This window comes from Salvelinus fontinalis, chromosome 34 (genome assembly GCF_029448725.1).
Source record: "Salvelinus fontinalis isolate EN_2023a chromosome 34, ASM2944872v1, whole genome shotgun sequence".
Lineage (NCBI taxonomy): Eukaryota > Metazoa > Chordata > Actinopteri > Salmoniformes > Salmonidae > Salvelinus > Salvelinus fontinalis.
The window spans coordinates 2,134,713-2,277,609 of record NC_074698.1 but is presented as its reverse complement, the minus strand read 5'-3'; the positions used below and the strand labels follow the sequence as shown (position 1 = coordinate 2,277,609).

At 42.2% G+C, this 142,897-nt stretch overlaps 9 protein-coding genes across 15 annotated transcripts; 7 read left to right on the top strand and 2 right to left on the bottom strand.

The window, feature by feature from the left end:
* The first annotated feature begins 989 nt into the window (after positions 1-989).
* On the top strand, positions 990-12,040 carry LOC129832845 (membrane-spanning 4-domains subfamily A member 4A-like). The gene is made up of 7 exons (XM_055896909.1): positions 990-1,255; positions 1,395-1,511; positions 1,939-1,995; positions 2,281-2,445; positions 2,758-2,880; positions 5,483-5,572; positions 11,542-12,040. Exons 1-7 carry the CDS (start codon positions 1,007-1,009, stop codon positions 11,635-11,637), a joined length of 897 nt encoding a protein of 298 aa, XP_055752884.1. The 5' UTR covers positions 990-1,006; the 3' UTR covers positions 11,638-12,040.
* A 31,237-nt stretch (positions 12,041-43,277) lies between these two features.
* On the top strand, positions 43,278-67,947 carry LOC129832833 (nuclear body protein SP140-like protein). Its single transcript, XM_055896881.1, has 16 exons — positions 43,278-43,527; positions 43,657-43,843; positions 46,072-46,246; positions 46,504-46,728; positions 46,945-47,064; positions 48,652-48,785; positions 60,122-60,169; positions 60,765-60,816; positions 60,967-61,170; positions 63,368-63,507; positions 63,714-63,782; positions 65,795-65,922; positions 66,061-66,178; positions 66,361-66,435; positions 66,517-66,660; positions 66,900-67,947. Exons 2-16 carry the CDS (start codon positions 43,700-43,702, stop codon positions 67,011-67,013), a joined length of 1,890 nt encoding a protein of 629 aa, XP_055752856.1. The 5' UTR covers positions 43,278-43,527; positions 43,657-43,699; the 3' UTR covers positions 67,014-67,947.
* Positions 67,948-68,052: 105 nt separating this feature from the next.
* LOC129832839 (uncharacterized) lies at positions 68,053-72,508 on the top strand. 2 transcript variants are annotated; one of them, XM_055896901.1, is made up of 4 exons: positions 68,053-69,302; positions 69,655-69,684; positions 69,959-70,251; positions 70,858-72,508. In XM_055896901.1, exons 1-4 carry the CDS (start codon positions 69,089-69,091, stop codon positions 71,569-71,571), a joined length of 1,251 nt encoding a protein of 416 aa, XP_055752876.1. In that variant the 5' UTR covers positions 68,053-69,088; the 3' UTR covers positions 71,572-72,508. The 2 variants fall into 2 exon arrangements, with proteins under 2 accessions (XP_055752876.1, XP_055752875.1); XM_055896900.1 differs by having other exon boundaries at positions 69,613-69,684.
* A 2,235-nt stretch (positions 72,509-74,743) lies between these two features.
* Positions 74,744-84,838, top strand: LOC129832844 (peroxisomal membrane protein PMP34-like). 2 transcript variants are annotated; one of them, XM_055896907.1, is made up of 9 exons: positions 74,745-75,013; positions 75,260-75,320; positions 75,435-75,501; positions 75,622-75,773; positions 80,929-81,045; positions 81,260-81,408; positions 82,362-82,457; positions 83,633-83,718; positions 84,555-84,838. In XM_055896907.1, the coding sequence occupies exons 1-9, from the start codon at positions 74,939-74,941 to the stop codon at positions 84,703-84,705; spliced, it is 954 nt and encodes a 317-aa protein (XP_055752882.1). In that variant the 5' UTR covers positions 74,745-74,938; the 3' UTR covers positions 84,706-84,838. The 2 variants fall into 2 exon arrangements, with proteins under 2 accessions (XP_055752883.1, XP_055752882.1); XM_055896908.1 differs by lacking the exon at positions 80,929-81,045 and having other exon boundaries at positions 74,744-75,013.
* LOC129832838 (zinc finger protein 27-like) lies at positions 84,838-89,392 on the top strand. The gene is made up of 4 exons (XM_055896899.1): positions 84,838-86,367; positions 86,566-86,678; positions 86,965-87,070; positions 87,297-89,392. Exons 1-4 carry the CDS (start codon positions 86,112-86,114, stop codon positions 88,226-88,228), a joined length of 1,407 nt encoding a protein of 468 aa, XP_055752874.1. The 5' UTR covers positions 84,838-86,111; the 3' UTR covers positions 88,229-89,392.
* Positions 89,393-89,450: 58 nt separating this feature from the next.
* Positions 89,451-95,737, bottom strand: LOC129832842 (gastrula zinc finger protein xFG20-1-like). Its single transcript, XM_055896905.1, has 4 exons — positions 94,987-95,737; positions 92,606-92,733; positions 92,175-92,280; positions 89,451-90,575 (listed from the first exon to the last, which is right to left on the bottom strand). The coding sequence occupies exons 1-4, from the start codon at positions 95,282-95,284 to the stop codon at positions 89,932-89,934; spliced, it is 1,176 nt and encodes a 391-aa protein (XP_055752880.1). The 5' UTR covers positions 95,285-95,737; the 3' UTR covers positions 89,451-89,931.
* A 396-nt stretch (positions 95,738-96,133) lies between these two features.
* LOC129832840 (zinc finger protein ZFP2-like) lies at positions 96,134-98,191 on the bottom strand. Its single transcript, XM_055896903.1, has 4 exons — positions 97,869-98,191; positions 97,393-97,480; positions 97,188-97,296; positions 96,134-96,975 (listed from the first exon to the last, which is right to left on the bottom strand). Exons 1-4 carry the CDS (start codon positions 98,189-98,191, stop codon positions 96,266-96,268), a joined length of 1,230 nt encoding a protein of 409 aa, XP_055752878.1. The 3' UTR covers positions 96,134-96,265.
* LOC129832836 (uncharacterized) lies at positions 97,947-104,737 on the top strand. 5 transcript variants are annotated; one of them, XM_055896890.1, is made up of 5 exons: positions 97,947-98,036; positions 99,378-99,646; positions 100,453-100,560; positions 101,025-101,041; positions 102,093-104,737. In XM_055896890.1, the coding sequence occupies exon 5, from the start codon at positions 103,014-103,016 to the stop codon at positions 104,460-104,462; it is 1,449 nt and encodes a 482-aa protein (XP_055752865.1). In that variant the 5' UTR covers positions 97,947-98,036; positions 99,378-99,646; positions 100,453-100,560; positions 101,025-101,041; positions 102,093-103,013; the 3' UTR covers positions 104,463-104,737. The 5 variants fall into 5 exon arrangements, with proteins under 5 accessions (XP_055752865.1, XP_055752864.1, XP_055752862.1 ...); XM_055896889.1 differs by lacking the exon at positions 101,025-101,041; XM_055896887.1 differs by having other exon boundaries at positions 100,453-102,233; positions 102,468-104,737.
* A 2,593-nt stretch (positions 104,738-107,330) lies between these two features.
* Positions 107,331-142,218, top strand: LOC129832834 (procollagen galactosyltransferase 1-like). Its single transcript, XM_055896882.1, has 12 exons — positions 107,331-107,738; positions 122,758-122,868; positions 123,432-123,549; positions 124,352-124,486; positions 124,943-125,147; positions 134,095-134,214; positions 134,508-134,584; positions 135,144-135,250; positions 135,505-135,637; positions 136,552-136,679; positions 137,087-137,293; positions 137,618-142,218. Exons 1-12 carry the CDS (start codon positions 107,521-107,523, stop codon positions 137,886-137,888), a joined length of 1,830 nt encoding a protein of 609 aa, XP_055752857.1. The 5' UTR covers positions 107,331-107,520; the 3' UTR covers positions 137,889-142,218.
* The last annotated feature ends 679 nt before the right edge of the window (positions 142,219-142,897 follow it).

The window sequence follows — 142,897 nt, the reverse complement described above, 5'->3', positions numbered from 1 at the left end:
TGTAGTAAAACAAAGGTGTAGTTGAATTTACAAGGCGGGGGGGGGGGGGGCTTGGCTTCCCCAGTGATTTTACCCATGCACTGCTACTGCTAAAACTAAACTGAAACTAAATAACATAAATTGAAATAGTAATGTTTTATTCAAACAAAACATTTATAGAAACTAGAAACTCTAAAGGCAAACTGAAACTAAACTGAATTTCAAAGATAAATCAAAAAATGAATAGAATTAAAAACGAATAACTATAATAACCTTTGAAAAGAGAGAAGGAGAGGCAGAGACAGGAGGAGAGGAAGAAAGGGGAGAATAGGATGAGAGGGGAGAATAGGAAGAAAGATGAGGAGAGGAAGAGACGAAGAAAAGAAGAGGAAGAGAGAGGAGGAGAGACAGAGAGAGGAGAGGAAGAGAGGGGTGCAGGAGTAGACATGAAGAGCTTATGTTTACATGACATCTCAACATTTATATACACTTTACTGAGCTCTTTTCTGTTTGTCATGCTTATCTAACGTCCATTTACCAATAATTCAACATTCACTAATAAACAGTTACTCTGGTTATTTCACCTACTTCTTCTTTAATTCAGGATGTCTCCCCACAGAGGGGCAAAGTCTTTGGTTAAATTATATGACTTTATTACACCACACCTTGAAGATGATTGCCTCTACAGCACAGAACAAAAGAAACGTACGCTATGTAACATGAAAGAGAAAGTTATACACACTTTCAAGGAAGTGTATGAGTTTCTTGTATAGCCTGTGTTCTGAAGGCAAACAACTTCAAGCCCATGATGGGAAGTTATGATAATACAGCAGGAACTAAATGTCACTCAGCAATGACGAAATTATTCAAGTAAACAGATGATACAGCAACCACAAAGACAAACCTACCGCCCACCCATATCTAATGGGGAGAGTTCAAAGTCTAATGAGTGGCAGACACACCTATTATGCATGACAATCCCAAGTAAATGATTATCTGGAAGTCCCAGGTCGAGTATAAACTTTACATGAGGCTCAACAACACACCACTGACCAGCCGTATCACCTCTTACTGTACTACAAACATCCTTCTCTCCTCTGCGAAGATGTCCAGCTCTGTAACAACCACCACTAACGGGGTGGTGGTCATCACCCATGTACACCCCACTGTCAACGGGATGGGGGTCGTGAGGGTCGATTCTGCCCCTCACTGTTTGGGACAGACGGTTTCCTCAGTGCTGGGAAGTTTCCGGGCAGGGCAACCAAAAGCACTGGGGGTAAGAATTTCTGTTTTACATAATTTGAAGATTATTTTGAAGTAAAAAATAAGACAATTTTGGTTGTTTTTTTGGTCTTCCAACATGTTGGAAGAAGAGAAATTAATTTCCTGCTTTGTACTTTGTTTTTCTCTCACAGACCGTACAGATCATGGTTGGTTTGTTGATGCTGTTGACAGGAATCGTGATGGCTACAGGACCACAAGTAGACAATATTGGAGTAATTAGCGGAATATTTGTCTGGGGATCTATCATTGTGAGTGAGCTGTTCTGTCTAACAATCCTACCTTACATTTCCTGTCTCTCTTGATGCAAACAAAACACAATAATTGAATCATGTCACAATTTGAAAAGAAATGCATTAAAAACAAATGTCAAAAAATGAAAAAAATATCAAATCTTTCATTTATGGTAATGCTTTGTAAAAAATTACTTACCTAATGACTTTTATCACTGTATATGCATTTGGCTAGGCCTATGCCATTTATACACTCAGTTTATATTAACTTCTATGTGGGAATAATTAAACTTGAATTTGAACTTTGGTCATACTGCAGAAATATGTTTGTCCCACATGGTACCCTACTCACTATATAGTGCACTACTTTTGTAGTGTACTGTGTAGAGAATAGGGTGCCATTTGGGAAGCACCCTTGTATAATACCTTCCTTGTTCCTCCTCAGTATGTCATTGCAGGCTCTCTAACTGTTGCTGCTGACAACAAATTGAACACATGTCTGGTTAGTATCAACTATTTATTCCTCAATAAAGTTTAGGCTTTTGATTTATGAAGTTCCACTCTATTTCAAAACAGAATCTACTTTATACATAGGCCCTTGTTTTTTCGTTCAACCTGCTTGTTTTCCTCCCACAACACAAGCAGTGGGGCACTAGCGATTCAGCAACTGCAGATTGCACCTTTATTAAAGACATGTAATGATGATTGTCAACACACTGTATTCTATATTGTATTTCATTCTTCACAACCAATCCACCATGTCCTCTTTCTGCTCTCTGTCCCTTAGGTAAAAGGCTCCCTTGGAATGAATGTTGTCGCCACGGTTACTGCTCTTACTGGCACCATTCTGCATTCTTTAGACAGTGCTGGGATCATCTTTTACAACTACTACTGTGACTATCCAGGCTATACTTCATACCTCCCTCCATCCTATGCCTGTCAACAGTATTGGGTATATACCAAATTCTTATTCCTTTGGTCAGGAGATATTTTTAAATCGGCAAAGGGGTATTTATCATCTATAATCGTATTGCTAGACTTTTGTACATACTGTTGAATGTTTTTTATTTGTTGAAATTATACACAATTTGTAGCATACATGTGACATCTCCAACATGCAAGCAATCGTGAATGAGATGTTATTGAGTTAATTTACACTTCTTGTTAGCCCACGCTGAAACGGGAGTTTAATTCTACATAATTGCTCCAAAATGGTGTAGTGTAGTCTAGTTAACTGCTGTTTCCTGTTCCTCTCTGTCTATAGGTCAGGTCCCAGGGAATTTCAGGTGTTTTGGTAGTTTTTTCCCTGCTGGAACTTATAGTGTCCATCTGTGTCTCGTCATTCGCCTGCAGAGCTGTCTGCCAGTGCTGCCGTTCCACCCCTGAGGTGAGTCTATGGACATAGATTTCTGTCAAAATGTGGTACAAGATTTAAACAGAAATCTAGCTCTCAGACATGAAAATAGCTTTGGCCATGCACACCAGTGGTGGGTTTGGCATCGACATGAGAATGCACAGAAAATAACCCCATATCTACCGTAAAATATGGTGGTGGGTCTTTGATGTTATGGGGTTAATTTTCTTCCACTGGTCCTGAGCCCCTTGTTAAGGTCAATGGCATCATGAACTTTAGCCAGTGTAGGAGCCAATTTGGGTGTATCTTATATTATGGTATTATTTGGGCAATTACACTCCCGACCACTAGGGAGCAATAGAACCAATGGTGTGTATAACCCCTGGTTGACTGACAGGGGGCACTGTATTGAAGCCACCAGGCACCGCCATCTTGGCACTCCTGCTCCAACTCCTGCTCCAGTGTGTGGATGTGGGAGAGCTCACGGTTCTTACTTTTGTTATGACAATTTGCTGCCAACACAGCGGCCGTGAGCTCAAACCTAGGAAGGATATCTGATTCATGGGAGAAACTATCTCTTTTCTCAGCATGAACAAAAGATGTACAGTACTAGTTTATGAGAAGTTTTTCAGAATTATTGAAGAGAATAGTATGGTCCACCCCATTGAGTATTTCACCACACCCTCATATGCCATGTCTTGAAATATACATATAGAGGGATTAAAAGTAAACTTACGTTGTAAAACTTCTGGCTGCCAACTTTCTAACTCCATCTATAACTTTTGGACTTTATAGCACTCCCAGAAGACATGAATTATTGAGTCCTTGCTAGTTGTACACTTAAAGGTCCTGAACAGTCATTCTTAAAATGACTTTTTATCTCATGGTAACTGCCAGGAAGTTTGAAAAGACAGGCTGAGTGAGAGGGAGCTTATATTCTTGAGCTCGCCTTGACTGACAGCTCTTTGAAACTCCTATGTCAAGTAACTTGGATTCAGTGAGCAGTTTTGCAGTAAAATAGTCTCAAGCAAATTTGGTGCCACACAAAGCAACTCAAACAACATTGAAATTGCATCAAAGATGACATTTATTTTATACGTCTTCCATTTTGCATGTCTCTTGTGATGCGGTTCATAGCAGCACTGGTGGATGTGTTGATTAGTTATGTTCCAACACTCCCTTCATCTTGTGTCAATATCAGTTATTTTTAAATCTTGATCTATTTATATTTGTATTACCTATCAAAACTCTATGTGTATCCTTTTCTGAGTCAAATAGGATTCCCTCAAGATTTCTTTGATGTCCAAAAGATTTCAGATAGAAATTTAGTGTATAGAACTTTTCAATTGCATGTATTTGAAAATGTCTATATTAGTCAGTCTAAAATTGCTTTTTAATTCTGTAATGGAAATCATTTTATTTCCTATGCCTTCAGTTTTCCATGGGGCCAATTTATCGGTGAACTCTGAAAAGCTATCCAAGCATTCTTCCATAGGGTTGTGTTTTTAGGGAGTGATATTGGTTCTTTTCGTATGCATTTCATTTTCTTCAACATTGTTATAGTGTTCTTAACTATTGAATTGTTAATGTTCTTCTTTATCCTTTGAAAATAGACTTGTGAAAAGACTCTGAGGATTAGCATGCACAACTTCAATATGTACCCATTGTTCTTCTTTAGTGCACTTAACAATATGTTGCGAGCAAAAGCCTTGTGTGGCGAGTTAATACAATTCCAAGTCGGGAAGGTTAAAACCACCCTCAGACTTTGGAAGATGTCAAACTTTCCTTTTTATTCTATGAGTTTTATTTACGCATATATATTCTGTCATGGCGAGTATACATATTTAAAGAATGTCTTCGGTGGGGTGATTGGTATTACCGAGAATAAATATAAAAACAAAGAAATGGTTATTTGGCCACAAACTCAACATTTTGCAATGTCTATCTCACTCTCCGGACTTAAAATCCACTGAAAACATGTGGGTTGAATTGAATAGGGCAGTCCGTAAACGCAGACTAAGAATCTCAAGATCTGGAAGGATTCTGTTTGAAGGAGTGGTCTTTGTGAGATAATGTCTAGATGCTTTTTATAGTGGAGATCAAGTTTATAAATTGCTTGGCTGGGCTGATGAGACAGTGGATTGCTCAGTCAGATGGAACAGAGTAAATAGGCATTTTAATGGCATAGATCGAGCCAGTGGTAAATTGTGGAATAGACACAGGCTGGAATGCAGTTTTAACCAATCAGCATTCAAGATTAGACCCACCCGTTGTATAATTCACAATAGCAGCACTTACAGTTGACCAGGGCAGAAATTTGACTAACTGACTTGTTGGAAAGTTGGCATCCTATGACCGTGCCACGTTGAATGTCACTGAGCTCTTCAGTAAGGTCATTCTACTGCCAATGTTTGTCTTAGGAGATTGCATGACCGTGTGCTCGATTTTATCCACCTGTCAGCAACGACACCCGTTGAAATAGCTGAATCAACTCATTTGAAAGCGTGTCCACATACTTTTGTCTATATAGTGTTTGTTCTGCAACTGTAAGAGCGCTGAGCAATCATGAAACCTGTATATTTGATAAGCAGTTTATATAAATTATTAACTTAAAATGTACATGTCTGTCTTTTAGCAAGTGTTCGTCATTGGGAATCAAATACCGGTACCTCATGGCAGCATGACTCCAAGCAACGCACCTTTCCCTCCTCAGAGCAACTACGAGGTATGATATATTTGGAGGTTGAATTGCAGAGTTTGCTTTATAAAATAGGCTGCTCATTATCTCAAATTAAAATTTAGAATATCTCAACAATGTCCTAGTAACTGAGTTTCTGGAGTAATTATTTAAAAAAAAAAATGCTTTACTTCCACTGCAAAAGCTTTCATTTAAAAATGTGTCATCAAAACGTTGGTCACTGTGTAAAATTCTGTGGGGCTGTACTTCCGAACATTAGAACATTTTTAGTCTAAGTTTAAGCATCGGCCAAATTAAATCATTGACGTAGTTGCACGTGATCAAAGGCTACATGTTAGCTGTTCCCATAACATAACCTGGTACATTTTGCTCTATGCTAAACTCACCAAGTGGTCCTGATTATATCCAGTTGAAATTCCATATCAGCTAATTAAAATCGTTGACATAGTTAGAAGCGATAGAACCAATGGTGTGTATAACCTCTGGTTGACTGACCCCCTGTCTTTATTGAAGCCACCGGGCACAGCCATCTTGGCACTCCTGCTCCAATGTAAAAAAAAAAAATATGATTTTGGAAGCTATAGAAATGCATGTATTAATGTCTACATTCGTTTTTGACACGGTTATTATATTACAGACACCTTAATGCATACTTTCAAATTATATTATGTGAGCTAAAAATAAACGTTTGTAAATATATAAAAACATTTTCCTTAAAGTCTTTTTTTTAGATAGTACTAATGCTACTGTCCCCCCTACAACAACACAAATATGTGTAATTTTGTCCTTGAAACATTTAATTGAAATACTGTATAATTCCATTCATTCGTATGGAGGACTGCTCCTAATGGAGAGTGTGAATACGGCTGATCGGTGGTGTGAAAGCTCTCAATGGCCAATACATAGAACCAGTAATCCAGGGTTTATATACATCATTGTAAAGAACACTTTCCAACACCTTAACAACAGTCAAATGGCATCGTCTGCTCATCAAAGTTACTAAAAAGCTAAAATTTTCAACTGAACGATTGACTTCTGGGGATTTTTGTCATTTGCGACTTTATAATTTTTACCTAACCTAACTTTAGCTCATGAGAATCCAAGCTCATACAGCCATAGGTTTCTCATTTGAACAATTGACCACACCATGGCCAACAGGTTAAACTTTCCAGATACCCAGTCTAACTGCTAATAATCACTGCGTGCAATTCGGTTTTGGAAACCTCTGAAATTCTACTTTCATATCACCCCAAAATGATTTTACAAATACAAAAGACACACTTACTCTGCGCCACTTTAACACAGATTCTTCTGAGATGTTTTGCATTGCACTTCCTGAGCTAATGGAAACTCGGAGGGAAACAACGAAACGTGTTGGTTTAAAGCTTCACTGTAAACTCCAAGGCATTTTTTACTCAAATACCTCTAGTAAGTTGAACTCAAAGTCAATGTAAAGTCATTATTATTAAAATATTGATGTGGTACTGACTCAAAACTAAATGAGAAGTCACACCAACAAATTTTTTAAAAGTTATAAACTTTTTTTCCCAGCATGCTCTACTGCATGTAGATTTTTTGGGAATTGTGTTAAATATCTGTTTTTCTAATTTAACTAGGCAAGTCAGTTAAGATTTTTATTTTATTTACAATGACTGCTTTAGAACAGTGGGTTACCTGCCTTGCTCAGAGGCAGAACAACAGATTTTTTACCCTGTCAGCTCAGGGATTCGATCTAGCAACCTTTGTGTTACTGGCCCAACACTCTAACCACTAGGCTACCTGCCACCCCAATGCATGTACATTGAGTGATTAATTGATTTAACTTATGCTACACAAAGATAAATAACATACATTTTTCTAAACATTTAGTTAGATTTTTTGCTCCCATTACTGAAATGGTTGTTCTAGTTTATTAAATGGCTTAGGTTGTCTCCTCACACTGTTCCTAACCCTGGTAGTAATTATGAATTCAGGTTGGGGGTGATTCAAACGTTAAACTGGTGGATAGCGTAACTCTGGCTGGATTCCATTAAGAATTACACATCACATTGCAAGTCAGCATAATGTGACTAGCAGGTAGGGTTGCAAAATGTGGGTACATTTCCCAGTTTTTCCAGAAATCTCGGTTGTAAGATTCCTGGAAATCCTTCAACCAGGATCTGGGTATTTTGTTAAATTTACTGGAATTTTGCAACCTTACTTGCAGGCCTGATGTGGCCTTTGAGCCATGTGTTTCAGGCCACTGAAAATAAGGCCTTATGAGATTTATAATGTGTTTTCATTCAGTTGAATTATACTGATAACATTTGCATAGGAACTCACTTGGTGAAGGCCACAGGAGTGAAAATGAACGATTCCAACATACACATCTCTGTCACTAACAAATACACACATGGGTGTGTTGAACAATTTCTTCAACAAATGATCAGGTCTATATAATTATCAAACATACATGAGTAATGGAAAGGAAACACAGACTCTTTGTTTAAGTATTAAAATACTCCTTTAGTAATACAATTGTAGGCAGAAGTTGGTACAGAGTACACTACATAATAGCTCTCTCCAGGTTCTGCAAAATATCTAAGACATACTGTAACTCATATAGCCTCTCCCAGTCCTTGCGTGAGTTTCCCTGGCAACAACATTTTAATCAATCTAACCTCCCCCTGACAGCAGCAACCATCTTATCAGCAATTAAAAGCTCAGAAGTGGGTTTGACCAAAACTTGACCTTTCATCACAAGTATAGGGTCATAACAAGGTGAACGAGTGTAAGCATCTTCTGACAGGTGGCTGGTTTCATCTGTGGCAGCCTTGTGTTCTCGGATAACCAGATAACCACGGTGGGATCCAGACAGGAGGAGTCTGAACGTAGATGCCTTCTGATAGTGTCTGAACGTCACCACACTCAAAAACAGGTGTTAACACACACACAGAGGTCTCCTGAAGAGGAGACCTTACAGTTTAAAATAACATAATTTAGTAACCCTTTAAAAGGTATAAGGCCCTTGATTTAACCCTCTTCAGGTGCTAACATTCACTCAAAAAGGCAAGGCACACTGGGAAGGCTTAGTCGAGGTGTTATTCAGAATTTTGAAGCTGATACAACTCAAATCTGGACCCCCTACCGGGTCCAGTTTTGAGTAATGACTACAAAATTACTAAGTAACTGTACTGAGGCATATTAACAGGTTTCTACAGAAGTTTAGTAATGACAGCATATTGGGCTTTACAGTTTGTGTTACACAAAAAAAACACTGTAGAAATCTGTGGTAAAACAGCAAACAGTAAGTGTATCGTTTTGTATTTGTAGTCATTTTGGATGATAATGAAGTTGTGTTCACAGTTTCCAAAACCGCGTCGCAATCGAGGGTAAATTGTTTCTAGACAGAGCGTATCACCAAATCACCTCAGCTACTTATTAAAAGGGACGTGGAATGACTCCAATGTAGAGCATTGGAGTCGTGAGAACGGCTAACCAAACCCATCACCTTATTATGTTTTACTGCACGTCAGTTCCAAGAAGTGACATCCCAAAAAAACACACAATAACTATCCATCCCAGATGGCTCCTAAATCAAATCTAATCAAACTTTATTTGTCACAGGCGCCGAACACAACAAGTGTAGACCTTACTTGCAAGCCCTTAACCAACAGTGCAGTTCAAGAAGAGTTAACAAAATATTTAACACCATAAAATAACAATAACGAGGCTATATACAAAGGGTACCGGTACCGAGTCAATGTGTGGGGGTACAGGTGAGTTGAGGTAATTTGTACATGTAGGTAGGGGTGAAGTGACTATGCATAGATAATAAACAGCGAGTAGCAGCAGTGTACAAAACAAAAGGAGGGGGTGGGGTGTCAATGTAAATATTCCGGTGGCTATTTGATTAATTGTTCACAGGTCTTATGGCTTTGGATTTCTAAATTTATTTTGCGACGCTCGCTCGTGACGTGTCTGGTCTGGTCAGCGTGTCATGTTAAAAGGAACCACCAGCTTTCATATGTTCGCATGTTCTGAGCAAGGAACTTAAATGTTAGCTTTCTTACATGGCACATATTGCACTTTTACTTTCTTCTCCAACACTTTGTTTTTGCATTATTTAAACCAAATTGAACATGTTTCATTATTTATTTGAGGCTAAATTGATTTTATTGATGTATTATATTAAGTTAAAATAAGTGTTCATTCAGTATTGTTGTAATTGTCATTATTACAAATAAATGAAAAAAACCGTCCGATTAATCGGTATTGGCTTTTTTGGTCCCCCAATAATCGGTATCGGTATCGGCGTTGAAAAATCATAATCGGTCGACCTCTACTTCTGACCCACTGGAATTGTGATACAGTGAATTATAAGTGAAATAATCTGTCAGTAAACAATTGTTGGAAAAATGACTTGTGTCATGCACAAAGTAGATGTGCTAACCGACTTGCCAAAACTATAGTTTGTTAACAAGAAATTTGTGGAGTATGTGAAAAATTAGTTTTAATGACTCCAACCAAAGTGTATGTAAACTTCCAACTTCAACTGTACATACCTCTCCACACTGATCTGTTACTGGTACTCCCTGTATCTAGCTCCATTATTGTGTATTTGTTGTATTTTTTATTGTAATTTTTAAACTCTGCATCATTGGGAAGGGCTCGTAAGCAAGCATTTCACAGTGTACAGTTGTATTCCTGTGCATGTGACAAATAAAATTAGATTTGTTCATTCACTATAGCTCAGCGTTCAACACCATAGTGCACTCCAAGCTCATTACTAAGCTCAGGTCCCTGGGACTAAACACCACCCTCTGCAACTGGATCCTGAACTTCCAGACGGGCCGCCCCAGGTGGTGAGGGTAGGGAACAAAACATCCGCCACGCTTACTCTCAACACGGGGGCCCCTCAGGGGTGTGTGCTTAGTCCCCTCCTGTACTCACTTTTCACCCACAACTGCATGGCCACGCACGACTCCAACACCATCATCAAGTTTGCTGACGACACAACGGTGGTAGGCCTGATCACCAACAACAATGAAACAGCCTATAAGAAGAAGGTCAGTAACCTGGCAGTCCAGGACCTCTATACCAGGCGGTGGTAGAAGAAGGCCCTAAACATAATCCAGACTGCAGCCACCCAAGTCATAAACTGTTTTCTCTGTTACTGCACGGCAAGCTGTTTGAATGCACCAAGTCTAGAACCAACAGGACCCTGAACGGCATCAATTCCCAAGCCATAAGACTGCTTAGTAGTTAACCAAAAGGCTACCTGGACTATCTGCATTGACCCCTTTTTGCACAAACTCTTTTGACTCATCACATACGCTGCTGATATTGATTATTATCTATCGTGTTGCCTAGTCACTTTACCCCCACCTATATGCACATATCTACCTCAATTACCTCGTAACCCTGCACATCAACTCTGTACTGGTACCCCGTGTATATAGCCATGTTATCGTTACTCATTGTGTCTTTATTCCTCATTTTATTATTTTTCTCCGCGTAAATAAGCATTTCACTGTTAGTCTACACTTAAAGGAAGCATGTAACAAAACAAATACAAATAAATAATATATAACTATATAACTATATATATAGTTATAGTTATATATATATATATCACTTAAACTAAATAAAAACGAACAATAAAGGTCTGAAAACGAACTGAAACTGAACTGAATTAGAAATAAACATTGAAAAACGAACAGATAAAACTTAAAACTTAAAAACGATATGATAACAAGGATGTGATGATCATGCAATATTGACACTCTACAGGCTCAACCTAGTAAGTCATCAGTTTAAATAGTAAATACTGAGCATGTGTACTGTAGCTTTTTTGTTAACATCTCTCTATTGTATTAACGGCATCTTAATCCCTATATAGTGCACTACTTAGGGTATAGGGTGTGGGCTTTGGTCAAAGGCAGAGCACTATGTATAGGGAATAGGGTGCCATTTGGGACATATCTGTCTTATTATGTACTGTGTTGTTTCTACAGACTGTGATCTACCCAAAGGTTCCTGAGGGAGACGATATGGGAACAGGGTTTCAACAGTACCCCCTGCCCCCCAAAAACACTGCTTTCATCCCTTGAGAATTGGACTTCTGTGAATACATCGCTCTTTTTCTTGTTAAAATTGTGTTCTCTAGGGCTATTTTTCTGATCCAAGCCAGGCAATGTTTGGCACCACATCACTGATCTGAATAGTTGGACAGTTCAATATTGATAGTGTAATGTAATGTTTCAGTATAATGATTAGGGGACTATATGGCTGATTTTTTTTACTTCATGTTTTTGTAATTTCTCTCTTTTCTTATTGATATCATTTCATTCGAATTTATTATATAAAAGTATAGTACATTTATCAACTAACATCAGCCACTGCTACATCACATTATATGACAATGAGGCATCACTTTTTTTAATAACATGCAAATACATATTTAACTTAATGTCTTGAAACAAGTCTTGACTTAAACTAATAAATAAAATGACAGAAAAAAATGTGAGTTGGGAGTCACTTTTATCTTTCATACAACGTAATTAATGACATTCATATTTTGGGTAAATATTGATCTTGAAAGTAGGGCTAGACCTAAATAAATGAATATTTTTGGAGGAGTGGTTGAAGGGTCTGAAAACATCCTGATAAGGAGGGAGTGGTGCTTGGATGTTCACATTGGGAATTAGCCTATATCCTTTCTATCTTGAGCATGTGCAACATTAAATGTCATGAACAGTCAAAATGTAGATTTTTTTAAAGAAACCAGATCAATGTATGATGACTAAAGTCTGAAAAATGACTGTTGCTTCTACAGTGCCACATTTGTGGGTTTTAAAGCATGAACTGCTCGTTTCAAGTCCTGCCACAACATCTCAATTGGGATTAGGTCTGGGACTTAGGCCATTCCAAAACTTCAAATGTGTTGCTTTTTAACCATTTTCATGTGGACTTGATTGTGTGTTTTGGATCCCTGTCTTGCTGCACGACCCAGCTGCGCTTCAGCTTCAGCTTCAGCTCACAGACGGATGGCCTGACATCCTCCTGTAGAATTCTCTGATACAGTGCAGAATTCATGGTTCTTTCTATTAAGGCAAGTTGTCCGGGTCCTGAGGCAGCAAAGCATCCTCAACAAGAGCTTTTGGGAATGTTTTGTTCTTTTGTCATATAATCCTCCTTTTAAAATATGTATACTTACCTGGAGTGGCGTTTTATTACATGCATACTTACCCAGAGTGGCCTTTAAACATGCATAGTTACCTAATTACTTACCTGAAAACTTACCTGAGATCCAAACCGATGTGTAGACGGTATGTTGCTGTTCGTGAGAGGACTTGTGTGTAATCCTCTCTGCCGCTCCTGTTGAACAATGTAAACACCATCAACATCAACAATAACCACAGCCATTCATCCCAAACAACATCAGCAATAACCACGACCATTCATCCCACCGCTCAAAAATCACAAACCACCACTCCCCCCATAGTATTCTGAAGAACAAGTTTTTATTCCCTACTTTCTATTTTTAATAAAGTTATTTACCCCTAACCCAAGACCCCTTACCCTAAACTAGATCCAGAACCTATTTCCAACACGTCCCTTTAAACTAGCGTTTCTCAAAGTCGGTCCTCGTTACCCCAAGGCGTGCAAGTTTTGGTTTTTGCCCTAACACTACACAGCTGATTCAAATTATCAAAGCTTGATGATTAGTTGATTATTTGGCGTCCAGAGGACCGAGTTTGGGAACCCTGCCTTAAACCTAAACCCTTACCCTAAACTGGGTTTGTATGCTTTACCCAATCCCTCCTCCTCTACTTTATCATTTTTTCTTTACTTCTTTACATTTTTAATACATTAAAGTTTGTTTTAATCAAATCAAGCTGAGAAAGATTTTTTTTTAACAACTTTCCTTTTGTACCTTGCCAAACCTCACCTTCACCTGACAGATACATGGAGAAGAGATGTCCCTACCAGTCCCAAAGTTCGTTAGCGCATCACACGAGGCATGCCAAATGGGAGATGTGTATATAAAATATATATATCTTTGATGCAATTTCAATGTTGTTTGAGATGATTTCACTGCATTGCTGCTCACTGAATCCAAGTTGCTTGACATAGGCGTTTCAAAGAGTTGTCACTCCGCCTGCCTTTTCGGATGCTTGCCTTTTTGTTGATCCATTTGTGGTTTCAGGGTGGGTGAGAAAGGAGTTGCGGCTGTTGAATCAGTGAAGGTAACCTGCAGTGGACTTGTGATATTTGTGTGTGTTACTTCTGGCCAGAGGGAGAAGGCACTTTGTGTCACGCAACTTGGGTCGATATCTGTTTCTTGTTTTGCTCTTAGGAATAAGGCACCATTGAAAGGAGTGATTTCTGGGGTAGCGTTATGTGTGAAGGTGGAACAATTGAAGTTGAAAATTCCTGGTCTTCGTGATGCATCCCGTTTGGTGCGACACAGACCAGGTGGGGAGCGTGGTGAAAAAGTCATTGTCAGTCCTTTTGAGTTTTGAGTCAGTCTTGTTAGGATATATTAGTTATCCTGTTAGAGCTTTTTTGCAGAATCCACTGCACTGTTTCAGATGCAACAATTCTGGTCATTTTGCAGAAGTGTGTAAGTGGGAGATTCCAAGATGTGGGAAGTGTGCTTGAGGGCATGTGACAGAGGATCATGTCGTTTCGGTGGATAAAGTTGTGTGTGTCAATTGTAGGGATGCTCATGATGCTGGGAATCGGAAGTGTCCGGTGCGAGACAGGCAGATTAATGCGGAGGATGGGTCAAGGGTGTTGGATCCTGAGAGGATCCCAGTGAGTAGTAGATTTGTGCCAGTACAAATGGATAGGGTAATGAGGGTTATGCCTCAGTAAGGTTGGCTTCTTAGCATTCATAGCAAGGGTTATCAACTGTACCGCAGAAATTGAAAGTTAATCACAGAAAATAGATGCTGTGGAGGCAGCTGCAGAGAAGAATTTGGGTATATGAGATTTGACTTCAGAAAAGTTACAGGGTTTGTTGAGGGGTGTTGTCCCATCCTCCTAGGCTGTTGGCATAGGCAGAAACAGATATGGTGTAAGTAGTAGAATGGGATAGTGGGTTTTTGATGAGTGTAGGTGACCATTGCAGAGAAGTACTTGTGTGTAGGGCTGTGGCGGTCACAATTTCGTCAGCCGGTGATTGTCAAGCAAATAACTGCAGGTCTCACAGTAATTGACCGTTAATTAACATAAACACATTTAGCATCTCCTGGCTTCCACACATAGCCTACAAGCCACTGATGCAGACCTTTGGAACATCTACATTTTAAAAAGTCTAATCAATCCATGTAATATAGCCTACACCATTACAATATTTATTTTAGACAGGTCTAAAGAAACATGATACGAAGAAAATGTAGTCTACTTCAAAAGAACGGAATAGCATACTCTGAGTTGTCCGTGATAGGTCCTGATCTGGCTCTGCCATATGGCTGTGGGCTACACTAGTTCATTTAGCAGACAAGATTTGCTTAGAATTCCGCAGCATTATTTGATATTATTTTATATTATGAACAATACAATTTAACAAAGCTGAATAAAATAGGAAATATATTTTCTTCAAATGATTTCAGGGAGTGCGCACATGCAGCTATTTTATGTTGAGTGGTTAACAAAGAAACAGGTACTCTAATATGCTTAATTTAGAGTTATTTATGAAACTTTAGTTGTGAGAAACATCGGTCTATAGATTTTTAATACATTCTAAGTCTGCATGATGCGACTCTAATGATGATTTGCATGAAAAGGTTGCATGTAAGGCATGAGCTCTGCTTTATTTGCGCAGGCTGTACACACTTCATGAGTCTCTCATTCACAATTTGACAAGCACTTGATAATGCCTAAAATTTCACACCGGCATCCCCTTTGTGTGGCCGCACTGCCCCTAAAAAAATCCATGCCTTTTGCAGCCAGTGGCCATTGTGCCCATAGGCTGAATATAATAACTATAATTCCCTTCTCCCGGCTACATGCTGCGCGCTCCGAAGCACCTCTCCCTTCACGTGATCGGTTCTTTCTCGACGCGACTGCTCGAGTTCTTTGCTGAAGATATTGTAAGAATTGTCCACATTTACTTTTCGTCAGCCAATAAGATGAGTAGGCCTAACGAACAGCAAAAGCACTAGCCTATGTCAACCTACTTTTCCCCCATAGTACAAAAGTTGACTTATTCTATTCTGTGCGAGGAAGAAATATTCCAAACATAGTCTGGGACAGTTGTGGGATGCGTTTGATCCCAAATTAATACAACCACTAGCATAAAAAATAAAAAATAATGCAATGAGGCTGACGCAACAGATCAGAACGTTTAGCTTATAAAGTTGATAAACTATTAGGCTATTTCTTTACATTATAAGGCAACAATGTGCACAATGTCCATTAGAGGGAAAACACCATTATCAAAACTGACCGCAAATGTGATTATGCATGTAATGCTTTTATTATAAAGGAGCATTTTATGGTGAAAATATCTTCCCCGGTGGCGATTTAAGCTTTTAAATGTTGGTGGGGGAAACTCAAAAACTTTTTTTTAGATGCATGCCAGCAAAGCCACTACACAACACAACACTAAACAATACATTAATTGCACTGTAACGGTTACAAACGGTGCCCACAAATTGTTAGGGCCTACATAAAGCTGTCCCAACAGCAGAACTTTCTTTTCAGCACAATGGAGTGAATCTTGTCAGGGGTTCACCTAGGGGTCATGATAGAGGATGTACCAAATGTTTGATGTATTATAATAATTGATTATGCTTATGTTGTATTAATAGATTTATTATTAATAGATATGTTGTATTATTACATTTATATAGTCCTAGACTACAGATTAACAATATATATATTCATTATAGAGGTTTAATATTGTTCCACAGTTGTTTTCTAGTCTCTCTGCCTCTTTTAACCTGTTGAGGATGGGGGCGCTGTTGTGACTATTTATGCTAATCGTGTAATTTTTGAAACGGCTTCCCACAAAATCCTTGATCGTACAATATGCATATTATTATTATTATTGGATAGAAAACAGTCTATAGTTTCTATAGGAGTTGAAATTTTGTCTCTAAGTGGAACAGAGCCCATTCTACAGCAATTTCCCTGACATGGAGTCAGATTTCAGAAATTTCGGCCCCTGATCTCAAGTCAGTTAAAAGGTCACAGTTATTGCTATGAGTATACGGACACTGCTTACGTCTTCCCCTGGATGCCTTTACGTGATGACGATTTGAATGGGGTCGATTGCGCGTTCACAGGCACTACAAATTAAAAAACCCTGTAGGTAGGAGCTCCTTTGCAGCTGCGTAATGCGCGTGGAGGACATCGACCTGCTATTTTTCCAAGCGTTAGTTTAGCCTGTTATATTTCTCCGGTCATGTTTTTACTCGTTATAGGAGTTAAAAACATCATAAGGTAGTTAATTTAAAGCGTTTTATAGCAATTTATATCCGTTTAGTGCGATTTTGGGACATTTATTTCTGAAACGCTGTGAATAGCTGGGCACGCTTCCAGTTCATCCCGAACGCAGTTGGCATTTCCACATGGCAAGAGGACAGCTTTCCACCAAAAGACGATTACTCCCAAGAAAGGATCCTTTGCCCAAGATACTGATGGAAGAACAGCTCAAAGTAGGACATTTTTATTATGATAAATCGTGTTTCTGTCGAAAAATTTTAGTGGCTTAGGACGCCATGTTTTTTGACGTAGCTTCGCTTGGCGCAAACTGTATTGAAAAGTAAGGATAAATAAAAAAATGTAATTCCGCGATTGTATTAAGAATTAAATTGTCTATCAATCCCTGTCCACCCTATATTTTTTAGTCACGTTTATGAGTATTTATGTATAAGAGTAGATCACTGTCTAAGTGGCGCAAGGACATTTTCTGACCAGCTGAGCTACATTTCACATTGTCTAACCATGATTTTGGTGGCTAAATATAAACATTTTCGATCAAACTCTATATGGATTGTGTAATATGATGTTACAGGAGTGTCATCTGAAGAATTCTGAGAAGGTTAGTGAAAAAATTAATATATTTTGGCGATGTTGACTTTTATCGCTCACTTTGGCTAGAATCAATGCTGGGCTGCTATGTGCTATGTGCTATGCTAATATAACGATTTATTGTGTTTTCGCTGTAAGACACTTAGAAAATCTGAAATATTGTCTGTATTCACAGGATCTGTGTCTTTCGATTCGTGTATGCTGTGTATTTTTACGAAATGTTTGATGATTAGTAAGTAGGTAAACACGTTGCTCTAAGTAGTTTTTCTATTCCATTTGTGACGTTGGGTGCAATTGTAACCTATGCCATCTACCTGAAATATGCACTTTTTTCTAACAAAACCTATCCCATACCATAAATATGTTATCAGACTGTCATCTGATGAGTTTTTTTCTTGGTTAGGGGCTATAAATATCTTAGTTTAGCCGAATTGGTGATAGCTACTGGTGTTGGTGGACAAATAAAAGATGGTGGATTATGCTAATGTGTTTTTAGGTAATAGATGTACATCTTTACATATTGTGTCTTCCCTGTAAAACATTTTAAAAATCGGACATGTTGGCTGGATTCACAAGATCTGTGTCTTTCATTAGCTGTATTGGACTTTAATGTGTGAAAGTTAAATATTTAAAAAAAAAAAAAAAAATTTGAATTTCGCGGCTCTGCCTTTTCAGTGGGGGGGGGGGGGGGAGTGCCGCTAGCGGCACCCTCATCCTAGACAGGTTAAAGAAACTGTCTGAGAAATGTGTGACTGAGACAGAACTCTGCAGGGGAGTAAGATATAAGAGACTAGTCAGACATTCCACAATAAATCAACTTGGGAAGTGGATATTTACTGCTTAGCCCTTAGAAAACACTGGAACTATTGTATCTCTCTTGCAAGTTTGTATAGCTGTATGCATGGGCTTGGTCTGATGAGTAGAAGGTAATGACGTATGCAGTGAAATCACTAGGGCTGGACTTCGGGTTTAATAAAATAATTTGGGACCTATTCTATTTTGCAGAACTTACTCGGAAACATGGGTGCTATGTTCCTATTGTCACCTTCTGTCTGCAATTGCATTAATAAAGGTTTTTGAATGATTTAACCTGTCTAGGACTGGGGTGCCGCTATTTTTTAAAATATTTAACTTTCACACATTAAAGTCCAATACAGCTAATGAAAGACATAGTTCTTGTGAATCCAGCCAACATGTCCGATTTTTAAAATGTTTTACAGGGAAGACACAATATGTAAAGATGTAAATCTATTAGCTAAAAACACATTAGCATAATCCACCATCTTTTATTTGTCCACCAACACCAGTAGCTATCACCAATTCGGCTAAACTAAGATATTTATAGCCCCTAACCAAGAAAAAAACTCATCAGATGACAGTCTGATAACATATTTATGGTATTGGATAGGTTTTGTTAGAAAAATGTGCATATTTCAGGTAGATGTCATAGGTTACAATTGCACCCACCGTCACAAATGGACTAGAATAATTACAATGAGCAACGTGTTTACCTAACTACTATTCATCAAACATTTCGTAAAAATACACAGCATACACTAATCGAAAGACACAGATCCTGTGAATACAGACAATATTTCAGATTTTCTAAGTGTCTTACAGCGAAAACACAATAAATCGTTATATTAGCATAGCACATGTGCAAACATTACCCCAGCATTGATTCTAGCCAAAGAGAGCGATAACGTAAACATCGCCAAAATATATTATTTTTTTCACTAACCTTCTCAGAATTCTTCAGATGACACCCCTGTAACATCACATTACAACATACATATACAGTTTGTTCGAAAATGTGCATATTTAGCCACCAAAATCATGGTTACACAATGACAAAAGTAGCCCAGCTGGTGAGAAAATGTCCTTGCGCCATATTAGACAGTGATCTACTGTCACGTTCCTGACCTATTTATGTTAGTTTGTTATGTGTGTTAGTTGGTCAGGACGTGAGGTTGGGTGGGCATTCTATGTTTTCTGTTTCTGTGTTGGTTTTGGGTTGCCTGGTATGGCTCTTAATTAGAGGCAGGTGTTTGGCGTTCCTCTAATTAAGAGTCATATTTAGGTAGGCGTTGTCACAGTGTTCGTTGTGGGTGATTGTCTTCCGTGTCTGTGTAATTGTTTGCACCATACGGGACTGTTACGGTTTGTTCGGTTTGTGTAGTCTAATTGTCCTATTCGTGAGTTCTTCTTGTTTTATGTGAGTTCGTCGTATAGGTCTGTCTACACCGTTTGTTGTTTTGTTAGTTTAGTCATTTTCGTGTTTTGTTAAATAAATTATGTCGTTAAACTCCACTGCGCCTTGGTTCGATCACTACTCCTCCTTTTCGGTAGAAGAGGAGGAGGACCGCCGTTACATCTACTCGTATACATAAATACTCATAAACGTGACTAAAAAATATAGGGTGGACAGCGATTGATAGACAATTTAATTCTTAATACAATCGCGGAATTACATTTTTTAAATTATCCTTACTTTTCAATACAGTTTGCGCCAAGCGAAGCTACGTCAAAAAACATGGCGTCCTAAGCCACTAACATTTTTCGACAGAAACACGATTTATCATAATAAAAATGTCCTACTTTGAGCTGTTCTTCCATCAGTATCTTGGGCATCAGTATAGGATCCTTTCTTGGGTCTAATCGTCTTTTGGTGGAAAGCTGTCCTCTTGCCATGTGGAAATGCCAACTGCGTTCGGGATGAACTGGAAGCGTGCCCAGCGATTCACAGCGTTTCAGAAATAAATGTCCCAAAATCGCACTAAACGGATATAAATTGCTATAAAACGCTTTAAATTAACTACCCTATGATGTTTTTAACTCCTATGACGAGTAAAAACATGACCAGAGAAATATAACAGGCTAAACTAACGCTTGGAAAAATAGCAGGTCGATGTCCTCCACGCGCATGACGCAGCTGGAAAGGAGCTCCTACCTACAGAGTTTTTTAATTTATAGTGCCTGTGATTGCGCAATCGACCCCATTCAAATCGTCATCACGTAAAGGCATCCAGGGGAAGACGTAAGCAGTGTCCGTATACTCATAGGAATAACATTGGCCTTAAAACTGACTCCAGAACAGTGGCCAAAATTTCTGAAATCTGACTCCATGTCAGGGAAATTGCTGTAGAATGGGTTCTGTTCCACTTAGAGACAAAATTTCAACTCCTATAGAAACTATAGACTGTTTTCTATCCAATAATAATAATAATATGCATATTGTACGATCAAGAATTTTGTAGGAAGCCGTTTCAAAAATTACACGATTACCATAAATAGTGACAACAGCACCCCCTAGCCTTAACAGGTAAATTAAAGATATTGTCAGAATGCTAATTTCACCAATGAGCCAATGATTAACAAGGAACAAGGAACGAACCCCAACACTTACCACTGCTACACCTGGCTATCAGCGCAGCCTTGTCTGGCAGCGAAACATTTCATTCAGCCTCATTTACTGCCTTTTAAAAAACACAGCTGATATGGCAGACTTGCTTAAATAAATGTGGTTTCAACTGACAATTGAGATGTACAAACTATGGCATAAAGGGACAACGTCCGGAAAAGAGGTAATCTGTAATTTCGATTAAGACATTAATGAGCGAGCTAGGATGGACGTAGTCATTTGTTCAGCACTTTTGAAATGTACAGCGACAGAATTCAGAACATGGCCCGTTCTTACAGTGTTCGCCCTGTACACCAAGTCAGAACAGTGGATAAATAAAGGGTACATATAAGCAGACAATGAAGCTCTTACAGTGTCATGACTAAAAAAGGCTACATGTGCACCACCAAGCCAGAACAGTAGGCTAAGTCAGGAGGGGGAAAGGGACCAAATTATTAGGGTGAGGCACATGGGCAACTAACAGCTTAGTACACAAAATACACTTAGCATTACTTTCTTAGCTACAGTATACATATCTATATGGCATACTACATAATTTATGCAGCAGCATACAAGACATTTTTGGACTCACGTTGTTGTGCTGTACTCACTTGAACATGAAGACGGTGGTTCTTCTTCGGCAAAGTTTGGCATCAAACTCTGGCATTTTCTGGATTTGTGATTCTTTCAAGACAACTGGGAACTCAGAAAAAGTGATAGGCTAATATTGTCACCCATCAGACTATTCTTGATTTAATCTTGTCTTTACATATACTAAATAATATAAGGGTGAAATTTGTTTTGATTTAGGAATGGACCATTATCATGCACCTGTCTCGAAACAGGGGCAAGGGATTTTTTTTTTTTTTTAATCTATGCACGTTGTTAGGGTTCGTTCCTTACGTTCTTCTTTGTCAATCATTGGTTCATTGGTGAAATTAGCATTATGACAATATCTTTAATTAAATCATTCAAAAAACAAAAACAAACAAACAATGAAATATACAACGGACTATACATAAACAACTCAATTCATTCACTTGGTAAATTTCACACAAAATTACCATATTCATAACCAACTCAACTCATTCGCTGGGTACTTCTACAAAAATAAAAAAATAACTAGTCTTTACTACCCAAAATAAAATAGATGATTAACACTGAATCACCTCTTCAAAACCAAAAGTAATGATCGCTGCATTACTTCCCAATATATAATGGATGATTATCACTGAATCACCTCTTCAAACATTCATTTCATTCATCATATATATATATCATATATCATGCATTTCACCAATAGTCCGTTACGTAATTTCTCCAAACTAAAATCTGACTGTGTCATATTCAAAGTGTATGTCTATAATTTAGATTGAGTGAGGTGTGTTGATGACACAAGTTTACTGGAGAACTGAGACGAAGTAGAGACTCTGGACAGGGTGGATATTCGTATAATAAAAAGCAGTTTTATTCAGAGGTAAAGATATCTGATACAAGCATGCTTGGACTCGTTCATTCGGCTCGTAAGGAACCTGCAGACAGAGCCCAGATAACAGAAATACATAGTCATTTTATACAGCACAGAAAGTAGGTTGAGTCTGGAAGTTCTGGTCCTCTGGTTGGTTCTGATGAGTTGGGCGAGGTCTCCTTCAGGCTAGTATCACTGTCCCATTGGCTCTGAGTAGAGTTCTTTGTCTTCAAAAATGTTCAGACTGAAGAGGAGTTTTTTGTGTGTGCGTAGTCAGCCCTCTGTCCTTGGTTATGTGTGTGTGTCTCATTATTTCGTGGGAAGCCGTACCAAGCACTCTTGCTCAAGGCCTTCCCTGCCTTATCAGTGTTTATGAATGTTCTGTGTCAGCCATCTGTCTCTGGTGTGTGTGTGCCTCAGTTTCTGCTTGTGAGTATGTGAGAGAACCTTGTTTAAGAAAGAAGTTAGTTATAACAATGTAATAGCAATATGCTTGTGTTATTACAATGGTATTTCTTACAAATCCCCCTCTTCACGTCTCATAAGAGACGTGACAAAAGCTAGGACAAAAGCTATAAATGGCAAAATTAGAGTAAACTTTATCAGAGATAAAGTTTTGATTCCCTCTCTTCACGTCTCAAAAGAGACGTGACATAAACTAGGTAAGAGTAAGGAAAGCAAAAGTAAACAACCAGGGAAACTTTCTCAGAGAGAAAGTTTTAATTCCCTCTCTTCACGTCTCAAAAGAGACGTGACATAAACTAGGTAAGAGTAAGAAAAGCAAAAGTAAACAACCAGGGAAACTTTCTCAGAGAGAAAGTTTTAATTCCCTCTCTTCACGTCTCAAAAGAGACGTGACATAAAAAGATAGAAATGGCAGAATAGGGCAAACTTTATCAGAAGATAAAGTTTTTTCATTCCCCCTCTTCACGTCTCACAAGAGACGTGACAAAAGCTATAAATGGCGTTGAATCAGTCATCAGTCAAATAGCCTGGCTCAGCATCCTCCAGGGCAAGCAGAGGAAACATCTGTCCCTTCTCTGCCTGGTTGGGATCAATAGCAGTAGTTATGACCCTAGTGGCCAGCGTTCGAATACATGGAATGCAGCAGCATCCACAAAGTACCAGTATCGCAGCGAAGACAGATATAGATACCAGAATGGAAGAAACAAGCGTCTTATATTTACCAAACGCATCCATCCAAGAGTCCCACATTGAGGTATTCACTCCTGAGTGGCTCTTCATTTTCCCATTAAGAGTACGAAGACCTTCTAAGGCAATAGTAAGACTACCATCAGTTGCTGTGTTATTGGGAATGAAAGTACAACATTGCTCTCCGAACATGGCACAAACACCTCCGCGTTCAGCCAACAACATATCCACCACGATTCTATTTTGGAATGCCATCAGGGAAGTAGCTTCCAATTGGCCATGGACCGCCTCGAAGCCTTGTTGAGTCCAATTGCCTAGTTTCTGAACATTAAAATGAATGTAATTGATTCGGTCCACATTTTTATTAACTGTACACCACCAGCAAAATGATGATTCAAAACCCGCTGCAACCTGGTCTACTAGTTTATACTTATCTGGCACCCCCCTAGGGACTCCTATGGCGTCAATATAGGTGGGGTCTCCAGGATCCACTCCTGTTGATCTTTTGGACCGGGATAAATCCCCGTCCCTCTCTACACGGGCCATCAGGTCCTTTACTTCCATAGGATACACTGAAACAGGAAGAAGCAGAGAGACAAGAGCACAAAGACCAGTGGCATTCCCTGGCAGGCGGTCATATAGATGATTTCCTCCACACCACCACCAGACATCAGCTCTAGACACAGGTTGGAAAGGGGCATTAGGATTATGGGTATTATTGCACCATTCATAAGGTAGTGCTCCCAGTATTGGAGGGCCAAGGGACATATTTATACAAGTGAAATTAGCCCTGGCAACCCGAGAAGAAAACATCGGGGCCCTTTCTAGTACTTTTAACAATAGGGTAAAACTTGTCCCATACGGAGCAGTTGGCAGTTGGGTTGTCATGTTTCATAACAGGAAGAAGACATACGTCAGGTAGGGTAGCCGGTACAATGCGTAGGAGTGGACGGGCTCCCATACACACCACACAGCTCTGGTGGGTGGCCTTGCCCGCCTCCTCAGCCAATAATAGCCAATTATTCGTAAGTCCCGAGACCCCTGTAGCTGTAAGGATAGCACCGTCGAGAGTGGGCGGTGCAAGTTTGCCCACGATGAGGATGAGCAAGGACCAAAAGGAGACCACTCCAAGAACTACCCCTGGACATATTAGTAACCAAAAAACAAGAGTATGGTAAACCCTCAGGTCCATCCCTCTATACAACCTGTATCAGGTGGGCTCGTCGCCACCCGGGAACTTCAAACCTTCACAACAGGGAGGACAAACATCACTTTTTATTCATTCGACAACATCAACTACAGCGAACCAAGGGTCCTCCTCTGTCAGGCCCACTCTCCTGCGAAAGCTTGATTCCGTATCAGCCTCTCCTACTGGAGCATCAAGCAGCGGCATCATACCAGAGGCCCTTGCCACATCTGTAACAGACTTCTTCAAACAAGGTATGATACAGGCAGCACAGAAATGAAAAACAACAACTAGTGTCAGAAATTCAGTAATCATTATTGCAGTGTACTTACCAAACCAACCACCCAGCCAAGGGACCAGTCCAGTCTCCTCCACACCTGCAAGACCCTTCATCTCCACTGATAACCTTGCCAACCCACTCAGAGCTTTTGAAATGCTCCCATCCGAACTAGTATTGTTAGGGACAAACGTGCAACACTGTTCTCCAAACATTTTACATACGCCTCCCTGGATGGCCAGAATCATGTCCAGTGCTAGTCTATTTTGTCTACTGGTTTGAGAGGTAGCATCCAATTGTTCAGCCATTCCCGTAAGTGCTGTGTGGGTGTATTTAACAAATCATTATTAATTATAGTAGATATAATTGATCCAGGCATTATGCTTAGCATCAACAATAGCTGGGCCAATGATGGGCATCAGATGCCACAGGCCATCATTCCTGTTTAATGTCTGGAATTCGTGGGGGACCCCTATTGGGAACCCCAACAGGTTGGTGTGAATGTTATCTGTTCCCTCGGACCAAGGAGCGTCACGTTTCTGCCGTCTCCTGGGTTGGTCCCAAGCCTCTGTCATGTGCAGCTCCCAAAAGTTGGTTAGCTGTAACCTCAATAATAGGCCATGGTGTTTATCAGACTGGCCAAAACACATGTTCCCTGACAATCTCCTTTCCAAATGGGGTCAACCGCCTGGCAGGTCCACACATCCACCATACATCAGCAACACCTCTAGTTAATAGTGACATTTGTGATGCAGGCAGCAGTAGGGAACCTCCCATAGTCTATACCTCTACCTGTACCAGTGTTACAGCTGTAATATCCCCCATATGCCTTAACCCCCCATGGTGTCTTCTGGGGACGGACTTCTGGGAACACAAGACTCAGAGTTTTACACAGGGTTGAATTTGGCTTAAACTTTCCAATATGCACATCCAAACTTCCCCATTACTTAGGGCAAATGGGTGGGCAGCCAGAATAGGTCTGGCATGTCCACATACGACACAGTCCTTTCTATTAAGTGTTTTATAGGCCAACCACATATTCTCCCTTCCCTCATAACCAGTTTCAGTGCCCAGTTGGTCACTATCTGAGATGTCTTTTTCATTTATTACCTATAACAGATTGTAGAGTTTAGATGATGGTGTGGGACTTGGTCTTGAAGTGGTGGAGGAGGCCGGCTGAACCTGGTCTGTTGGAACTGGTGGTGGTTCTGGCAGTACTGTGATGGTAACATCCCCATCGTATCCTAATCAGACAGCTCAGGACCACAAGCAGTCCTGAAAAACCCCACCCTCTCCCAGAGAACACATCATCAGCCAGAGATCAAGCAACACTTTCACTTCTATGAACGTTCACAGTGATGACAGGTCGGGGTCAGGGAATTCTTCATTAAGGAGTTGACCCCTGAGCTTTATTAGCAACAGTTCTTCTCCTTAACTCTGTGATCATTCGGCAGTGCCAGTGTGTCTCACCCTCCAAGTGCGATATGCCCCCAGGTCAAGTGAATCACCTTCTCCTTTAATTAATCTGTAACGCATAAAATCCTGGACATACAGGTTCGGTTAACCACCAGTTTATCATTTGTTCTATCTGATTATATATTTACTTCTATGCCTATTTTTTAGCTAGAATTTTAAATTTTAAATTAGTTTATTATCCAATATGCCCCATCCTATCCTAGACCACAATGTACCCCTCCCCCGTTTGATACCTGGCTCTGCCCAGGTATCAACCTTATTAAATTTTCTTATGTTCTACATTATTATGTAGGAGCGCCCCTTTTATTTTCCACATGTCCAATTCTCCCTTTTGTCTCCATTCAGTAACTGTTATCTACCCATTCTGTTATCTCTGTCCTGGCGCCCCTTCCAAAACTCCCTTCTCTGCTCTCAAACCTTCAAGGTCTCAGCAGTGCGGGGAGGGCCACTCTGTCTGCCCTTTCCCTTATCTGTCTGTAGCTTGGTCCCAAACATTAACTAAGTGTCTCACTGTTTTGACTTTATCTAAAATCATGGATTTAAAATTAACAACATGTCTTATAGTGTCAATCTCTAAAGTCCTTACATAACCTTAATAAACCTATCTCTATCTTCTTATGGCCAAAACAAATGCTAACCATATAAATTCCTTTCTTTACTAATAAGCTCTCTATCACTTTTATTTCCATGCCCTATAGGCTTAAAATATCTCCTGTTCAAACCAATTCAATAACAGCCCATTCAAAACCGTCATATCCAATGTTTAAAAACAGAATCCTGACTCCTCTATGGTTAAGACTACAATTATGGTCAAGAGTTATAAACTCTATTGTATCAATTTACCTCAAAACCAGTATTCCCAAATGACCACAATTTCCTTATCCTCACTACATTTCCCCTGTGGGTGATCAATCCACACGAAAATGCAATGAAGACAGGTCAAGAGGTTACATCACCTCCTTACATTCGTGTTTCATACTATATCTAGATTTACTAAAAGAACCCTTTATCTTAACAAAGTCCCTTGTCTAAATAAAACTCAGAAAGTAAAACACCTAATATTATCTTGTCTCTCGGAACACGGAAAACCCCTTAACCCAAAACGTTTACCACAAAAACAAAACCTAATAATTATGATAATACCCTTAAATCATTCGTTTTAAATTTCCCCGATGTTTCATGTACTAACCATACAACTGTGATAAACGTACACTGTCCCTTTAAAAACTCTCATGCCTGCCATACCAGGTTGCGAGTCGTTCTTTGTCCCCCATAATGAAAACAGATCACGTTTAGAATACGTTTACTTATTGTTCGAATTCTCTGGTGTTACCTAAACCAAAAACCAATAACTTTCAGCAACTTTTGAAAAGTATCTCAAAGCTATAATGTACACATTTTCCCTCTAAATGACACAACCAATTTTCTCTAGCATAATTTAATACAGCCACACCCGGTAAATCATTATCAAATGTTAAATATACAGGTTTAGTACTTTTATCAAATAGATTAGTATAGTTCAAATAAAGATATGCGTTTACTAGCGCTCAACCTGTGTTCAGAACGCAGCAACTAGCCAATATAATACCAAAAATGACTGTCTTATTCATGCCTCTAGGCAAAACATCTAGTTACTCCAACTAAGTTTAGCAGCAAAACTATCGTATAAGTAAAATCAACTTCTCAACTCTTTCCATTCCAAAGTGTAAACTTACCATATACTTCGCTAAATTTATATCGCATGTCAGCCAATCCATAACAATAATATCATTAGTCTGTAAATTTAACCTAAATAAGTTATTAAATGTATTCTCTCTACTCCGAATTGGTTCTAAGTTTTTTTCTGTCACCAGCATTCAAACCGACTCTCCATTTTCTGGGAGACCGTTGAGTGCTGCAATACTGCCATCTTCTGTCCATTCTCTATACAGCTCTAAGAGTTATGAGTGTTTTATTTATTTATTTTTTTATTTATTTTTATTTTACCGTTATTTTACCAGGTAAGTTGACTGAGAACACGTTCTCATTTGCAGCCTCTAACTGGGAGAGGTTCCTTCTTCAGGGGAGGCGAAGTTTGTTGCCGCATCACCTGAATCAGGAGTGTCTTAATTTGGAATCGAATTTAGGCCGCTCAAATCGGCTCTGACTTCTGTTAGGAATTGGAGCTAGAGTACAATGTGTGAGGTGGTGCCAAGGTTCGCCTGATTTACCTTTGACCTGAACTGAGTGTGAAGTAACCTCCTTCACTTCGTACAGTTCAGTCCACCTGGGTTCTAGCCACTTTCTCTTGTGGACTCTCACCCCACCCAGTCACCATTTTACATTGTGGTGGCGTGCCTCCTAGCAGCTTCCCCTCTCGGACCTTGCGAACCTGGGTAGAGAGTGCTACAGAGAGTTCCGTCAGTTGTTTCACATAATTACATCAAGAGCGGGCATATGACCTCCCTCTCTTGGTGGACCAGTCATTATCTCATGAGGAGAGAGATGGGTGCCTGCCCCTGGAGAGGCTCTCATGGCCATCAACGCCAGAGGCAGGGCTTCAACCCATATCAACTTCGAACCTGCACATACTTTAGCTATCTTAGCCTTAAGGGTTTGATTGGCGCGTTACACGAGACCCTCTCTGTCTTATAAATTAAGTACTATGTGTGTGTAATCTATCCACTATCTTTGTATACTTAGCCCGTCTCTGAGTATAAAACCCGAGACGAATTCTCGGTGCAAGTGCAGACTTATCTCTTGCACTTCACCCTCGCACACAAATAATTATTTACAGCAGTTATTACTGTTAATCAGTTTTTCGAGTTGTTGTATATTTTCCCAGAAGGTGTCGGAATTGCCCTTCCGGAAGAACATATTAACAAATCCAGGCGCTTCTGAACCAATTGTCAATTCAATTTTAAGAATTATTTTGCAATAGTTATAATTGCTTTTTAGTTTTTCGATTCGTTAAATACTTTCCCAGAAGGTGTCGGAATCGCCCTTCCGGAACAGCATATTAACAAATCCAAGCGCTGCTGTACCAATTGTCAATTCAATTTTGAGAATTATTTTGCAATAGTTATTATCGCTTTTCAGTTTTTCGATCCGTTAAATATCTTCCCAGAAGGTGTCGGAATCGCCCTTCCGGAACAATACATTAACAAATCGAAGCGCTGCTGTACCAATTGTCAATTTAATTTTAGGAATTATGGAAACACCAACATCACAATAGAGGAAAAATACAAGTTAGTTTTCAGCTCGGCGGCTGTACAACGGGCCAAAAGAAGACTCAGCTGTCCTCCCGAAAGTTATCAACTTGTGAGTCTCGTGAAACGGCCAATCGTACATAGCATTCAAATTAACATTTCCACATTTGTATTTTATTACATAACAACATTAATACATTGATCGCAAGTTAAGTTCTTCACAGTGCATCTAGTTAAGTGCCAAGTCAACCATTGCCCGCTATCTGAACTCGTATTTTTATTTTTATTTTGTTGATTCCCCCTAGGTAACTTCCAAGTGTTTTAACCAATCAAATGTTGTTAAGTCTGGGGAACCTTTTTTAGACTTGGATTCTCACGGAATTCTCACTCAACCCGACTATCTGAATCTTTTTATCAAGTCAGTTACAATTATAACACAATTTCTTGGATTCTCACGGCTTCTACCCGACTATGTGAATCGTCTTACAACACAGTTACAATTATAACACAATTTCTTGGATTCTCACGGCTTTTACCCGACTATGTGAATCGTCTTACAACACACATTTACTTAGATTCTCACGGCTTCTACCCGACTATGTGAATCTGAGTCTCACGGCTTCTACCCGACTATGTGACCCTCTATAAATTATTTGGATTCTCACGGCTTCTACCCGAATATGTGAATCTCTTTTTAATTGCTTTAGAGTCTCACGGCTTCTACCCGACTATGTAACTCTGAGTCTCACGGCTTCTACCCGACTATGTGACTCTCTATAAATTATTTGGATTCTCACGGCTTCTACCCGAATATGTGAATCTCTTTTTAATTGCTTTAGAGTCTCACGGCTTCTACCCGACTATGTAACTCTGAGTCTCACGGCTTCTACCCGACTATGTAACTCTGAGTCTCACGGCTTCTACCCGACTATGTGACTCTCTATATCTCAGATATCTTTACATGTTTGCTTTTACATTTACAATAGACATTTATCATAAATTTAACAGTAATCCATACTCCACCTCAGTACTTCTGATCTTTAAATTTGGATTTTCCTATTATACAATATGCAGATTTTGATTTAACAGGTACTGCTAACCTCTGTTTTGACGGCCGTCTAGATCAGTTTCCTGAGGCGAGCTGGATTCCCGGCTGCTCCGTCGGACCGGTCACCCTTCCTTTCTGATCCGTCTCTCACTTGTCTCTTTTCTCTGTCAACTTTGATGGATCGAATTCAGAGAAGAAAACCATCCTCTGCTACCATTTTGTTGATGACACAAGTTTACTGGAGAACTGAGACGAAGTAGAGACTCTGGACAGGGTGGATATTCGTATAATAAAAAGCAGTTTTATTCAGAGGTAAAGATATCTGATACAAGCATGCTTGGACTCGTTCATTCGGCTCGTAAGGAACCTGCAGACAGAGCCCAGATAACAGAAATACATAGTCATTTTATACAGCACAGAAAGTAGGTTGAGTCTGGAAGTTCTGGTCCTCTGGTTGGTTCTGATGAGTTGGGCGAGGTCTCCTTCAGGCTAGTATCACTGTCCCATTGGCTCTGAGTAGAGTTCTTTGTCTTCAAAAATGTTCAGACTGAAGAGGAGTTTTTTGTGTGTGCGTAGTCAGCCCTCTGTCCTTGGTTATGTGTGTGTGTCTCATTATTTCGTGGGAAGCCGTACCAAGCACTCTTGCTCAAGGCCTTCCCTGCCTTATCAGTGTTTATGAATGTTCTGTGTCAGCCATCTGTCTCTGGTGTGTGTGTGCCTCAGTTTCTGCTTGTGAGTATGTGAGAGAACCTTGTTTAAGAAAGAAGTTAGTTATAACAATGTAATAGCAATATGCTTGTGTTATTACAATGGTATTTCTTACAGGTGCCACTTACTTGTTAGAGGGAAACCACACCAGTAAATGCCATTTAATTACAGACTTAGATTAAACGGGTGTCTGCTTACCTTATTTAATTTTGAGCTCTGGCAACGTGGTGTGGAATCTCTACCAACCGCAGTAACACTCACTCCTGGCTAGCTCGCCAAATGTTAGGGTTCATTCCTTACGTCCTTCTTTGTCAATCATTGGTTCATTGGTGAAATTAGCATTATGACAATATCTTTAATTAAATCATTCAAAAACCTTTATTAATGCGATTGCAGACAGAAGTTGACAAACAGGAACATAGCACGCATGTTTCCCAGTAAGTTCTGCATCAAACAAACGGTCTCAAGTTGTTTTATTAAACCGAAGTCCCGCCTTAGTGATGTCACTAACTAGTCATTACCTTTTTACTTCTGAGACCAAAACCCTATATAAACAATGGCTTTTAGTGTTATCTTAAACTTAGCAGTAAACGTCCACTCCCCAAAGCTTATTTATTGTGGAATGTTTGACTAGTCTTATCTCCTCCACTCCCCTGCAGAGCTCCTTCTTCACAGTCACACATTACTCAGAGGTGCCACTTCATAATGAAATAGAGAGAGAACTAAAAATAATTGTGGAATACTAAACCTCTACAATGAATTTCTATTGTTAATCTGTAATCTATGACCCTATAAATGTAAGGAGGGAGGGGTCTTATAACCTCTCCCCTTCTATTAATATAACATAAGCATAATCAATTATTCTAATACACCAAACATTTTTACAGCCCCAATCATGACCCCTAGGTAAATCCTGACAACGTAAATAGCAAATGGAGGACGCTTTTCCCGTGGTTCATTTCCATAAATCTTCTTAAGGCTAGGGGGCAGTATCCTGAATTTCCGGCTGACTGACGTGCCCAAAGTAACCTGCCTGTTACTCAGGCCCAGAAGCTAGGAAATTCATATTGGTAGCATTGGATAGAAAACACTCTGAAGTTTCTAAAATTGTTAAAATAATGTCTGTGAGTGTAACAGAACTGATATGGCAGGCAAAAACCAGAGGAAAATCCATCCGGAAATAATAAAATGTGTAGGTCTTGTGGAGGCCTTTTCAACGCAAGCCTATGGGATATACAAAAAATAGCTCCCAGATTGCAGTTCCTATGGATTCCACTAGATGTCAACAGTCTTCATACAGGGTTTCAGGATTGTTTCTTGAAAAATGAACAAGTAGTTGCAGTTTATCCAAGGTGTTCTCATCTGGAAAGGTAGGCTTTTGGCGCGCGTGAATGCGGGCGCGCTTTTTGTTATTTTCCTTTTCTATTGAACACCGATCTTTCTGTCTGAAATATTATCATTTATTTACATATTAGGGTACCTGAGGATTGATTAGAAACATTGTTTGACTTGATTGGATGAAGTTTACCGGTAGCTTTTTGGATTCCTTTGTATGCATGTTGAAGGAGTGGATTACTGAAATCAATGGCGCCAACTAAACATACTTTTTGGGATATAAAGAAGGACTTTATCGAACAAAACTAACATTCATTGTGTAGCTGGGACCCTTGGGATTTCAAACAGAGGAAGATCTTCAAAGGTAAGGGATTTATTTTATCGCTAATTGTGATGTTTGTGAAGCCTGTGCTGGTTGAAAAAGTATTTTGATGTGGGGCGCTGTCCTCAGATAATTGCATGGTATGCTTTCGCCATAAAGCCTTTTTGAAATCTGACAAAGCGGTTGGAATAACAAAAAGTTACGCTTTTAAATGATGTAAGACACTTGTATGTTCATGAATGTTTAATATTACGATTTTGTCATTTGAATTTGGCGCGCTCCAATTTCACCGGATATTGTCGAATTTGACCCAGCTAGCGGGATCCGATCCCTTAGAGGATTTCCATAACAGACAGGTGGGCTATACTCATGTTGTAAAGAGCGGAAATGTGCTTAATGTTAGGAAAGTTGAGAAATAAATATAGTATGCCTAGCCTAAGAAAGCTGATGGGATCCACCTCTTTTTAATAGAGGCCATCACTATGTTTTCTCACGCAATTGCATAGCCTATAGAAATGCTGCGCAACATGAGCTCATGGGCTCTCGTGAAGTGTTTGATTAGATTTTTGATTACATTTGCATTGATGTCAGAGTGATGAGAGGGACAATAGAGTGCTGAGTACCAGGCAGTTAGCAAGGTTGGTAGGCTACACATCAGCAGCATCAGAGCTTGGAGAAGACTAGTTACCGTGACTAAATGGTCATGTGGAATTTGACTGCCTTCATGACTCGTGACCACCGGTGTGGCAGTAATACGGTCATCATAACAGCCCTACCTGGGTGTATGAGATTTTATTGCAGAAGTGTTAATGGTGTGCTGATTTATATTTTTATGAAATAGTGGTATATACTGTAGGTGTAGGGTTAGTTGATGGTGCAATTTATTTATATATTTTTAGGAACAGGAATAATGAAGAGAATTTAATGTAGGTAGGCATTGACTGGCCTCACACTTTAGTACAGTAGGGGGCGGTGTATGCACCGATCCGCCAACCCAATCCCAAAGAAAAAGAAGAAGCCTGTCTTTTCAAACTTCCTGGTAGCTAGCCATGAGATAAAAAGTACTTTTCAGAATGACTGTTCAGGACCTTTAAGCCTGGAGCCGAGGCTAGTGCAATATTATAAAATAGTAGCATCAGCACCCCGCCCTACCCCAGTGTGCGCTCCTTACTGCCCTGGCTTGGGGCACACTCTTTTCACACCACTTCGATACTGCTACGACCAGAAATGATTTTCTTAACAGGTTAAGTGAGCATTTTCGCTAACCCTAACCATTTTGCTAACCTTAACCTCAGTCTCCTAACCTGCTACGTTAATTCTGCATAAATTCTCCTAACCTGCCACGAAAAAGTCACTTAGGTATCTTGCCTTGGAAAGAGTGTTTCCCCTTTTCAACACAATCTCACACTCAATTTGTGCAAATTCGTACAAAAGTATTTCAGCAGATTTCATACTTTTCATAGGAGAAAATAAACATTTTCGGGGGAAAATTCGGGAACAATCTTTTTAAAGTTATTGGAGCAATGGTGTTCTTCACTGCCTTTTTGTGTCCCACATTTATTTATATCAGTAAATAAACGTGTTAACAACCCAATATTGTTAATCAACCAGTTTTTCTTCTAAATACTTATATTAGTTACCTTACATTTTGTTATTTTTTTAATAAATGCCAATGCTGTTTCTATGCATGTTTTTGCTTAATACTTTGGGATACTGGTGCTATATTTTATTAGAGTTGCCATAATATTGGAATAAAAAGCTGTATTTGTGTCATGCCCTGACCTTAGTTATCTATGTTTTCTTTATTATTTTGGTTAGGTCAGGGTGTGACTAGGGTGGGTATGCTAGTTTTGTATTGTCTAGGGGTTTTGTAAGTCTAGGGGTTTTGGTAGGTCTAGGTATTTGTAAGTCTATGGTGGCCTGATTTTGGTTCCCAATCAGAGGCCGCTGTTTATCGTTGTCTCTGATTGGGGACCATATTTAGGTAGCCATTTTCCCTTGGGTATTTGTGGGTTCTCGTCTATGTGTAGTTGCCTGTTCAGCACTCATTTTGTATAGCTTCACGGTTCATTTTGTTATTTTGTTAGTTTTGTTCAGTGTTCATTCTTATAATAAAGAAGAATGTGCGCATACCACGCTGCGCCTTGGTCTCCACCTTTTGACGGCCGTGACAATTTGTCAATATCATGGTATTGTGGTATCGATGAAGGTATTTGATTAGGGAATGGGGATACATTTTCATGATGGAAAATTAATCAGTAAATGTGGGGAAACAGAAGACCTGCAAAACAAATCTGTTTGGTTTAAATTCTCCTAGTGTAACTGCATGGTATTTACAACTATAACGAGTTTGGACTATGATCAATTAAGCCATACCAATGCAGTTCAACGGGTTAATGTCAAATAATTAATTATGTTGGCTTACACTTATGACACTTCCAAGGATGTTTCATGATGATTATTACGGTTGTGTCAATCATGTTATATGCTTAAGCTATTGTAACAAGGCTTATCCCAGCATTGTAGGCCTACAGTAGGCCTCTGCCCAGAGGCCTACTAGGATTTCATGGCAACGGCCGTTAGAGCTCACTTTGCCATTTATGAGCCCTGTTGCAGCTTTCACTTTCTTCGGCTACATTGGTGGCCGCATTGGGATCACATCCAGCTCACGTCTAGTTATGTGATCTAGTGGTGGGAAGCATTCTGTTTTTCAACATTGTGTTGGGTGTAATTACATTGATATATCTAGTGAACAATTGATAAGCAACAATGGGCATGACAGATAGTAGTAATCACTACAGGTGTGATCAAGCCTTACATCAAACTTGCCTGAATCTGAATGGAAAGTGCTATGTACGCCCTGACCAGTTATTCAGAAGAAATTCTTCTGTGACTAGACATTCTATAACTGAACTTACCAGTGTAGACCCAAAACAGACACATTCTACACATGTACAAACTACCTGTTTAAAGTGGTATTACAACCATGGTGTTCTTTTGTTACTGAAGCTTATCTAAGTGATAACGCCTGAGAAGTGATTGAAGTAATAATGCCAGAAAGACAGGAGCACGGGGAAAACGCTGGTAGGCTTGACAAAATAAAATGAACTGGCAACAGACAAACAGAAAACACAGGTGTAAATACACTGGGGATAATGGGGAAGATGGGCGACACCTGGAGGGAGGTGGAGTCAAGCACAAAGACAGGTGAAACAGATCAGGGTGTGACAGGGCTACCAACATATTCAAATAATGATTGACATATTTTCATTAAAAACTATATTTTGATAAATGTATTCATACTATTTCATCTTTCCACAAGATATAGTCCCAACACAAATCTAGGGTTTTTACCCAAGCCGGCTGGTCGTTCGTTCCATCGGTTCGGTTGCCAGAGACGCAACCCAGTCGTTCAGTCTTTTTGTTCTGTATCTATGGACGCGACCCAGTCGTTCGTTCTAAATGGTCCATTGCCATACTGGCTGGCAACTTTCTTATCCCTTGCTTGCTAGCTAGCCAACTACAGCTAACTTACAGTCACATGCAGCTAGAATAACAGCAAAGTAGCTGCATTTGCATTTGTTTAAGCTGTTTTCTAGTTTGGATGCATCCATAACAATGAGCTAATGAGGCGTGATTTCGCCTAGCATAGAAAATGGCATAGGACACTTGTTCAGAGGAGCTAGCCAACAACACAATCACTTCAAACTGAGGCTGGAAAGACTGCAAACTAGCTGCACTTCGTTTTGTTTTGACCTTTTTTCAATTGACATTTCATTTCTTTGTATATATCCATAAAAATGATGCCAGCTGATTCATGATTTCGACTGGCTGAGAAACGCTGCCTGTCTGTCTCGTCCCAACTCCCGACACGTTCATTACTATGGGACAGCTGGAGATCGAATTTGAATATTGAAACAATGTTGCAAATGTCGGAGAGACAGACAGTAAGGTTTATACAAATCTCAGCTTTTGAAAACGAAATGTTCGTCTAAAGGAAATGTGAGAAAGTCTAGATGCTTTTGTAGTGGAGATCAAGTTTATAAATTACCTGGCTGGGCTAATGAGACAGTGGATTGCGCAGTCAGATGGAACAGAGTAAATGGTCATTTTAACATCATAGATTTAGCTGGTGGAAACTTGTGGAATAGACACGGCTGGAATATGGTTTTATCAATCAGCATTCAGGATTAGACCCACCCATGGTATAAATATCAAATAACCTGACAATGATCCACATCATATGGGTAGACAAATAATGTTAGCGTGTTATGCAACAAAACACAACTATCCTTTTTTAGGATGCAACCAAGTAATATGAATCACTGTTGATCCATCCTGTTCTGATCTAATGAGATGGATATAGGATTTCCTAGGGCCTAGAATCAAGGCATTTCCCAGTCATGAAGGACAAAGCCAGGCCCAACTTCGTTCTCATTGGCGAAGACTGAACTCAAGTTAGGGGTTATATGTCAGACTCTCTTATACCCCTTTGCCCAACATGTTATACCCCTTTTAAAGCTGATATAACTTGCACCATTATTATAGGGCTGTGAAACCCATAGCCCAATAGCTTCAGACTGAGCATTTCTCACTGGAAATTGCTGCTGACATTGAACATAGCTTAGGGTTAGGGTATTTAATTAATTTCAGACTCTCCTATTCCATTATTCTCAACATATTATACCCATAGGTTGTAAATAAACCGTTTTTAAGCTGATATATCTTGTATCATTATTATAGGACTGTGAGACCCATAGCCGAATGGCTTCAGACTGAACATTTCTCACAATCTTTTTACGGAGAGCAATTTCCATTTTATAACAGCTAGTGTCCATTTATTTACAGTAGTGTGTTGATTAATTATTGCTTTAAAAATGCAAAATTTAAGCATGTTAATCATTACTGAAACATGCAAACTACAAACATTTAACATGTCAGCGCATTTTGTATTTGATTGGGCGCCATTTTGGTTAGGCTATTTGATCGAAGAAACCTAATGTAAAAAGTTCTCATTACAGTTTCATACACTATCACCGGCCTATAGGCTACAGAAAAGTCCACATACTCATTCTACCATATGCTATATCTGCTACACGATTTATGTTAGATGCAGGCTGGGAATGGATAAGATAAATATTTTGCATCCCTGCCTTTGACAAAGTGGACACTGCTTATCACAGGGCGGCATCAGCGCTCACCTAAAAAGCCTATATGCCACTGGTCGAGAGAAATTGTCATTGTTTTTGGGCAGAATTATGTGAGGTTTTATGTGTTGTTGGAGGTACAACTTGGTCAGTTTAGCTAAAATAATGCCGCCCTCGTCAATCTGCCGCCATAGACCTAATGAGCGGGTCGGCAGATTTCAGACGTCCCTCCCACAAACAGGGCAATACAATCGCACACTCAATTCGTGCAAATATGTACAAAAAAGTATTTCAGCAGATTTCGTGCATTTTTTTTGTTTTTTGTGTCGCTTAATTTGTGTGAAAAGACACACTTTTTTGCGCGACTTCAATCTGAGGAAAATACATTTTTGGGGGCAAACTTCAGAACAATCTTTTGAAAGTTATTAGAGCAATGGTGTTCTACATTGCCTTTTTTGTGTGTCCCACATTATGTATATAAAAACAACCCAATATTGTTAATCAACCAGGTTGTCACAGAAATAATTATAATATAATAGTAGCCTTACGATGTTTTTTATTTTATTACACCCAATACTGTTTTCTATGCCTATTTTCGCTTAATACTTTGTGATACTGCTGCACTTGTAGACAGAATGGTCATTTTTTTGTGTAGGCAACAGTAGGCCTACACAATTTTCTTCATAATGCATTTAATACAAGGCTCCACTTTTTCATGTACATTACACAATTTGTTTCATAATGCATTTTGTCGCATTTTATGAGGTTTTCCAGATTGGAAAAAAAATAAACGTTTTTTATTTAAACAATTTGTGGTATCGATGAAGGTATTTTATTGGGGAATGGGGATCCATTTTTATGATGGGAAATTATTATACACACACCCGCACACAAACACTTACACACATATTACCACACTCACTTTGTTAGTACTCATCTTATAGCCAACTCTTGACTTTTGTGTGAATTATTTTTTATAAAATATTTGGATCTAGTAGTCATGTATTCAAATCAAATCAAAGTTTATTTGTCACGTGCGCCGAATACAACAGGTGTAGACCTTACAGTGAAATGCTTACTTACAGGCTCTAACCAATAGTGCAAAAGAGGTGTTAGGTGAACAATAGGTAAGTAAAGAAATAAAACAACGGTAAAAAGACAGGCTATATGTAGCGAGGCTACATACAGACACCGGTTAGTCAGGCTGATTGAGGTAGTATGTACATGTAGATATGGTTAAAGTGACTATGCATATATGATGAACAGAGAGTAGCAGTAGCGTAAAAGATGGTTTGGCGGGTGGTGGGGGGCGGGACACAATGCAGATAGCCCGGTTAGCCAATGTGCGGGAGCACTGGTTGGTCAGCCCAATTGAGGTAGTATGTACATGAATGTATAGTTAAAGTGACTATGCATATATGATAAACAGACAGTAGCAGCAGCAGCGTAAAAAGATGGTTTGGGGGGGATTGGGGGGGGGGCAGGGGCACACTATGCAAATAATCAGGGTAGCCATTTGATTACCTGTTCAGGAGGTAATGGGGGTAAAAACTGTTGAGAAGGCTTTTTGTATTAGACTTGGCACTCCTGTACCGCTTGCCATGCGGTAGTAGAGAGAACAGTCTATGACTGGGGTGGCTGGGGTCTTTGACAATTTTTAGGGCCTTCCTCTGACACCACCGTGTAGAGGTCCTGGATGGCAGGCAGGCAGCTTAGCCCCAGTGATGTACTGGGCCGCACGCACTACCCTCTGGAGTGCCTTGCGGTCAGAGGCCGAGCAATTGCCGTACCAGGCAGTGATGCAACCAGTCAGGATGCTCTCGATGTTGCAGCTGTAGAACCTTTTGAGGATCTCAGGACCCATGCCAAATCTTTTTAGTTTCCTGAGGGGGAATAGGCTTTGTCGTGCCCTCTTCACGACTGTCTTGGTGTATTTGGACCATTCTAGTTTGTTGTTGATGTGGACACAGAGGAACTTGAAGCTCTCAACCTGCTCCACTACAGCCCCATCGATGAGAATGGGGGCGTGCTCGGTCCTCTTTTTCCTGTAGTCCACAATCATCTCCTTAGTCTTGGCTACGTTGAGGGATAGGTTGTTATTCTGGCACCACACGGCCAGGTCTCTGACCTCCTCCCTATAGGCTGACTCGTCGTTGTCTGTGATCAGGCAACTACCACTGTTGTGTCGTCTGCAAACTTAATGATGGTGTTAGAGTCGTGCCTGGCCATGCAGTCGTGGGTCAACAGGGAGTACAGTAAAGGTTGGTAGTTGCCTGAGCACACTGAGCACACACCCCTGTGGAGCTCCAGTGTTGAGGATCAGCGTGGCAGATGTGTTGCTACCTACCCTCATCACCTGGGGGCGGACCGTCAGGAAGTCCAGGATCCAGTTGCAGAGGGAGGTGTTTAGTCCCAGGATCCTTAGCTTAGTGATGAGCTTTGCGGGTACTATGGTGTTGAACGCTTAGCTGTAGTCAATGAATAGCATTCTCACATAAGTGTTCCTTTTGTCCAGGTGGGAAAGGGCAGTGTGGAGTGCAATAGAGATTGCATCATCTGTGGATCTGTTTGGGCGGTATGCACATTGGAGTGGGTCTAGGGTTTCTGCGATAATGGTGTTGATGTGAGCCATTACCAACCTTTCAAAGCACATCATGGCTACGGACGTGAGTGCTATGGGTCTGTAGTCATTTAGGCAGGTTGCCTTTGTGTTCTTGGGCACAGGGACTATGGTGGTCTGCTTGAAACATGTTGGTTTTACAGACTCAATCAGGGACATGTTGAAAATGTCAGTGAAGACACCTGCCAGTTGGTCAGCACATGCCCGGAGCACACGTCCTGGTAGTCCGTCTGGCCCCGCAGCCTTGTGTATGTTGACCTGTTTAAAGGTCTTACTCATGTCGGCTATGGAGAGCGTGATCACACAGTTGTCCGGAACAGCTGATGCTCTCATGCATGCCTCAGTGTTGCTTGCCTCGAAGCGAACATAGAAGTGATTTATCTTGTCTGGTAGGCTCGTGTCACTGGGCAGCTCGCAGCTGTGCTTCCCTTTGTAGTCTGTAATAGTTTGCAAGCCCTACCACATAAGACGAGCGTCGGAGCCGGTGTAGTATGATTCAATCTTAGCCATGTATTGAGGCTTTGCCTGTTTGATGGTTCGTCGCAGGGCATAGCAGGATTTCTTGTAAGCTTCCGGGTTAGAGTCCTGCACCTTGAAAGTGGCAGCTCTACCCTTTAGCTCAGTGCAAATGTCGCCTGTAATCCATGGCTTCTGGTTGGGGTATATACGTACAGTCACTGTGGGGACGACGTCCTCAAGGCACTTATTGATAAAGCCAAAGACTGATGTGGTGTACTCCTCAATGTCATCAGAAGAATCCCGGAACATGTTCCAGTCTGTGATAGCAAAACAGTCCTATAGTTTAGCATCTGCTTCATCTGACCACTTTTTTATAGATTGAGTCACTGGTGCTTCCTGCTTTAATTTTTGCTTGTAAGCAGGAATCAGGAGGATAGAGTTGTGGTCGGATTTGCCAAATGGAGGGTGAGGGAGAGCTTTGTACGCGTCTCTGTGTGTGGAGTACAGGTGATCTAGAATTTTTTGCACATTTAACATGTTGATAGAGATTTGGTAGAACTGATTTAAGTTTCCCTGCATTAAAGTCTCCGGCCACTAGGAGACAGGTTTCCTGTTTGCTTATTTCCTTATACAGCCGAGTGCGGTCTTATTGCCAGCTTCTGTCTGTGGTGGTAAATAAACAGCCTCGAAAAGTATAGCTGAAAACTATAGTATAGTGTGGCCTGCAATTTATCACAATATACTCTACTTCAGGCGAGCAAAATCTAGAGACTTCCTTAGATTTTGTGCACCAGCTGTTGATTACAAATATGCACAGACCGCCCCCCCTCGTCTAACCGGAGTGTGCTGTTCTATCTTGCTGGTGCAGCGTATATCCCGCTAGCTGAATATCCATGTCATCATTCAGCCACGATTCTGTGAAACATAGGATTATTATCTTTATTATCATTATCTTTAACTGGTTAACAAACAGCATGTCCTAAAAACAGGACAGGTAAAAGTAAAATTGACAATATGGAATGGACAATCAGGCTACTCACAACTGCTGTCCATTAGTTTCATCCCATGGGCTAAATTGTCATGCTCAGTGGTTCCAAGTTTGTATACATCATTTTTTTTTTATTGAAAAAGAAAATACTTTTGCATTTCCCGCAGTGTCAACACATTTCAAATTGGCTCAGGATAACTCCTCCTGATAAATTTGGGTAGCTGATATTCAGAGATTAAATATCCCTTTCGGACTAATAAAGCCAATGCAAAGGCCTGCTTGTGGGTCTACCACATCGATGGGCATTCATAAAATTCCATTGTTTGTCGACATGGTAGGCTACACCCCAGTAAGCACGGGCCAACGTCTTTTTGACCTCTTTTTTTGTTCTTGTCCGGACCTGCAGTCTTTTTTTGTGTTTTACAAATAGATGAGCTAGCCTACCACATAGATGAGCACTCCTAAAATTCACTAATGAAATGGCTACCCGGAATATGCATTGTGTCGTCCACCCACCAACCCCTCTTTTATGCTGCTGCTACTCTGTTGATCATCTATGCATAGTCACTTTAACTAATCCTACATGTATATATTACCTGAAATAGCCCGACTAACCAGTGTACCCGCACATTGACTCTGTACCGGTGCCACCTGTATATAGCCTCGCTACTGTTATTTTTTACAGTTTTTTTTATTTCTTCACTTCTCTATTGTTTACCAAATACCTATTTTTTACTTAAAAACTGCACTGTTGGTTAAGGGCTTGTAAGTAAGCATTTAACTGTAAGGTCTACACCTGTTGTATTCGGCGCACGTGACAAATACATTTTGATTTGAACCTAACTTCAACGTCATGAAAATACGTATTGTAGACGTCTTTTAACGTTATTTTGCTTACTGGGACTATTCTGATAAGGGGCGGCAATTTTGTGGTCTCGCCTATGGCGGCCGGGACCAGCCGGTCACATGAGCGCTCTTACTTTCCAAACGTCATTTGATGTGGGTTTCAGTGCAGGCGGGAGATCTATTTTATTTTCGAAAACAACAATAGCAACGTTGTAGGCCTACAACTGAAAACCTTTTGATTACGTCCAAACTGGAATGTTGGCTATTTTCGTCTCGATTGCTTTTGCGCGTCTATCGTCTGAACGAAGCATTAGACCCTGGGCCTGGATTGAAATGTAAATAGCCTACAATCATACTTTCATTTATGAATCTATACGTGCAACCCAATCTTAACCTGTTCATGAATTATTAAACTGTTAATATATTCAGTGACCTGGTAAATATTGGATTTTTTTTCAACAAAGAAAACTGAATTGAAGAGGTGAACTACAGTTGCGATCGGCGCCAATGGATCCGCTGGCCTTTCATACAGATAAGCAGTTACTGCAGTTTTTACGCTGTAGTAGGACAGAGATGTCGTGCATGGTGCAACCACACACTTTTCTTAACCAGCTCCGTGACCACCACCTCATTCCGGAGAACATGTACAAGGTGAGCGCAGTAGAGACCGCCAAATTTCTATAGACATAACCGCCCAATCAAAGGTTCAATTTAATCCCATCGGTCACAATACCGAAACAAACTTTTCTAGGTCCTACTTTACAGGCTTTAAATAAATTAACGCTGTACTCAACAAATAAGTCGTATATTATGCATTATTAAGGTGAAGTATGATTCAGAGAAGTTTCATTAAGATTTCTCAAAATGGTCACAAGACAAGGATACATCTCCAAGGTTTAAACCTACTTTTACACCAGACGTCTGTATTCAACAGCTTAAAAAACAAATAGATTGTTGAAATGTTTTCATATTTAGTTTAATGTTTAAAGGGTCTAGTAAATGGACTCCCTAGTGGCGCAGAGGTCTACTAAGGCACTGGATCTCAGTGCTTGAGGCATTGCTACAGACAACCTGGTTCGATTCCAGGCTACTGGCCATGTTTGGGAGTCCCATAGGGTGGCACAAATGGCTCAGCCTCGTCTGGGTTTGGCCTGTGTAGGCAGTAATTGTAAATAAGAATGTGTTCTTAACTGACTTGCCTAGTTTAAAATGTTTTACTTTTTTTAAATAGGCTATGTGCCTTAATTTACTTTAAAAGGGTCATCATGAATTTGACAGTAATTTATAGGCAGCTCGGTGGCAAGTAAAATGTTGTTTTTAACATTACAGTACAGTTACTGTAATATAAATACAGTATCATAGCAAATACTGTGTAATGACACAGTACAACACTGTAAAATGTACTGTATTAGGCCTATATTGTAAATGCTACCATCATCGAAAGGAATGAATGATTGGATGAATGAATAAACATTTTTTGAGGTGAGGGTTTGAATTCCTTAGTATTTTACTGGAATTACAAAGGATTGGTGCAAGGTTTGACCAAATATTTAGGAAGCGGTCATCATCTGATGGTGTCTGTGAAGGAAGGAAGTGGTATGTCCAAGAAACAGATTTTCAACAAGTCAAATACATTTATTGTGTTAGAGGTATCATGGTTATTTTATCTGAACCAAAGTAGATCATTATAAGATTGTTCTGTACATCAGTTGGAGTCTCTATAAGCTGCAATATGAGATCCTAAACCTGGCATAAAAGTGCATCCTTGTAGCTGTGTGGGCTAATATAGTCAAAATGTTTCCCATCGGGTAAGTTGAGCCAATGGCAAGATGAGCAATTTGAAGTGTTTTCTTCCCAGGTGTAATGCAAGACATTATTGCTGGCATATGAGGCAACAATAGGGCCTGGCCTATGTTAAAAGTGTTTTTAAAAAGTGTTTGTTAGGTGTTAAGCCTGTGTTAAAAGATGCTTCAAATTATTAAAAGACAAAAAGTGATTGTGAATTGTGTTTGGGAAATAAAGATAGACATGGTTTTAAAAAGGTAGTGGCAATATTTCATTCAGTAGACATTTTTAGGAGGCTTAACTTACCCTGTTCTGCAGCTCACCTTACCTCATAAGTTGTGCCAAGAGACCACTTTTTTGGGACTAGCTGTGTTTTCAAAATGTTTTCATGAATTCTGATTATTTCCGGGGAAACACAACATCCTGAAATATGTGTAGATATCTTTGTTAGAAAGAATACTATACTTCCCTTGACGGACTGATGCTGAATGTAAAAAATGCTCAACTTACCCCACTCTCCCCTAAAGCATATTAATTAATATTTGGTGTTTTATAGTGTTGCGTTTGATACCGGAGCTCCGAGGCATGTGCCACTCTCTGTTGTCATCTATGCATAGGCACTTTAATTAACTCTACCTAAATGTACATACCTCATAAGTAAGTATTTTTTTCTGTAAGGTCTACACCCGTTGTATTCGGCGCATGTGACTAATAAAATTTGATTTGATTTGAAACCGATTGTAGTCATTTCCCGGTTTGACCGCTAGAGGTTCCTTGAGGTTCTCCAGGGTTCATCGGGTCAACACTAATTCAAAAAGTGTACTGTGTACACTAAGACCATTCACTGTCCTATTACTAGCTGGGTACAAACAATATAAATAACACATCTTTGAATGTTAATTGTAAGAGTGGACATTGGAGTTGATGATCATTGATTAGTAATGCCTGACCCGTGTCCATGAATTCCTGTCTGTCACATGAACTGATTAGGATGGCAGTTGCTTCTAGAGAATTGAGTCTATCATTCTACTCCAGCCACAATTTGTTAACCCCCACAAATTGGACCATGGTTTTGTATTTGACCCCTCCTGCAGAAGCTGATTTTGATTCGGAGTAAGGAGCTGAGGGAGAAGGGTGTGTACCAGGTGTTGGACTGGGTGGAGGCAAAGAGGCCCGACAGCATCAAGGTGTTCTGGAACTGTGTGTTCAGGGATCACCTCCTGCAGCAGTACCCCACGTTACGCCTGCTACGAAACCGCCTGCTGGACGGTCAGTTCTGGAGCCTTCACTCCTACTATTCTCTTATTATGGCATTTGTATGGATAGGCTAACATCTCTATATAATTCTAACTCCTAGTGTAATATAAATGTAGTCTCAATGGTGGATACTTTGAAGTTGAGGTTCAAAGCCCTGTTTAATTTTTTAATTATTATTATTATTTTTTTTTTATTTCTAATATTTTTTTTTTAGGTGTACATGAATTAGGTTGCATGGTTTGCTCAATTTTGCCACCAATCTCTTGTAGGGTCATTCACATTCTATGAGAAACTGCCAGAGAAGGTGGAGAAGGAAGAGGAGGAGGATAAGAAGAAGAAGGCTTCAGCGGAAGGAGAAGAGGAGGCGGAGGAGAAGACAGGAAGGAAAAAGAGGAAACCGAAAAAGAGAAGTGCGAGTGCGGAGGAGGAGCAGCCCAGCACATCCACCCAGTCCACCCCCAGTCAGAAGAGGAAAGTCCAGAGGCTCAAATACTGTGAGTCCCCGGCTTATGTTCCCTGGGGGAAAAGAGGAGGCCTTGAGTAGGAAAGTCTAAAGTACCTCTAACTTCAAACAGACATTTTCTTGAGTAAATATTGACTCCTGAATTAATAGGGTAGGAAGTAGGTTTATTTTTTGGGCGGGGTGAAATATATTTCTTTTTGATTTCAAGTCAAATCTTAATGACTGTCCCCAACGTGTCCCCATGCAGGTTCTCCTTTCAGGAAGGGGGAGAAAGCTGACATCTGGACCTGGCCCATCTACAAGAGCCAGCTCCCAGTCACGTGTGGGGACAAAGAAGGCATGCTCAACAGGGACAAGCTGGCCAAAGGTAGGTCATAACAAGGACTTGATATGTTGTGTTTGTGTGTAATGATGGATGTGTTTTGGCTGAATAACCTTGCCTGAGACCTTAAAAGTGGCAATCTGCAGTTGCTACATACCTTTTTGGACCTATACATTTATGATATGTACCCATTGATTCTTGAGGAATATAACTTATTATTACCTCATGAGCTTAGTTCAACTGTTTTACCCCATCCGAACAAAATGCTGTATACGCTTGTTTTACTCCAATGGTTGTAAACAAAGTTATGTAAACAAATTATGTATACCCTCAAAACATGGTTAATGCCATATTGTTAATAGCATGGATGGTCAGTCCTTGCCTGTTAATTCTATAGGTAACACGCAACCATGGTGACTATGACTGTAGGCTACATCAAATGTTGCAATGGTAAAAAGTTGGATATCATTTTCACCTGGCACGGTCACTTTGCCTACCACAGGAGGTTGGTGGCATCTTAGTTGGGGAGAACGGGCTCGTGGTAATGGCTGGAGTGGAATGATTGGAATGGTATTAAAAACATCAAACACGCGGTTTCCATCTGTCTGATGCCATTCCATTCGCGCCGCTCAGCCATTATTATGAGCCATCCTCCCCTCAGCAGCCTCCACTGTTGCCTACTCTAATATGTTGGCATGCATATATTTTTTTAACCAATTCTGACGGTTGTTTAAAGCGGAATTTTGACAATATTACCGTTATATCAACACACTCGTCACTCCCATTTAACAACTCTGAATCGCTGTGGCACACAAGGCATCAAGTCACTTGCAGATAATGTTACCTACAGCATTGTAAACGACATTTGAAAGGTCTATCGTTTTCATCGGAACACAATCAAATTTAACATAAGCCCTTAGATGCCATCAATTGCCCAATGTATAGGCATGCCCAATTTTAACATAATGTTTTAACAAAGTGATGTTGGATAACTTGAAATAACATGACGTAGGTAAATAAATAATCGAAAGACAAAACGTGTTTATTTATTAGCCTAATGTTTATACGTTTTTAGGCATGTACTTGTGGAATAGGCCTCATGTGAAATCATTGTCAAATGCTCAAGAGATACTGTTACATGTACAGTAGGTCTAGATCATTTATGGATTGATCATATACAGTAGAAATATCAAAACATTATTTTAACAACTCCAAAGTAATTGCATGTGGCGCAGGAACCACTGACTCATTTTTCTATTATCAAGACACCTGCTGGTAACTCTTAACTTGTTAGGACAGCTCATGAGGTGTCCTAAAGATCTGTCGACTAGGTGTGACTTTTATGATTAAGGATAGCTTTTATTTTCTACCCATCAGCACTTACAATAAATGTTCCACTCTGAGACCCTTTGTGCATACGGGCCCAGATCTAATGCATAGCCTTTAGTGGGTTAACACCGGTTTCAATCACTGTCAGGCACATGTGTACTACAGTCTATTTGACTTTGCATGGTTTTAATTTGTGGTGGTGTGTATGATGTCTGACTTCCTCATTGGATTGTCTCAGGGGAGAGGTGCATTGTGGTTCAGGGTTGCTGGTTGATGTCTGACTTCCTTATTGGTTTGTCTCAGGGGAGAGGTGCATTGTGGTCCAGGGTCGCTGGTTCACCCCAAGTGGCTTTGAGGAGTTTGGGGGGAAGAAGAGCAGTAAGAACTGGAAGAACAGTATTCGCTGTAGAGACACCACTCTGAGAGAACTGATCCAGGTACAGCGTATATTTTGATTTAATTGATTTGACCATTTAAAAACACTATTCAACCAGACGTGATAACACAGGAAAGTTGATCAGCTTGGTCACTTTTCATACTCTATACAGGCCTGTCATTTTGACAATGTTGACATACACTACACTCTGGGATATATATAGGTCTGTATCATATAGTCTGTATCATATACAATATCAAATAGGGGAGACTGGGGTTGGTTGTCAGACTTTTTACTCTTGTGTGTATCTCTCAGCACCAGTATATCTTACAAAACTATTTTCAATATTAGGAGAAACACACAGAGGTCATGGGTTGAAATGTGGACTGACCCTTTTTATCTTCATATCTAATTCCAACATGGAGTCACAGTAAGACCTTTAAACAGGTTAACATAACCAATGCCACAGGGTGCGTACTCAGAGCATGCACTGACCAGCTGGCAAGTGTCTTCACTGACATTTTCAACCTCTCCCTGACCCAGTCTTTAATCAGACCACCATAGTCCCTGTGCCCAAGAACGCCAAGGTAACCTATCTAAATGACTATCGCCCAGTAGAACTCACATCTGTAGCCATGAAATGCTTTGAAAGGCTGGTCATGGATCAGATCAACACCATCATCCCAGACACCCTGGACCCACTCCAATTCGCATACCGACTCAACAGATCCACAGATGACGCAATTTCTATTGCACTCCACACTGCCCTTTCCCACTTGGACAAAAGGAATACCTACTTGAGAATGCTTCATTGACTACAGCTCAGCGTTCAACACCATAGTACCCTCGAAGCTCTTCACTAAGCTAAGTACCCAGGGACTGAACACCTCCCTTTGCAACTGGATCTTGGACTTCCTGATGGACGCGCCCAGGTGGTGAGGGTAGGCAACAACACATCTGCCACGCTGACCCTAAAGACCAGGGCACCTCAAGGGTGTGTGCTTAATCCCCTCCTGTACTCCCTGTTCACCCACGACTGTGTGACCACTCACGACTCCAACACAATCATTAAGTTTGCCGACAGCACAACGGTAGTAGGCCTGATCACCGACGTCGTTGAGATAACCTATAGGGAGGAGGTCAGAGACCTTGCAGTGTAGTGCTAGGACAACAACCTCTCCTTCAACGTCAGCAAGACAAAGGACACTGATCTACAATAAACGGAAGGCCAAGCACACCCCCATTCACATCGACAGGGCTGTAGTGGAGCCGGTCCTGAGCTTCAAGTTCCTCGGTGTCCACATCACTAAGGATCTATCATGGCCCAAACTAGAGGTCGACTGATTCATCGGAATGGCCGATTAATTAGGGCCGATTTCAAGTTTTCATAACAATCGTGAAATCGGTATTTTTGGACATTTTTAGATTTTTTTTTACACCTTTATTTATCCTTTATTTAACTAGGCAAGTCAGTTAAGAACACTGCCTCGTGTTCACTGCCTCGTGAACTGCCTCGTTCAGGGGAAGAACGACAGATTTTTACCTTGTCAGCTCGGGGGATTCAATCTTGCAACCTTACAGTTAACTAGTCCAACGCTCTAACCACCTGATTACATTGCACTCCACGAGGAGCCTGCCTGTTACGCGAATGCAGTTGAAGCCAAGGTAAGTTGCTAGCTAGCATTAAACTTATCTTATAAAAAACAATCAATCAATCATAATCACCAATTAACTACACATGGTTGATGATATTACTAGTTTATCTAGCGTGTCCTGCGTTGCATATAATCGATGCGGTGCGTATCGTTGCTCAAATGTGTACCTAACCATAAACATCATATATATTTTTAAACCTGCATATTTAGCGAAAAGAAATCCAGGTTAGCAGGCGATATTAACCAGGTGAAATTGTGTCACTTCTCTTGCGTTCATTGCACGCAGAGTCAGTGTATATGCAACAGTTTGGGCCGCCTAATTTGCCAGAATTTTACGTAACTATGACATAACATTGAAGGTTGTGCAATGTAACAGGAATATTTAGATTTATGGATGCCACCCGTTAGATAAAATACGGAACGGTTCCGTATTTCACTGAAAGAATAAATGTCTTGTTTTCGAGATGACAGTTTCCGGATTCGACCATATTAATGACCTAAGGCTCGTATTTCTGTGTGTTATTATGTTATAACTAAGTCTATGATTTGATAGAGCAGTCTGACTGAGTGGTGGTAGGCAGCAGCAGGCTCGTACGCATTCATTCAAACAGCACTTTCCTGCGTTTTGCCAGAAGCTCTTCGCTGTGCTTCAAGCCTATGAACTCCCGAGATTAGGCTGGTGTAACCGATGTGAAATGGCTAGCTAGTTAGCTAATAGCGTTTCAAACGTCACTCGCTCTGAGACTTGGAGTAGTTATTCCTTGCTCTGCATGGGTAACGCTGCTTCGAGGGTGGCTGTTGTCGTTGTGTTCCTGGTTCGAGCCCAGGTAGGAGCGAGGAGAGGGATGGAAGCTATACTGTTACACTGGCAATACTAAAGTGCCTATAAGAACATCCAATAGTCAAAGGTTAATGAAATACAAATGGTATAGAGAGAAATAGTCCTATAATTCTTATAATAACTACAACCTAAAACTTCTTACCTGGGAATATTGAAGACTTATGTTAAAAGGAACCACCAGCTTTCATATGTTCTCATGTTCTGAGCAAGGAACTTAGATGTTAGCTTTCTTACATGGCACATATTGCACTTTTACTTTCTTCTCCAACACTTTGTTTTTGCATTATTTAAACCAAATTGAACATGTTTCATTATTTATTTGAGGCTAAATTGATTTTATTGATGTATTATATTAAGTTAAAATAAGTGTTCATTCAGTATTGTTGTAATTGTCATTATTACAAATACATTTTTAAGAAATCGGCCGATTAATCGGTATCGGCGTTGAAAAATCATAATCGGTCGACCTCTAGTCCAAACACACCAACACAATAATGAAGAGGGCACGACAATGCCTCTTCCCCCTGAGGAGGCTGAGAAGATTTGGCATGTGCCCTCAGACTACCTGCATTGACCCTTTTTTGCAATAACTCTCTTGCACTGACTCTATGCACACAACCTGGACCTGGACCCACACATTCACACATACTTACACTGACTCCTTGACACACACGTACAAACAACTTTTAATTGATTTTATCAATTTTTAACCTGGACCTGGACACACACATTCACACATACTTACACTGACTCCCTGACACACACATACAAACAACTTTTAATTGATTTTATCAACAAAAAAATTCTCCCCAATTTCGTGATATCCAATTGGTAGTTACAGTCTTGTCCCATCGCTGCAACTCCTGTATGGTCTCGGGACTGGCAAAGGTCGAGAGCCACGCGTCCTCCGGAAACATGACCCGCCAAGCCGTACTGCTTCTTGACACACTGCTCGCTTAACCCGGAACCCAGCCGCACCAATGTGTGGAGGAAACACTGTATATCTGGTGACCTGAAGTAAGCGTGCATGCGCCCGGCCACCACAGTCGTTAGAGCGCGATGGGACAAGGACATCCCAGCTGGCCAAACCTACCCCTATCCCAGACGACGCTGGGCCAATTGTGTGCCGTCTCATGGGTCTCCCGGTTGTGGCCGGCTGCAACTCAGCCCAGGATCGAACCCGGATCTGTAGTGACGCCTTCATAGAATGATCTTTGATCGCCAATGACGTTGTGAATTGCAAACAGGCCGTTCATAAATTCTGAGCGTTATCATGTTCCTCAATTAATTCACGACACAGAGCGCATTCAGGACGCACAGAGCACATGCCGACTATAGCGTTGTCAAATCATACAAACGGCAGTCAAATGAGAATTCAAATGACCATAGTTGCTAAACTTGCTAGATAACCTAATAATAAACGAATGTCAGAATATTTTGGCAAAGTCTTGATGATTAGTTGATGACCAGATCAGCTCATAAATAACTATTTTGAGAGTGCAAATAGTTTAAATATCAAGGTATCTTAATATCCATATCTACCCTCATATAATTTGTTGATCGCACATTCTCTACCGAAGTTCTCATATGCGCAGCAAGTACGAGACAGCGCAGAGAAGCGGGGGAAATGTTATAGCAGTATTTTGATATGCATAGGCAAGAGACGTGCTTTCAGAATGCAACCTATGTATCACAGAATAAAGTTAAGAATTTTCATGCGTGACAGGAGTTAGGATTTGGGGTTTCAGTGGGATTGGGACTAGATAGGAAAATAGCCTAGGCTTTAGGACAGGAGAAGATAACAATTCAGAGGCATGAGGGAAAAGGCTAACAGACTTCAAGTCGGTGACCGAGACGCATATGTAGTGAATTGTGCACAGACCTATCAAATTTGTGACTCTCTGAAGAGTCACAATGACAGCTCAAGAGGCACACTTTCTTTTATAGGCTATTCTGTAGGGGTTTCCTGTAGGGTTTATTAACTGCATTCGGGTCGCATGTGCAGTCCGGCAGTGTCAATTATGCGTGTGCTTTGAATTCATGCCGACTTTGTGTGAAGTAAATACGCTAGGCTAAAGGCTACCATGCGACAACCTATTTTGATAATGTGCTATTTTATTTTTTGCTAATCTGATGCTGCTCATATTGTGTATTTTATGGAATTGCATTAGTACTGACATTGGGGGGGAATGTCATGAAAAGAAATTGGGCAAATGGGAAGTGTTTTCGGGTGTTAGGTTCAAACTCTCAGAATAAAAACTTGACGGACACTAAGGAAGCTTAACCAGTTTAGCCCCCCCCCCCCTTTGCTATGGTCAGTTTATTCCAAGATCAGCATGCAGCTGTAGTGCTTCGAAGTTCCTGTGATAAGGTTAGCGATAAACTGAAGTCCAAACTGAACAGAACTACACTCTTCTACCATTGTCTTAAATATCTTTAATGGTCTCGTTGCAAAAGCTAAATTGTCGCTACGGGACTTTGAAGCGCCTGTGTGCCGATCTTGGAGTAAACTGACAATAGCAAAGATTATAGCAAACACCACAAAAATGGAATTGGTGCTTGCTAGCTCAGCAAATTCAGCTATTGTGGAAAGCCAGCCAATATAAAACGAAAGCATAAACTATATTCAAATTACAAAAGGTTGCAGCAATACGTTGTGTAAATGGTGAACTCATACAGCTGTCAACCCTTGTCACTGCAATCCGTTTCACATTTGCTAGCTGACTAGCTAGCAAACCTTGTAGATCGAAGCCCATTATAGAATGATAATAGATGATAGACATTTCCTACTGTAAATAACTTGCTCACTGTGTGTGAAAAATGGCAGAAAAAAGATGGACATCAGAACAATTTTCAGTACACCAAAACGCTAAGTAACAACCCTAGTAGCCTAATATCTCATATACTAGTTGATCAAATGTTCACAAGAAAGAAGTGAAATACTAATGGAAATGTTTCAAATGTGTCATTAGGCAGAGCAGGCATGAGATGGCACACAGACAGCAGAGCTGGGGACAGATAGGCAGGGACAGACTGGCAGAGACAGGGAGTCTCAGGTAAGTTTGTTGAGTCTGTTTGGCAACATTATGAAAGGTTCTCTCTTTTTTGGACTTGTAAAATGGGGACATAGTTGGACAATGCCATGAATACCCCCACTCTCAACTTAAACTGGTGACTGAACTAAGATTTTTTAAGGCAATGGTATTGATGTTTGATTAATTGTGTAGTTTTGGGTACCGGTAGTTAGGAGTATGGCAAACACCTTATTTATTTTCTAGGAGACAGACTGTGAGTCAGTGAGGGTGGTGAAATGGAAATGGCCAGGGAGAGAGACTTCAGAGGACAGTGTCAACCACGGCAGGACCAGGTTTCAACCTTGTTGCCAGCAGCACCAGTATAGGGGACAGTGGCACAGCATTGTCCAGTTACCTCAGTGATGGCACAAAACCATATCAGCCACACCTACAATTTATAGAACCGCAAACTCTTGCCAACAGAGTGTTGACATTTCAAGAGAAATGGTTTTGCAATTTCCCCTGGCTACATTAAAATCCATCAATAAAAGGAGTGTTGTGTTTTCACTGTAGCCAAGGGTTTTGTAATGAGTGCCAAGGAGAGCAAAGACTGTGTTACAACGGCGCTGTAACGTTCGTCGTATGGAGGAAGAGAGGAGGACCAAGGCGCAGCGTGAAAAGTGTCCATTTGAATAGAATACGTTAAACAAAAAAACAAAATAACGATAAACGAGAATAACACAAAACAAAACAGTTCTGTCTGGTGCAGACACGCAAAGACTGAAAATAACCACCCACAAACCCCAACAGAAAACAGGATACCTAAATATGGTTCCCAATCAGAGACAATGACTAACACCTGCCTCTGATTGAGAACCATATCAGGCCAAACACAGAAACGGGAAAACTAGACACACAACATAGAATGCCCACTCAGCTCACGTCCTGACCAACACTAAAACAAAGAAAACACAAAAGAACTATGGTCAGAACGTGACAGGCGCAGTTTAATAATAAAAATCACGTGAACAAAAACAATAAATAAATACAGTGGTTAAAAACTTTTGCACGCCAGACATAACGTGCACAAACTTGCAATCAACAATTCCAGACAAGGACATGGGGGAAACAGAGGGTTAAATACACAACATGTAATTATGGAATTGGAACCAGGTGTGGGAAGACAAGACAAAACAAATGGAAAATGAAAGGTGGATCGGCGATGGCTAGAAGACCGGCGACGCCGACCGCCGAACATCTCCCGAACAAGGAGAGGAACCGACTTCGGGGGAAGTCGTGACAGGTTTTCAAGCCAGCCATCTTTTGGCCAAAGAGCGGATGCTGCCTTCATTAGTGCAGAATTTAGGAACTGGTGAAAAGCCATTGAAAAATTCACAGCACATCAAAACTGCCAAACCCACCACCACTTTGTAACTGTAACAGCACACCAACTAAATCCAATCAGTGTTCAGTTATCCAGCGCATGGGGTAAAGAGCAGGAGGACGCGAGGCATTGCTTGATGAAAATGGTTAGTTCAGTGCAGCATGTAGTAAGACAGGGACAAGCCTTTAGAGGCCACACAGATGACAGTGGGAATTTATACCAGCTTTTAAAACTTAGGGCAGAAGAGGATGATCCCATTTTCCAAAGATACAAATCTGACCACCCTGAAACCCCTATGTTCAACAAGGTGGACTGTGCGGAAAACTGCTATTAGAGCTGTGCTAGGGCAGCATGAGCAGGTACTAAGCAGCCTAGAGGAGATGGCAAAAACTGCATCCAAGACAGCTTCAACTGCCAGTGGCTTATTCGAGCACTTCAGCAAAGGCTGAAGTCACACTTGCCTCTGCTGTTCTTGGAGAGCTTGAATGTCTAAACATTTCACTGCAGAAGAAAACTCAGACTCTCTGGTATGCAGGCTGCAGTCGAGTGTGTGCGGTCATCACTTAGGGGCAAGAGAAATGACAAAAGCTACCTTGCACTGTATGAGAAAGGAACAACATTGATTGACTCCATTGAATCCATTGAGTCACACTCAAGACGATTTGCTGGCGACCGTTTTGACCAGGACAGTCTAAAAGTCCTGCAAAAGTTGGAAAGAGCGCTTCTCATGGAGGAGTTGGATGAGTCTCTAGATCAGTACCCTGAGCTGAACATAGATTCTCTTTCAGTGTGGTTGCCTCTCTTTCGCAACAAATACCCCTGTAGCAGCAGTGGAGAGGCAGCAGAGGTCCTCAGGAGGCTTTCAGGGGAGGTGCGGGGGTTGACCAAGTTGAGGTGCTGATCAGAATTTTATTTGTGGTGCCAGTGTCTTCATGTGAGGCTGAGAGGAGTTTCAGTGCACTCCGCAGGTTGAAGACTTGGCTACGGGCCAGCATGGGCCAAGAGAGACTGAACGGCGTAGTTGTCTGTAATGTACATAAAGACAGGCTGGACAGTCTCAAGAGGGAAAATATCTGCCAGCAATTTGTTAGATCCATTGAAACCAGCAAACATATGTTCGGTTCTTTTGTTCAGTAGTGTGTATAGCAGTGGTTCTCAACCTTTTTCGGGTATTGGGCAAGGTTTTGAGTGGTCCTCAGGGACCTCCACCCCTCTATATTATATGTAAAGTTACTGGAATCCTTGTGCTGAATACGTTCATTACACTTTTTTATTTCACGGACATCTTGCAATTACACCAGGGACCCCTGGGGGTCCACGGAACCCTGTTTGAGAACCCCTGGTGTATAGTATGATATTTGTTATTTTGTTTAGTAGTTTGCAGTTTTTCGTTTTTAGTACATGACAGTACACTTACTAATTATTTATTTTATGTTATTTTATTTAAAATTGCGTACTTTGTGTGACATACTTGTCCATAGCTGCTGTTTGAAGAGGTGAGACACTGACTGAACAATAAATATGTATTTTAGAAGGACATTTTGGTTGATTTATTGGAGTTATTCATTGAAGTAGTTATTTCGCTTTTAGAACTGTACTTATTTTGAGCTTTTTGTTCTTGTAAAGCTATTGTAGAAGACTCAGGCCAGTGGCAGATATTTAATGACTATATAAATGTATCAGAAAAAGTCTAATTAAAAGGTCAATTCAATACTGAGACCAACTCTGTGAGGGTTCTCAATGGAGATTATTTTAGATGAGATCGCACCATGTTCATTGTATTTACGAAAACTGCACCCATACACAGTGTACAGTACCATTGCCACCTACTGGCCTTTCTTGGTATTGCTGGTTGTAAATACATACTGGAATGATAAGGAACACTGCTATAACTATTATTATTAGTAGTATTATAACGATGTAAACATTTGAACAAGTTGGGACAACCCTTCAGTTAACTACCTATCAATTATCCAGTAGTAGTAATTATGGATCCTCAATATACATTTAACATATTACAATGTAGGATATGTGTTACTTTTGGTGTCCCCCTCAGGAATTTGCTCTTGAGAAAATGTCATGTACTTGTCCCCTCCAAAGTTGATATCAGATTTTCGCCCCTGCCTCCCGTAGTAAAATAATGGACAACAATACTTAGGCTTCTACTTCTAGCGTATACATACTATATACTTTTTACGGACATGGTATGTTTTGCATTAGATATCTTTTTGTTCGTTTTTGTCCGACCCTTCAGCTACCCGCAACCCCTCCCATCTATCTCTAATGTCCATACATTTTTCAACTGTGCTGTAATGTTTCACAAAAGCTCTGAACCTTTATATTCTCATAGTTTCTACAGAATGTAAATTAAAGATGAACATTTTTACTAAATGTATTATTATATTATTTATCGATTGACTATGGCTTTTCAAGTCACCCAGCACTGCTATTTGCAGGTTTAGTTCCAGGTAAATGTTGCAATTCTTCAGCCGTTCCTAAACGTGCAACCGAAAACAAGCTACAGTTACGTCATTTAACTGAGGCTGTTATCCAGCGCGATTTACCGGAGCAATTAGGGTTAAGTGCCTTGCTCAAGGGCACATCGACAAGGGCTCTTAACCACTAGGCTACCTGCCGCCCTACATATGGGCAGTACCAAAACAAGTGATCTAATGATTCTGTCTCTTCGCAGCAAAATCTGAAGAACTGGGATTGGTTGTATCCCTCATACACATAACATTCTATTGGTTGCAAGAATTTTGTATATTAATTTAAATGGAAAAACTCCTACCATTTTAATACAGTGTTATTTTGTGTATCAGTTCATAAACCACGTGCCATGGAATTGGCACATTGAAAATCTCTTCCCAACTATTTTGCGTCCTGCATGGTGCAACTAAAAATGTTTTGGTCCTTAAATGAAACTGATATACTTTTTTAAAATCACAATTCTCTTTAACCAAGTTTGGTCTTTAATGTAGGGCCGACAGACAATTTCCTTATCTTCTTCCCCTTCCCCTTCCCCTTGCCTCTTCCATTTTTGTGGTAATGCTGCACTCAGTTGGTTGTAATTTTGGAAAGAGCAGACATTTCCATATATTTTTGTTAGCTGCACGTGTGACATAACGCCAACAGTCATATTTATGATATCATTAACACAGATTATATATATTTTTTAATTACCAATTACTATATTTGAGTTTAACCATAAAATTTGTTATAATATTTGTTCTGTCTTTTCTGATTCTTTAAAGTGAAATTGCAACCAGCTTTCTATAGCCTGTTTTAAAAATAGGGATATTCTGGAGATGATTTTATTTTCAAATAACCAAACGTGAGAGGTTGTAATCTGAATAAAGGGAAAATAGCTTTTTTTAACATGGGGTGAGCCATTCTTACTAATTTAAGTACCATTTTTGTATGACTGAAGCCTTTAGTGAGAGTGTCACGTCTGCTGCTCCCGCCTCCTCCTCCCGTCGTCACGCACTCCTATCATCCATTACGCACACCTGCCTTCCCTCGTCACGTGCATCAGCGATATTGGACTCACCTGGACTCACTCATTACCTGTTATTACCTCCCCTTATATTTGTCAGTTCCCCAGCTCTGTTCCCCGCTTCTGCATTGATTGTTTTTTGTCTTTGTTTTCTTGTATGCTGACGCTGTTCCTGTCTCGTTCCATGTCCGTTATATATTAAATGTTTGACTCCCCCTACATGCTTCGTCTCTCCAGCGTCATCCATGTGACAGATAGGTTCAATGCTTTAATATTTAATCATTTCAGCCCTCCGAATTCATATTCGTTATATAAATAGGCATGTTTAATTTTGCCTTGCTTGCCATTCCAAATAAAGTGGAATATTTTTTAGTTCATAGATTTTATTTTTTTTGTCGTTCGATGTCGGCAGGGCCATAAGTAAATGGCCCTGTGATAATGACTAAATAATTTAAGATGCTAGTTCATGTAGCTTGACCTAGGGACTCAGAAATAGGTTTGAAATATAGCTCTCCCTTTCCTATTTTCAACAAACATACGTACTCATGGATACTCCCATAATTAAAACATTACGAAGAAATATCACACTTTTTTCCCCCCTTGTACCTATACGAAACATAAATTCCCCTCACCTCAATGTTTTGTCATGCTGACATGAATTGACCAGGTGAATGAGTTCTTTTGAAGAATTCACACATTTTAACTTAAACATTACACAGCGCCATTTAGATTGGTAGTAATTAGCACTGTGACAACCAACCCGTGAGGCAACCACCCCAGGTCTCCCCTAATCTTACCACAGCATATCGGTTTATCATTACATATACCAGAAAATTGGGCCAGACGGAGCAACAAACTATAGCTATACATTATACCCTTTTTATTTTTCTGTAAAGAAACTAACTGTACAGGTATTTCACTGATATGCCATTCAGTCATTCAACACTAAAAAGCAATGTCTGTCTCCCTTTCTCTACCCCCTCCCATCACCATCCTACCCACTTCAGGAAGGCCATTTAACTCCACCAGACTTTAAAAGAAGAAAGAGTGCACAGGTATGAGACCAATCTTTCAATATACCACATCATCTGGATTAACAGCCAAATTTAATTAGACTATTTAGTTGTACAAATGCCCTCAAATGCTTACTACATCCACATCATACTGTATATCTATATAACAGTTCACCCACATCATTCTATGTAAAAATGACTTTATAATAACTGTATAAAAAAATCTATCCTTGCCTTTATCAACCAAATATAATCCAGGTCCCCACGAATTAATAGAATGGTAACACATCATGGCAATTCGGCTTTTCTAAGTAGATGCTTATACCATACTGGGCATGGAAAGATGTGGGACCATTGAAAATGCAAAGAAAATGCTGCATCGTCATAGCATCTGAATACATGTTGTTTATGAATGTTAGTCATGATTCAGTTTTATTGCAACATCTAAGCCTGATAACGGCTTAGCCTTAGCCGTCAATATTGGGATGTTTATACGGGCATGAATTTATATTTCTTGGGCGTAATCATACTTTGACCAATGATCATTTTCTTTGTCCATGACCTTACCATATTAGATAAAGAGTCTATTATGTGACTGATATATGTACAACTGTTCTGTCTATTTTCTCCTTTCTAGGCCACCAAGAGAGCACTGTTTCCCTCAAACCAATCAGCGGGCTCAATCACAGGTGTGTACACCAATCACAACTCAATGGAATCTTTCTGAATCCTTTAGACATGACTATCTGGTAAAGGAAGGGGATGATGTCACTCTAACCATGTGCTTTTGTTGCTATAAGGTTTTTGACCCAAAACGTCTTTGTTTATCTTTACTTCAGAATCTGAGGAGGATGATGGTGAGGAGGAAGAGGAGGAAGAAGAAGAAAGGCAGAAAAGAGAGGAAGGAGAGAGAGGAGAGCAAGCAAATACTGCTGGAGGAGAGAGCAGTACAGGAGTCAGCCATGGTGTTGTGAAAAAGTGTGTCTTCAAAGTCACCTGTGGAGCCATCAATGGAATGCTACATAAGGATCGGTTTGCATCAGGTACATATTTTATTGTCTCAAGGTTTAAAACTTCTTATGGCTGCAATCCCGTTAACGGGATGATATGACAACAGCCAGTGAAAGTGCAGGGCGCCAAATTCAAACAACAGAAATCTCATAATTAAAATTCCTCAAACATACATGTATCTTATACCATTTTAAAGGTAATCTTGTTGTTAATCCCACCAAAGTGTCCGATTTCAAATAGGCTTTACAGCGAAAGCACCACAAACAATTATGTTAGGTCACCACAAAATCACAGAAAAACACAGCCATTTTTCCAGCCAAAGACAGGAGTCACAAAAAGCAGAAATAGAGATAAAATTAATCTCTAACCTTTGATGATCTTCATCAGGTGACACTCATAGGACTTCATAATACACAATACATATATGTTATGTTCGATAAAGTTCATATTTATATCCAAAATCCTCAGTTTACATTGGCGCCATGTTCAGAAATGCCTCCAAAATATCCTGAGAAATTGCAGAGAGCCACGTCAAATAACATAAATACTCATCATAAACTTTGATGAAAGATACATGTTTTACATTGAATTAAAGATACACTTGTTCTTAATGCAACCGCTGTGTCAGATTTCAAAAAGCTTTACGGCAAAAGCACAATATTCAATAATCTGAGAACAGCGTTCAGCTACAAAAGGAGGCCATACAGTTACCCGCCAAATTGTGCAGTCAACCAAACTCACAAATAGTATTATAAATCTTCACTCACCTTTGCTGATCTTTGTCGGAATGCACTCCCAGGACTCCCACTTCCACAAGAAATGTTTGTTTTGTTCGGTAATGTCCATCATTTATGTCCAAATAGCTATTTTTGTTAGCGTGTTTGGTAAACAAATCCAAAGTCAGGAAGCGCGTTCACTAAAAGCAGACGAAATGACAAAAAGTTCCGTAACAGTCAGTAGAAACATGTCAAACGATATATTGAATTAATCTTTAGAATGTTTTTAACATAAATCTTGAATAACGTTCCAACTGGAGAATACCATTGACTTCAGATGTGCGATGGAACAGAGCTCCCTCTCATGTGAACGCGCATGGTCAGAGCATAGTCACCTCATGGCAGACCTGACTAATTCCTGTCTCCTTCGGCTCCACTTCACAGTAGAGGCATCAGACAAGGTTCTACAGAATGCTGACATCTAGTGGAAGCCGTGGGAAGTGCAAACAGATCCATATCCCACTGTGTATTCAATAGGGGCTGGGTTGAAAATCGACCAACCTCAGATTTCCCACTTCCTATTTGGATTTCTTCTCAGGTTTTTGCCTGCCATATGATTTCTGTTATACTCACAGACATCATTCAAACAGTTTTAGAAACTTCAGAGTGTTTTGTATCCAGTACTAATAATAATATGCATATATTAGCAACTGGGACTGAGGAGCAGGCAGTTTACTATGGGCACCTCTGGGCACCCTTCATCCAAGCTACTCAATACTGCCCCTGCAGCCATAAGGAGTTTTAATAAACATAAGAAAATCCTATAGCTATTGCCATGTCTCCAAAACTATTGGAGGTACTGGAGACACTTTTACATGTTGTCAACCCTCTTTCTCTGGCTGCACCTCAAATACTGCCCCCACTTAGTGCTTTTATCAAGCAGAAAACCCATTTCAGCAGATCCACAAGGTCTGCCATGAGATGTGACTGTATAGTTCCCTTAAGGAAAAGCATCTTCAGTCAGACGGCTTTCACTGTGAGAGCTTCCCATGTCTGGAACTCACTGCCTTCAGACACACGCAACTGTGCAACACACAACCTTGTCTGTAGTTTGTGAGGTGTGTAGATATTGTTTTTTAATTTTCTCTCTTTTGTTTGGTTGCTTTTTGTGTCATTGCTCTGTCTGTCTGCGTACTAAGTGTTAGTTGTCATATGTTGCTCTCTGCTCTGTATGTGCTCATTGTCTGTCTGTACTGCCCAGCGACTACGGTTGAAAATTAGCTGACTGGCTAAAACTGGCACTTTTAATGAAAATGTCCCTGCAAAAATAAACGTAATAAAGTTAAGTAAATTACCCAATTTTAGCTATTTTCGATAACACGCTACAGGTTCTTTTTCCATAGCCCTATGTCACTCTGGTCAGCTGTAGTGACCCATATTGGATTTATACTAGGGTTATGATAGGGTTTAATTTGAGTTTTTCCTTTTGCCCTTATCTTCTTTGTTGCCCCAGGGTCGTGTGGAAAGAGCATCCGTACCGAGCTGTGCTGGATGACCCCGGTGAAGTTTGTGACGGAGGGGTCAGCTCTGGAAGATCCCTCCTGGAAGAAAGACATCCAGTGTGACGGGAAACCACTCAGCGTCCTCATCGAGGTACAGAGGGAAAGAGAACAGAGAGAGAGAGAGAGAGGAAGAGAGATGAGAGAGACAGAAGATGTGTGTTTGGCACTTACCAACCTACAGTACCAGGAATGGCTTAAGATAGTCTGGCAGGTCATTAAGGACCTGTGATGAAAACATTTCCCTTCAAAAACATTTTATTACTTCTACTACTGTATTTGTTTGTTTCTAATTTTCAGAGTAAGTTCTTGCACATCCACTCTCTCCTGTGTAAGTGCAAGCTGTGCTGCTCCACGGTCAAAGACCGGGTAAGTTTCCCCCTCGACCCTCGGGAACATGGTGGCACCCACTTACCAATCAGCCAATCACATTGGTTAAACGAATGCTTCAGTTGTAAAAATGAAATTCCAAGATGTTTCTTAACATTACTGTATACGGAATGAATGAATGACATTTTCGTGTGTAATCATCAGTTGGCAACCCATCCCTTACAGCAGGGGTGTCAAACTCATTCCACGGAGGGCCTAGTGTCTGCAGGTTTTTGGTTTTTCCTTTCAATAAAGCCCTAGACAACCAGGTGTGGGGAGTTCCTAACTAATTAGTGATGTTAATTCATCAATCAAGTACAAGGGAGGAGCGAAAACCCGCAGACACTCGGCCCCCGTGGAATGAGTTTGACACCTGTGCCTTACAGGATTAATTGACACATAACAAACATTTCAATGATTCACAGTGATAATTCAGTGATAATTCTTCTGGTGTTCTGCGAAGTGCGCACCGCATAAATAATGAAAAAAGAAATCAGTACATAATAGTAGATAAGGTTATCCAAGCAATAATAATAATAACCCCCGATCAGTAAAAATTATAAAAAATAAATTGAGGAAAATTCAACAGAAGGTATTTAAACCCGGTCTCGCACATGAGAAGATTCAAGTGTGAGACAGGCCTACAGACACACACGTGCACTTTGCTATATAGGAGTTAAATACTTTTAGAATGTAGGTATAGGTCGCCCTTTTTCTTTTATTCCAGGCTTTATCAAAAAATTCAGCAAACAGAAATACACCATGGACAAAAAAACATTTAAGTTTCTCCTCATCGCTCAGCCACATATTTCCAGGGTATATCTGGTGGGCTTTCTGGAATAAGGAAAGTGGATATATTGTGGTGCAAAGTGCAATAGATGACAAAATTAATGTTATTCTCTATTTCTTCAAGGTCACAATAGTTACATAGTCTTTCCTCATCCATTTCACCATTATACCGACCTGTTTCAATACGCAGGGGGCAATATCCCTGATCTTACACGTAATGATGTCTTGCTTTTAGGTAGGTTGTACATAATATACTGTATCTCTCACACACGATTTGGGTTTATGATTAACCTCCCCCACCTATTTCATTTCATATTGCATCATCAGTTGTTTTTTATTAGTGTCTATGTCTCCCTTAATTAGTTTTTTGTACAAATGTTTTCAGTCAGACAGCTGGAAAAGGTCCGACATTTCGGTTGCACAGGCTCCTCCTGTGAAGAGATCCCATTGAAAAACTTTTCTGGCAATCGGCATATCCAACAGTCTATTCCAAAGTCTCACCATACACGCCTTCCATCTCACCTCATAGGGTTCCCAGCCAATGTCCCCAGTTATTGCCAGTATAGGTGCAAACTTGTGGACACCTAAAAAATAAGTACTCCTTTGAGATACCTCTTAGCAACTCACACACTTGCTGAATAGTCCAGAACAGGACACACACGTCTGATAAAGTTTGGAATATAAGGCATAACCAATATCTTTGAGTGTTTCTGTTTTTCCTATAAATCCCCCCAAAAGCTCTACATGCTGAGTCAGCCAGGGCAGATGTGCCGTATTGAAAGGTCATACAGTATGTTCATCAAAATAAAGACCCAAATATTTATAATTGCAAGTAAACTCAAGAATTTCTTCACCACCACAAAACTGAAACTTATCTTAGTACTTGGATTTCTAAAATGCATTACAAAAAATTATAAATAAAAATCATGATTCTCCATCTTTTGCACCAATTGACTGCACATTATAACATTTTCCGCAGGTCTTGTTCAGTTTCTGCCATCAAAATAATATAATCCGCATTTCAACATCATATCTTACTCCAGTATTTAACTGTTTAATTTATTTGGCCAAATCATTAACAAACATAGCAGACGGAATCGGTGATAAGGAGTCTCCTTGTTTTACACACGAGGGTGTAGGAAACCAATCTGTACGAAATTCGTTAACACACAAACATGAAGTTGGTGCTTGATTGCTAACCAATCTCTTCTCTGTCTTGGCAGCATGATGAAGACAACGATGACGACTGCTTCATCTGTAGAAGCCAGGGCAGCGTGATATGCTGTGATAAGTGTCCTCGCTCCTTCCATCAAAGATGTCATCTTCCTAATGTGGATGATGCTATCCTGGGGTGAGAAGAGTTGTTGAGGGTTGATGAGAGAGAGAGAGTAAGATAAATACATTTGATACAAGAGAGGTCTGTTTGTTCTGTGTAGGTAAACTTAGCTGTCAGCTAATTTGTGCACTATTAAAATGTGTGTTATCACAGGGATAATCGTACGTGGATGTGTACATTCTGTGTTCTGGGGGCCAGTCAGTTGTGGCGCTACCCCAAACAAATTACCTACCAGGAAGCCTTGACCTGCCGAATCTCTGACCACCTACTGGTAAGGAGCCTGTATTAATGACTGCTACAATTGGGCCAATTGCCACCAACTTCCTTCAATCAATCAATTACTCAACCTATCCGTCTGTCTGTCCATTATGGGCATCACTATATACTTGACATGAAATAATTATTCAGAATTAAATGTAAACAATCTCTGACCAGTCACGTTTACTCCGACAGGAATGCCAGTACCTCCTGCTGCGCCTGTACAAAGCGGACGAGGACAACATCTTTGTGACAGATCCTTGCATCAATGTAAGTTTGCTTGGTTCTCTCTCGCTCTCTGTGCGTGTGTCATAGTTCACATATATCTCCGTCTGTGTGTTCCATTGACAGGTGAGAAACTACACCAGTGTGATAAAGACTCCGATGTGGCTGGACAGGGTTGTGGAGAAGCTGCAGCAGAATCTCTACAAAACAGTGCAACACTTTGTGGCTGACGTGTTGCTTATCTTCACCAACTGTGCCACATTTAACAGGGTAAGACTGCATTACTGCAGTATCCAATGTGAAGACTCAGGGCTAACATTTTGAAAGAAAATCTTGGAAATACGCTCGTCAACTTTACTTGTGCTTGAATGCACGAATAACACCTTAACAATGTGCCTTTGTTTAATCCATAACAAAGGTGCATTAGGCTAAATGAGTTATGTTTATTGCATTTCTAGTTTGTTTATTATGTTTGCTATACAAATGTGTGTGTCTTTTGTTTCCTGAAGGATAATGCAGAGTTCCGTGAAATGGGCGAAAGATTGAAGGATCTATTTGAGAGAGAGTTCAAGAGTACATTCAGCATCCAACTTCAGCATCCAGCTGCATCCAATAGCCAGTAGAGCCTTCATCAAGTCTGTACTGTTATCTCACTATGAGACAACGGGGAATATTCACCATGCCCTGGTCCTTCTATACAGCCTTCATACAGCCTTCATACAGACTTGTACACCAAGTTGTACAGATCTTATTTTCCATGCATGTACATTATTTTCCATCTAGTCCTTTCATTAATTTCTTTCATTCGTTCTACCAGTTAAAAATGGTCGTGTGATAATAATTGAAATAGAAGGATGGTGATAACATTGCATTTCATACAGCAAATGTTGCTTTGCTAACTTTCCAGGCCTCTTACTTCTGGTTAAGCCATACTAGATTTATGTCCAGGGATTCTGTCAAAAATAAACTAATGAATTTACAAAACATTGTACAACATACTGTAGGTATACTTGTTTGACTTTGTGTAGCCTACCAGAATGTGGTTCTGTTGAGGAGAATATCATCAGACAGAGCAGCAGCGCCCTCTTCAGGGCAGCTTGGGCAGCACCACAATTGCCAACAGCGAATCCCCTGGGTAGCAGCGTTGCGCAGACATGCTTGGTAAAGTATGCAGACATTTCTCTTCAGCTTGTTGTAAAGCCACAGGTTCGATAATGCGAATACTGCAATAGTGGCTTATGTTGGGTTTGTAGGCAAATTTCTTTATATCTAATTGAAAGACTAAAACAGCCACATAGGCACATGAGCGGTCCAAGAAAGTGCGTAATGTCATTGAATATCACTGTGAAAAGTGAATTGTGAATTGTGTTAGTATAAAGGCAGGAAGTTGGGCCTTCGGGGGAGGGAGTCCTTGCTAGACGCGGGAGCGGTATAGTTTTTTGACCATACAGACAGATCATATTATGCATTTGCCATATCAAGTAATCTATGCTTTAAGTTGATTGGAGAATAATTTTGTTAGATAAAAGAAGAATAAACATTTTTTGTTGCACCATATCCCTGGATCTCATTGAATGTTTGGCCGTTTGGAAACGTTGAGTGTGGACTGTATGCATACGAAACAACCCCGTATCAGGCTTGGGCAGTGGCTATGGTAAAGAGGAAAGGAAGCCACTACAGCATTCATACAGACTTGTACACCAAATTGTACAAATCTTATTTTCCATGCATGTACATTATTCACTGTCATCGATCTAGTCACTTTATTCATTCCTTTCATTCATTCTAGCAGTCGGAATTGGTGTGTGATAACCATTGAAATAGAATGATGGTGATAACATTGCATTTCATACAGTGAATGTCACTCCAAACTTCTCATGTAAGTTGTTACCTTCCAGGCCTCTAGATGTCTTACTTCTGGTTAAGCTTTACTGGATTTATGTCCAGGGATTCTCCACAGAGTTGGATTCTCTGAGACCTCAGCTGTCCAGTGGTGCTGAACCTCAGAGTTACCGCTGTCCACTTAGACTAGAGAGATTATGTTAACAAATTGTTTAAAATATATATATATATATAAAATGATGCCTAAACCCAGAAGTGTTCATATGATATTGCAGTGTAAAAAAATGCATTGTATTTGAATATATTTATTATATGAAATATTAAATTATATATTTTTTTAAAGACAAAATACATAGAATGTCACCAAAGATTTTCTAAAACATTGTACAACGTACTGTATGTCTACTTGTTTGACTGTGTGTAGCCTACCAGAATGTGCTTATTTTGAAGAGAATATCATCAGACAGAGCAGCAGCGCCCTCTTCAGGGCAGCTTCGGCATCGTCTGCGTTACGTCTCTGCACTCGTGCAGGGCCTGCGCACGCTAGCACACGTCACCACAATTGCCAGCAGCGAATCCCTGCCCAGAGCTGCGCAGCAGCGTTGCGCAGACCTGCTTGGTGAAATACGCAGCCATTTCTCTTCATCTTGTTGTAAAGCTACAGGTCCGAGAATGCAAATACTGCAATAGTAGCTGATGTTGGGGTTTGTAGGCGAATTTCTTTATATCTAATTGAGAGACTAAAACTTTTTCCTTCTCATAAGCATTGAGAGAAACAACCACATAGGCAGCCTATTTAGACGGGGTCGAGCGATTCCATACTATAGCCAAGAAAGTGCGCTTGGTAGACGCGGTAATGTCTTTGAATATCACTGTGAAAAGTGAAGACTCCGAGTCCTTTGACGAAGAAGACGAATCATCTCCGCTGCTTTCAGGCAAAAGAGGCTCCGAGTCTGCAGCTCGTCACGATATTTCTCCGGGAGAAGGCGGTCCAATAGAAGACCATGCAGGGTATTCAACACAGCATGGGCGGCTGGCAACTAAAACGACCACCAAACCCATCGTACTGTGTAAGTTGTTGGTACTGTATAATCAGACAGACATGGAATATTTTTCCGTCTTGTCTCACAGGAACTTTAACTTTAGAACTACTATTAGACATTAGGCAGAATCTACCGCACAGCCAGAGCTGAGTAGTGAACGTACTGGACGCAGAAGGCAAACCTGGAGAAACAGGAAAAAGTCTGCACACTTTAGAAACATTAGTGCAATCCATAATGAAATATCAGAATTGTATTGACATTATGAGCTATCGCAAAAATATTTGCTCTATTTGACTGTTTTGCATGTGGCATCTGCCTCTTTCTTTCTGTCCACTAGATCCTGTGAGTGCTGACCGTTTCTTTTCCTCTACTTCTGCAGATGGCAAAACCATCTTAAAGATCGCTCCAGGTGAGTCCTATTCTTCCAATTAAAGATAGAGGTGGAGTAAAATAGAGAGGGATCATAAAATGAATCGAACTACCCCTTCCTATATTTCCTGGTCTAAGCACCTACTGTAGATGTACCATTTATCTGCAACACCCAGAACCAAATCTCTTGTGCATGCTGGCAAGCTGGTCGATAACATTTTGTATGGTTACCTCTGTCATGAGAGGATTTACATTTTGGTAATTTAGCAGATGCTCTGGACTTACAGTACTTATTAAACATCTCTCCTCCTCAGCCCCAGTCATGACCCTCCCGACTCCTCGGCCTCCTCCCCAGGTGTCCCCAGAGTTCTCCTACCAGGCCATCGTGTACCTGATCGAAGCAGTGGGGCGCCGCTGGAGCCTGTATGGGACCCGGGAGCGTTCGCAGCTCTTCCAGAGCGTGCAGAAGGAGTTGGAGGAGCAGGGTCACTGTCTCCCCGTTGAGAAGATCCGCCGCAAGTGGAACAACTTGATCGTCACCTATAAGAGGGTCAAATACAGAGGCCGGGAGACCGGCCAGGCCAGAACCTCCTGGGAGTACTTTGAGGTACTTGTTTGTTTTATAATAATAGACTTGTGTTGTTTAGCAAGAAAACCAATGCTTGTGGCTCTTCTGGGCAAAACAGACATGGTTGGCTTAGAATCATAGGATTATTGAAACTGTATTTAGTCTCCAAATGTTTATTGAAAACATGCATGCATTTGCACCGTAAGCACTTTTTGTCCCTCAAATACATTGTGACAGTTGTCAGTTAGCTAGCTAGCAAATTTGAGCTGACGTGGTATAAGTCAAAACACCTTCAAACAAGAAATGCTATCAAGGACAAGATACAATTAACTGAAACAAGCCACCTACGATTCCCCACATGGCAGTTTCCTGTCATTGTTGCTGTCTGGCTATTCAGGATCACAGCAACGCACAGCCTTCTACTCCTGCGTTGCTCACGCATCATTTTTGTGACGTTGTCAGGCAGCCGTCTATTCATTTTGTTAAATGTTGTTATTGTGGTCTTCTGGTGAATGCTCAACAATTCTAGTGACATTGTGGGTGTACTATGAAAGTAAGAAACAAGATTGTTGTAAGCCGCCCAAGCCGCACAAGACCCTCTTATCTCAACATTCCATCTCTCTTTGTGTGTCTCTCTCTCATAAGATGATGGATGCCATGCTTGGTGACACCATCGGCGCGGAGACCACTAGCAGCCCTACCCTAGTAACCAGCATCCCTAAGGTGAACGTCGCCACAGAAACCACCAAAACAGAGCAGAAGCCCCTTCTCCTTCCCCATGGCAACCTCATCACTGCCTGCACTCGGACACTCACCCTTGTCCCCTCCTCCCTCCCACTCCACACACCAGTTTCCTCCACCCTCCCTCTCTACACCTTTGTCAGATCCCTCCCCACCCCTGTCTGCTCCTCCCTCCCTCTATCCAACCCTTTGGACACACCCTCCCCCAGAATAGCTAATAACACAGACCCTGTACAGCCAAACCCCTCCCCTGCTCCGGTCGCACAGCTCCCTGCCTCCCGTCACATCCCCTCCAACCTCAGCCGCGTGCACCTCCGCAGAAAGAAGCACGGTCGCTTCTCCTGCTCCTCCATTACCTCCCTTCTGGCCCAGCAGCAGAAGCGAGTAGAAGAAGGCACCTCCCTGCTGCAGGAGTTCCTGAGGAGGCAGGAGGGGCATGCCAAGGAGGAGCAGGTCCGTCGCAACAGGGCAGAGTCCCGGGGGAGGAGGCGCGAGAGGAGGGAGGCACGCATGGCAGAGTCCCTGAGTAGGATGGCCACAGCTCTGGAGCTGCTCTCCTCCAAACAGGACACAGTCATTGCCCTACTGCAGAGGCTGGCCGAGAGAGACAGGAAGTGACAGTCATCGCCCTGCTGCAGTGTTGTTTCTAACTTCTATAGCCCCAAAGCCATAATTATGGCTAAACCCTGCCTACACCTGCATTGCTTGCTGTTTGGGGTTTTAGGCTGGGTTTCTGTACAGCACTTTGAGATATCAGCTGATGTAAGAAGGGCTATATAAATAAATTTTATTTGATATTTTTACTATTTTCAAATGTTATTTTAAACCTAACATTAACCACCACACTGCTAATATTATGCCAAACCTTAAATTAAGGACAAAAAGCTTATTTTTGTTCTCATGAATTTTTACTTTGTGGCTATATAATCTAGTGGAAACCCTTCTGCAGAGACTAGCTGAAGTGACACTGTAATCGGCATACTGCATAGACTGGCCGAGAGAAACGGGGAGGCTGACTCAGCATGAGACCGAAGTGGCACTCTTTTTCCCTATATATTGCGCTACTTATGAGCTAAAACCCACCTGGTGTCCCAGGTCAAAATCGGTCCCTGATTAGAGGGGAAGAATGAAAATTAGCAGTGGAACTTGGTTCGAGGTCCATATTTGAATTTGCCTAATGTAAGCAATAGGGTTCCATTTCGGATGAAGACTCGGATAATGTTATTTTTTATTTAACCAGGTAGGCTAGTTGAGAACAAGTTCTCATTTGCAACTGCGACCTGGCCAAGATAAAGCAAAGCAGTTCGACACATACAACAATACAGAGTTACACATGGAATAAACAAACATACAATCAATAATACAGTAGGAAAATCTATATACAGCATGTGCAAATGAGGTAGGATAAGAGAGGTAAGGCAATGAATAGGCCGTGGTGGCAAAGTAATTACAATATAGCAATTAAACACTGGAATGGTAGGATGTGCAGAGGATGAATGTGCAAGTTGAGATACTGGGGTGCAAAGGAGCAAAATAAATAAATACAGTATGGGGATGAGGTAGATTGAATGTGCTATTTACAGGTGCTGTGAGCTGCTCTGACAGCTGGTGCTTCTAGTGAGGGAGGTAAGATTTGATTGTGTTGTAGAATTTACAATGGAATAACAATTTTGATTGATTAAATGGTTTATTAATTAATGATTGATCATGATAATCAAAGTAAAACAGCATTTGGTAGCAGCATTTACTGTTGGAGAAACCGGTGTGGTGAGTGGAAACCACCATTTAGGCCTACACAGATGGATAAAGATGGTGAAATAGTAGGTGAAACTTATACTCACTAGTCTGGCATCTGATCCAACCAGTAACTCCCAAAACCACGCACGGTCATCTCAACTGTTTGATTGTCAAGCAGCATGCATGAGGTGGATTCAGACTGAGGCATATGCAGACGTTCTGAGGCAGGCTACCAACCTTAGAGAACAGCACCTGTAGCTACAGTAAAGTGAATTGTTTGACAAATAATATCTTAAATGAGAGTAATGTTTTACTAAATGTGTGTGTTCATAGTTCTCGGCTTGTAAAAATAATTTTTAAAAACACGTACTGTAAAGTCTAGGTGCATAAATCAAATAATTGACAATGACACAAAAGTATTGACTTATTTCCATCGTGGTTCTCTAACCTATAGATGCAGCCAGTACCTCGACCTTCCGTTGTCAACATGAGACAGACTGAAGGAACTGATCCATTCTGAGGGGGTGGGATATCAGATAACCAGATGCTGGTTTCACCTTTCGCTAAGAAAAACAGGTTGCCTCAAATGAAACAATGGGAGGATGATTGACTACAGTTTAGGTGATTCAATAAAAAAAAACAATTGTTCATCAAAAAGAAACAATGGGAGAGGGAACAGAGAGAGATAGATCGTTCTCCATCATAGGAGGGGATAGATGCTGGAACATCATGGGATGTCAGAGGGTGTTTGTAAGGGCTGTAGTGGTGGGTCGGGGAGCTCTCTCGCTGCAGAAAGCACATTTTGTAGTGGACTTTATTATATACATGCACAAAACAACATACCCTTTTCTGAAAAGGAGCACATTTTAGAAGTTTAGAATTCAGAACACAGACCGACGTAGTAGCTAGCCTGTAGAATGAACAAGACAATGAAAACATGGTTATCACTAGATAGCACAGCCACAAAGTCAAAATTGGCTTTCATAAAAATGTATGAAAACCAAAATGTGCTTTTTGGTCTTAATTCAAGTTTTGTGTTAGGCATAAAGTTAAGTGTTAGGCTTCCGAGTGGCGCAGCGGCCTAAGGCATTGCATCACTGCTAGAGGCGTTACTACAGACCCTGGTTTGATCCCGGGCTGTATCACAACCGGCCATGATCGGGAGTCCCATAGGCCGGCATAGAATTGGCCCAGCGTCGTCCGGGTTAGAGGAGGCTGGGGTAGGCCGTCATTGTAAATAAGAATTTTTTCTTAACTGACTTGTCTAGTTAAATATTTTTTAATATATAAACACATTTTTAAAACGGTTTATGTTTAAAATCACATTTTAAGAATCTTTATTTTAGAAATAGGCAGAGTTTATGACTTTGGTGTGGTAACTGTGACGACTGGAAAACATTGTGGGACAAGCACCAAGCCAGAGATCTTAGAGAAAAGTAACTCCAAATCACAGGAGATTGGTGGCTGGAGCGGAATTAATGGCATATTAATTGAATGGGATCAAATAAATCAAACACGTGGTTTTGCCATTACATTTGCTCCATTACAGACATATTGAGTCTCCCTACCTTCAGCAGCCTAGTCCACATTTTTGTTTTATAACTAACCCATTGTTCTATCTGTGGTACCGTTTCTTTTGGACAGGACTGAGATGCGTTCAGTTCCCTTGAACGTTTGCTACGTTGCGGAACGGTTTGTACTGAACGACACGTTTACCCAAAACGTTTTGAACAGACTTTGAGGTACGTTTGGTGGGTGTAGCTTGAAGTATTGAGTGCATTTAAAGGGCAGTGACAATGCTGACAGCGTTCCGCAGCAAAAATACAGTACAGTATGACACAAACCCATCAGCATTCTTCACCTGGTCATTCAGTCCAGCACCGTTTCCGTTCAATTGAGCGTTCCAGAACGTAAAACCATACTGAACGCAAACCTGCTGTTTCATTTGTTTGAATGACAAAAGGAAAAGCCAATCAAATGAACAAGCGGCATCACCTGTTGCCCAATCACCTTATTGGGAAAAGGGACTATATCTACCATTGGCTATACGAACGACCTGGATGTAAAACGAGCAAGATGCGCATTCGGGGTTAATGTCTATGAGAAACAATCACAAGAGTTCAGCTGCGTAGTTGTTTTCTGGATTGAATTGAAGAAAAAAAAAACGGTATCTCTATTCCCTAGCTATTGTGCATAGTGGAATGCAAACAAAACTGTCAAGTTGACATTTGTATCTACCGCAATCAAAATGAGCACTGAAGACTTTCGATTTGCTGAAGTTTTCTCGTACGAAAGCTTGGTGCATGCAATGGCAGGAGCAGCGGTAAGTAAACTTTGTTTATGTGCATTGCCTTTTTTACAGTAAATTATTGCAGATTCTCTGCATTACATGAAAACAAGGGGCAGTATTATTTTTTTCTTTAAATTGCTATCTGATAGGCCAATACTGCCAAACCGGTATCGCCTATAAATGAGGTTAGCCTGATATCAGCAAACGTTCACATTTGAAGACTCTACATTTGACAGTATAGGATTATACATTTGACAGTATAGGATTATATGTTTTTAGGGGAGTGTGACGGCAATGACCGTTTTCTTCCCACTTGACACTGCAAGACTACGGCTGCAAGGTAAGGCTAGCTACCTCTATCTTTACGCCTTTGTGCAAAACTGAATAGAGGACATAAGATATCTCTGTGCAAGTCTCATGTCTATTCTTCTCTCTGTTCCTCATTTTCTGTTAGTGGATGAGAAGAGGAAAGCCAGGTCCACTCCTGCCATTCTGTCAGAGATTGTCAAGGAAGAAGGGTTGTGAGTAAACAAGAGCTCTGTCTTTCCCTCGCTCTACTTTCTCTCTCTGCTCTTGTAACTTTTTTTTATTTGAACAGAATCACCTGAGGTTGTGTCTGTCCCCCTGCCTGTCCTCTGCAGGCTGGCGCCCTACAGGGGCTGGCTCCCAGTGATCTGTAGTCTCTGCTGTTCCAACTTCGTCTACTTCTACTGCTTCCACAGCCTGAGAGCCAGCTGGCTCCGGGGACACAAGTCAACTCCAAGCAGAGACCTGCTAATGGGCATTGCTGCAGGTAGGCCTACATAAGACCCAGACGCTAATACTAACTAACTTACCCCTTTACTCCACACCCAGAGATGCATACAAAACTCTCCCCAGCCCTCCATTTGGCAAATCTGATGATAATTATTTCCTCCTGATTCCCCACTTACAAGCTAAAACTAAAGCAGGAACGGACCAGTGACTCGCTCAATACGGAGGTGGTCAGATGATGCGGATGCTACGCTACAGGACTGTTTTGCTAACACAGACTTGAATATGTTCCAGGATTCATCTAATGGCATTGATGAGTTTACCACCTCAGTCCTCGGCTTCATCAATAAGTGCATCGGCGACGTCGTCTCCACAGTGACCGTACATACATATCCCAACCAGAAGCCATGGATTACAGGCAACATCTGCATCGAGCTAAAGGCTAGAGCTGCCGCTTTCAAGGAGCGAGACACTAATCCGGATGCTTATAAGAAATCCCGCTATGCCCTCAGACTAACCATCAAACAAGCAAAACGTCAATACAGGATTAAAATTGAATCGTAGTACACCAGCTCTGACGCTCGTCGGATGTGGCATTGCTTGAAAACTATTAGGGAATACAAAGGGAAAGCCAGATGCAGTGTAGTAGGATTCACTGACATTTTCAACCTCTCCTCGACCTAGTCTGTAATACCTACATATTTCAAGCAGACCACCATAGTCCCTGTGCCAAAGGAAGCGAAAGTCATTTAGGCATGTTACATTTACATTACATTTAAGTCATTTAGCAGACGCTCTTATCCAGAGCGACTTACAAATTGGTGCATTCACCTTATGATATCCAGTGGAACAACCACTTTACAATAGTGCATCTAACTCTTTTAAGGGGGGGGGGGTTAGAAGGATTACTTTATCCTATCCTAGGTATTCCTTAAAGAGGTGGGGTTTCAGGTGTCTCCGGAAGGTGGTGATTGACTCCGCTGACCTGGCGTCGTGAGGGAGTTTGTTCCACCATTGGGGTGCCAGAGCAGCGAACAGTTTTGACTGGGCTGAGCGGGAACTGTACTTCCTCAGTGGTAGGGAGGCAAGCAGGCCAGAGGTGGATGAACGCAGTGCCCTTGTTTGGGTGTAGGGCCTGATCAGAGCCTGAAGGTACTGAGGTGCCGTTCCCCTCACAGCTCCGTAGGCAAGCACCATGGTCTTGTAGCGGATGCGAGCTTCAACTGGAAGCCAGTGGAGAGAGCGGAGGAGCGGGGTGACGTGAGAGAACTTGGGAAAGTTGAACACCAGACGGGCTGCGGCGTTCTGGATGAGTTGTAGGGGTTTAATGGCACAGGCAGGGAGCCCAGCCAACAGCGAGTTGCAGTAATCCAGACGGGAGATGACAAGTGCCTGGATTAGGACCTGCGCCGCTTCCTGCGTGAGGCAGGGTCGTACTCTGCGAATGTTGTAGAGCATGAACCTACAGGAACGGGTCACCGCCTTGATGTTAGTTGAGAACGACAGGGTGTTGTCCAGGATCACGCCAAGGTTCTTAGCACTCTGGGAGGAGGACACAATGGAGTTGTCAACCGTGATGGCGAGATCATGGAACGGGCAGTCCTTCCCCGGGAGGAAGAGCAGCTCCGTCTTGCCGAGGTTCAGCTTGAGGTGGTGATCCGTCATCCACACTGATATGTCTGCCAGACATGCAGAGATGCGATTCACCACCTGGTTATCAGAAGGGGGAAAGGAGAAGATTAATTGTGTGTCGTCTGCATAGCAATGATAGGAGAGACCATGTGAGGATATGACAGAGCCAAGTGACTTGGTGTATAGCGAGAATAGGAGAGGGCCTAGAACAGAGCCCTGGGGGACACCAGTGGTGAGAGCACGTGGTGCGGAGACAGATTCTCGCCACGCCACCTGGTAGGAGCGACCTGTCAGGTAGGACGCAATCCAAGCGTGGGCCGCGCCGGAGATGCCCAGCTCGGAGAGGGTGGAGAGGAGGATCTGATGGTTCACAGTATCAAAGGCAGCCGATAGGTCTAGAAGGATGAGAGCAGAGGAGAGAGAGTTAGCTTTAGCAGTGCGGAGCGCCTCCGTGACACAGAGAAGAGCAGTCTCAGTTGAATGACTAGTCTTGAAACCTGACTGATTTGGATCAAGAAGGTCATTCTGAGAGAGATAGCAGGAGAGCTGGCCAAGGACGGCACGTTCAAGAGTTTTGGAGAGAAAAGAAGGGCTACTGGTCTGTAGTTGTTGACATCGGGGGGATCGAGTGTAGGTTTTCAGAAGGGGTGCAACTCTCGCTCTCTTGAAGACGGAAGGGACGTAGCCAGCGGTCAAGGATGAGTTGATGAGCGAGATGAGGTAAGGGAGAAGGTCTCCGGAAATGGTCTGGAGAAGAGAGGAGGGGATAGGGTCAAGCGGGCAGGTTGTTGGGCGGCCGGCCGTCACAAGACGCGAGATTTCATCTGGAGAGAGAGGGGAGAAAGAGGTCAAAGCACAGGGTAGGGCAGTGTGAGCAGAACCAGCGGTGTCGTTTGACTTAGCAAACGAGGATCGGATGTCGTCGACCTTCTTTTCAAAATGGTTGACGAAGTCATCAGCAGAGAGGGGGGAGGAGGGGGAGGAGGATTCAGGAGGGAGGAGAAGGTGGCAAAGAGCTTCCTAGGGTTAGAGGCAGATGCTTGGAATTTAGAGTGGTAGAAATTGGCTTTAGCAGCAGAGACAGAAGAGGAGAATGTAGAGAGGAGGGAGTGAAAGGATGCCAGGTCCGCAGGGAGGCGAGTTTTCCTCCATTTCCGCTCGGCTGCCCGGAGCCCTGTTCTGTGAGCTCGCAATGAGTCGTCGAGCCACGGAGCAGGAGGGGAGGACCGAGCCGGCCTGGAGGATAGGGGACATAGAGAGTCAAAGGATGCAGAAAGGGAGGAGAGGAGGGTTGAGGAGGCAGAATCAGGAGATAGGTTGGAGAAGGTTTGAGCAGAGGGAAGATATGATAGGATGGAAGAGGAGAGAGTAGCGGGGGAGAGAGAGCGAAGGTTGGAACGGCGCGATACCATCCGAGTAGGGGCAGTGTGGGAAGTGTTGGATGAGAGCGAGAGGGAAAAGGATACAAGGTAGTGGTCGGAGACTTGGAGGGGAGTTGCAATGAGATCAGTGGAAGAACAGCATCTAGTAAAGATGAGGTCAAGCGTATTGCCTGCCTTGTGAGTAGGGGGGGAAGGTGAGAGGGTGAGGTCAAAAGAGGAGAGGAGTGGAAAGAAGGAGGCAGAGAGGAATGAGTCAAAGGTAGACATGGGGAGGTTAAAGTCACCCAGAACTGTGAGGTGAGCCATCCTCAGGAAAGGAACTTATCAGGGCGTCAAGCTCATTGATGAACTCTCCAAGGGAACCTGGAGGGCGATAAATAATAATGTAATAATGTTATAATAATAATGTTACCATCGCCCCGTAGAACTGACATCTGTAGCCATGGAGTGCTTTGAAATGCTGGTCATGGCTCACATCAACAATATCCTCCCGGATACCCTAGACCCTCTCCAATTCGCATACCGCCCCTACCGATCCACAGATGACGCAGTCTCAATCACACTGCCCTTTCCAACCTGGACAAAAGGAACACCTATGTGTGAGTGCTGTTCATTGACTACAGCTCAGCGTTCAACACATTTACATTTACATTTTAGTCATTTAGCAGACGCTCTTATCCAGAGCGACTTACAGTAGTGCATACATTTTATTACATTTTTTACATTTCATTACATTTTACATACTGAGACAAGGATATCCCTACCGGCCAAACCCTCCCTAACCCGGACGACGCTATGCCAATTGTGCGTCGCCCCACGGACCTCCCGGTTGCGGCCGGCTGCAACAGAGTCTGGGCGCGAACCCAGAGACTCTGGTGGCGCAGCTAGCACTGTGATGCAGTGCCCTAGACCACTGCGCCACCCGGGAGACGCTAGTGCCCACAAAGCTTATCACTAAGCTAAGGACCCTGGGACTAAACACCTCCTAAACACCTCCCTCTGCAACTGGATCCTGGACTTCCTGACGGGCCGTCCCCAGGTGGTAAGGGTAGGCAACAACACGTCTGCCACGCTGATACTCAACACTGGGGCCCCTCAGGGGTGTGTACTTAGTCCTCTCCTGTTACCTGTTCACCCATGACTGCATGGCCAAACACGACTCTAACACCATCATTAAGTTTGCTGACGACACAACAGTGGTAGGCCTGATCACCGACAACGATGAGACAGCCTATAGGGAGGTTAGAGACACTGCCAGGACAACAACCTCTCCCTCAATGTGAGCAAGACAAAGGAGCTGGTCATGGACTACAGGAAAAGGTGGGCCGAACAGGCCCCCACTAACATTAACGGGGCTGTAGTGGATTGTCTACATCACCAATAAACTATCATGGTCCAAATACAACAAGACAGTCGTGAAGAGGGCACGACAACACCTTTTCCCCCCTCAGGAGACTGAAAAGATTTTGCATGGGTCCCCAGATTATCAAAAAGTTCTCCAACTGCACCATCGAGAGCATCCTGACCGGTTGCATCACCGCCTGGTATGGCATCTGACCGCAAGGTGCTACAGAGGGTAGTGTACGGCCCAGTCCATCACTGGGGTCAAGCTTCCTGACATCCAGGACCTATATACTAGCCGGTGTCAGAGGAAAGCCCCAAAAAGTGTCAGACTCCAGTCACCCAAGTCATAGACTTTTCTTTGCTACCGCACGGCAATCAGTACCGGAGCGCCAAGTCTCGGACCAAAAAGATCCTTAACAGCTTCTACCTCCAAGCCATAAGGCTGCTGAACAATTAATCAAATGGCCACCGGACTCTTTACATTGACACTGCTGCTACTCGCTGTTCATTATCAATGCATTGTCGCTTCACCCGTACATGCATGTACAAATTACCATGATTAACCTGTACCCCCGCACATTGGCCCGGTACCCCCTGTATATAGCCTTGTTATTGTTATTTTATTGTGTTTTTTATTTTTTACTTTAGTTTATTTGGTAAATATTTTCTTAACTCTTTATTTTGTATTTTTTTTAACTGCCCTCTTGGTAAGTAAGCATTTCACTGTAAGGTCTACAATTGTTGTATTCGGCGCATGTGACAAAGTTTGATTAATACTTAGTGTCAAGGATTGATTCCGAGCTGTCTCGGTCTCTCTGTCTGTCTCTGTGTGTGCAGGTGTAGTGAACGTGCTTGTGACCACTCCGCTGTGGGTGGTCAACACACGACTCAAGCTTCAAGGGGCAAAGTTCCGCAATGCAGATATCCGTCCCACTAACTACTCAGGCATCATGGGTAAAGGCAGCAGCAGTATGCGTGTTGGAAACAAAGTTGTAGATGTGTGTCATTATGTCATTCTTTCTCTCACTAAAGCATCGCACACATAAACACTCCCTCTGTCTTTCTCTCTTTATTTCACACACACAGGAAAACACACATTGTAGTACTGTTTTCCTAGTCTGGTTTCTTTGTCTCTAGGGTAAACCGTATCCCTCTCTTCTCCTCTCAGATGCCTTTGTGCAGATCATTGAGGACGAAGGGGTAGGGGCCCTGTGGAATGGGACATTCCCCTCTCTCCTGCTGGTGCTCAACCCGGCTGTCCAGTTCATGATCTATGAGGGCCTGAAGAGGCAGCTGAGAAGCTTGGTTCACAGAGAGGTAATGGGGGGGGGGGGGTGTACTTCAGAGACTGGGCAGAATTATCAATGAGATAAAATTCTCATTGATGGGGAAAAGCCCTGCAGTCCTCCCTCACTAACAAAAAATGGTGTAACTGAAAAGCAAAGTGGAATCATTAGCTCTATCTTTCTACCGGTACTTTTTATTACATTTTTTTCTATTAACCTTTATTTAACTAGGCAAGTCAGTTAAGAACAAATTCTTATTTACAATGACGGCCTACCAGAAGGCTAAAGGCCTCCTGCGGGGACGGAGGCAGGGATTAAAAATAAAATACAAAACACACATCACGACGAGGGACAACACTACATAAAGAGACCTAAGACGACAACACAGCATGGTAGCAACATAACAACAACATGGCAGCAGCACAACATGGTAGCAGGACAAAACATGGTACAAACGTTATTGGGCACAGACAACAGCACAAAGGGCAAGAAGGCAGAGACAACAATGCACACGAAGCAGCCACAACTGTCAGTAAGAGTGTCCATGATTGAGTCTTTGAATGAAGAGATGGAGATAAAACGGTGCAGTTTGAGTGTTTTTTGCAGCTTGTTCCAGTCGCTAGCTGCAGCGAACTGAAAAGAGGAGCAACCCAGGGATGTGTGCTTTGGGGACCTTTTAACAGAATGACTGGCAGAACAGAGTGACTGGCAGAACAGGTGGAGGATGAGGGCTGCAGTTTCTCAGATAGGGGGAGGGAGGCCTAAGAGGGTTTAATAAATAAGCATCAGTACACACTTAGATTGAAAATATTGATTTTAAGAAGTACAAATATTGACATTTATTAACAAACGCTTCCATTGTATTGGGAATCATACCTCCAATATATTAAAATACCCTGGTATTATGTATTATCATATACCTGCCCAACCCTATTTAAACTGGAACTAACTGATCCTGATACTGTTGTCTGTCTATTTCTCTAGCTGTTGTCTCTGGAGATATTTCTGTTTGGTGCCATAGCCAAAGCAGTGGCCACCACATTCACATACCCACTACAGACTGTACAGTCCATCCTTAGGGTAAGAACAGTATGTGGGTGTGTGTTTGTGAGAATGTTCCTCATGAAAAAGTATTACTGAATCACTACTACCCAAGCTCTACACAAGCCTACTGGGTTTTACTAATTGATTGCTATTGAGATGTGTAGTAATGAGTGATAAATTGGGATGTTTCAAGACTTGTGAACACTACATATTTCCTAGTTACTGTGCAGCTACTGAGCTTTTGGGTATTTACTACTTAAAACCTACACATTCTACCACAATTCCTACATGTTCACTATTTTAGTACTTAATGCCTACACATTCAGTGTGTGTGTAGTGTTGTCAGTACTGATTTGCTCTTGATTCCTTTTCATTTCCTACATTAAACCCTTTTGAATTGCTATTGAAAACTGACACATTAACTCCTGTTTGCCTATTCAAAATCACTATTGACATCTCCTTGTTTCACTACTGTGTCACTACCACACTAGTGCGCATGTTATTTCCTTGAGTTTTTAACTGTAGTTATATCACAACAAGAAATAATACTATCATACAAATGTAATAGCAAAATAATGACATATGAAATATTTACACTATGTTAATCCTTTTTAAAGCCTTATCTGTATAAAGACAAGAAACAAACAATTATAAGCCGTTATCAATCCACTGCTAACAGAAGTCACATAAGACAAACAAATAAATATTTGATAAACAATATTAACCTTACCAACAATGGCCTCCAGTCTTATGTCGAGGGCCTCCTTGGCAACAGGTCAAAAGAGGTAAGCATACCAATATGAACATGCTGTACATTTGCATACAAACACCTACTTATGCTAATTAATAATGAAAACGGGCTACATTTCAACGGTGCTAGCGAACACCTCAGCTACCAACATCAAGTGGTTAAAAATCTCTACCTGATTACTACTAGAAACACTACTGTTTTCATACTGAACACTACAAAACCATACTTGTGTATCTTGAGTAGTGTGTAAACTACACAATCCCTACATTGCCACTAATGCACAAATAGGTTTTGTGTAGTACTTTTTCATGAGGGTTGTGTGTATGTTTGCCTGCCCGTGTGGATGTTGTGTTTTAGTGCTCTGCTGTGAACATTGGGTTATCCCAATGTTTAGTGTTATTCCAGTGGAATAAGCTCTGGGTGCTAATTTCCCTGCTCGTTGTCTGCATCTCGTTCTCAGTTTGGTCAACACAAGCAGCACACAGACAGATCACCATTGCTGAACAGCCTGAGAAGTGTGATGTATCTGCTGATCAATAGAGTGAGGTTGGTCCACACACGCACACACACCTGCCTACCTTATTTCAACGTTTTTATTTACCAAGCACCATGACTGGTACTACACCCAGACTGTCCAGACTTAGTCAGTGGTTGCGTTCCAGATTGCCATCGTGCTGTGCATCTCAGAGGATTGCTATACCATATTAATGTGTTTTCTGAGATGTCAAACACTTCTCCAGGTGTTGTGAGATCTGATCATCTATGTAGCACCATTGCAATTAAGACTACCTGGATCGCAGCCAATGCCTTCATCTCCTACATAGTGGTGTAAAGTACTTAAGTAAAATTACTTTAAAGTACTACTTAAGTCGTTTTTGGGGGTATCTGTACTTTACTATATTTTAGGCAACTTTTACTTTACTACATTCCTAAAGAAAATAATGTACTTTTTACTCCATACATTTTCCCTGACACCCAAAAGTACTCGTTTATATTTTGACAAGAGGTCCTCTGCCTCTGCCTCTGATCTGGCGGACTCACTAAACACAAATGCTTCATTTGTAAATTAGGTCTTAGTGTTGGAGTTTGCCCCTGGCTATCCGTAAATAAAAGTTGTGCTATCTGGTTTGCTTAATATAAGGAAGTTGAAATTATTTATACTGTTACTTTAGATACTTAAGTACATTTTAGAAATTATTTACTTTTGATGCTTAAGTATATTTAAAACCAAATACTTTTACTCAAGTAGTATTTTAATGGGTGACTTTTACTTGAGTAATTTCCTATTAAGGTATCTTTACTTTTACTCAAGTATAACTATTGGGTACTTTTTCCACCACTGCCTACAAATTCTGTTTTTTGACGCTTTCTCCAACCCATAGGAAGTATGGCATGCTGGGCCTGTTCAAAGGCCTGGAAGCTAAACTCCTGCAGACCGTCCTGACCGCTGCTCTCATGTTCCTGCTCTACGAGAAGATCGCCAGCAGCATCTTCAGGGTCATGGGAGTGAAGAGGCCTGCGTCCAGCCACTAGCCTGTCTGTGACATCAGACATCCGATCCCATATTGTTGCCCTATCTGTCTCCCCTTGGCCCTAACCCCTCAATGTTGGCATGTATAAAGGGTCTGGATCGGTATAAGCAATGTAGTTAGGGGTAAATCTTCCACCTTACAGAAATGCAAGCGTCAAAGGGTTAGGGGCAAAGAGAAGGGAAGGAATCGAACAGACCAGCTGAGACTGTACCAGAGATATTAGAGAAAGGATGAGATGGGAGTCCCATTGGGCAATGAATGTGTAACGCTTCACCCAGTAGACTCACACGGTGCATTCTGGGTGATTCTGGGACAAAGGGAGCTCTCCTTCAAAGAGTGAATGCCAGTCAATTGGGCGCAAGCTCAAAACCAGAAACATGAATAACCCTAACCCTTTTCCTAACCTGATACGTTAATTATTCTAATCTGCTGCGTAAATTCTCCTAACCTGCTACGAAAAACCAAATCTGATGTTAATTTTACAAAAACTTGATCCCTTCTAGCCATGGCTGAGCGCTCCTTGTCCCAGGTTTATTGTCTATTTATTTTTCTAGAACTGCCAATTTTGTGGAAGTAGACACCACTTGTTCCTCAGACTCTTGTGGATTTCATCGTTTTGTACTTTTCAATGTTCTAAGATTAATTTGTGGATTTAGTTAAGCAGCTATTTTGTGATGCATTGTTGCTCTTGTCAAATCACTGGGAAATGTTTTCATTGTGTCATTAATTGGCTCTCTGACAAGCGTGTTGAATAATTACGGGATGTATTATAAATGAATTTTTGTGCAGTATGATGGATGGATAATTCACCAACATGTCAGATTCTCAGAAAGGTTGATAGAAATAAAAAGCTCAAAAGTACATTTGAGCTTTTTTGACCATATGCATTCATCTCCTTCAGCCAGCAATCTCTCTCTCTCTCTCAAGCCTGGGGACAATGTTAAATATGCTTCAACAATGGTCGTGTTCAGATTGTCATTTAAAAAATCAGTTTTTGCTCTGATTTGCGTACTTCCTTCTACAGATGTGGAGCGTTTTTTTTTTACAGTAATATAATTTTGGACCAGTAGATGGAGTCACAGCCCCACAAAATAAGAAAGGTTTAAAATGTTGTGTATACTGCGGTGCTATGTTTAATCAAATTATTATAATGTATTCCGTTTAACAAAAAAAAGTCGAGTTAAAGCATATTTTTATCCACATGTACGTTATTGTAATCTGTGTTACGTCATACATATGCGTCGGCCGGAAGTTGAATTTCCATTGCCTCTTGTTTTTGTTCCCGGTTAGATACTGTTCAGCAGCTGGGTTAGGTACGCTTTTTGTGTTCGAAATTGGCGAGATATTTGGTTAGTTTAAAGAACTTTAATATCAATTCAAACGGTGTTTGGACAATAACGCAGAGCCATGTCTAAGCGCGCTTCTTTTCACACACAACTGTCCTCCATCATGGAAATACTGTCTAGAACCGCAATGGCTCATGTGTGCAAACTGGTTGACGACGAATACGCGGGAATATCTTTAGAAAATGAGGCTCTCACTGAGAAATTGCATAGTCTGGAAAGTGAACTTACAATTGTGAAAAGCACAGCTCCGAAGCTGGCTGGAAACTATCGCTCTGTTGGTGTTCAAACTGGTGAAACTATCACCAGAGTAGACAGAGGTATGTTGTCCTTTTATAATGTATCCGTGACAAGGAGGAGGATGCATGTTGTGTTGACAAAGAGTGCATGCAGAATGGGGATCTTATAGTCTTCATTCCTTTCCCCTTTAGTCTATATAGTGTCTTCATCCTATAGGGGACACTGTTTTCAATGTGTTTATGACACAATATGCCCAAGTGCCAAGCCTTCTCTTCCAGGGCTAAACGGATCCCCCACCATCGAAGGAATATTTGGGAAGGAATGGTGTCTTGATCTATGGAACCATGGGGATTCCTACAGCACAGAGAACAGTCCGCAACACACTGCCAAAGTGAGTGAGGAGACTGAGGAGTTTTCCTTGCCTCGTCTGGTATCCTTCATCTACACTGATATGAGAAAGCACTAGGCAGGATTGTGGAAACCAACAGAGGACTCAGGCTTACCAGAGGACATGCTGTCAGATGCCCAGCTCTTTGAAATGAGTGAATCCGAGGCTACCCTACATTATGGACACTTACTCTTTCTGTCACATTTAGAAGTCTTATTCCTTCAATGCATTTTATTATTTAGTGTGCATTTTTCAAGTGGCTCTAAAAATATTTATCTTATTCTCGTAGTCAACAGGGGTGCCTTCAGGCCAAGCTGATGTTAAAGAAGAGGATGTTGAGGTGGAAATCATAAACAGCAGAGACCCACAGGAAAGACCAACAATCATTTTAGATGGTAAGTTGTTTTGAGGTTTTAATCTGCGATTTTTGATTGGCTGGTGTAGTGCTGAATCACGTAGGTTTAACTCTATGCGTTTGATACCATGCACAGTTATAAGCCAATGTGACTCTCTTATTTGGTCATCGTGGAGGTTGGACATTGTTTTTCATGAATAGGTGGACAGGCAATCAAAACCACAACTCTAATTTGTATTCTTTTTGTATTTTATCTGTTGCTTCAGGAGATGACTTAGTGGACAATGGAAGAGAAGGGCCCTCCAACGTGTATCCATGCTTTGATTCCTTCCGCCAGGACAGGCCAGAGAGACGGGATAAACAGGTACTGGAGATGTCAACTACGGATGTCTCCACAGGACACACTTTACGTTTCATATCCATCGACGGATTGGAGGAGGAATATGGCGAACATGTCTTTCCCATTGAGGACGATGAGACGAATGAGTTCCTACCAGACGATACCGAGCTGTTGCCCAACGAAGCACAAGATGAACACATCACAAAGCCAACGTATGCAAAGAAGTCTTTAGCAAAGTCAAAAAGCAAAGCTGGGAAGACTAAGACTTTCAGTTACTTTAACAGGTTTAACTTGCACTCCCATAGTAAATCCGACACAAACAAGTTAAGTTGCGTGATTTGTAAGAAGACTTTCTTGCGGCAGAACCATCTGACGATGCATATGAAATCTCACAAGTCGCTGTACTGCAGTGTGTGTAAGAACTATTATCCTGGGAAAACTCAGCTCAAAAAACACAAATGTGTTGCTCCCGATTATCTGGCCTCGAACAGCTCGAAGTACTTTTGCCATTACTGCGGCAAGTCTTTCAGCTGTCCGTCAAGCCTGAGGATACACCACCTGGTGCACACTGGAGAGAGACCCCACACATGCACTGTCTGCGGGAGAGGATTCACACAGAAGGGCAATCTGAAATGTCACATGCGCCTTCACACTGGTGAGAAACCGTTCAAATGCCTCACATGTGACATTGGTTTCACCCAGAAAGTATACCTCACTCAGCACTTGGCCAAAGCTCACGGTCAAAAGGAAGAAAATAAGAAAAAGAAGACGCAAGTGCACAAATGTTCTAAGTGTCAGTTGTCTTTCGTCAATCACCAACTGCTCCAAACACACATGGCTGTTCATAAAAATAAATGAAGTATTTTTGGTTGATTGCAATACTCTTAACTTAAAGGGGCAATCTACAGTTGCTACATCCATTTTTGGACTTATAAATTGATATGTACCCATTTATTGTTTTAGAATATAACTTATTTATGCCTCATGAGCTTAGTTGAATTGTTGTACACCATCAGAACCCAAAATAAGCTTGTAAATAAACACTTTACATTTTAGTCATTTAGCAGACGCTCTTATCCAGAGCGACTAACAGGAGCAATTAGGGTTAAGTTCTTTGCTCACGGGCACATTGACAGATTTTTCACCTTACCCGCTCTGGGATTTGATCCAGTGACCTTTTGGTTACTGGCCCAATGCTCTTAACCACTAGGCTACATGCTACCCTAAATAGCCTTAAAATTAAAACTATAATTTTGGTATGGATGGTCAGTCCTTGCATCCATAGGTCTATGAATTTGAGTGGTTAGCCTACATTTCTCCAGGCCCAGCCCCTCAGCTTTTTACCGAAACGGGTGGGGAGGCCTCTTTATCTGAACTGCTGATTGCCCCTTTAAAGGATTGTGTGCCTGCTTTGCTCAAACTGGAGAACCAAATACTGTCTAGTGTATGTCATACTTCACAATATTGGAGCGACCTTAACCCAACACCTAACGGCCTTGTCAAGGGGTTCGGATCTGGACGCTGGACCTGGGAGTCCCAGTTGGGAACCCCCCCCCCAAAATACGCTACAGTATGTTGTAGCCTTTAAGTGTATTTTTTATTACACTTGATTTGTCTGAATTAGCTACAACACTAACAGGATGTATTAGGCTATCTGGTATGATTTACCTACAATAAAAGGTAAATGATGAAGTTTTATTTTGCAAAGAACGTGGTGCATAAGTACGGAGTGTTCACCTATCACTATCCTATGTTCCGTAATTTCGGCTCATGTATTGAACCTGCCAATGTTTGGTGCAAGATGGCAGTTGGTACTGTATCTGCATTGTCCTCTGTATACGTTGGTACAATTGACATAAGATATAATTAAATGGATGTTTTCCATTTCTGTTCCCAGTAGTGAATTTTATACTTATTTTGTACATAATGCTGCCATGATTGTCAGTTGTTTTTCTGGAATATTTATCTGCTGTAAACTTAATTTGCTTTCATAATTAAAACAGCATTAAGGGTATAACTTAATCTTTGCCGTGTTTACATTTTTATAATATGGAATACAAATGTAATGTGAACAAATAAGTAAATGTATTACTGTACGTGTCATTTTAATTTCATAATTCATTACAGAAAATTATTTGGCACACGTTTACACGATCGGTCTACCACACTGGCATTCTTCACAGTAGCACAAACAACTGGTATCAGGACAACCACTATTCAAAAATACCTAAAAAATGTCACTCAAATCTCTTCATCTAACAGTGGGGCATATAGTCTCTTTCCAATTGTGTGACAAGAAAGCACAGTGTGTGTGCAATCCTATAGACGGAGCAGAGGGAAAACTCGAATGGAACAGTTCTCTGCCATGTAGTGAAGAGTAACAGCTGGGTCATGTTCATTAGGACACACAGTAGCGCAACAGTTTAAAAACAAACTTGACCTACTGAAAACCACCATGATTACAATAAAGCTAAAGATGTTTCGGTTGCCAGTTTTCAAAACAAGGTTGAAATGTAAATTTAAAACAAATTAACAATATAAAATGACTACTCCCTAATCCCTTAATTGAAACATTGGTGTGTGTTAAAACCGTGTTTATAGGTGTAGCTCTTCCCACAGTCGACACAGCTATAAGGCTTCTCCCCGGTGTGACTCCGGAGGTGGACATTCAACGAACTCTTCTGAGAGAAACTCTTCCCACATTCTGTGCAACTGTAGGGTTTCTCTCCAGAGTGTGTACGCTGATGCAGCTTCAGGTACGTCTTCTGAGCGAAGCGCTTCCCGCAAACTGTGCAGCCAAACGGTTTCTCTCCAGAGTGGCGTCTGATGTGGACTTTCAAGTAGCTTAAATAACCAAAGCTCTTCCCACAAAACAAACAGTCAAACTGCTGCTTCAGGTCTTTTCCAGTTCCCTGCTGGTGGCTTGGCCGGTTTCTTGGTGCGTATGTGTTGCGGGGAGGATAGTCCATGTACATCCCATTGGCTGTGTCAGGGCCAGGCTCTGGTGTGTTGTCAACCAGACCAGCCAGAGTGGGGTCTTCCATGAGGCTCTCAATGGATGTGGGCTGCTCTGTGTCAGGCTGTACCTGATGGCTGCCTGCAGGGTCAGGCATTGAAGGGTATGTGTTCAAGTCCCCCTGGTATAGATGAAGTTGACCGGCAGCTGTTCTTTCTACTGCTTGAGCATCCTCCACTGCTACACTCCCTGTACAGTACAAATGAAAACAATCAATAACGGCATCACAGCTGTGAAACAATTCAATAACCAGTCCCATATAGGGCTGTTGCAGTGACTATTACTGCCACACCGTCAGTCATGAGTCACGACGGCAGTACAATTCTATGTGACAGTCGAATCATGGTAATCTCCTTTTAAGCACTCTGGACATGCATTACTAGTACCCAACTCGCTAATTCATCAGGTCGCTAACGGCCTGGTACTGGGGGCTCTACTTTGCCTCCAACCACTGACAATGCAAACGCAATCGAAAAATCACATCAAACATCAAAACAGTATGTGCTTTTAAAACTGATACTTAAAACTTTCTTCAAATTGATCAATAGGTTGAAACTGAGTGGGAAAACATGGCCATTGTGGATGTAGTTTCAAAGCCTAACAATGAAATGGACAGTGCTTTCTAAGGTGATGATTCATTCAAAAACACCCATATGAGGCCAAGCCAGAGGAAAAAAATGTATGATTGTGCCGCTATACATTTCTACCACATATTACACATGGCAGAAACAATTATTTAAGATCTCATTGGTACATAATTGGTCTGGCCTAAATTAAACAAATTCAGATTTAGCCTACAATTATAGTGAATTTGTTTTTGAATAGCCTAGTAATAGGTATTTTTCTTCGTATTAATAGATTGACATTTCCTTTAGCTACAGAATATCTCACCACTGAGTTTCCATCTCCCCCCTCCACTTTTCCAGTGCATATGGATGACATGTCTTTTTTTTGTCTTGCCTCTGTTCTTGCCCATTTGATAAATGGGGCATTATAAATCTAAACTGATTTCCATAGCAGTAAAGACAAGATTCAATTGAGAAAAGTCTGATGGGTGAAAATATGATCACTTGAGAGAACAGCGTGTGCAGCCTGAGGCAAGAGCACAAGCAGCCCATATGTCTTTTGATTTCTAAGGCTTGTATCGTTCACAACTAAAGTTGCCAAATAACTCTAAATCTAGTGTATATGACCTGTTTCAAATGATCCATTTTACGCTCAACATAGCCACTTCATATGCGCAACGTCCATTCTATATCATTCAGGTAAGTTCAATTATATTCTTCTTACTATAAAATCATAATGGCACGGATCTTATAAGCATATCTTGTCTGCTAAATGAACAAGCCTATGGCGTGGCGCATAGCCAGATAACATACAGTAGTCCAACTCATATTCTGTTTGTCTAAAATACATTTTCTTCATATCATAATGTTTCTTTAGCTCTGCCTAAAATAATGAATTTTTTTGTGATGTATAGTCAATTGATTTATTCAACTTTTTTTAAATGGAGATGTTCCAAAGGCATGCATCAGTGGCTTGTATGAGTGGAGCCTGGAGATGAACAGTCAATTACCGTGAGACCAGCAGTCGTTTGCATGACAATAACAGGCTGACAAAATGTAATGACCGCCACAGCCAGAGTTCCTTAACAAGTCATAGTAGCATACAGCGCTTATCCAGAGACTGACTTACAATTGCAACTTGACATCCTTTCATAAAGAAGGGGGCGTTTATTTTACATATGAATGAGCTGTCAGAATTTCTCAATGATCACGACACACATACTTTTTCTGTTGCTTGCATGTCCCCTCTGCTGGTCCACTGGCTGATCTTCAAACAGCTCCTCTTTGATAAACACCAACTCAGGCTCATTGTCTACCAAGTCTATTGCCTACACAAGACAGGTGAGTGACCGTTATTAGACAACACATGGTTCTTTTTTTAATTCCAACTAACAGAAGAACCTTTGTAACCTTTGTTGTGATCCAAGAGTATAACCCTTCCCAGTCCCAATTCGCTCCTTAACCCTTTGATCTGAATAGGTATAAACACCAGTGGGGTGTGTGGCACTTCCACCATATTGCTTGGTCTTTCACCTTACAGATCTGCAAACATCGAACGAGTAGGACTAAGGTCAAGGGAAGGGAACAAATTGGGACAGCCTGGATACCAGAGATGCACTATTCAAGGATATTAATAAATCTGATCCGAGTGACCTCATCATCGCCCAAGATGGCCGATCCAATTGCCTCTTTATCCAGTGGGATGGACTCTCCATCTCTCCATAGGTCCATGCACCAGTCCTTACCAAAGACACCCTCTATGGCGGGGGCAGACTGCTTCTCTGAAAATGGAAACATCTATCATGAATATACTGACCGTGGCTGAACCAGCATCCATTCATCTTCCCATTAAACAGCTCTGCAAGCGTTATAAATGTCCAAATATGCAGGCAACTATCGTCATTTACTGCTGTTGCACCCGGTATGTACTTCAAAAAAAAGGTTTAAATAAAAATTGACAAGCAACCGGAAAAATAAAATATTATTATTGTTTTTGACAGGAAGAGGTGCCTCTTGGTAGCTCTTCCAGTCAAAAACAACATATTGAAAACATTTCTGGTTGCTTATACATTTTTATTTAGACCTTTTTTGTAAGTACATACATGCTTGCAGAGTTGTCTAATGGGAAGATGAACGGAAGCATTGTGGCCAAAGAGAGATTTGTCATATCAAATCAAAATGTATTTGTCACTTGCTTCGTAAACAACAAATGTAGACTAACAGTGAAATGCTTGCTTACGGGTCCTTTTCCAACAATGCAGTTAAATAAAAAAATACATGTTTTAATAATAATAAAAACAGTGATACATGGAATAAATGAATATCTTGTAAAAAATAACATGGCTATATACAGTGAATACCCGTACTGAGTCGATGGGCAGGGGTACGAGGTAATTAAGGTAGCTATGTACATATAGGTAGGGGTAAAATGACTAGGCAATGGGATAGATAATAGACAGTGGCAGCAGCGTATGTGGAAAGTGTGAAAGTGTGTGTTGGCTTATGTAGTGTGTGTATGTTGGGGTGTCAGTGTAAGTACGTGTGGGTATAGAGTCCGTACAAAAAAAGGGTCAATGCAGGTAGTCCGAGTAGCCATTTGATTAGCTATTTAGAAGTCTTACGGCTTGGGGTAGAAGCTGTTCAGGGTCCTGTTGGTTCCAGACTTGGTGCACTGGTACCGCTTGCCGTGCGGTAGCTAAAAACAGTCTATATCGCTTGGGTGGCTGGAGTCTGACAATTTTTGGGTTCTTCCTCTGACACTGCCCGGTAGAGGTCCTCGATGGCAGGGAGCTCGGCCTCAGTGATGTACTGGGCCGTACTCACCACCCTCTGTAGCGCCTTGCGGTCAGGTGCCTTGCAGTTGCCATACCAATGCATTAATGCAGCCAGTCAAGATCCTCTTAATAGTGCAGCTGTAGAACTTTGAGGATCCGAGGGCCCATGCCAAATCTTTTCAGCCTCCTGAGGGGGAAGAGGTGCTGTCATGCCCTCTTCACAAATGTGTGGACCATGTTAATTCCTTAGTGATCTTGACCCTCTACACTATTGCCCCATTGATGTGGATGGGGCCATACTCGCCCCTCTGTTCCTGTAGTCTACGATCAGCTCCTTTCTCTTGCTGACGTTGAGGGAGAGGTTGTTGCGCTGGCACCACATTGCCAGGTCTCTGACTAAGCACACAACCCTGAGGGGCCCCGGGCCCAAGATCCAGTTGATGAGGGAGGTGATCAATCCCAGGGTCCTGAGCTTGGAGGGGATTATGATGTTGAATGCTGAGCTGTAGTTAATGAACAGCATTCTTACATTGGTATTCCGTTTGGCCAAGTGGCGGAGGGCAGTGTGGAGTGCAATAGAGATTGCTTAATCTGTTTGAGCAATGGCCAGCCTTTCAAAGCATTTCTATACATGTGAGTGTTACAGGGTGATAGTAATTTAGGCAGGTTACGTTGGAATTCTTGGGCAAGGGGACTATGGTGGTCTGCTTGAAACCAGTTGGTATTACAAACCAGGTCAGGGATAGGTTGAAAATGTCAGCGAAGACACTTGCCAGCTGGTCAGCGCATGCTTGGAGTACACGTCCTGGTAATCCGTCTAGCCTTTAAAGTCTCCCCTGGTTCAGATCTAACTACCATTAGTACATATTGATAATCATATCGTCTGGCCTGTGTAGTTTGTTTAATGTTTTTGATGTGATATGAAAGTAGAGGGCTTTATGTTTCTGGAACTGTACCGAAATTGAGAATTGAGTCACGTTTAGATGGAGTGTTTGGCCGACGTCACAAAGTTAACAAAAACCAACATAATGTACTGATTGACCTTACATCACCCAAAGAATAGCCCGCAATTACACAGAACAATATGTGCAGCTATTGCGGGCTATTCTTTGGGTGCTGAAATCACTAGTTGTATCTTTAAAGTCCGCCCACACTTGTCTAACTCTTAAATCGTGGAATGTATTTTAATCGGTTGCAGTTGCTAGCTAGCAACCTATCATTGATTAAAGCTATCTAACGTTACCGTCTAAAAATACTCACCTCGGTTCTCAGTTGCTTGATGCGTAAACATTTGTCCCGAGACCTGAACTCCATTCTGACAGCGGCTGGCAATGACCCTTTTACGTTCGTGCAGTTTTACCGTCTTTAATTCAATCTCTAGAAGGTAACATTTCTTCTTTAATGCCTCGTTCTCATTCATGTGTTGTTGGGATATTTCAGAACGGAGAACCGCCGAGCACTCGTCGACAAGTTTACCGATTTCAACCACAGCAGCTTTGCTTAGCATTTCCATAATGGAAGCTAACTGGGTCTGAAAACTTCCACGATTTATCATCATATTTATGGTTTTGTTTTAAAAAATAAACTAAATCCAACGCGTATGATAGGCTGGCGAGATTAATAAAACGGAATAATAATAGACATTGATTGGGTGGCTAGCTAGCTCAAACAGACCAGAGATAATAGATAAATTAGGAGATAGGAATCCCATTGGGAAAAGAATGGTTAACCTATAAAACGCATCACCAGCAGACTCTCGACCAATCGCGTTCAAGTTGTCATGCTGCGTCACGCAATCCTTCTCAAACTCGGGGTATGCCTATTTTCCTCGACAGTACGTAATGTCACGATGCAAAAACTATACGATATTACAGAGAACACGTTAAATATCTCACATATCGGAAAATATTTGTAATGTTATACTTCTTGTTGACGAATGATAAGTTTTGCGCTTGCGCCAAATTGACTCCCGTTCACTCTTTGAGAGCGCTCCTTGTCCCAGAATCACCCGGAATGCACCGCGCGGCATATTGACGACGCGTGAGCAACGAAGACAATGGGCGCTAATAATAATGCAATGGAGTTTTCCATCTTCTCAAAAGTATCTCTGAATAGACCTCTCGCTCATTAATTTAAACATTACCGCATTGAATTGTGGGATACTTTACCGTAAACCATGAAGTAAATGTCACGAAAACACTTTTTTCACGAACACACTTATGTTGAGCTTTAATTCATGGTTTACTGTCAAATATCCCACTATTCAATGCAGTGATGTTTAGAGCCAATTAAAAAAACTAGACACCTTGGCAGTTGGCTGTTACTTTTCAGGGCTATATTTCACCTCCAAAACCCATTTGAAATGAGGAAAAATATGACAGACAGCAAAATAGAGACCTAACAAATGTTGAAAAAGGGACACCTTTATTTTTCTGAAAAGCAAAGACTTCTATTCTATGAGGAAAACCTTTAATGACTGAAGTCCATCAAATCCGCTGCAGAGGCTGGTTGGTTGGTACTAGTACTGACGAGGTCTATTTTACCATCTGTCCTCTTGAAAACTGGACTCACTGTAAACATGCATGCTGAACTCTGTATGTACACCCATGTGTTTCTTAAGGTTACAGTTTTTAGTAAATCCCTTCCCACATTTCACACAAACATAAGGTTTTTCTCCAGTGTGGGTGCGCTGGTGCATATCGAGAGTGCATTTTTGAATGAAGCTCTTGCCACAGTCGAGGCAGCGATATGGCTTTTCTCCAGTGTGGGTGCGTTGGTGGGTATAAAGATGCCCTTTCTGTGCGTATCTCTTTCCACACAGCGTGCATCGGTACGGTTTCTCTCCAGTGTGACTTCGCTGGTGTATTTCCAGCTGACTGTAACACCTGAAGTTCTTGCCACATTGCATACAGCCAAATCGTTTAGCTCCTGACGTTCTCAGGCTGTGGATCTTCATGTTCGACTTTGCCACACTGAATCTCTGAGAGGGCACATTTGTTATACCACCAGAGCTGTTTCCAGTTATGGAGTTTCTTTGTGCAGCAGGTGTGATCTGCTGTGCATCCTGGCTCTGTGAACACGCAGGCGGCATCCAATGCGTGTCCAGGTCCTCCAATTGCACTCTGGATGAGGGCGGAGTGCTGTGGTTCACTTGGCTCTCAGTAAGCATAAGGTGTTTGTCTGAGCCGTCTGGACGATGCTGATGCACATCGAGACACGCAACATCTGTATCAAGTGATGTTGCTGCTCCTGTTTGACACAGGAAGGCATGTATAAGTATATATTTTAGAGCAGAATTAAACAGTTCAATCTTTATTCAGTTACACAAGACAAGCCAATGCTTCTGCATTTTGCCTATTGTATTATTGCACTAGATTACCCAACCGTCTAGGTTACCCAAATGTTCAGCAATGCCAACAGAAGTCACTGTCCTCCCTGATTTTTAACCCATCAACACTCACCCTTTTCATTTATGAGTTCGGTCTTTGGCCCACTACCCCATATGTCCACCTCTGAAGGTTCCTCCTTGATCACAATCAACTCAGGCTGGTCTCTCACCACTGTGGTAGGCTTTAGGGTAAATAACAATAGCTCAGCAAAAAATGGTAACTTGAACGACATTACAGTAAAGCTACTTGACAGAAGGAATGACAGTTCATAACTTACCACTGTTTCCAAAACAAGAGCACTATCTTCAACCGGATGGATGACGTGCATCTCTTGGGGAGGACAAATGTTTTCCCAGGAACTCTCACTAAGCATACAAGAAAAAATATAGATTTAATTCTGCCAGATAAAAGGGGTTGGGTTCATTCAATAAATAAGGTATTTCATACAATTATTTTTACATCAGCATTTATCAAGAACTACTTTACAGTTACCCAGCCTAAACCCAAAGAGCAAGCAGAAGCCACAGGATTCAAGCAGCACAGGGTTTCATGCAGAATCATTCTAATATCTGTGATTTGTGGCCAGTATAAATAATCCAGACCTGGGTTAAAAAAATATATAGCAAATTAGGCATGTGCACTTTGGGAACTAAAACACAGCACACGTATTTGACCCAGATATATTCACATACACACACACAACTGAGTCATTACTTGCCCATAGAATATTGAATAAGAGTCAACTTTGCAAACCTTTTTTTGATTGCAGGTCTTTTTGGCTCAGATTGAGGTATTTCACAATAATCGTTCATTGAACCATCTCTCACTCTTGTTGGTGTTATCGTGCGTGTATCTGTGGTTGCGTGCTGCCTGTGCCCTCGGTCGATCCAAAGCAAATTCTCCATCAACTGCAGTTTCTCTGTAAGTGCTGCTATTTCATTCCGACCACGCGTTATTTCTAATTTTAAAACCTTTGATTCGATGTCGACCAGTTTGCTTATTTCTGAAACAGCTGTTTTTGATAACGCGTCCATAACAGATACGAGCTGTGCTTGAAAACAAAAAGCTGTCGACATTTTGGCAAAGGTATATATAAAACTCAAATATGCTGATAACTGTATGTACTACTTTCAACGAGCTGTCAAATATTTAGTTTGTTAAATATAACAATGTGTGCCTCGAGTTCTTTGTACAAACATGCACACAACAAAGACACATGGTTCCATCTACAGGATCGGAGGGGAAATCACAGCAAAGAGAAGAGGCAACTTTGTATCTAAAAAGCATTTGGGAGAATAATTTTAGAACGTTTTAATTTAACAACTACCATAACTATATCGAGTAAAGGGAGGTTAAATTATTATAAGTAGTTCATCAACTGTTAATTATCATTTGGTTGATTTCCATCTAATATCGTATACGATCCAGATAATCAAAGACGATTATAGTGTACTAAAGACAGTTTTTAGGCTTAAATCCATATGCAGTGCACATAACACACATAGGATTTGAGGTAATCCCAATCACTACAATTACCAGAATGCAACATAACATCGCGGTCCTGGATATTTGACTGGCCAGTGGATGAATAGTTTCAGGAAGTGCTGCGAGTGGCAAAATGTTCGCCGACCAAAAAAAAAAAGTTGTCATTCGACAAGATTAACTTTGAGTAAAATGTTGCTTTTCCACACTCTTTATTAGAGCTAATAGTATGAATTTGATACCTGTCTGAAACTGGTGAGCTTCACCTACCTGCAAGCTATCAATGGCACTGGAGAGCTCTTTTACATGCACCATAGTGTACACTATTACAACGTGAATCAGTGAGATTCTGCTAATAAATCAGACTGTTATACCAGTTTCTGGTTACACAGCCTGAAACTAAGCACTGCAAAAACTTGGAAAGTTTCTGTACAAGCCAGAATGTTTAACACAATTACATTTGAACGTAGGCTGATGTACAGGCAATGGAAAGCCTAGTCATATTCGGACTGCAGTGAGATGTGAAGTTCCCCTGAAGAGTACTCGCCATCATTATTATTATAGACCAGTCCAGTCTTAACTTTTTTTGCTATATTTATTGGTAGCTGGCCCTCTTCTCTGCAATTGGGGAAATTCTGCAATATCATGGTGAATTGTAAAACAATGATGTGGATTGACAGTGACACTTCCTCCTTGCTGGTATAATAAGTGCATCACTGATTATAAAATAAACTGTTTTCCGTTACATCAACCTTCTTTCTTTCCCCTCTTCTATTCCAGTCAGGATGTCAGGCAGAAGAGTAGTGGTGTTCTCTTCAGCAGCAGAGCTTGGTCCAACTCTGGCTCACCTGGTAGCATTTCGGGCTGACAAGGCCCTGTTGGACCATGGCCGGTTCTCCCTGGGCCTCTCAGGGGGCAGCCTGGTGCCCATGCTCAGCAAGGAGCTGCCCGTCCTGCCAGACCTGGACTGCAGCCACTGGCTAGCAGGTTTCTGTGATGAGAGGCTGGTTCCCTTTGACGATGGAGAGAGTACCTATGGACTGTACAAGGTAACAGAATCTCATAGTTTACTGGTCCTTGCCTCGGCAGCTGCATATATTAAAATCACAGAGTTTACTGTAAATCTGATATGCACAAAAGATAACAATTAATATACACTAAATGTACAAAATATTAGGAACACCTGCTTTTTCCATGACAGACTGACCAGGTGAAGGCTATGATCCCTTATTGATGTCAGTTGTTAAATCCACTTCAATCAGTGTAGCTGAAGGGGGGGGGACAGGTTAAAGAAGGACAATTCAGACACGTATTGTGTGCAGTATGTGTGCCGTTCAGAGGGTGAATGGGCAAGACGAAATATTTAAGTGCCGTTGAATGGGGTATGGTACTAGATGCCAGGCGCACCAGTTCAAATGTGTGTCAAGAACTGCATGGTTTTTCACGCTCAACAGTTTCCTGTGTGTATCATAAATGGTCCACCACCCAAAGGACATTCAGCCAACTTGACACAACTATGGGAAGCATTTGAGTCAATATGGGCCAGCATCCCTGTGGATCGCTTTCGAAACCTTGTAGAGTCCATGCCCCGACAAATTGAGGCTGTTCTGAGGGAAAAGGGGGGTGTAACTCAATGTTAGGAAGGTGTTCCTAATGTTTTGTACAGTCAGTGCATGTGCATATTCTTATCTACAGCCTGATGTCTGTATTTTTCTTCGAGCACACATATTTAATTCAGGGGCAGGGCATTTACCTTTTTCTAGTTCTCATTAAAACCTTAAGTAAGGACAGTTCTTCTGCATCTATCAGGTTAAATAGCTCTTTATATTCAATCATGTTTTGTTTTTGTCAACAGAATCGGTTGTTCTCCTAAATCAACATCCCAGACAGTGGGGTCCTGACGATTGACCCCTCTTTATCTGTACAGGAGTGTGCTGAGGATTATGCCCGCAAACTGAAGGAGGTACACACACACACACATATACACACACACACACATATACACACACACAGTTCATTTATCACTTGTATGGTTATGAAACAAAGTAAAGTTATGACATGAAACACAGAGATATTATAGTCTATTTTGGTATTAAAGGCAGACTCAGCGATATGACGTAGATGCAGAAAGTAAACAGCACAGTGGGTCAATTTCCGCAACAACTAAGAGTGTTGAATCGCAAGACTCAACTTCTCTGCTGATTCGGTGCCCTGTCTACCACGCTGTGAACAGTGTGCAGGGAACCCGTGCAGATACTTTGTGCGACCGCGTGGGAGCGAAGTGTTGCATCTCGCTCATCTCAATACCTCCAGTGCTGCTTGTGGCAACGTCATTTCACTGAGTCCTGAAAGGAGGATATCTCTGTGTTTGATCTGTTTTGCTGCTGGACATGGGGCCTGATGGACACACCTGTTCCATCTTCCCAGACCATCCCCTGCTGTAGGTGAGCACAGTCTACAGCCCAGTTTCAGGTCGTCTTTATTGCACTGTAGCCTCATTGTTGACTCCTAGGTTGTCTTTTTTTGCAGTCGCGTTGCACTGTTTATCAAATCTCACAACGCCTGGAGAAGTGTTTAGCATGTTTTATGATAAAGCAATCTTCTTTAGACGACCTGGAACGCCACCTGTATCACTCACTAGGTTGTAATTCTGGTATCAAAGGAGCTAAAACGGATAATTATTTACATCAATGTTACTAATACGTCTCCTTTTTTTTTTATCCATATGGTCTTGTGATGATCAGATCATGACATTACATCTGTTCTCCATGAGGGTTAAAAAACGTTAAAGGCATTGCTTGGTCTGGGTGTAATTAAAGCTGTTAGGTACTATTCTCATCAGATAGTCTTTCATGAAGGAAGGACTGTCTTCTGTTATGGGAGATCAGAAAACCCTCAGCATACATGTCCCAAGCAGCCGCCCTCTCCCAGTTTCATGTTATCTGAACTGGAAATGAGCCATAACCACTCTACAGTTAGTTAAATACAAATATTTAGGTTTAGCACATGTAAGGGAAGACGTTCATGTTGACACAAACATAATGTATTGTAGTGCAAAGCCATGAATGCATGATTGCAAATTACTGTCAGACCGACATATGGGGCTTTTAACCATGTTAGAAAATCTCACACCACTTCACACACCCATTGTTAAAAATCCCCCTGGGAACCCAGCCTTCAGTCTATCATAATTAGAACATCTTTTAAAGACACTTATAGATAATATGCAGTAAGTTAAAATATGGATTCAGAGGTTTGGGGCTATAAATGAATGTATAGCCAGTATTTTGTGGCGTCTCAGTGTAAGGTTTAAAAAAATTGTCTTTAGATTCTTCCTTTCAGTTAATTCAAGTCTGGTTCTGACCAGTAGTGTGTTTATTTAATGTGTTCCGTCACACACATGTATACACCTGTCCTGCCATGCATGTGTTGTTTTAGTCACTCCACTGGCTATGTATGGACCGTTCTTGTGTTTTGGTTTTACTCCTCTTTTAGGAAACCTAGAAAATTGTGGCCCCAATCGGTGACTCGCCCAAGCCCCCACCACAACGTGTGACCATGACATTTCCCATGGTGAACTTAGCCCACTGTGTGGTCTTTGTGTCAACAGGGGGCAGCAAAGCACCAGTGCTAAAGGTACTGTATCCTATCCTCCAAACTGGCATCCTCTCTGACGCAATAATATCTCACCCTGATCCTAACCTATTAAGCATCAAGAAATGTCACTATGAAGACTTGATTCAGGTTATTTGTATTTATGTTTACCTGTAATTTACTGTTTAAAAAAATATATATCACAAAAATAGATCTCACTGTAAAACAGTAATGCATTGAGAGCATTTCTGTGGTTGTTGTTAACACTACGAGAAGTGAGCTTTTCCTTTCAAGTGCTGGAGGGTGGTGAAGGCCCGGCCCTACCTGCAGCCAGAGTGGTCCTCAGCCACGGTGAGCTGTTCTGGCTCACAGATGAACCGGCCACTGCTTCCTTGACACTCCAAATGGAGAGACCACGCTCTGCAGCAAAACTCTACAGACCAAAGAGAAGGACAAAAAGGAGCTCAAAAACTCAACACCCACAGAGAAAAATGTACAGGATATCATTGAACAATCCTGTTTCTATTTGACAGTGTTATGTTTTAGGCATGAGATTAAACCCTACCTATCAGGGAAATGGGATTTAAGGGAATTAATGAATGAATAGGAAAAACATTGGATTGTTTACACAACAGTTGTAGAACGGTGCTGAATGTATGTATAATGATGGGGAAACCATTTGAAGTAGTTGCTGCATGATTCATTCCAGAGGAAACGGTGTAATGTCATAATAATACAAATAGTTTTACGGTTAAAGTTTCAGGGTTCTTTAGTGTGTACTATACCTCTCTCATCATTACTCAATGCCTAGGTTTACCTCCAATGTACTCACATCCTACCTTACCTTTGTCTGTACACTATGCCTTGACTCTATGCTATCGTGCCCAGAAACCTGCTCCTTTTACTCTCTGTTCCGAACGTGCTAGACGGCCAGTTCGTATAGCATTTAGCCGTACCCTTATCCTACTTCTCCTCTGTTCCTCTGGTGATGTAGAGGTTAATCCAGGTCCTGCAGTGGCTAGCTCCACTCCCACTCCCCAGGTGCTCTCATTTGTTGACTTCTGTAACCGTAAAAGCCTTGGTTTCATGCATGTTAACATTATAAGCCTACTCCCTAAGTTTGTTTTACTCACTGCGTTAGCACACTCTGCCAACCCGGATGTCTTAGCCGTGTCTGAATCCTGGTTTAGGAAAACCACCAAAAACCCTGAAATCTCCATCGCTAACTATAACATTTTCCGCCAAGATAGAACTGCCAAAGGGGGCGGTGTTGCAATCTACTGCAAAGATAGCCTGCAGAGTTCTGTATTACTATCCAAGTCTGTACCCAAACAATTCGAGCTTCTACTTCTAAAAATGCACCTTTCCAGAAACAAGTCTCTCACTGTTGCTGCTTGCTATAGACCTCCCTCTGCCCCCAGCTGTGCCCTCGATACCATATGTGAATTGATTGCCCCCCATCTATCTTCTGAGCTCGTGCTACTAGGTGACCTAAACTGGGACATGCTTAACACTCCGGCCATCCTACAATCTAAGCTTGATGCCCTCAATCTCACACAAATTATCAATGAACCTACCAGGTATAACCCCAAATCCGTAAACACGGGCACCCTCCTAGATGTCATCCTAACTAACTTGCCCTCCAAATACACCTCTGCTGTTTTCAATCAAGATCTCAGTGATCACTGCCTCATTGCCTGCATCCGTAATGGGTCTGCGACCAAACGACCACCCCTCATCACTGTCAAACGCTCCCTAAAACACTTCAGCGAGCAGGCCTTTCAAATCGACCTGGCCGGGGTATCCTGGAATGACATTGACCTCATCCCGTCAGTAGATGATGCCTGGCTATTCTTTAAAAGTGCCTTCCTCACCATCTTAAATAAGCATGCCCCACTCAAAAAATGTAGAACTAGGAATAGATATAGTCCTTGGTTCACTCCAGACCTGTCTGCCCTTGACCAGCACAAAAACATCCTGTGGCGTTCTGCATTAGCATCGAATAGCCCCCGTGATATGCAGCTTTTCAGGGAAGTTAGGAGCAAATATACACAGGCAGTTAGGAAAGCTAAGGCTAGCTTTTTCAAACAGAAATTTGCATCCTGTAGTACTAACTCAAAAAAGTTCTGGGACACTGTAAAGTGTCACGTTCCTGACCTGTTTTCTGTTGTTTTGTATGTGTGTGATGGTCAGGGCGTGAGTTTTGGGTGGGCAGTCTATGTTTTCCGTTTCTATGTTGGTTTTGGGTTGCCTGGTATGGCTCTTAATTAGAGGCAGGTGTTTTGCGTTTTCCTCTAATTGAGAGTCATATTAAGGTAGGTTGTTCTCACTGTTTGTTTGTGGGTGATTGTCGCTGTGTCTGTGTATTTTGCACCACAGGGTACTGTCTCGTCTCGTTCGTTCGGTCATTCCTGTTTATGTGTTCCTCATTTCATGTAAGTTCATAGTTTAGGTCTGTCTTGTTCGTTTTGTTATTTTGTAAATCATTTCAAGTGTATTTCGTTTCGTGTTTTTCCGTCTTGTCAATAAACATTATGTATTCATCACCCGCTGCGCCTTGGTCAACTCACTCACCGAAAGAGAGCCGTTACATAAAGTCCATGGAGAATAAGAGCACCTCCTCCCAGCTGCCCACTGATCTGAGGCTGGAAAACACTGTTACCACCGATAAATCCACTATAATTGAGCATTTCAATAAGCATTTCTCTACGGCTGGCCATGCTTTCCACCTGGCTATCCCTACCCCGGTCAACTGCCCGGCACCCTCCACAGCCACCCGCCAATGCCCCCACCATTTCTCCTTCACCCAAATCCAGACAGCTGATGCTCTGAAAGAGCTGCAAAATCTGGACCCATACAAATCAGCCGGGCTAGACAATCTGGACCCTGTCTTTCTAAAATTATCTGCCGAAATTGTTGCAACCCCTATTACTAGCCTGTTCAACCTCTTTCGTATCGTCTGAGATTCCCAAAGATTGGAAAGCTCTTCAAAGGGGGTGACACTCTCGACCTGAACTGCTACAGACCTATATCTATCCTACCCTGTCTTTCTAAGGTCTTCAAAAGCCAAGTTAACAAACAGATTACCGACCATTTCGAATCCCACCGTACCTTCTCCACTATGTAATCTGGTTTCAGAGCTAGTCATGGGTGCACCTCAGCCCCGCTCAAGGTTCTAAATGACATCATAACCGCCATCGATAAGACATTACTGTGCAGCCGTATTCATCGACCTGGCCAAGGCTTTCGACTCTGTCAATCACGACATTCTTATTGGCAGACTCAACAGCCTTGGTTTCTCAAGTGATTGCCTCGCCTGGTTTACCAACTACTTCTCTGATAGAGTTCAGAGAGTGATAGAGTTCACTCTCTTCTCTGTATAGATCAATGATGTCGCTCTTGCTGCTGGTGATTCTCTGACCCACCTCTACGCAGACGACACCATTCTGTATACTTCTGGCCCCTCTTTGGACACTGTGTTAACTAACCTCCAGACGAGCTTCAATGCCATACAACTCTCCTTCCGTGGCCTCCAACTGCTCTTAAACGCAAGTAAAACTAAATGCATGCTATTCAATCGATCACTGCCCGCACCTGCTCGCCCGTCCAGCATCACTACTCTGGACGGCTCTGACTTAGAATACGTGGACAACTACAAATACCTGGGTGTCTGGTTAGACTATAAACTCTCCTTCCAGACTCACGTTAAGCATCTCCAATCCAAAATTAAATCTAGAATCGGCTTCCTATATCGCAACAAAGCATCCTTCACTCATGCTGCCAAACATACCCTCGTAAAACTGACCATCCTACCGATCCTCGACTTCGGTGATGTCATCTATAAAATAGCCTCCAACACTCTACTCAACAAACTGGATGCAGTCTATCACAGTGCCATCCGATTTGTCACCAAAGCCCCATACACTAGCCACCATTGTGACCTGTACGCTCTTGTTGGTTGGCCCTCGCTTCATACTCGTCGCCAAACCCACTGGTTACAGGTTATCTACAAGTCTCTGCTAGGTAAAGCCCCGCCTCATCTCAGCTCACTGTTCACCATAGCAGCACCCACTCGTAGCACACGCTCCAGCAGGTATATCTCACTGGTCACCCCCAAAGCCAATTCCTCCTTTGGTCGTCTTTCCTTCCAGTTCTCTGCTGCCAATGACTGGAACGAACTGCAAAAATCTCTGAAGCTGGAGACTCATATCTCCCTCACTAGCTTTAAGCACCAGCTGTCAGAGCAGCTCACAGATCACTGCACCTGTACATAGCCCATCTGTAAACAGCCCATCTATCTACCTACCTCATCCCCATACTGTATTTATTTATTTATCTTGCTCCTTTGCACCCCAGTATCTCAACTTGCACATTCATCTTCTGCACATCTATCATTCCAGTGTTTAATTGCTATATTGTAATTACTTCGCCACCATGGTCTATTTATTGCCTTAACTTACCTCATTTGCACTCACCGTATATAGACTTTTTGTTTTCTTTTGTTCTACTGTATTATTGACTGTATGTTTTGTTTATTCCATGTGTAACTCTGTGTTGTTGTATGTGTCGAATTGCTATGCTTTATCTTGGCCAGGTCGCAGTTGCAAATGAGAACTTGTTCTCAACTAGCCTACCTGGTTAAATATAGGTAAAATAAAAAATTATATATTTAAAAAATATTTAAAAAATGTAAAAATTATCTCGTGGAATTGTATGGGATTCCAACTAGCTGCTTGTATGGTAGCCTCCGCCTGAAAGGCTCCACATGAGACCAGTGTTTACTTTGTTACTAATCTGTTGACCGCTGTACTTTGAAGTCCGACTTTGCATTGGACTATCAAAGTGGGCGATAAAATGTATGACATGCACTTCTGTCCAACCAAAACATTTATGATGTTGATGATAAACTGAAATGGCACATGCCCTTCTTGGCTAAAGGGTACAGTGATGAAAATAAAAGTGAATATTTGTACAGAATTATTATCAATATTAACATTACAAATCGATTAATGTAGGTTCAAAAAATGAATTTGCTCAAATCGCAATAGTTTCCACGTGCAACAATGATTATTCAACATGTCATTATAAACTTGCTGTTACATTGTAACAACCACAGTGTAATTTAGGCCCATCCCCTTTAAACATTGAGGGACATTCCCTTTAATCCTCTGGTTGACTAGAGCCTGAGACTATTTGCAGCGTTGTCACTGAGGTGTTGCGTTTTTGTCGGTGGTGACATATTTTCACGAAAGGGCTTCAAGTCAGTGAAATATTTGCTCTTTCTGCATAGTGTACGTCTTTGTTAGTGTATAACTTGCTGGGCTTTGCGATGCACCGGTACATCTTCCTTCTGTCCACCGCCCTGACGTTACTGTTCTCCGGACCAGCTCAAGGATACTTCCCCGAAGAACGCTGGAGCCCCGAATCTCCTCTTCTTGCCCCCCGGGTCCTCATTGCCCTTGTCTGCCGCAACTCTGAACATTCTCTGCCTTATTTCCTTGGAACTATCGAACGTCTGAATTATCCCAAGGACCGCGTGGCAATTTGGTAAGTGTCTCAGTTTAAATGTGAGGTATGGTCTCTGATTTATGATGGTATTGCTGTGGCTAGCATGTTCGATAGCTAACGTTACTGCAATTTACAAGGGCAGGGTGTCATATTCCTCGTTACTGGTCAATTTGATTATTTTTAGATGACAGTCGAAAGCAACTTTCCTAGCTCCAACCACATTGTACATATGCAACATAAGAATTACAGCTATCATCACAAAGGTTCCGGAAAGATGGATCCAGTCGAGGTGGGCGCGACTTTCAGTCTTGCACTGTCTGGGAAAGTATTTAGGGGGAAACGGGGTAGTCATTTTCCTGCAACGTCACCATATTCTCGAATTAATTACGTAGAGTGCACTGCATGGTGCATAGTGTTCAATTGAATTGGTCATATGTTTGGCATTTCTGTTGAGGTAGTAGCAGATACTACTATCCGGTGCCTACGTGGTAATAATTCACCCATTGGAAACACAGAAAGGATAGAGCCCCCTTGTAACTAGCTGAGACCTGTCTATCCGTCTTCTACTGTATTTCTCCTCACCTTGGCCAAGTAGAGCATATCCCCTCAGTCTGCAGACTATTCACTATTCAGATTTATGAATGTGTCGCCCTAAGGGATAGGCAAAATACTGATCTGTTAGTTAAGCTATTAAACTGAGATGATGACTACAGGAAATATAGCCACAGAAAATCTCTTGATTGTTCCCCATGATGAAAGCGGGGAGGGGACTGTGGATCTTTATATTTTAGCAGTCTAAATGACTGGGTGGTGGGATGGAGGTCAATTGGAGTATTTATTGGTATTAACCTCCAGGTCAGATAAAATACTGTGTAGCCTATTGCTAAACAGTGTACTGATGTTGTTTGGAGGTAAATAAAATAAACAATGACTTGGAACATCTACTACTGATATAGATATATTGTTAGTGAATGAGTTGTGTACAGGCTGACCACATTAGTTTAGATTAACACTTTAACACTCTGATAATGTAGTTAAATGAATGGCATTCAGTTGTTTTAAAGGGTTTGAGTGTGATGTGCAAAGGGTAGCAATGTAGTTTACTGTCCGATTAAAAAATAAAAATGTGGTGGGGAGAGTAAGGTTCAACATGCTTGTCCACCTGTGTCTTGTGTGCTACAGTACCAACCCACTGGGCACAGATGTCAATTCAACGTCTGTTCCAAGTCGGTTCAATGTAATTTCATTGAAATTATGTGGAAACAACATTGATTCAACCAGCGTGCCCTGAGTGGGAACACTCTCACCCTGTCCTCTCCCGGTGCACTCAAACCTTTCAGGGACATACTTCCAGATGTGAAAGTATATTTAATTTCCTCCCGGTACGGGGACCTCCTATGTGTACACTTGTTGAAAACATTTTCATGGGCCTAATCATAGAATTACATATAGAATCCCTATTAATTTAATAGGATCCCATAGGCCTAATAGTAAAGATTTGTAATTTAACTTTTAAATGTATTTCATTTTAATGTGACAAACACAACCAGTCATGATGTTTTCATCTGATTGTCAAACAATTACTTCAAAAGGTTCATGTAGGCTACCTGCGCACGTTACTCAGGGACGGCCTAAGAATTTTGTTAAGGGGGTGCAAAAAAATTCATGTTTTATAGCCTCATTTAGATATTTTTCTACTCTGAATTTCCAACATTTGGTAAGCTATTTATTAGTCAGCATGTCTATAATTAGATACATGTAGCTTCTGTCATTAGTTGATGCTGATGATCTAGAATACAATATAAAGGCTTGCTCACACTGGCGTAGCACACTATAGCACAGAGCAAGCCTTTATATTGAATTTTCAGCTATACTGAAAAAGTCAGTTCATATAAGGAAATCAGTCAATTGAATAAATGCATTTTTAGTCCCTAATCTATGGATTTCACATGACTGGGAATACAGATATGAATCTGTTGGCCACAGATACCGTGCATTCAGAAAGTATTCAGAACCCTTGACTTTTTCCACATTTTGTTACGTTACAGCTATGGATGCACGATATATCGGTGAGCATATCGGAATCGGCCGATATTAGCTAAAAATGCCAACATCGGTATCGGCACGATGTCTAGTTTAACACCAATGTGCAAAACCGATGTCAAAGCTGACGTGCACACCTATATAACGTAGGTACATGACATAATGACGCCACGATGTTTGCTGTGTGGATCAAGCAGTCAACAAGTCGAGCAGTCATTTGAAAGAGTAAGAACATTTCAGCGAGACAACTCAAAGGCAAAATCCATTAACGCCAAGATAATGGAATTCATTGCCCTTGACAATCAACCGTTCTCTGTTGTGGGTGATGTTGGCTTTCGCGACTGGTCGAGCACCAGTACACACTACCAAATGCGCTATTTTTCAGATGTTGCCCTACCGGAGTTACACACTCATAGCGTCACTGCTATTAGCTTCACGACATACTATGGAACGCCGTTTGGGTCTTTGCGTGTCAAAAAAGATACACGTCAAATAACACTATTTGACAATAGCACTATTTGATACGTTAAATAAGCTTTTAATTCTAGAATGTTGTGTGTTCTGAATTTGCACGTGCAAGCCAAGCGCCACCGCTGCTATCAGTATGTCACGACTTCTGCCGAAGTCGGTTCCTCTCCTTCTTCGGGCGGTGTTCAGCGGTCGACGTCACTGGTCTTCTAGCCATCGGCCTTTTTTTCGTTTTCCATTTGTTTTGTCTTGTTTTCCCTACACCTGGTTTTCATTCCCTCATTACGTGTTGTATATTTAATACTCTGTTCCCCCCATGTCTTTGTGTGGAATTGTTTGTTGTAGTGCTTGTGCACATTGTTGTCTGGTGCGCGACGGGTTTTGTACCCATACGTTGTTATTCTGGATGCCGGTGGTTTTGTATATTAAACTGCTCCGGTTATTACCCAGTTCTGCTCTCCTGCGTCTGACTTCTCTGCTACCATTTACGCACCCCTTACAGAATTCCGCACCAAATCTATGGAGTCAGCAGGAGCAGGTGCCCCTGGTATGGGGGTCGAGGAGCGCGTCCAGGAACACACAGTGATGCTCCACAATCTCGGCGCCATGGACCTCATCGTCCAAGCTATGGACCGCTGGGAGAGACGGGGAGTTCCTCCGGCGCCTCCACCAGCACAACAGGGGCCTCCACTACCCGCTCCCCCTGCACCCGGTTCCAGTGGGATTCGCCTCGCCATCCCCGGGGAGTACGATGGGATGGCTGCTCGCTGCCAGGGTTTCCTGCTTCAGTTGGAATTATACCTGGCCACCGTCCACCCGGCTCCTTCGGGCCGTGAAAGGGTGTCCGCCCTCGTCTCCTGCCTCTCGGGGAAAGCCCTGGAGTGGGCCAACGCCGTGTGGGTGGAGGGAGATGCGGTGCTGGACCACTTTGAAGAGATCATCCGTCGTTTCTGGGCAGTCTTCGACCACCCGACCGAGGGTAGAGCGGCGGGTGAATGTCTTTTCCACCTGCGGCAGGGAACGAGGAGCACACTGGACTTTCGGACCCTGGCCGCCGGAGCGGGATGGAACGTCAGGGCCCTGATCGACCACTATCGTTGCAGTTTGCGCGAGGACGTCCGTCGAGAGTTGGCCTGTAGGGACACCACCCTCACCTTTGACCAGCTGGTAGACCTGTCCATTCGGTTGGATAACCTGCTGGCTACCCGCGGACATACCCCAGCACCACCGCTCTGATGCCCATGGGAGGTTCTGCGCTCAGGGAGACCGGAGGAGGTTCCGTCTCGTGCACCATCTGTGGCCGCAGAGGTCACACTGCCGGTCGGTGCCGGGATGGTTCCTCTGGGGGTCGAGGCAGCAGGCAGGACACTCTGGAGTCACCCCAGATGAGAAGGCACCATTCTCACCCAGAGCCCTCTGTTGCACACATGTTTTTGTTTGTTACTTTTCCTGAGTTTTCCCCGCATTCCCAGCATAAGGCGCTCGTCGATTCGGGCGCGGCTGGGAATTTTATAGACAGATCATTTGCACATAGTTTATGGATCCCCATCGTTCGTGTGGCTATGCCCTTCCCAGTTCATGCTTTAGACAGTCGACCATTAGGGTCAGGGTTAATTAGGGAGGCCACCGCTCCTCTGGGCATGGTGACGCAGGGGGTCACACGGAGAGAATCAGTCTCTTTCTCATTGACTCTCCTGCGTTTCCCGTGGTGCTAGGCCTACCCTGGTTAGCTTGTCATGACCCCACTGTTTCATGGCAACGGAGGGCTCTCACGGGGTGGTCGCGAGAGTGCTCGGGGAGGTGTTTAGGGGTTTCCGTAGGTGCTACTACGGTGGAAAGTCCAGACCAGGTCTCCACCGTGCACATTCCCCCCGAATATGCCGATTTGGCTCTCGCCTTCTCCAAAAAGAAGGCGACTCAATTACCACCCCATCGACAGGGGGTTTGTGCGATAAATCTCCTGGTAGACGCCGCAGTTCCCAGGAGTCACTTGTATCCCCTGTCACAGGCGGAGACGGCGGCTATGGAAACATGTCTCTGAATCCCTGCGTCGGGTACATTCGGTCTTTCACTTCACCAGCCTCCTCGAGTTTCTTTTTTGTGAAGAAGAAGGAGGGAGGTCTGCGCCCGTGTATTGACTACCGAGGCCTAAATCAGATCATGGTGAGGTACAGTTACCCTCTACCTCTTATCGCCATGGTGATTGAGTCAATGCACGGGTTGCGCTTCTTCACCGAGCTAGATCTCAGTAGTGCTTACAACCTAGTGCATATCCGGGAGGGAGACGAGTGTTCAGTACGACCTCAGGGCATTATGAGTACCTCGTCATGCCGTACGGGTTGATGAATGCTCCATCAGTCTTCCAAGCCTTTGTAGATGAGATTTTCAGGGACCTGCACGGGCAGGGTGTAGTGGTGTATATTGATGACATTCTGATTTACTCCGCTACACGCGCCGAGCATGTGTCCCTGGTGCGCAGGGCGCTGAGGTTTATCCGGGGTTTTGGTCAGGTAGCGGCTCCCATTACCTCACTGCTGAAGGGGGGCCCGGTACGTTTGCAGTGGTCGGCGGACAGGGCTTTTGGTCACCTGAGGGCTCTGTTTACCTCGGCTCCCGTGCTGGCCCTTCCGGATCCCTCTTTGGCATTCATAGTGGAGGTGGACGCGTTCGAGGCTGGGATAGGAGCCGTGCTCTCTCAGCGCTCGGGTACGCCAAAGAAAATATGACATGGGGGACCGGGAGCTGGTGGCTGTCGTCAAGGCTTTGAAGGCGTGGAGGCATTGGCTTGAGGGGGCTAAACACCCATTTCTCATCTGGACTGACCACCACAATCTGGAGTACATCCGGGCGGCAAAGAGACTGAACCCTCGCCAGGCAAGGTGGGCCATGTTTTTCACCCGTTTTGTTTTCACCCTTTCTTACAGACCAGGTTCCCAGAACGTGAAGGCAGACGCACTGTCCCGGCTGTATGACACAGAGGAGCGGCCCATGGATCCCACCCCCATACTCCCGGCCTCCTGCCTGGTGGCGCCGGTAGTGTGGAAGCTGGACGCAGACATTGAGCAGCAATGGGGTGCCTTAGGACATAGTGTCTGATCGGGGTCCCCAGTTCACTTCGAGGGTCTGGAGGGCGTTCATGTAACGTCTGGGGGCCTCGATCAGCATTACCTTGGGTTTTCACCCCGAGAGTAACGGGCAGGTGGAGTGAGTTAACCAGGATGTGGGTAGGTTTCTGAGGTCTTATTGCCAGGACCGGCTGGGGGAGTGGGCGGTGTTCGTGCCCTGGGCAGAGATGGCCCAGAACTCGCTCTGCCACTCCTCCCTCCACTAACCTCTACCCCCTTCCAGTGTGTACTGGGGTATCAGCCGGTTCTGGCTCCTTGGCATCAGAGTCAGACCGAGGCTCCTGCGGTGGACGACTGGTTCCGGCGAGCGGAGGAGACATGGAATGCCGCCCATGTTCACCTTCAGCGCGCAGTGCTGCGCCAGAAAGCCAGCGCAGACCGTGCGGGGGACCAGGTCTGGCTCTCGACCCGAAACCTGCCCCTCCGCCTGCCCTGCCGGAAGCTGGGTCCGCGGTTTGTGGGGCCATTTAAAGTCCTGAGGAGACTGAACGAGGTGAGTTACAGGTTACAGCTTCCCCCGATTACCGTATTAACCCCTCGTTCCATGTGTCTCTCCTTAGGCCGGTGGTGGCTGGCCCGCTCCAGGAGTCTGAGGTGCGGGAGGTTCCTCCGCCCCCTCTGGACATCAAGGGGCCATTGACAGAAGTTTACATACACTAAGTTGACTATGCCTTTAAACAGCTTGGAAAATTTCAGAAAATGATGTCATGGCTTTAGAAGCTTCTGATAAGCTAATTGACATAATTGGAGTCAATTGGAGGTGTACCTGTGGATATATTTCAAGGCCTACCTTCAAACTCAGTGCCTCTTTGCTTGACATCATGGGAAAATCCAAAGAAATCAGCCAAGACCTCAGAAAAACAAACAAGTCTGGTTCATCCTTAGGAGCAATTTCCAAACACCTGAAGGTAACACGTTCATCTGTACAAACAGTAGTACGCAAGTATTAACACCATGGGACCACGCAGCCGTCGTACCGCTCAGAAAGGAGACGTGTTTTGTCTCCTAGAGATGAACGTACTTTGGTGCAAAAAGTGCAAATCAATCCCAGAACAACAGCAAAGGACCTTGTGAAGATGCTGGAGGAAACGGGTACAAAAGTATCTATATCCACAGTTAAAGGAGTCCTATATCGATATAACCTGAAAGGCCACTCAGCAAGGAGGAAGCCACTGCTCCAAAACCGCCATAAAAAAGCCAGACTACGGTTTGCAACTGCACATGGGGACAAAGATCGTACTTTTTGGAGAAATGTCCTCAGGTCTGATGAAACAAAAATAGAACTGTTTGGCCATAATGACCATCGTTATGTTTGGAGGAAAAATGGGAACGCTTGCAAGCCGAAGAACACCATCCCAACCGTGAAGCACGGGGGTGGCAGCATCATGTTGTGGGGGTGCTTTGCTGCAGGAGGGCCTGGTGCACTTAACAAAATAGATGGCTTCATGAGGAAGGAAAATTATGTGGATATATTGATGCAACATCTCATGACATCAGTCAGGAAGTTAAAGCTTGGTTGCAAATGGGTCTTCCAAATGGACAATGACCCCAAGCATACTTCCAAAGTTGTGGCAAAATGGCTTAAGGACAACAAAGTCATGGTATTGGAGTGGCCATCACAAAGCCCTGACCTCAATCCTATAGAAAATTTGTGGGCAGAACTGAAAAGCGTGTGCAAGCAAGAAGGCTTACAAACATGACTCAGTAACACCAGCTCTGTCAAGAGGAATGGGCCAAAATTCACCCAACTTATTGTGGGAAGCTTGTGAAAGGCTACGTTTGACCCAAATTTAACAATTTAAAAGCAATGCTACCGAATACCAATTGAGTGTATGTAAACTTCTGACCCACTGGGAATGTGATGAAAGAAATAAAAGCTGAAATAAATCATTCTCTCTACTATTATTCTGACATTTCACATTCTTAAAGTGGTGATCCTAACTGACCTAACTGACTTGCCTATTTAAAGGTAAAAAATAATAATAATAAAAATAAACTGGAAATTTTACTAGGATTGAATGTCAGGAATTGTGAAAAAAATGAGTTTAAATGTATATGGCTAAGGTGTATGTAAACTTCCGGCTTCAATTGTATATTCCTCAGATCCAAAATGAATGGAAAATGTCATTATTGGCATAGGCTATTGGCATAGGCCTATCTGGATCTACACAACCAATGTCAGAATTACATTTGTAGGCTACCCGTGCATATGGTTTCTGGAGAGCAGAGGAGGAGTGGATTTGGACTGTACACGCGTTGGAGAGGTCTTGGTTTGTGTAATCGGGAGTTTGATGTGTACGTAAGTAAATCTTGGACAGCTAGAGTGAGGAGACAGGAGTGAACAAACTTAGCAAGGAGCTGCAGTGTTTTCACAGACCAGTGTGACATCAGCAATCCACTTCACACTGAGAAGATAGGACCTGCTTTGGCTGCCTGCTCTTAAGACTGGAGAATTACAAGCTGTGCTGTCAGTGGCACTGTTGTGCCTAGAGGTTTAGGCCAGACCAGCACTCTGACTCTGTTGCCTATTTGGAAACAACCCCTATGCACTATTCTGCATGATTTGGATAGATTAAGGCTAAGCAATATGGGAGGTAGCTCCTCCCTTGGGCCCCATCTAGAAACAGCCCCTAGCTCCTAACCCCTAGGCACTCATCTGGAACAATTTGACAGTAAGGCCTGCAGACTAAACATGAAGATAGTTAGTTCCTCGTTGCCCTCTGCTTACAGAGTAGCCTACCTAGCCAATCCTCTCAGATCTACATGCCTAAAGGAGGTAGGGGATAGGGGTTGTCTCTTGACGGGGCCTAGGGCTCAGGAGGAGTGATAGGTGTTGTAACTAGAGAACGACCGATATTGTCACACTCTGATCTGTTTCACCTGTCCTTGTGATTGTCTCCACCCCCTCCAGGTGTCGCTTATTTTCTCTGGTGTATTTATCCCTGTCTCTTTGAGCCAGTTGGTCTTGTATGTTCTCAAGTCAACCAGCGTGTTTTCCGTACTCCTTTTCTATTCTCTTTTTGCTTGTCCTCCCGGGTTTTGACCCTTGCCAGTTTTCTGGACTCCGTTCCCGCCTTCCTGACCATTCTGCCTGCCCTGTCCTCGAGCCTGTCTGCCCTTCGGTACCTCCTGGACTCTGAACTGGTTTTGAGCTTTTGCCTTTATACAACCATTCTTTTGCCTACCCCTTTTTGGATTTAATAAACTTCAAAAACTCTTACCATCTGCCTCCTGTGTATGCATCTGGGTCTCGCCTTGTGCCCTTATAGATATGGATATTTTTTTACGCCCAATACCAATTTGGGGGTCAAGGAGGCCGATGGCTGATATTTTAGGCTGATATTCAATATCCATTACATTTTAACATTTTGATGACAATATTCCAGAGACAGCAGTGTATATTCGTTAATACATACATTTTAAAATAACACAATACATTTGACTTTATTTTGACCAATCTAACTACATAACACTATTTTACTTGAATGGTAAATCTCTTGATAAACTTGGTAAATTAAGATGGCATAGACCTTCTCACAATACAGGTGAATGCATATTCAATAGGAGTGTGTGCATGCATTGAGTTATTGAGCTTGTTTTGGCTTATCAGTGGAGAGTAGCTATGGTGCTACAGGTAACAAAATCTATTTGTCTTCCATTTGGGACTTATATTAGCCTACAACTGATCCGAAATGGGCAGTATTGCTGTTGCATGTATTTGAAATACGTATTTTAATTACTTTTAAGTAAGGTGACTGGGACTGGGAATATGGCAGAATACAAACAGAGTGGTCATTCCCTCCATAAGGCAATCAAACAGGCAAAACGTCAGTACAGAGAAAGTGGAGTCGCAATTCAACGGCTCAGACACGAGACGTATGTGGCAGGGTCTACAGACAATCACGGACTACAAAAGGAAAACCAGCTACGTCGCAGACACCGACGCCTTGCTCCCAGCTACCAAGGACTGTGGGCTCTCCTTCTCCGTGGCCGACATGAGACATTTAAGACATTTAAGACGTGTTAACCCTCGCAAGGCTCCCGGCCCAGACGGCATCCCTAGCCACATCCTCAGAGCATGTGCAAACCAGCTGGCTCGTGTGTTTACGGACATTCAATCTCTCCCTTTCCCTGTCTGCTGTCCACACATGCTTCAAGATGGCCACCATTGTCCCTGTACCCAAGAATGTAAAGGTAACAGAACTAAATGACTATCGCCTGGTAGCACTCACTTCTGTCATCATTAAGTGCTTTGAGAGACTAGTCAAGGATCATATCACCTCCACCTTACCTGTCACCCTAGACCCACTCCAATTTCCTTACCGCCCCAATAGGTCCACAGACGATGCAATCGGCATCACACTGCACACTGCCCTATCCCATCTGGACGAGAGAAATACCTATGTAAGAATGCTGCTAATTGACTATAGCTCAGCATTCAACACCATAGTACCCTCCAAGCTCGAGGCCCTGGGTCCGAACCCTGCCCTGTGCAAATGGGTCCTGGACTTCCTGACGGGCCGCCCCCAGGTGGTGAAGGTAGGAAACAACACCTCCAATTTGCAGATCCTCAACACTGGGGCCCCACAAGGGTGCATGCACAGCCTCCTTCCTGTACTCCCTGTTCACCCATGGCTGTGTGGCCATGCACGCCTCCAACTCAACCATCAAGTTTGCAGATGACACAACAGTAGTAGGCTTTATTACCATCAACGATGAGGGCTCTGGTAGTGTGGTGTCAGGAAAATAACCTCACTCAACGTCAACAAAACAAAGGAGATGATCGTGGACTTCAGGAAACAGCAGAGGGAGCACCCCCCAATCCACATCGAAGGGACAGCAGTGGAGAAAGTGGAAAGTTTTAGGTTCCTCGGCGTACACATCACGGACAAACTGAAATGGTCTGAATGGTAGGCCAAAAAGATCATCAAGGACAACAACCACCCAAGCCACTGCCTGTTCACCCAGGTATCATCCACAAGGCAAGGTCAGTACAGGTGCATCAAAGCTGAGACCGAGAGACTGAAAAACAGCTTCTATCTCAAGGCCATCAGACTGTTAAATAGCCATCACTTGGTGCTGTTTACTGCTACAATGAGAACTAGCTCAATGGCGATGACATTTGCTACCAAGCCATACATGTGCATAATATCTTACAAGGAGAGCGAAGGTAGGAAAAACTATGAAACGATGATGCACGTCAATATACGGATACGATTGCGGCTGGTCAGATCAGCAAACCAGTAAATAGCTAACTTTACTCAGCAAGTCAGGTGGCTCGTTGCCGAAAATGGTGCATATAGCTAGCTAGCCACATTTGCTACTAGCTCCTATCTGATATCTTAGCACCATGTTTATCTAGCCAGCAAGAGAGCAATAGTAAAGACGTATTTTTGTAGGCACTAAATCAAAATCAAATCAAATGTATTTATATAGCCCTTCTTACATCAGCTGATATCTCAAAGTGCTGTACAGAAACCAAGCCTAAAACCCCAAACAGCAAGCAATGCAGGTGTAGAAGCACTGTGGCTAGGAAAAACTCCCTAGAAAGGCCAAAACCTAGGAATAAACCTAGAGAGGAACCAGGCTATGAGGGGTGGCCAGTCCTCTTCTGGCTGTGCCGGGTGGAGATTATAACAGAACATGGCCAAGATGTTCAAATGTTCATAAATGACCAGTATGGTCAAATAATAATAATCACAGTAGTTGTCGAGGGTGCAACAAGTCAGCACCTCAGGAGTAAATGTCAGTTGGCTTTTCATAGCCGATCATTGAGAGAATCTCTACCGTTCCTGCTGTCTCTAGAGAGTTGAAAACAGCAGGTCTGGGACAGGTAGCACGTCCGGTGAACAGGTCAGGGTTCCATAGCTGCAGGCAGAACAGTTGAAACTGGAGCAGCAGCACGCCCAGGTGGACTGGGGACAGCAAGGAGTCATCATGCCAGGTAGTCCTGAGGCATCGTCCTAGGGCTCAGGTCCTCCGAGAGAGAGAAAGAAAGAGAGAATTAGAGAGGGCATACTTAAATTCACATAGGACACCGGATAAGACAGGAGAAGTACTCCAGATATAACAGACTGACCCTAGCCCCCCATCACATAAACTACTGCAGCATAAATACTGGAGGCTGAGACAAGAGGGGTCAGGAGACACAGTGGCCCCATCCGATGATACTCCCGGACAGGGCCAAACAGGCAGGATACAACCCCAACCTTTTTGCCAAAGCACAGCCCCCACACCACTAGAGGGATATCTTCAACCACCAACTTACCATCCTGAGACAAGGCCGAGTATAGCCCACAAAGATCTCCGCCACAGCACAACCCAAAGGGGGGCGCCAACCCAACCCTAACTCTGCCATAGTTCGTTGGACAAAGGGTATGAGAAAATGAATGAGTTTTTGTATTTTTTTGATAGGCCTCTGGTAAACACAGGCTTAGGAGATCTTATACGTTTTGTTATACGTCACTTTAAAAAAAAAATATTTTATTAAAATGAAGCATAAAAGGCTTTATAATTCATAAAAGGTCAATTTAACTGACTGATATTATTTCATAGTACACAACGTATAATATCTCCTAAACCTGTATTAATTTCAGGGTTCTGATCTAGAAGCATGGTTTTGACTGCTCCTACAGTTTTGCATAGGTATTACAGTTTAACTAATGCCCCGGCCCAAAAAGACGATTTCCGTACACGGCCACATAGAGAAGTCAGATTCGAAAATTCCTAATAAGACATTTTAGTCATTGCCTTTGTGCATAAAACATCCATTGAATTATTCAAATAATTGTTGCCGAGGCCAATTGTTTTTTCATCACTCACCGTTTTATATTCGTCTGACGTGTTTTTGGATGATGTGTTGACGTCATCGCTTCTCGTGCTACTCTCTGTGCACACTGAGTGCTAGTGACGTGATGTTGGTCCATGTAAACCGGATGCAACCCGGATATAGACCGTCTATCAATCGGCGTATGCGAACGTGAGTAGATTACCTTATTATTACTGAATTAACAAAAATAATTAGATTTTTGTCACTGTGTCAATTCATCCATTTCTCAATACTACACATTTCTTTTGGAGAATGAGCTAGCCTGCTGCTGATTTTTCCAGCTAGACATTAATTTGCATTGTGCAGTGCATGTGGCTCAGACGGTGAGTTGCGGCTGGCATAGCTGCTGTTATGCTATGCAGAGGGACTATCAGCAAAGCCGATAGAGATGGGCCAATAGCTGATAGACTAGAAAAGGCCTGCCTCCCGAGTGGCGCAGCGGTCTAAGGCACTGCATCGCAGTGTTAGAGGCATCAATACTAGAGGTCGCCCGATTATGATTTTTCAACACCGATGCCGATTATTGGCGGACCAAAAAAAGCCGATACCGATTAATCGGCCGATTTATATTTATTTATTCATTTATTTGTAATAATGACAATTACAACAATACTTAATGAACACTTTTATTTTAACTTAATATAATACATACATAAAATATATTTAGCCTCAAATAAATAATGAAACATGTTCAATTTGGTTTAAATAATGCAAAAACAAAGTGTTGGAGAAGAAAGTAAAAGTGCAATATGTGCCATGTAAAAAAGCTAACGTTTAAGTTCCTTGCTCAGAACATGAGACCATTTGAAAGCTGGTGGTTCCTTTTAACATGAGTCTTCAATATTCCCAGGTAAGAAGTTTTAGGTTGTAGTTATTATAGGAATTATAGGACTATTTCTCTCTATTCCATTTGTATTTCATTAACCTTTGACTATTGGATGTTCTTATAGGCACTATACTATTGCCAGTGTAACAGTATAGCTTCCGTCCCGCTCCTCGCCCCTATCTGGGCTCGAACGAGGGACACATCGACAACAGCCACCCTCGAAGCATTGTTACCCATCGCTCCACAAAAGCCGTGGCCCTTGCAGAGCAAGGGGAACAACTACTTCAAGGTCTCAGAGCGAGTGATGTCACTGATTGAAACGCTATTAGCGCGCACCCCGCTAACTAGCTAGCCATTTCACATCGGTTACACCAGCCTAATCTCGGGAGTTGATAGGCTTGAAGTCATAAACAGCTCAATGCTTGAAGCACAGCAAAGAGCTGCTAGCAAATGCAGGAAAGTGCTGTTTGAATGAATGCTTACGAGCATGCTGCTACCTACCACCGCTCAATTAAATATCAAATCATAGACTTAATTATAACATAATAATACACAGAAATACGAGCCTTGGGTCATAATATGGTCAAATCTTTCAGTGAAATACGGAACCGTTCCGTATTTTATCTAACGGGTGGCATCCCTAAGTCTAAATATTGCTGTTACATCGCCCAACCTTCAATGTTATGTCACAATTCTGGCAAATTAATTACGGTCTTTGTTAGGAAGAAATGGTCTTCACACAGTTCGCAACGAGCCAGGCGGCCCAAACTGATGTGGTTTCAGTTGGAACCTCATGTAACGTCTGTCTCTTTCCTCTTCCTCGGATGAGGTGAGGAGAGAGGGATCTGAAGACCAAAACGCAGCTTGTGGGAAATAAGCCATCTTTATTATAACAAAGATAAAGATGGCAACACGAAACGAAACAAAACACTTTCAAAACTACAAAATAACAAAACGACGTTGACGAGACCTGAACATAAACTTACATAACTAAACATAAACTTACGTACAGGAAACAGACGACATCGAAACGAAACAAACAAACGCTACAGTCCCATGTGGTACGAACATAACATACGGACACAGGAGACAATCACCCACAAACAAACAGTGAGAATGCCCTACCTAAATATGACTCTTGATTAGAGGAAAACGCAAACCACCTGCCTCTAATCAAGAGCCATACCAGGCAAACCAAAACCAACATAGAAACAGATAACATAAACTGCCCACCCAAAACTAACGCCCTGACCAAAACACATAAAAACAACATAAAACAGGTCAGGACTGTTACACCTCAGCAGAATGGAATCAGGCACGCAAACTGTCAGTCTGGCACAAGAAGTCTCTCAAACACACACACAGTCCTTTTCAGTAGCTAATAACCATCAAGTTTCACTTCCCCAGCATTCTTGCTTATTTAGTATATTTTCTGTTTTTTAGTCAACCGGCAAGGATGGGTGGTGGATATTAGAGCTGCTTTGGTATGGGTGTACTTGCTTGTATGGAATTCAATGCTGGAGTCAGTATCCCACGGCTTCTGACAATAGGCCAAATTGAAGTGAACACTGAAGTACTGTCATCTGAGCCCTGATATGATCTTTCACATTCACTGTCTCTACTTTACTCAGGTCTACTTCCAAACGCCACTGCTCCTATAAACGTCTGTGTGTCTGTGTGCTTATTACCCCTTACACTGTTGACCAGAAAAGTAGCAAATGAATCATGCCTGTAATAATAATGTGCCTCTGTCTCTGTGTTGTACAGGGTAGCGACGGACCACAATGTGGACAACACTACAGCCATCCTGCGTGACTGGCTCGTCAAGGTCCAAAAACTCTACCACTATGTGGAGTGGAGGCCGCAGGAGGAGCCCACGTGAGTTCCTCTCATGTTCACTTTATAAACTGTGTGTGTTTCTGTATCTGTCTGTGTCATTTATTCAGGAGAGGGAACGCTTTACATTACATTTATAAGTCATTTCTAGATGGTTAATATGTGATTTATAAACTACAAATGAACTGTCTACAAACTACGTATAAACGCTTAACATCCTCCTTAAAGACACCTTCATGTAAAGTGTTACGGAGAGGCACCTCAATGTAAAGTGTTACGGAGAGGCACCTTCATGTAAAGTGTTACGGAGAGGCACCTTCATGTAAAGTGTTACGGAGAGGCACCTTCATGTAAAGTGTTACGGAGAGGCACCTTCATGTAAAGTGTTACGGAGAGGCACCTTCATGTAAAGTGTTACGGAGAGGCACCTTCATGTAAAGTGTTACGGAGAGGCACCTTCATGTAAAGTGTTACGGAGAGGCACCTTCATGTAAAGTGTTACGGAGAGGCACCTTCATGTAAAGTGTTACGGAGAGGTCTCTTGCTGTAAATTGTTCCCAGAAAGGATGTACTGAATGTCCTGTTTGTTTATGTTTGTCCCTCAGAGAGTACCAGGATGCAGACAGCCCGAAGCAGTGGACCAACCTCCGCTACGCACACGTGATGAAGCTACGGCAGGCAGCACTGGACTCCGCAAGAGACATGTGGGCAGACTACTTCATGGTACTTCTTTCTCCAGTCTCCATGACGACCCCACCCTCTTTTACAGATAAACAGGGTGCAATCCCAACGGCACCCTATTCCCTACATAGTGTGTAGGGAATAGGGTGCCATTTGTGACGTAGATTGGCCCTGGTCAAAAGCCGTGCACTATGTAGGGAATAGGGTGCCATTTGGAATAGTCAAGTCTTTCTCCATGACGACCCGCCCTCTTTTACAGAGACGAAGACTTCTCCTTATAAGAACAATAACGCAATAAGAGAACAGCGAGAGTCATGCTTTCCTATCTCACTTCTGGTTTAGAGTAAACCAATCCATCTGGCTTGGTGTTACTATTTACCATTCTGGAATAAACCTGCCAGAATCTTAAATATGACAGCTTTGAGATCTATTCTTGCACCCCTAAGCATGAACACATTGTCCAGGACTCGCAAGGGTATACTTTTATGATGGCGTGAAAACACAGATGAGGTCGTTTTGTTCTTGAAATGTGCCTTTTGTCTTCAGTAATGTTGTGCAATTAGAACTGGGTTAAAATAGAGCTGCTAAAGTTTATGAATGATAACAAATACTATTTGAACCCAAGGCTGTGGCCTATGCTGCCTCCTCATTCTAACACTGATTCTGGTGGCTGGACGTAGACTGCCGCTACAATGACATCCATTGTTTAAAGTGTCACTAGAGAGGATTGATGTTGCATGTTGCAGAGTGATTTGTAAAGCTTGAAGTGGATAATGTGTCTCACTGTTCCCTCTCCCCCTTGCATCACACACACTCACACGCTTTTCCATTCTCTCCTGTCTAGGTGGTGGACTGTGATAACCTATTGACCAATCCTAATGTACTGTGGAAGCTCATCAAGGAGAACAAGACCATCGTAGCTCCCATGTTAGAGTCCCGTGCAGCCTACTCCAACTTCTGGTGTGGCATGACCTCCCAGGTACGCTACTATTTGTGTGGTGTGTTGTGTGTGTTTGCGCGTGCGGTCGTGTCCTCCCAGATACTTTGCGTGCAATCATGAAGACACACACACAGTCCTTTTCAGTAGCTAATAACCATCAAGTTTCACTTCCCCAGCATTCTTGCTTATTTAGTATATTTTCTATTTTTTAGTCAACCGGCAAGGATGGGTGGTGGATATTAGAGCTGCTGTGGTATGGGTGTACTTGCTTGTATGGAATTCAATGCTGGAGTCAGTATCCCACGGCTTCTGACAATAGGCCAAATTGAAGTGAACACTGAAGTACTGTCATCTGAGCCCTGATATGATCTTTCACATTCACTGTCTCTACTTTACTCAGGTCTACTTCCAAACGCCACTGCGTTAGCACAATAACCTTGATTGAAACAGAAGTACTCATCGTATTCCAAACACTTCTCCCTCTACCTCCTCCAGGGTTACTATAAGCGCACCCCGGCCTACATCCCTATGAGAAAGCAGGTGCGTAAAGGATGCTTCGCGGTTCCCATGGTGCACTCCACCTTCCTGATTGACTTGAGGAAGGAGGCGTCACGCCAGCTGGCCTTCCACCCCCCTCACCCAGACTACAGCTGGGCCTTCGATGACATCATTGTCTTCGCCTTCTCCGCTCGCATGGCAGGTACTGTTAATGTGTTCTCTCTCTTTTATCCTGTTTGGTAGCTTTCACATACAGCATGATAATGATTTGGTACACTTCATTGTGTTTGCCCTCTATGCTCCCATGGCAGGTAGGCCTACTGTTGTTATTCTGTTCACATGGCAGGTAGGACTACTGTTGTTATTCTGTTCACATGGCAGGTAGGTCTACTGTTGTTATTCTGTTCACATGGCAGGTAGGCCTACTGTTGTTATTCTGTTCACATGGCAGGTAGGCCTACTGTTGTTATTTTGTTGACATGGCAGGTACATTTAACATTTAAGTCATTTTGCAGACGCTCTTATCCAGAGCGACTTACAAATTGGTGCATTCACCTTATGACATCCAGTGGAACAGCCACTTTACAATAGTGCATCTAAATCTTTTAAGGGGGGGGGGGGGGGGCAGAAGGATTGCTTTATCCTATCCTAGGTATTCCTTGAAGAGGTGGGGTTTCAGGTGTCTCCGGAAGGTGGTGATTGACTCCGCTGTCCTGGCGTCGTGAGGGAGTTTGTTCCACCATTGGGGTGCCAGAGCAGGGAACAGTTTTGACTGGGCTGAGCGGGAACTGTACTTCCTCAGTGGTAGGGAGGCGAGCAGGCCAGAGGTGGATGAACGCAGTGCCCTTGTTTGGGTGTAGGGCCTGATCAGAGCCTGAAGGTACTGAGGTGCCGTTCCCCTCACAGCTCCGTAGGCAAGCACCATGGTCTTGTAGCGGATGCGAGCTTCAACTGGAAGCCAGTGGAGAGAGCGGAGGAGCGGGGTGACGTGAGAGAACTTGGGAAGGTTGAACACCAGACGGGCTGCGGCGTTCTGGATGAGTTGTAGGGGTTTAATGGCACAGGCAGGGAGCCCAGCCAACAGCGAGTTGCAGTAATCCAGACGGGAGATGACAAGTGCCTGGATTAGGACCTGCGCCGCTTCCTGTGTGAGGCAGGGTCGTACTCTGCGGATGTTGTAGAGCATGAACCTACAGGAACGGGCCACCGCCTTGATGTTAGTTGAGAACGACAGGGTGTTGTCCAGGATCACGCCAAGGTTCTTAGCGCTCTGGGAGGAGGACACAATGGAGTTGTCAACCGTGATGGCGAGATCATGGAACGGGCAGTCCTTCCCCGGGAGGAAGAGCAGCTCCGTCTTGCCGAGGTTCAGCTTGAGGTGGTGATCCGTCATCCACACTGATATGTCTGCCAGACATGCAGAGATGCGATTCGCCACCTGGTCATCAGAAGGGGGAAAGGAGAAGATTAATTGTGTGTCGTCTGCATAGCAATGATAGGAGAGACCATGTGAGGTTATGACAGAGCCAAGTGACTTGGTGTATAGCGAGAATAGGAGAGGGCCTAGAACAGAGCCCTGGGGGACACCAGTGGTGAGAGCGCGTGGTGAGGAGACAGATTCTCGCCACGCCACCTGGTAGGAGCGACCTGTCAGGTAGGACGCAATCCAAGCGTGGGCCGCGCCGGAGATGCCCAACTCGGAGAGGGTGGAGAGGAGGATCTGATGGTTCACAGTATCGAAGGCAGCCGATAGGTCTAGAAGGATGAGAGCAGAGGAGAGAGAGTTAGCTTTAGCAGTGCGGAGCGCCTCCGTGATACAGAGAAGAGCAGTCTCAGTTGAGTGACTAGTCTTGAAGGTCTACTGTTGTTATTCTGTTCACATGGCAGGTAGGTCTACTGTTGTTATTCTGTTCACATGGCAGGTAGGTCTACTGTTGTTATTTTGTTGACATGGCAGGTAGGTCTACTGTTGTTATTCTGTTCACATGGCAGGTAGGTCTACTGTTGTTATTCTGTTCACATGGCAGGTATGTCTACTGTTGTTATTTTGTTTACATGGCAGGTAGGCCTACTGTTGTTATTCTGATCACATGGCAGGTAGGTCTACTGTTGTTATTCTGTTCACATGGCAGGTAGGTCTACTGTTGTTATTCTGTTCACATGGCAGTTAGGTCTACTGTTGTTATTCTGTTCACATGGCAGGTAGGTCTACTGTTGTTATTTTGTTGACATGGCAGGTAGGCCTACTGTTGTTATTTTGTTGACATGGCAGGTAGGTCTACTGTTGTTATTCTGTTGACATGGCAGGTAGGACTACTGTTGTTATTCTGTTCACATGGCAGGTAGGCCTACTGTTGTTATTTTGTTGACATGGCAGGTAGGTCTACTGTTGTTATTCTGTTGACATGGCAGGTAGGTCTACTGTTGTTATTTTGTTGACATGGCAGGTAGGCCTACTGTTGTTATTTTGTTGACATGGCAGGTAGGTCTACTGTTGTTATTCTGTTGACATGGCAGGTAGGTCTACTGTTGTTATTCTGTTTACATGGCAGGTAGGACTACTGTTGTTATTTTGTTGACATGGCAGATAGGTCTACTGTTGTTATTCTGTTCACATGGCAGGTAGGCCTACTGTTGTTATTCTGTTCACATGGCAGGTAGGACTACTGTTGTTATTCTGTTCACATGGCAGGTAGGACTACTGTTGTTATTCTGTTCACATGGCAGGTAGGCCTACTGTTGTTATTTTGTTCACATGGCAGGTAGGTCTACTGTTGTTATTCTGTTCACATGGCAGGTAGGCCTACTGTTGTTATTCTGTTCACATGGCAGGTAGGCCTACTGTTGTTATTTTGTTGACATGGCAGGTAGGTCTACTGTTGTTATTCTGTTCACATGGCAGGTAGGACTACTGTTGTTATTCTGTTCACATGGCAGGTAGGCCTACTGTTGTTATTCTGTTCACATGGCAGGTAGGACTACTGTTGTTATTCTGTTCACATGGCAGGTAGGTCTACTGTTGTTATTCTGTTCACATGGCAGGTAGGCCTACTGTTGTTATTTTGTTGACATGACAGGTAGGTCTACTGTTGTTATTCTGTTCACATGGCAGGTAGGTCTACTGTTGTAATTCTGTTCACATGGCAGGTAGGACTACTGTTGTTATTTTGTTGACATGGCAGATAGGTCTACTGTTGTTATTGTGTTCACATGGCAGGTAGGACTACTGTTGTTAATCTGTTTACATGGCAGGTAGGACTACTGTTGTTATTTTGTTGACATGGCAGATAAGTCTACTGTTGTTATTCTGTTCACATAGCAGGTAGGCCTACTGTTGTTATTCTGTTCACATGGCAGGTAGGACTACTGTTGTTATTTTGTTGACATGGAAGGTAGGCCTACTGTTGTTATTCTGTTCACATGGCAGGTAGGACTACTGTTGTTATTCTGTGCACATGGCAGGTAGGACTACTGTTGTTATTCTGTTCACATGGCAGATAGGTCTACTGTTGTTATTCTGTTCACATGGCAGGTAGGACTACTGTTGTTATTCTGTTCACATGGCAGGTAGGACTACTGTTGTTATTCTGTTCACATGGCAGGTAGGCCTACTGTTGTTATTCTGTTCACATGGCAGGTAGGACTACTGTTGTTATTCTGTTCACATGGCAGGTAGGACTACTGTTGTTATTCTGTTCACATGGCAGGTAGGACCTACTGTTGTTCTGTTCACATGGCAGGTAGGACTACTGTTGTTATTTTGTTGACATGGCAGGTATGTCTACTGTTGTTATTCTGTTCACATGGCAGATAGGTCTACTGTTGTTATTTTGTTGACATGGCAGGTATGTCTACTGTTGTTATTCTGTTCACATGGCAGGTAGGTCTACTGTTGTTATTTTGTTGACATGGCAGGTATGTCTACTGTTGTTATTCTGTTCACATGGCAGATAGGTCTACTGTTGTTATTCTGTTCACATGGCAGGTATGTCTACTGTTGTTATTCTGTTCACATGGCAGGTAGGACTACTGTTGTTATTCTGTTCACATGGCAGGTAGGTCTACTGTTGTTATTCTGTTCACATGGCAGGTATGTCTACTGTTGTTATTCTGTTCACATGGCAGGTAGGACTACTGTTGTTATTCTGTTCACATGGCAGGTAGGTCTACTGTTGTTATTCTGTTCACATGGCAGGTATGTGTAATGTGGTTATTCTGTTCACATGGCAGGTAGGACTACTGTTGTTATTCTGTTCACATGGCAGGTATGTCTACTGTTGTTATTCTGTTCACATGGCAGGTAGGACTACTGTTGTTATTCTGTTCACAGGGCAGGTAGGACTACTGTTGTTATTCTGTTCACATGGCAGATAGGTCTACTGTTGTTATTCTGTTCACATGGCAGGTAGGCCTACTGTTGTTATTCTGTTCACATGGCAGGTAGGTCTACTGTTGTTATTCTGTTCACATGGCAGATAAGTCTACTGTTGTTATTCTGTTCACATGGCAGGTAGGTCTACTGTTGTTATTCTGTTGACATGGCAGGTAGGTCTACTGTTGTTATTCTGTTCACATGGCAGGTAGGACTACTGTTGTTATTCTGTTCACATGGCAGGTATGTCTACTGTTGTTATTCTGTTCACATGGCAGATAGGTCTACTGTTGTTATTCTGATCACATGGCAGGTAGGTCTACTGTTGTTATTTTGTTTACATGGCAGGTATGTCTACTGTTGTTATTTTGTTTACATGGCAGGTAGGACTACTGTTGTTATTCTGTTCACATGGCAGATAGGTCTACTGTTGTTATTCTGTTCACATGGCAGATAGGTCTACTGTTGTTATTCTGTTCACATGGCAGATAAGTCTACTGTTGTTATTCTGTTCACATGGCAGGTAGGACTACTGTTGTTATTCTGTTCACATGGCAGATAGGTCTACTGTTGTTATTCTGTTCACATGGCAGGTATGTCTACTGTTGTTATTCTGTTCACATGGCAGGTAGGACTACTGTTGTTATTCTGTTCACATGGCAGGTATGTCTACTGTTGTTATTCTGTTCACATGGCAGGTAGGACTACTGTTGTTATTCTGTTTACATGGCAGGTAGGACTACTGTTGTTATTCTGTTCCCATGGCAGGTAGGCCTACTGTTGTTATTCTGTTCACATGGCAGGTAGGTCTACTGTTGTTATTCTGTTCACATGGCAGGTAGGACTACTGTTGTTATTCTGTTCACATGGCAGGTATGTCTACTGTTGTTATTCTGTTCACATGGCAGGTAGAACTACTGTTGTTATTCTGTTCACATGGCAGGTAGGTCTACTGTTGTTATTTTGTTGACATGGCAGGTAGGTCTACTGTTGTTATTCTGTTCACATGGCAGGTAGGTCTACTGTTGTTATTTTGTTGACATGGCAGGTATGTCTACTGTTGTTATTCTGTTCACATTGCAGATAGGACTACTGTTGTTATTTTGTTGACATGGAAGGTATGTCTACTGTTGTTATTTTGTTTACATGGCAGGTATGTCTACTGTTGTTATTTTGTTTACATGGCAGGTAGGACTACTGTTGTTATTCTGTTCACATGGCAGATAGGTCTACTGTTGTTATTCTGATCACATGGCAGGTAGGTCTACTGTTGTTATTCTGTTCACATGGCAGATAGGTCTACTGTTGTTATTCTGTTCACATGGCAGATAGGTCTACTGTTGTTATTCTGATCACATGGCAGGTAGGTCTACTGTTGTTATTTTGTTTACATGGCAGGTATGTCTACTGTTGTTATTTTGTTTACATGGCAGGTAGGACTACTGTTGTTATTCTGTTCACATGGCAGATAGGTCTACTGTTGTTATTCTGATCACATGGCAGGTAGGTCTACTGTTGTTATTCTGTTCACATGGCAGATAGGTCTACTGTTGTTATTCTGTTCACATGGCAGATAGGTCTACTGTTGTTATTCTGATCACATGGCAGGTAGGTCTACTGTTGTTATTCTGTTCACATAGCAGGTAGGACTACTGTTGTTATTCTGTTCACATGGCAGGTAGGACTACTGTTGTTATTCTGTTCACATAGCAGGTATGTCTACTGTTGTTATTTTGTTTACATGGCAGGTAGGACTACTGTTGTTATTCTGTTCACATGGCAGGTAGGACTACTGTTGTTATTCTGTTCACATGGCAGGTATGTCTACTGTTGTTATTTTGTTTACATGGCAGGTAGGACTACTGTTGTTATTCTGTTCACATGGCAGGTAGGACTACTGTTGTTATTCTGTTCACATGGCAGGTATGTCTACTGTTGTTATTTTGTTTACATGGCAGGTAGGACTACTGTTGTTATTCTGTTCACATGGCAGGTAGGACTACTGTTGTTATTCTGTTCACATGGCAGGTATGTCTACTGTTGTTATTTTGTTTACATGGCAGGTAGAACTACTGTTGTTATTCTGTTCACATGGCAGGTAGGACTACTGTTGTTATTCTGTTCACATGGCAGGTAGGACTACTGTTGTTATTTTGTTTACATGGCAGGTAGAACTACTGTTGTTATTCTGTTCACATGGCAGGTAGGACTACTGTTGTTATTCTGTTCACATGGCAGGTAGGACTACTGTTGTTATTCTGTTCACATGGCAGGTAGGACTACTGTTGTTATTCTGTTCACATGGCAGGTATGTCTACTGTTGTTATTTTGTTTACATGGCAGGTAGAACTACTGTTGTTATTCTGTTCACATGGCAGGTAGGTCTACTGTTGTTATTTTGTTTACATGGCAGGTAGAACTACTGTTGTTATTCTGTTCACATGGCAGGTAGGACTACTGTTGTTATTCTGTTCACATGGCAGGTAGGTCTACTGTTGTTATTCTGTTCACATGGCAGATAGGACTACTGTTGTTGTTCTGTTCACATGGCAGGTAGGACTACTGTTGTTATTCTGTTCCCATGGCAGGTAGAACTACTGTTGTTATTCTGTTCACATGGCAGATAAGTCTACTGTTGTTATTTTGTTCACATGGCAGGTAGGACTACTGTTGTTATTCTGTTCACATGGCAGATAGGACTACTGTTGTTATTCTGTTCACATGGCAGGTAGGTCTACTGTTGTTATTCTGTTCACATGGCAGGTAGGCCTACTGTTGTTATTCTGTTCACATGGCAGGTAGGCCTACTGTTGTTATTCTGTTCACATGGCAGGTAGGTCTACTGTTGTTATTCTGTTCACATGGCAGGTAGGCCTACTGTTGTTATTCTGTTCACATGGCAGGTAGGCCTACTGTTGTTATTCTGTTCACATGGCAGATAAGTCTACTGTTGTTATTCTGATCACATGGCAGGTAGGACTACTGTTGTTATTCTGTTCACATGGCAGGTAGAACTACTGTTGTTATTCTGTTCACATGGCAGATAAGTCTACTGTTGTTATTCTGATCACATGGCAGGTAGGACTACTGTTGTTATTCTGTTCACATGGCAGGTAGAACTACTGTTGTTATTCTGTTCACATGGCAGATAGGTCTACTGTTGTTATTCTGTTCACATGGCAGATAAGTCTACTGTTGTTATTCTGTTCACATGGCAGGTAGGCCTACTGTTGTTATTCTGTTCACATGGCAGATAAGTCTACTGTTGTTATTCTGTTCACATGGCAGGTAGGCCTACTGTTGTTATTCTGTTCACATGGCAGATAAGTCTACTGTTGTTATTCTGATCACATGGCAGGTAGGACTACTGTTGTTATTCTGTTCACATGGCAGGTAGAACTACTGTTGTTATTCTGTTCACATGGCAGATAAGTCTACTGTTGTTATTCTGATCACATGGCAGGTAGGACTACTGTTGTTATTCTGTTCACATGGCAGGTAGAACTACTGTTGTTATTCTGTTCACATGGCAGATAGGTCTACTGTTGTTATTCTGTTCACATGGCAGATAAGTCTACTGTTGTTATTCTGTTCACATGGCAGGTAGGCCTACTGTTGTTATTCTGTTCACATGGCAGATAAGTCTACTGTTGTTATTCTGTTCACATGGCAGGTAGGCCTACTGTTGTTATTCTGTTCACATGGCAGATAAGTCTACTGTTGTTATTCTGTTCACATGGCAGGTATGTGTAATGTTGTTATTCTGTTCACATGGCAGGTAGGTCTACTGTTGTTATTCTGTTCACATGGCAGATAGGTCTACTGTTGTTATTCTGTTCACATGGCAGGTATGTGTAATGTTGTTATTCTGTTTACATGGCAGGTAGGACTACTGTTGTTATTCTGTTCACATGGCAGGTAGGACTACTGTTGTTATTCTGTTCACATGGCAGGTAGGACTACTGTTGTTATTCTGTTCACATGGCAGGTATGTCTACTGTTGTTATTTTGTTTACATGGCAGGTAGGACTACTGTTGTTATTCTGTTCACATGGCAGGTAGGACTACTGTTGTTATTCTGTTCACATGGCAGGTATGTCTACTGTTGTTATTCTGTTCACATGGCAGGTAGGACTACTGTTGTTATTCTGTTCACATGGCAGGTAGGACTACTGTTGTTATTCTGTTCACATGGCAGGTAGGACTACTGTTGTTATTCTGTTCACATGGCAGGTATGTGTAATGTGGTTATTCGGGATTGCTGCCTTTTTAGATCTCCACACTGCCTTTTCAGTTTTCCACAACAGTAATGAATAAGATTATATGGACAGGGAGGACCGGATTCTAGATCAGCTCTCCGGCTCCCCAGGTGCTTGGTGAATAAGCTGAGGCTACGACTACTTCGTTTTCACCCCTGCCCCACCCCCGTCCCGCCCCTCAGGAAACGTATTTCTCAAATCTAGGGGGCCAATCACTGCGCGTGTTTTTTTTGCAAAATTCCTGGGGGTTTAACAGACAGTGGTTAGTTCCCAGAGTCTGTTTTTTCTAATTCCATTCATGGACATAGGGTATGCTTTGTGTAAGATATCTTCATACACTTTTGCATAAATACGTAAGTGTCTAATTTTGAAGGTGGATATTTTGAGGTGTGACACAAAGAACCTAATCTGCAGTGAGACTTGTAGCGTGAATAGGCATAGAAAAGCGTAAATGTTTGTAGTAACCTTGTCATTAATAACAAACTTCTCTTCTCCCTCTACACTCTACTCTTCCTCAGATGTGCAGATGTTCCTATGTAACAAAGAGACTTATGGGTATTTCCCCGTGCCACTGCGAGGCCACAACTCCCTGACAGACGAAGCAGACAGCTTCCTGCATTCCTTGTTGGAGGTCAATGGTGAGTGTTATGTCATATTGTCACAGGTCAAAAGGTAGTCGGCTTTAATGTCCATACTAGCATATACTAGCATCCGAATAGGCAAAACTGGTTAAAATGTATTTTTGACATCTCACTGGGTTACCACTTAGGATGGATGCTCAATTCATTGCTTAATTCTAAGTAGTAGGCCAGTGTGGATATCGGAACACAGCTGGAAGCTGGAGCTTTTCGTTCTTCACTAACTAAATGTTGTTGGTCGGCATGTGAGAGTTCTTTATCATTCCTATCATTTTTCTCCTTTCTCACGTCAGTGCGGAACCCTCATGTGCTGCCCTCGGAGTACATCCCGGCCCCCGTAAAGATACAAGATAAACTGGGCTTTGATGAGGTGGGATATGAGCCAGCTCAGAATATGGTTGCTGTTCCTTATTGACCCCGAGCCCCTATGCCCACAATGTCAAACTCTTTCTATGGAGGCTGAGTGTCTGCAGGTTTTCACTCCTCCCTTCTACTTGATTGATCAATTAAGGTCACTGATTAGTTAGGAAATCCCCTCACGTGGTTGTCTAGGTCTTAATTGGACACAATTGAAATGAAATTACAAAAAAACGCAGACACTCGGGCCATCTATGGAATGAGTTTGTCAGCCCTGCCCTAGGCACTCCTGAAGATGTGTAAGGATCTAATGGGTTTAAGCAATAAGGCAATTGCTTCACCATGTCTTCTGGTAGGCTCGGTTGAATTGTCACCACATTTCATACACCTATCCAATTGTTTCCGAGTGTCTAAGGGTAGCTGTCGTTTATGAATTCATCACTGGAATTCAAAATGTCTCTTTTGTACCCTTCAGCTCTAAATGTCTCCCTCTGTGGGTGTCATGTGGTATTGCATGTATTGACTCACTACTGTACAGTAAGGTAAGTAAGTAAGGTATTGCGTGTGTGCAGGTGTTCATGATCAACCTAAAGAAACGGACAGACCGGCGGGATCGCATGCTGAGGACTCTGTACGAGCAAGAGATTGCCTGCAAGGTCATTCAAGCGGTAGACGGCAAGTAAGTTGACCTATTTTTGAAGGCACTCTCCTGTCTGCACGTCATATACTTCTTGTACCATTAAAGGTAGACTCAGTGATGGGACATCGTCACACACAGCAGAAGTTGCCCCACTGTTTATGATGTCATATCGCTAAGTCTTCAAGTGCTCAAAATGACCCCGTTATCTCTCTCTCCATCTCTATTTGTGTGTCTCTCTTTGTCTCTTTCTCCCTCAACCCTCTCTCTCCTGCCCTTCCCTCGCTCCCCCTCAGAGCGATGAACATCAGTGAGATCAATGCCCTGGGGATCCACATGCTACCAGGCTACAGTGACCCGTACCACGGTAGGCCCCTCACCAAGGGAGAGCTGGGCTGCTTCCTATCACACTACAACATCTGGAAAGAGGTGAGCCCTGCAGCTGCAGGCCCGGGTAGTGTTCAGTAGGGAGAACATTTTTAGAAACTGTGAAACAGGGGAGGTAGTACCTGAACTTGTCCAATAAGAACACAGATTTTAATTATTTGTTTTAAATTTTGCTACAGGGTTCTCTCCGAATGAATACATTAGGGTTGGGCTCAATTCATCATATTATTGAGAATGCTCCAAAATCCAAATCAATTCTTGAACTGAATTTGAATTGAATTTGAATTGAAGTAGTAAACTGGATACAAATTTGCAATTTGAATTAAAGGAAATAGAAATGAATTCAATGAAATTCAAATGCCTCTTCTATTCTACAGTACATCTTCCACATAAAACATCAAACATACGGGATAAAATCTTAAAATGAATGGTCAAGGAAAACAAAACCTGTATGCGAATAACATTGAAAAATAACATTGACCTGTATGTGAATAAGTTATTATATTTCATGGATCACCTACATTTTGTTCAATTTGGGGAAAATACAATATTTCCCAGAAAGTATTAGTTTAACCCTCAAGTTGACCCTGAGGCTTTCAAAAAGAAGCCAAAGAAATAAAATGGTTGGTGGAAATATAATTGGCTATTCTAGTGATATAGTCTTTGGTATCTGGAAGTGTGACCTATCGGAATCAGTGAAACTCTCATGTTCTACGACTGAGTGGTATTTCTTTGAATTAAATTATACTTCACTCAATTTCAAAATCCTGTGGGGTGTGGCCTATTCAGTTCGAATTTCAACTCATGAGTTGACTGGGAGTCAATTCCAAAATTCTAAATTGAGCCCAACCCTGGAACACACCTCTGGCTGTCACTCTCAGGTATAGATTTTGTACAGAAGTTTCTTTGCGTCCTCTGAATGTGAGGGTCACTGTTTTATCTCTGTGTGTGTTCAGATCGTAGAGCGGGGTCTAAAGAGTTCCCTGGTGATCGAGGACGATCTGCGTTTCGAGGTCTTCTTCAAGCGACGCCTGATGAACCTGATGAGTGAAGTGGAGAGCCAGGGGCTAGACTGGGACCTGATGTGAGTGTTCCATATACTGATCCACTAGCCTGCTCCACTCAGAGATACATTCAATAACTGTTGTGTTCTGATGACTGAAGTGGAGAGCCAGGGTCTAGACTGGGACCTGATGTAACTGTTCCATAGACTGTATATCATCCACTATACACACGGGATATCCTCTATTCTAGGTCAGTGATTTTCAACCTCTGGTCCGCGGACAGGCATTGGTCCCTGGGATATCGCTGGCCGATCCCTCAGACATATGATACAGTATTTGGTTAGTTCTTAAGTGTTAATTGTAATGTTAGCAGTCCTTTTAAGAGTTAAGAACCCCCGTTCTAGCTTGCTGACTCCGCACTTACTGTCTACCCTTCCCATGTGGTGTAAACTTCAACTTTCTCTTCCCCAACTGTTCCTCCTCCCAGTTATATCGGCAGGAAGAGGATGCAGGTGGACCGCCCTGAGAAGTCCGTGCCCAATATACACAACCTGGTGGAGGCCGACTACTCCTATTGGACGCTGGGCTATATGATGTCATTACAAGGAGCCCAGAAGCTGCTGAGGGCAGAGCCGTTGAAGAGGATATTACCCGTAGATGAGTTCCTTCCTGTCATGTTCAATAAACACCCTGTGTAAGTTCACCTCTCTCTGTCGCACGCTTTCTCTCTTTGTCTTTCTTTCGCCTGTCTCTCCGGGTAAATCTCAAAAGTATTTTCCTGGATTCCTTGAATCCTCTCTTCTCGCCTCCTTTTCAAAGTGTCTGCAGGAAACTAAGGGAGCATGAGAGGAGAAAGATATTCTCTTCTCGAAGCTCCCCTTCACGGTTTAAGGAGGCTGCAAGGAGAGAAGACAAAAGGAATCAAGGAAAAGACTTGAGATTCACCCCTTTTCACCCATTCCTCTTTTCAATGTATCCCGTGACATCTTTATCTCCTCTCTCTTACCTCTCTCTCCAGCTCGGACTACATGGAGCACTTTGAGGAGCGGGACCTGAAGGCCTTCTCGGCCGAGCCCCTGCTAGTGTTCCCCACTCACTACACAGGAGACTCGGGCTACATCAGCGACACAGAGACCTCCGTGGTGTGGGACAACGAGAAGGTGCGTACGGACTGGGACCGGGCCCGCTCGGGGAAGACCCAGGAGCAGGCTGAGATCAGCAGCGAGGCCCAGAACTCTGACGTACTCCAGTCACCTCTGGACAGCACAGCCACACGGGACGAACTATGAGAGGAGAAGGGGTGGAGAGGAAGGGGATGGGATTGGCGATGGAGTATGATGGAGAGATATGCTGAAGATTAAGAACCATCGTGAGTGATGTGAACCACCAAGGGGTTTTTTTGTGTCGTTTTTTTACGTTTTAGCCCCCTTTCATTGCAGCAACATGACGTATAGTAGGCGCCTGTTTTTGCTTACTTTTTTAACCAAAGATTACAAGTTAAAGGGATTAGTTGCATTCTTTTGGAGAGAAAAAATTATTCCATTTCCTTTTTCATTTCAGAAATATGTTGGACTCACCTTTTTTGTTGTTGCTGCATTTACAAGACCCAAATACAGGGTGGGTTCTGTATGTCAACAGTGATCTGGTTGGACTGTCTATTACATTTCAGTGATGTGATTGGCCTGTGAACTGGAACTTTGTTTCTGATTGGTCACTACCATGCCTCAAGTGCCTTATAGCCTAGTTCATCATGCCAAATCTCACAACTGACCCGAGACCTTGTCACCTCTAGAATGAATAATTCATTTATTAATTGTTAATTAATTAACGTGTGTGCATGTACTATAACAGTGAACTGTAGCAGTCTTTCTGAAAGGACTGGAAAAGACGAGCATCTGCATGCTTTTTGGAGATAGCTTTAAGAGGACCTTTTTCATTTGTTCATTTGTAAACTATAGCTAGAACTAACATCTATTGCATCGATTAGAGATTTGTGCTTGAAAGTTGTGTGTGCTGCTTCGCAAACGAGTTCCATAGTTTTACGAAAACCTCAAAACGGAGCTCAAAGTCCCATCATATGACAAATGAGATTAATACCAAAACAGTAGTAATTAAAAAGCAACACCTCCCAAAAGGAATGACTTGGCTACCCGACCTCCCTATCAGACCCTAACCGTTGAGCTACAGTAGTGCTCTTTATAGCTGTGGAATACATCTTCTTAAAAACCAACAGCTCTATGGTTAGAATCCTAACTTCCACTTCAGTCAAATCTTTCTCATCTGTTAATTGACATCAATGCATCACTATAAGTAAAAATTTGACTTAAGTGGACGTTAGGATTCACCCCTATCCGCTTTCCCTGTCAGTCCATGGCCATTGAGTTACAGTAGAGCTGTTTATAGCAGTGGAGTACTCCTTTCCCCCACTTGCCACCTCTGGTCTGTTTCCAGGCTAATGGCTTGTCGCCTTCACACAGAGGGTCACCGGCGGGAGCGACCGCAGTAGACGCCTCACACTTTTGTGGTCGAGGAGGAGTCATGTGATTCCTCCCAGCCACATCCAAACTTGGTCGGTCGGCCTGCGTCTCCACCTCTCTCTCCTCAGCATTAAGATAGAAAGTGGAAAGCAGAAACACTTTGGACCGTGTAGTATAGCAGTTAAATAGAAGCCTGTGTTTAACAGATAAGAGACAGAGCTTGGATGGATCGTCATGCTTTTCATCTTTTAGTTATTTATTGCTGACCTGTCAGAAGAGGTGTCCGTCTAGAGCAGGGGTGGGCAACTCCAGTCCTCGGGGCCTGATTGGTGTCACACTCTTTCTCCATCGCTAGCAAACACAGCTGATTAATCAAATTGCATTCTAAACTGATTAGGTGATTATTGGAGTCAGGTGTGTTAGCTGGGGCAAAACTGTGACACCAATCAGGACCTCGGGGACTGGAATTGCCTAGGGCATGGTTTCCCAAACTTGGCTCTGCCCCCCCCCCCCCCCCTGTGTGCACATTTTGGTTTTTGCCCTACCACTAAACAGCACATTCAAATAATCAAAGCTTGAAGATGAGTTGATTATTTGAATCAGCTGCAAAAAAACAAAACGTGCACCCAGGGGGGTCCCCAGGACCGAGTTTGGAAAACCCTGGTCTAGGGCACGTGTCAAATTCATTCCACGGAGGGCCGAGTGTCTGTGGGTTTTCACTCCTACATTGTACTTGATTGATGAATTAAGGTCACTGATTAGTAAGGAACTCCACTCACCTGGTTGTCTAGGTCTTAATTGAAAGGAGAAAAAAAAACTGCAGACACAAAAGGCCCTGGAATGAGTTTGACACCCCTGGTCTGAGGGGTGTCTCCCAAGGTGTTGGTTCTAGCTGTAGCCCTGCCTTCCAAGGCATTGGTTCTAGCTGTTAGGTGGGAGATATTAAGATTCAGTTGAGATTCACTCATAGTAGTCTAAGGGATTACATTGTCTGTCATAACAGCGTTTTTGTAACTTCATACCAAATAATTAAATATTTTGTTAAAAAAATGATAATTATGGTCACTTTTCCTCCAGATTGTCAAATTAGAGATGTCTCCATTTTACTTTGAGATTGATATGTCATGACCAAATTGGCTAGATGTTGCACCACTGAAACCTTATCAAAGTTATGTCTGTCTGTGATTATAGGGTTGTTGGGTGTCAAATTGCAGAGTTCCTTTTTACATGTGCCATAACTCCTCAGTGAACAAACTCTAACACAGAATTAAAAAATAACTATGGGATCTCCATGCTTTCTACTTACCAACCAGTTACTAAAAGTTACTACAGTCAGGAAATTCTGCAAAATGGGAATAAGACCTAGGCTAGGCCTACTCTGTTTCATGTGTGCTTTATAAACCAGCTCTTTTGCTCCCAGTGTGATGGCCCGCTAAAATTTAACCTTGATAGGCATTGTGCCCCAAAACTGTAATTTTCAAGTGGTTTATATATCAAACATTTGAAGATTTTAAAAAAAATGCCCTTGCGTAACGGTCACGCCGCCTGCTGTTATTTATATCCCTCTGAAAAACAATTATAGCCATGGTTGAGTTGACGCAGTTGACGCCAATAATGTTACGACATAGGAATGCGGTCGGACAAGATGCTTAGCGGAACAAGACTGTAAGTAGGGACGGAAAACCCTAGTTGATAGACCTGAAAAGATTGTTCTATGACACAGTTTTACTTCTCAAAGAGATTGAGGAAATCAGTCGGAGGATATGAGACTCTGGGCTAGGCTACAGTGATGCGCAAAGGACACTACCTATTCAAACTGACAATTACACACCTCTGTGGGAAATTGATCATTTTTTTTAATGTGTTTTGTTCTACATTGCATGAAATGTATAGTCTACCACATTTTGTGCTAGGCTATTTGAATGCGTGTTAGCCTAATTGTTTTGTGTTGCGTGCCTACATGGAATCAGACAGCTAGAAATGTCTTTGTTGGAGTTGAATATACACCTGCGCCAGCGGCGTGGTGTAAAACATACGCCTACTGAACAGGGAGAGAATTATTCTCATTTACCGGGAATGAACACCACACTTATCCCGTATCAAAACGGTAGTGGTATTCGTGGGATTAAATACTACGATATAACATGGACAGTGTCAAGACTCCGCACAGTGGCGGAATGTCTGAGACAACTAAGACTGCTTTTTGAGGACTGTTGCGGTAAGTCAATGGAACATATTTACGACTTTCACACACATGGTTTTCTTTTGTATGTCTAATTATTTACAGACAAGACGAATAGGCCTATGACTATGCAGTTCTGTCATGTTATCTGAAGATTTTCGCGTCTGCCAAGGCATACCACACAGCCAAATTCGTGCTTGGACAAACAAAAGGACTGTCTGGGAGACGTTCATGCGCGCTGTGAGTCTGACACTAAGCTTTGTTCATGTCCTAGTCGAAACTAGGAAACTCGGAAATGTCAGACTTGCTAACTTGTTGTAGTTATACACATCCCGCGTTCAACTAGCAAGTCCGAAATGTCAGTTTCCTTGTTCCAACTAGCACCTGAACGCGGCATAATGCCCTGTTGGCTACACATCGTGACGTGTTTCAGTACACCGTACGTCATCCTCTCGCAGTCTTGCCCAATGATCTGTGGATTGCTAACCAATACGTTTTCCCGACAACTTTCGCATCTTTCCAACTTTTTTTTACCAGAGAAGTTGGTTGGCCCTATTTGATGTCACGAGGGTTGATAAATTGCTAGATGTTCATATATAAAGCCCTTTTACAAAAAGTACCTGACATCATACAAACTTAAGACATACGAGTTACCACACCCAGTCTCAGGGATGGCTAACTCTGGAAATTAACTTGGTCTCTTCTAGATAGCCTAAATCAACTTCGTTTTCTTGCACCTTATTTGTGGAACAATCTTCAAAATGTGAAATAAATTTAGGGCAATTCAGAAAGCGGTTGGAGGACCTTATTGCTGATGAATGTGTTGTTTTTTATGGCTTTTTCTTTCTGCTTGCATTTTGTATTTATATTGATGTGTATTTTCAGTAATTTATGTAAATCAGGGCTCATCTGTAAAAGAGACCTTGACTTCCTGATAAAATAAAAGTTAAAAAGCCTGTACTTTTATTTCCCGCCAACCGACCTAGTCATGATTGCGGTAAAGTTCTGCCTATGGCTTCATTGTCTACATAAGGTCGTGGAGTAGGCCTACTTGACTGAGTGGATACATACCCACGCGTGGAGGTGCTGGCTCCACCACTATCACTAGCAGGCCCGCTAGTTTCTCGAAGCTCCGCTACAGATAGCTTCACAGTTGGGTGCACAGTTTGCATATGCCGGTGTAGGTTGTGCATAGAACCGGCTTAATATGATATTTTGTTTTGTCAAATTCTACACTGTGATCTAACATTGTCTACATTATTAAAATGCATCCAAATTCTTCTGTGCTTCCGTCTCATTTTCCAGCTGTTGTTTTCACAGCTGTCCTTCCTTTCTCTCCTCGGCTGCTAAGTGCGTGACTGTGCGCTTGAGCATTTAGGCCTATATTGCTTTAATTTTTTTTCGTTCTTTGAATTAGTTAATTCCATTCATTTAAATATTTTGATTATTCATATCTGATTTTTTTTTATTATATATATATATAAATAGATTTGGCTCTTCTGATATGCAAGCCGGCTCAAAACGTTCACCTATAAGAGCCGACTCATTGGCGAACGACCCATCACTAGGCTGAGGTGTACTTGGGGAATAACGGCGGAGTTTGTTAGTGTTGAAACGCCGAAGTTTATTGTTCAATTTG

What these genes read in the sequence shown, in the direction of transcription:
- LOC129832845 (XM_055896909.1), top strand. Translation starts at nt 1,007, where the DNA reads ATGAGGCTCAACAACACACCACTGACCAGCCGTATCACCTCTTACTGT. An exon ending in TTGTCTGGGGATCTATCATT is followed by an intron (nt 1,512 to 1,938) that starts GTGAGTGAGCTG and finishes GTTCCTCCTCAG; the next exon opens with TATGTCATTGCAGGCTCTCT. An exon ending in GCTGCCGTTCCACCCCTGAG is followed by an intron (nt 2,881 to 5,482) that starts GTGAGTCTATGG and finishes TCTGTCTTTTAG; the next exon opens with CAAGTGTTCGTCATTGGGAA.
- LOC129832833 (XM_055896881.1), top strand. Translation starts at nt 43,700, where the DNA reads ATGGATCCGCTGGCCTTTCATACAGATAAGCAGTTACTGCAGTTTTTA. An exon ending in AGTCCAGAGGCTCAAATACT is followed by an intron (nt 46,729 to 46,944) that starts GTGAGTCCCCGG and finishes GTCCCCATGCAG; the next exon opens with GTTCTCCTTTCAGGAAGGGG. An exon ending in TAAGGATCGGTTTGCATCAG is followed by an intron (nt 61,171 to 63,367) that starts GTACATATTTTA and finishes TTGTTGCCCCAG; the next exon opens with GGTCGTGTGGAAAGAGCATC.
- LOC129832839 (XM_055896900.1), top strand. Translation starts at nt 69,089, where the DNA reads ATGTCTTTGAATATCACTGTGAAAAGTGAAGACTCCGAGTCCTTTGAC. An exon ending in CATCTTAAAGATCGCTCCAG is followed by an intron (nt 69,685 to 69,958) that starts GTGAGTCCTATT and finishes TCTCCTCCTCAG; the next exon opens with CCCCAGTCATGACCCTCCCG. An exon ending in CCTCCTGGGAGTACTTTGAG is followed by an intron (nt 70,252 to 70,857) that starts GTACTTGTTTGT and finishes CTCTCTCATAAG; the next exon opens with ATGATGGATGCCATGCTTGG.
- LOC129832844 (XM_055896907.1), top strand. Translation starts at nt 74,939, where the DNA reads ATGAGCACTGAAGACTTTCGATTTGCTGAAGTTTTCTCGTACGAAAGC. An exon ending in ATGCAATGGCAGGAGCAGCG is followed by an intron (nt 75,014 to 75,259) that starts GTAAGTAAACTT and finishes ATATGTTTTTAG; the next exon opens with GGGAGTGTGACGGCAATGAC. An exon ending in GAAGCTTGGTTCACAGAGAG is followed by an intron (nt 81,409 to 82,361) that starts GTAATGGGGGGG and finishes CTATTTCTCTAG; the next exon opens with CTGTTGTCTCTGGAGATATT.
- LOC129832838 (XM_055896899.1), top strand. Translation starts at nt 86,112, where the DNA reads ATGTCTAAGCGCGCTTCTTTTCACACACAACTGTCCTCCATCATGGAA. An exon ending in GTCCGCAACACACTGCCAAA is followed by an intron (nt 86,679 to 86,964) that starts GTGAGTGAGGAG and finishes TTATTCTCGTAG; the next exon opens with TCAACAGGGGTGCCTTCAGG. An exon ending in ACCAACAATCATTTTAGATG is followed by an intron (nt 87,071 to 87,296) that starts GTAAGTTGTTTT and finishes CTGTTGCTTCAG; the next exon opens with GAGATGACTTAGTGGACAAT.
- LOC129832842 (XM_055896905.1), bottom strand. Translation starts at nt 95,284, where the DNA reads ATGATGATAAATCGTGGAAGTTTTCAGACCCAGTTAGCTTCCATTATG. An exon ending in TCAAGCAACTGAGAACCGAG is followed by an intron (nt 92,734 to 94,986) that starts GTGAGTATTTTT and finishes TTCCATTTTCAG; the next exon opens with AGAAGCAGTCTGCCCCCGCC. An exon ending in CCATCTTGGGCGATGATGAG is followed by an intron (nt 92,281 to 92,605) that starts GTCACTCGGATC and finishes TGTCTTGTGTAG; the next exon opens with GCAATAGACTTGGTAGACAA.
- LOC129832840 (XM_055896903.1), bottom strand. Translation starts at nt 98,191, where the DNA reads ATGTCGACAGCTTTTTGTTTTCAAGCACAGCTCGTATCTGTTATGGAC. An exon ending in AGACCTGCAATCAAAAAAAG is followed by an intron (nt 97,481 to 97,868) that starts GTTTGCAAAGTT and finishes TTGTATGCTTAG; the next exon opens with TGAGAGTTCCTGGGAAAACA. An exon ending in CTCTTGTTTTGGAAACAGTG is followed by an intron (nt 97,297 to 97,392) that starts GTAAGTTATGAA and finishes TTTACCCTAAAG; the next exon opens with CCTACCACAGTGGTGAGAGA.
- LOC129832836 (XM_055896889.1), top strand. Translation starts at nt 103,014, where the DNA reads ATGTACTCACATCCTACCTTACCTTTGTCTGTACACTATGCCTTGACT.
- LOC129832834 (XM_055896882.1), top strand. Translation starts at nt 107,521, where the DNA reads ATGCACCGGTACATCTTCCTTCTGTCCACCGCCCTGACGTTACTGTTC. An exon ending in TGTGGGCAGACTACTTCATG is followed by an intron (nt 123,550 to 124,351) that starts GTACTTCTTTCT and finishes TCTCCTGTCTAG; the next exon opens with GTGGTGGACTGTGATAACCT. An exon ending in ACTACAACATCTGGAAAGAG is followed by an intron (nt 135,638 to 136,551) that starts GTGAGCCCTGCA and finishes GTGTGTGTTCAG; the next exon opens with ATCGTAGAGCGGGGTCTAAA.